The sequence below is a fragment of the Python bivittatus genome, unplaced genomic scaffold, assembly GCF_059951505.1.
Source record: "Python bivittatus isolate LINGU-HERP-01145 unplaced genomic scaffold, Pbiv_v1 ctg000580_np1212, whole genome shotgun sequence".
Classification (NCBI taxonomy): Eukaryota; Metazoa; Chordata; class Lepidosauria; order Squamata; family Pythonidae; genus Python; species Python bivittatus.
The window spans coordinates 322203-443116 of NW_028277087.1; the positions used below are offsets into that span (position 1 = coordinate 322203).

Consider the following 120914-nt stretch of genomic DNA (forward strand, 5'->3'; position numbering starts at 1 on the left):
GGCCCTGAGGCCACTCCCCCTGGCACAAAACATGCACACACACACAAACACACAGAGCAGAATCTTTTGCCTTTTCCAGGGCCAAAAAGAGTCAGTACAGAATGTGCTTCATCGATCACAGAAAAGCCTCGGATCATGTTGATCGTGTCACATCGTGGAATGTGCTTAGAAAATGGGAATCGCAGAAGGTCTCCGGGTCTCACTGCAAAATCCGCTGCCAGGCCAGGAGCCCCAGAACGGGCAGGACACGGCAAAAGAGACGGCTCCGGGCTGGCGAAGGGGGGCGACGAGGCTGCACCCTCTCCCCGGATCTCCCCAGCCTCTGGGCGGAAGGTGCGTTGGGGGAAGCTGGGTCGGAAGAAGGCGAGCCTGGCCTTGGAACTGGAGGACAACCTGTGCCGTGCTGGTGGCAGGAACCCGACAGCCGAAAACGCAAAGGGTCCGCCAGCCCTAGTACGAAAAGTGAGGGAGCCCGGTGAAAATACAATGGGACTAAATCAAATATGAAGGCGAAGGACAAGAGGAGCAGCAGCCAGCCTGAGCACTGGGAACCAGGACATGGAAGCGGTGGAGAATTTCTGCCTTTAGGATCAACCATCGACATCAAGGAACCAGCCGTCGAGAAATCCTCGGCGGAGCAGCCGTGCAGGCCTTGGAAAAGAGATCCAGATGCCCGGATGCGCCTGTGCCTGCAAAGACCAGAGTTGTGCAAGCCACGGGATTCCCCGTGACCCCCTCAGGAAGCAAAAGTTGGACTCCGAAGGCAGGAGAGGAAGAGCAGGGACGCTTTCGAACTTTGCTGTTGGGGAAGATGCCCGAGGAGACCGTGGACAGCCGAGAAAACCAGCGGTGGATCATCAAACAGGTCAACCCAGAATTGTGGGGCATGAGTGATGAGGTGCAAATTGTCCGACTTCAGGCACAAGAAAGCCCCAGTCACAGAAAGCACATCGACAGCAGCCTTTGCCAAGTCATGTGGGAACGGGCCCTTGGGTGTGTCAGGAAGTGCAGACCATCACTGGATGGCAGCCAAGGGGGCGGGAAATTTGTTCTGCCTTCGGATGGTGGTCTGGATTTTGGCAGCCCAGATGTGCAGCCCTTTTCTCTGTAGCATATGTAAATGAGGGCATGACTTCCAGCACCCACACCTTAATGGATACCTTCACGCAACAGGCTGAATGTGGCTACAGGTAGTCCTCACTTAATGACTATTATTTAGCAACTGTTTGAAGTTACAACAGCACTAAAAAGTAACTTACGACCATTGTAGCGTCCCCGTGGTTAAGTGATCGTGATCCGTGTGCTTGGCAACCAGCTTGCACTTATGACAGTTGCAGCGTCTCAGGATCACGTGATTGCCATTTGCAACCTTCCCAGCTGTATTCCGACAAGCAAAATCAATGGGGAACCACACAATTCGCTTAACAACCGCCACAAAAATGATTGTAAAATTGAGTGCGGTCACATAATGCCTAGCTTAACTACCGCACCATTTAACAACCAATTTTCCAGTTCCTATTGTGGTTGTTAAGTGAGGACTACCTGCATTGCATTCACCTGTGTTCTGGATTTGCATAATGCATTCACCCACGAACCTACACACCGCACAAGGTTTGCACAATCCGCTTATCTAAAAGCAAGCCTAATCAAGGTTCAAATTAGCCAACCTTAGGATGCTCAGTAAATGCAGCTCCACCTAAAAAAATTGATTGATTTGTTTACTATATTCATATACCAAAGCTTACCATTCAGATTGCTGGCTGGGGAATTCTGGGAGTTGAAGTCCACACATCTTCAAGTTGCCGAGGTTGAGAAACTCTGGTCTACAGAGTGCAGTAGCGAAACTGCTCCCTGCCCCTCTAAAGCCCCCAGGGAGCCTCCCACCAACCTCACTTATTTTTTCTTGTGGGGTGGCAGGTGGGCAACTTGCAAACAGCATCCTGGACCGCCAGTGCCATTCAGGGTCCTTTTCTCAGAATGCCAGCAGAGCCTAAACGTGGCCCGGGTGCCTCTCTGGAATTCCCCCTGGGGCCAGGCTCTGGGCCAGTTCTCCTTCTGCAGGGGAAGAGTCCTCCCGGCCCCACGGCTGCCAATGCCACCTGATGCCAGCCCCTTTCCAATACGCCTGGAAGAGCCATGATTTAAACACCCCACAGGGCCCTGGAGCGATGCCATGCCAGGGAACTGGGGGGAATTTCAAGGGAGATGATGCATCAGGTTACGGAGGGAGCCACCCGTGGGTTTTAAGGCGATCCCTGGTTGTGCCACTAGAAGGCAGGCCACGCTCTCAAACGAAGGGGCTGGAACAGGCGCTCCTGCGCGCACTCCCCCCGTAGGCTCAAATACCCATTTTTATATACTTCTGTTGATTTGTTTTTAAGCCAAGAGCGTGACACTCAAATGGGCAACCCAGTCCACGTGGCAGCCTAAAACTGTAGGTTGAGACTGGTTCTTGCTAGCACCCCGAGATAACCAAGGTTGCAATATTTCATATTTCATTTCATTTCATATTTCATTTTATTGTTATTTACAAAAGTTGTCTACCATCTGAAACCAGCTGGGCTCTAGGTGGCCTACAGAGCTGACATAATAAAAACACAGTACAAAATAAGAATCATAATTGATTAAAATAACCGTTCCAGTTCAATTCCAGATTGAACAGTTCTCAAATTAATATTAATTTTTTTAAACCAAAAAAAAAAGCTAAAATGATGGAATAGGGGGTACAGTTAATCCCCAAGGTCCTCCAAAAGAGCCGTGTTTTCACCAGCTCCCAGGAGGCCAGGGGACATCCGTGCTTCAGGGGACAAGCAGTTCCAGAGGAGGGGGCTACAAAAGAAATTCCCACCATCAGGCCTCCTTATGCCACACCTTCTCATAGATGAGGGCTTTTAGCAGGTATGATTGCAGAAACTTTTGAGGAAAGGGTCCATAAATTATTCGGCCCCAGTGCCATTTAGGTCTTTATAGGTAGCCACCAGAACCTTGAGTTGCACCCAGAAACCTACTGGTAAAACCTGCCACAAAGGGAAATAAATAACAATATTGGACCGATCACTGAGCACATGTGCCACCATGTTCTGGACCAGCCGAAGTTCCTGGATGGTCTTCAAGGCCAACCCCATGTACAGCAAGTTACAGTAATCTAACTGAGAGATGACAAGGGTATGAGTGACCATCTTAGGTGATCCTTTCAGTGCATTTTGGGGCACTGGCTGAAGCTGTGCAAAAACCCTCCTGGCCACAGTGTCCACCTCTTCTGTGAGCAAGTCCAGGAGCACCCCCAGTTTGCAAGCCTGGTCTTTCCAGAGGAAGCTCAACCCCATCAAGAGTCAAAGGTGATACAGTCCTGCAATCAGTCAGTGTCTGAATCGACAGCCACTCTGTCTTGTTTGAGTTGAGTCTGAGCCTGTTTTCCCCATCTAGGCCCTGACACTGTCCAGACACTGGGACTTGAGTTTCAGCACATCTGCCAAGGTGGAGATGTATAACTGGTATCATCAGCATATTAATGATACCTCAGCCCAAACTGGCTCATGACATCTCTGAGGGCTTTCATGTAGATGTTGAACAGGACAGCACAGAGAAGACCAAACTCCACAGTGAAGTGCCCAGGGGTCCAACCTCTCTCCCCACCCCAAACAATGGCCCTCTGGACTTAACTGCTCAAGAAAGATTGGAATCATCACCACTCCATGCCTCCAACTCCCAACCCTTGCAAGTGGTCCAAAAGGATACTGTGGTGAACAGTATCAAAAGGTGCAGAGAGATCTAGAAAGACAAGGATGGTCCTACCACCTTTATCCAAGCCCCTCCAAAGGTCATCTGTGAAATGACCAGTGCCCATTTGGATCCCAGGCTAAGGGTCCAGTTAAGCTGTATCCTCCAGAGCTGGTTAGATCTATATTCTGGCTGGGAATGATGGGAGGTGCAGTCCAACCTATCCAGAGGTGCCAGGCCTACATCTTAAGAGTGCCACCCAATGCCTCTGCCTCTTCCTCAGGATCCAGCGTGGCTTGATCTCCAGCCCCACTAGGTAGACCAGGCCAGACTTCTCTAAACTGAGGTTAGCTCTAAATAATAAAATCTTGAAAGTCTGATTCTGCTGGACCTCCTCCCCTTCTCATACTCCCGTGAATCAGGGAGGTGTCTGTCTGAGCCGCTTCCGAAGGTTATCTGGCTGTTCTGGACTTAAAAAATGTTTTGGCCCTTTTTGCCCAGGTAACAGTTCCTGCATATTTCCATCAAGGTCTTCTTGCTTACTCTCTACAGTAAGAGACATTGTTATCCAGAAAGCTACTTCCCACAGCAAAAGGAATGCAAGGAGCCAGGAATGTCTGATGTGGGTGTGGGTTCAAATCCACAAAATGGTGGATGCTGGAAGCCCCACCTCTTTTGTATATATTTGACCTCCATGCCAAAAAGGGGCAGGTCTTTTATCGAGATGCTTTCCTCTTCATCTTGCAGTTTTTGACCTGCATCCCAGACACCCTACAAGGGGTGAAAGGAAAAATAGGTGCCATGAGTGATACTGATAATGCAGGACTTAAGGACCAAGAACCTGCTACTTGGAGGACACATGAAGGAGTTGCAGGAAAGAGAGTCCAGACAGCTGGTGACCATCTGTTGGTCTCCTCTGGAGGACCTTTGCTGGTTCCTGATGTAAGAAACTGGGAAAGGAATGGAAAAGAGAGTGGATGTAAAGAATCAAGAGACAGAAGGCAAGTCTAAAAGATGGGAAGATTCAGCATTACCCACCATGGTTGATGACACTGACAGAATTTGCTGAGATGGACAAACTGACTTCTCTGATGAGAGAAAGGTCATTATTGACCCTCATCAATGACTGGAAACCCCTTCTGGACTTTTTGCATAAGAAATAAAATGATTTTGTGAACTTATGGTTTTGATCATTAGAAAGAACAGGTTATAAAAAGAAGGGAATTATGATGAAATGTTACAGAGAGAAGTTAGATTAGAATTGTATGTGTAACTGCCAAGAGGAAGATCGGAAGCCACTTCTTTATATATACATATATTTTCATGTTTTCTGTTCTTTTCTTTTCTTTTTTCTATCTTCTTTCTTTGTTTTTTCTCTTTCTCTTTTTCTCTTTTTCTATTTTTTTCTTTCTTTGAATGTATTTCTTATTATCTATGTAAAATCTTTTAATAAAAACTGTTTTAAAAAAAGAAAGAGACAGAAGGCATGTTTATTGGCAGATGATCTCCTGAATAGCAACTCAGCCCAGGTGGGAAGAAACCTGGGAAGAAGCATTTCACATTGTTCAAAGAGATTCCATCTAACTACCATTACATAAGGGTGGGAAATTCATTTTATAGTTTCCAAGATTCTGTATTTACCTCCCTGATTAGCATCAAAGAGACTTTAAATATGTGTAATTCTGGTTTCCTTGGTGTTGCCTAGCTGCGGGGGAGCTTGACACCTAGAACAATGAAGCAAGTTCGGTGCCAAATCCTATGTGGGAATGACCTTGGGAGATGGGGAAGAGATGCTGCTTAGGAAACAATCAGATAAGAGGGAGCGTAGCCTGCAGCTGCATAATGGACAATGGACAGAGAAAGAAGCTCAGAAAGGAACCTCCCTCACTTATCAGGCTGTAAAAAAGATGGCGGGAGATTTGTACTTTCAGACTTGCAAGATTCTGTTAATGTAGCCTTACAATAGAGTAGAATTAGGTCATCTGGTTGTGGTTCCTGTCTGGGCTGCCTGGGAAGGCTGACAGGATTCCACCCCAGTTTAAGCAAATGCTGGTCTTGTACCTGGGGATGGGGGGTGTTAGAAAACAGCCAGTGGGATTCACGGTTAATGTGTTGATCTTAGACTGGGATGACCTAGGGCTGGAACAGAACCAGCCAGTGGGGTTTCAGCTGGACCTCCCCGATCCCAGAAAAGTTTAAAGTTTTTAACATTGGAATGGTGGCCTATGGGAAGCCTTCGAAGACAAGGCTACTGTGTTTTGCTGGAGGGAGGGAATGTGGAGACTGGCCGGCAGGTGCAACCTGTCTTAGCCAAGACAGACGGCACAGTGGCTTTTTAAATTGTCGCTATTTCAGCCATCCACAGGAAGAGCAGGTGAGTCCCCGAACCCTCCACTGTCTGACCAGGCTCTTAGAGGGACACCAGAAAACCTCTAGTGTGAAAGGGTCCACTGTTCGGAAGGCGACCTGACTGGGCCCCTCTGGAAGTGAGAAAGTGCAGCTAGGAAAACAAGGTGGAGTTCCTGAATCCTCCTGGTGTGTGTGTGGTTGTGAGTGTGTGTGTGTATCCAGTGAAGAGATGCCACTTGTCATTCTTCCCCAGCCTGAGGTTTTCCTGGACTCGGAAAGGTTCAGGATTGGCAGCTGATCTCATATCTTTCCACCCCCTTGCAGAGCAGTGGGGCCAGGACGGGAGCACCTCAGTAGTGAGGGGGCAGCCAGGGGGACTTTACCTGAATGTGGAGACAGGTGATTCTTGCATGTCCGTGAGCAGAGAGAAGAATGGGTTCACCAGCCCCCTAGGCTCAGGTGCTCTTAGCTAGGCTGCGCTTCAGGGCATCATGCAAACCCAGCAAGCTGTGTGAACCCAACCTAAACTTCTAGCCATAAACAAGCTGGACATCAGATGAGAACGTTCTTGGTATTATCTCCCGTGGACCTCTTAGTCGGGGAATTCAGAGCTGCAGGACGTGTGGCACTCCTCTCCTTGCTCAACAGGGCAACGGTCTACCCATGGCACTTTCTTCTGCTGACTCCACACCCAAACAGCCGCTTTCTTGGGGGGGGCAGAAGGGGACAGGCCTCCATTCACAGGATCTGAGCATTAGAGGCAGGAGGGAAATAAGCAACAGGGACAACCCTCTTTACACTGGTATCGTTTTTCAGTCAAGGCAAGAAGTGGAGAACATGTTAACTTGGGATGGACAAAGGGCCACCATCAGATCCTTGGTCCATCTTGCTATTAGACACTGATTTTTCCAGGAAAAGAGAAGAACCGGTCCTACACTATCTGGAAATTCCAGGCATTGCTTGATCCAGGGACTTTCTTACACAAAGCCTGAGAAAGCTACAGCCCACCCAAATCTAATTCTGCAGTCCAGGTGATAGGAAGGGCCAGAGATCTGGAGAGCTGAGGAGATCGCTGGAGTGAAGGGACGAGCGGTGTCAGGCCGCTCCTCCCCAAGTCTTCCAGGACGAAAGACGCCCACAGTTCACGCAGCAAAGAGGCCCCTCTGCGATAAACGGAGAACCCCATGGGCCCCTTTGCGCTCCCTCTTTCTGTTGCGGGCTGCTTCTAGACATAATATCCAGCCACAAAAGCCTTCCTCTCCTCCCCTCCCGGCCTCAGATGCAACCCCCCCAACACCAAATATTAGCACAAGGAGCAAAGAGTGGGGGTCCCTCCCCCCAGCTCCTGCGCATGACACCGTCCGCCTCCTCCGTTGGGGGGAAGTGGATGGGGAAGGTTGAGAGCACACCTGCAAACAAGTGGCCCATTTTTCCCTTGAGGGATGCCGATAGGAAAATCCAAATATTGACTGGGGCCTTTATTTAGCAGGCTGAAAGTCCAGCCATCCACTCAGCTTCCTTTGTGGCATTTGCAAATATTATTCCAGGGCAGAGGAGACACCGGGAACAGAAAGGAAATTTACTAGCGGCAGATTCAGAAAGCCGTGAGCCTGTTCGAAGTTTCTGCTCGCCCAGCCAGACTCGCTTTCAGCCAGAGCTGAGTAGCGTCCTTGTCCTTTGTCCTCCGCTCTGTCTAGGGTGCACGTCGTGCTTATCTACGTGGATTTTACTAACATGCTGGCCGGGGAATTGTGGGAGTTGGAGTCCGCCCATCTTAAAGTTGCCAAGGTTGAGAAACACTAGGCTAGAGTGATGGAGCATTTAAATGGGGGGGGGGAGGAAATGGGGGGAGAGAGGGTGGTTACGCAGATGCAAGTTACATGTGAGACAGATTTCAAGTATCATCAATTAACAGACACTGCTGAACTCCCATACATGAAAACCTTTCAGGCAATCCCAAAAGATTTCTACAATGTTTTTTTTAAAAAACACGCATTATCATTGTTAGCTGGTTAGATCTCCCTGAGGTTTTCCTCTGGGTCACAGCAGTCTGAAAGGGGGGAACCCTTCTTTTTGGGCTCGAAATGCACACTGAAGTTGTTTTGAAGAAGGAAAGCTGCTTAGCCCTAAACTCTCTCCAGACATTCCACCCCAGCAGCCCAGGAGAACAGCCACCCCGGCAAAGTCCCGAGTTCAAGTCTCTGCTCTTCTTTGCTCTTCTGAAAAATGTTCCTTTCGGCAAAATCAGAATCAAGACTGTGTTATCACTGATCTCCTGCTCCAGTTGCCTGGCTTGCAGCATCGTCGTGGCGGCTTAAGTGCTATGGCCGAAGTGCCCCCCCACCCCCGCAGCCTGCTTCCTGCCAGAAGCTTCCCCACTTAGATGTCTCGATATAATTTTTTGAATTGAAAGTTTTAACAACAATAGTAAGAACAAATACAGGTAAAGTAGAACGAGAAAGAAAAAAGAGAGAGATGTAGAAGAAGCCAAAAGCGCAAAGAAGAAAAAATAGGGGGAAAAAAATATTAAAAAGATAGAAAGAAGTGACTTCCGATCTTCTTCACAGCAGTTATTAGGTACAGTACATTTATATTTTAACCTCTCTCTCTACGGCGACATCACGACTCTCTTCTTTCTATCCTGTCTAATCATCAAAACCATCAATCACAAGTTCATTTTTTTTTTCTTTTCTACGCAAAAAGTGCATCGGGGTCTCCAGTCACCGATAAGTGCAGATACTGTATTGCCTTTTCTCCAGTCAAACAAGTCAATCCACCCAACCCCGGTTGGTGTCTCCGAGGAGCGCAGAGGGGAACGGAGGCCGAGGGGGAACCCGAGCACGGCGGGGTCTGGGGGCGGGGGCGGCGGGGGGGCGGTCGGAGGCTCCTCCCCCCCCGCCGGCCGGCCGGCCACCCCGCGCCCCCGTCCGCGCCGCGCACTCCACCTGCTCGGCCCGCTCGCCGCGGCTGCCATGAGCGCGCGAAGCCGCCCGTCGCCGCTGCTGGCGCTGCTGCTGCTGCTGCTGCTGCTGGCGACGCGCCCCGACGGCGGCGGGGCGCAGCGGGCGCCGGCCTGGAGGCAGCAGATCCGCTGGGAGAACCGGGGCCGCCAGTACAGCCTCTTCAACAGCGCCGCCCAGTTCTTGCCGCCCCGCCGCGCCGCCGCCCAGAGGCTCTACCTGAGCGCCGACGGGGCGCCCGCGGGAAGGGGCGCGGGCAGCGCGGAGGAGGGCTCGGGCGCGGGGACGGCCGCGCCGCGGGCCGGGCTGGGGGTCAGGGCCGCCGGCGGGGCTGAGTCCGGCGGCCCGCAGCTCGACGGGGCGCCCGCCTCGCCTCGCCCGCGCCCCGCAGCCGCGGCGGCGCGGCGGCCGGGCGGCCCGGCGCGGGGAGACCCCCGGGCGCCCTCGCTCTCCCCGAACAGCATCTTCGACCGCCCCGCCGCCTGGCCCGGCGCCGCGCGCGAGAGGCCGGGCTACGGGACCCGCCACTTCCACCACGGTGAGCGCGGGCCGGAGAGCCGCGGGGGGGGGGGCGGGGGCGGGTGAGCAGGTGTCGCGCTCCCGGGGAGGGGGCGCCGGGGGGCTCTGGGCAGGCGCTGCCTCGCCCGTCCTCGCCCTCTCTCGGAACAGCCGACCTCGCAGGGCTGTTGCTACAGATCCCGCGGGAGACTCTTGAGCTCCTGAAGAAAAGGTGCGGTAATAATTGCGCAAGGAAATAAAAAGGGCAAAGGCAGATTCTTAATAAAAGATGGAAAAGCCCTCCCCGGTCTTTATTCCATCCAGCAGTATTCCCACTTCCTCTTCAGGGGCCCAAGGGTGTTCCTGGCAGGACTTATGGGGGGGAGTGCGATTTGGATAACCCTACCTGGGCAGCGAGGTTAAGGTAAGCAGAATAAAGACTTGGGTTCACTTGAGCTCCAGGTATCCAAACACAGAAACTTGGGTGATCTTGTGCCCTGACGCTGCTATCAAGTCAGATCTCTTTCTTTCCGTCTGATTTACCCCACAGGATGGTGGGGTGAAGTGAAGGGAGATTCCCGTGAATTCTCAGAGAAAATGTGGTATATGAAAGGAAGGAAGGAGAAAGAGATTGGAAGAGGGAAGGGAAGGGAAGGGAAGGGAAGGGAAGGGAAGGGAAGGGAAGGGAAGGGAAGGGAAGGGAAGGGAAGGGAAGGGAAGGGAAGGAGGGTTGTGGAGTCCTTGGGGTTTTCAGGGTTGAACTGTAGAGAACCCCAAGGACTCCACAGTTCAACCCTAAGCTACATATATTCTCTTCTGTTGGAAGAAGGGTTGACAAGTAGATGAACGGAGGGAAGGGAGGGAGAGAGAGAGAGACAGAGGAAGAAATGAGGGGTTGACAAAAGAAAGGAAGGATGGAAGGATGGAAGGAAAATGGGACTGAAAAATAGGAGGGAAGAAGGAACTGATGGAAGAGAGGGAGGGAGGGAGGGAGAAAGGAATGAGAGAGAGAAGGAAGGAGGAATAGAGGAAGGAAGGAAGGAAGGAAGGAAGGAAGGAAGGAAGGAAGGAAGGAAGGAAGGAAGGAAGGAAGGAAGGAAGGAAGGAAGGAAGGAAGGAAGGACACCTTCCACTAGCAAGCAATAGGTTATTTCCTCTCCAAAGCTCCCTTTCAAGTCATCCATCTAGGTAGGTGCCCACTGGAGCTTCTCTGGGGAATCAACTTCCATCATTTCGGTCTCTGCCCCGTGAAGAAGGTGTCCTCTTTTATCAGTCGGCAGACACAGGCCCCCTTCGTTTCTGGGGTTCTCCCCTTATTCTGTGGAGGACTGTCATTCAGAAATACACAGAGAGCGACTGGGAAGGTTTTTCCCATGTTATGCATGATTTTTGCAAATCCCCGTTGGCTCACCGTTGGTTTTTTTCCCAAATCTGAAAAGTCTCATGTGTCAAAAATTCCACCATTACAAGAACGTTATTCTTTTTGTTTCTGGGTAAGTCCTTGGTACTGAAAGCTGACCTTCTGTAAAAGGGGCACTTTTTAAAACATCTATACCACAGATTTTGAGGGGGGGTGTTTAAAAACAGGGATGTTCTTTACTCCTCCAATGGACCCTCTTTGGCCCAATACAGACCTGACGTGAAAAACGCTGTGTATGGAAAGGATCACAAGGCTTCTGCGTGACTTGTGCAAAGAGGTTGTGCGTGCACTGAGGAGATTGCTGCAGGGACATTTACACACACACACTCAAACACACACAGATGTATCCCTCAGACATTTATCATCAAGCATGGTGTCTAAATTCCCCATCTCATATTAAACTCAGTAGAAGGAACACATCCTCTTCCAGCACAAACACATCACCCAGCTTAGCTGATCCGGCCGTTCTATCAGCATATTTTTTCCAAATGTGTATTTCTGGTTTTTTCCCCCTGCATGCTGTTACCTAGGACTGCCTTGTTTTTCTCATTTATAGTGTCATTTTCTGAGTCCCTTCTCCCCTTATTTGGCATTATTATCGATCTTTTATCATTTCTTTCATTCCGTTGCATGTTATTTATATTTCCCACTGAACACACTCATTCATCAATTGGAACTTGAGTGCCAAACTTAACCACTGGTCTCCTGGGCTCCCAATATCCATGGTGCCCAGCTTGGCTGGTATGCAGCACCCCCCCCCCCCCCCCCGCACAAACAAAGTCATTTTCAGCCTACAATGTCGGTTTTACTGGGTGGCAGACTGGGAGGGAGGGGACTAAAATTCAGCAGCTGATCTCTGTTTCTCCCAACTTGCTGCTTTCTCTCTTCCCTTCAGGTCTGCCAGACCTGATCCCTGATCCGTATTTCCTACAAGCATCCACCTACATCGAGAAAGTCCAAATATATGCCTTGGAATGTGCAGCAGAAGAAAACTGCCTTGCGAGGTAGGGAGCAAAGTTTGGTGGGTTTTATTGCTCTGCATCTTCGGGGCACATTGGAAAAGCAGAAGCCACGGCCGTTTAACCCTTCAGGTGCCCGGATAAGAAACCAGTCTTTTCAAGGTGGAATATTTGGGAGAGAAATAGGACAGATAAGGAGCAAACTCCCCAAGCCCCGTGGTAGGTCATGCTGGCTGGTGGCTGTGCTTTTCAGTGGTCGTGGGAGGGAGATCAGAAATGCCCCCTCTTTGGATTCCAGAGTGGGGAGACCCAGGTTCCAGTCTCCAATCAAGCATGAAACCTTGGAGGACCCTGAATCAAACACTCCACTTTAAATGAACCTGTCTAAGTTTGGGAAGAGGAGACCCATGTCTGTTTGGAGGGAAGATAAAGAATTAAAGAATAAAATAGGGCAAAAGATTGATTTGTGTGTGTGTATGTGTGTGTGTGAGAGAGAGAGACTTAGAAATATTATTATCTAAGTCACACATACACACAAATCAATGTTTTACCCTAGGGCAGTGTTTCTTAACCTTGGAATTTTCAGATGGGAGGACTTCAACTCCCAGAATTCCCCAGCCAGCCTTGCTGGCTGGGGAATTCTGGGAATTGAAGTCCTCCCATCTGAAAATTCCAAGGTTAAGAAACACTGCCCTAGGGTATGGGGAAGGTAAACTAAAAATTTTAGGACATGTCAAGTCCACCCACTTTTTCTAAACCAGTGTTTTTCAATCTTGGCAAGTTTAAGACTCCCAGAATCCCCCAGCAACCAGAATTCTAGGAATTGAAGTCCACACATCCTGGCTGGGGAATTCTGGGAGTTGAAGTCCACCCCTCTTAAACTTGCCAAGCTTGAAAACACTGCCCCAAAAGAACCATTTCCTCCCCAAAGAACTTTTTTTTGTCTTCCCCTCTTTTGAAGGTAGCCTTTCTCATCCTTCTTTCAATGGTGCCTTTGGCCTAAAATGTGTTCACCTCTCCCTTATCTAGCAGAGAAATTCTGCTGGAAGCTCCTGGATCTTTTCAGGAGAAGCCCTGTGCCTCATCTAGATTAGTAATCCACCACGAGATTACTAGGCTGTAGATTCCTGGGGCAGGCTGCCCCTGACATGTTGTCCCTTGATTCCCAGAATTTTTTTTTGGAGACAGATAATGAGAGAGAGACAGAGAGATGTAGAAAAGAGATCCTTGATTCCCAGAATTTTTTTTTTAAATCCTTGCCAGCCAAAAACAGGCCAGTTGAACTACCTGGCCTTTTTTTTGCCAGCAAGCAAGCAAGCAAGATGTCCTTTGGTGGCAGCTGAATAATGCAAGCCCCACCCTGCATCAGTGTCATGACACTTAAAGGACAGGCTTGCAGAGTGATGTCACTGTGGGGCAGGGCTTTCCATACCTTGTTCTTCTTTGCCAAGGACACCCCTAGGAAACTAGCCAAAACTGGTAGGGACTTGGATCTCTGGGGCAACTATGAAACTGAAGGGACTTGGATCTCTGGGGCAACTTCTCTGCCGTTGCCCCCGCCCTTTGGCATATTCTCCCCCCCAGAGATGCAGCAGGCCCCTGCCCTCCCGGCTTTCCAGAAAGGATTAAAGACCTGGCTCTGCCAGCTTGCGTGGGGTGACAACAATCTTACCCAATCCTGGGGGTGTCTGGCGCCTTGATGATGCTCCCCGAGTGACTGCCGATTTTAACATCTATCCTCGGATCTATTTATTCTCTATTTATTTAAGATTATTGCATATTGTAATTTTAATGGATTTTAACTGCTTTGTAAACCGCCCAGAGTCGTTTCAACGAGATGGGCGGTGACACATTTGATATATAAATTAATAAATAAGAATAAACTTTGGATGGACTCCAGCAGAGCAGCGCCCTACAGGGGTGGGCAGCCCATCCTCAAAGCCCCAACGGTCATTTCCACCGTTGGGCAGCAATTGTCATTAGGAAATATCTCCTAATCTTTAGCTGAGAGTCAGCTGTTCCCATCCATTCATTCTTGACTTTCTCTTGGAGCAAGCAAGACAAACTCAGCTCTACTGCCGAGCAATCTCTGCCCCCCCCCCCGGTCAAGAAGGTTGACATTTTTATTCCACCCTCCCGCCTCCCCAGCACTGCTGCTGGTGTTGATTTTTGCATATTGAATAGCAATCCGGGAGCGCCAGTTCGTTAAGGGATGTTTGCAAAACTCGGCGTTCCCAGCCAGGACGGTTCTTGCGGCGACCAAGGAAGATCACGGCTCGGAAGCACAACCTGGAATATTTTCCTGCAAAATTTGGGGGTGGAGGGGAAAGGAATGTCTCGAGCTTACTTTGGCTGTGCCTCAGGACAGTCTAAAGCGGGTGAGTCTTGCTGTCCCTTTACGGATTCCAGCTTAGAAAACGCCAAAATTAGGGTGGAGATGAAAGGAGGGCCGTTTCCTGTAAACACTCCAACAAAGTGGGCTGTGATGCTGGGCAGGGTGGCACAGAAGGGTCACTCAGGGCCCGCCACCCTTTGCTTGTTTGCTCAGCCGGTGAATCGCCCGCTTCTCTTTCTCTCCCGCCCCCCACCCCCAGCCTCCCCCCATCATTCTTCCAGACCTGGCGTTGAATCGGGAGCCGAGAGCCTTCGGCCACCTGCGCAGAACTCACAAGGGCCGGCAAAATTCTCTGTGCCCTCTCTGGGGGGGCATTCTGTGTCCGCTCTGCCCAGCAGCCCCGTCAAAGTGGAAAGGTGGTATTTGGGTCAAGCGAGCTCTGTGCAGTTAACCAAAAAGCGGTATTAAACCAAACGTGTTTAAACCAATCCTTGTTTTTTAAATTTATATTTATCGCGGAGTTTGCCTAAAGTAAAAGACAGATCTAAGGAAAAAGGGGAAGGAAAAAAAGAAAGAAAGAAAGAGAAAAAGAAAAAAACTCTAAAGTTCTGAAATACAGTGACTTCCGATTTTCTCTTCAACAGATATAGACAAACCCATCCTCTCCCCTCCCTCTTAACTCTTCCAGAAATTCCTTCAGCCCCTTATTTAATTCTCATCTGTTTCAGTCACGATCATTTCACTTTTTTCTTCTTTTAGCAAAAAGTCCATTAAAAGTTTCCAGTCTTTTTAAACAACCGCGTCTTCTTTTCTCCCTGAGCAAGCAGCTCAGTTTTGCCATTTCTGCTACTTTTGGCATTGTTATGATCCATTCCTCCATTGTGGGAATTTCAGGACTCTTCCATCTTTATCTGTTTCTTTATTTATCACATTTTCGTAGCTGCCCGTCTCACACAGAGAGACTCTGGGCGGCATACAACAATTGAATAAAATAACAAGTGGATAGAAACAAGCATTTTAAAAAGATAAAAAGTTATAATTCAAATAAAAACATTACCACACGTTTTTAAAAAATTAGGTTTTAAAATATACAAACCCCACCGAGAGAGCAGAATATCAATCATAGCAGAGCCATCTAAGAATGTCTCCAGTTGTCCGTATGATAATTTTGCTAGAATACGTATACCTTTCTGCCCTCCCAAATGTTGGGGGAAATGACCAAGGACTCATTTAAGGTATCTTTGCATGGTGGCTTCAGTGTGTGTACAAACGTGTAAAGTTTCATTGGAAAAATGTCCAGGGCCCTGTTCCCTAGCAGCATCCAACTTCAAGAAAGACCCTTGGGTAGATACAGGTAGGTCACAATTAGTACCTGTTCAAATAATGCGATATCCGATTTAGTTCAAATTGTAGATGGATACCAGGTTGCCTTTAATGCGACCCAACAGTCCGTGAACGCAAGGCTAGCACGAGCACAGCTGAGCCTAGCGCATGAACAGTCGTGGTTGGGGTTTTAGGTGCTGCTCCTCTACGTGGGTGAAAAATGGAGAAAAGGAAGACTGGAGGAAAACAGTCCGAGTTTAAAAAAAGATGTTTTTGTCAGGGTGAGCTTACCTTTAGGAATGTCATTTAGAAGTTCTTTGGATTTATTTTGCTTTCTATAACTACTCTGTGACTTGGTTAACCATAAATTTAAATTATAAGTATATTCTTTTTATCCTTTACTGTAATATTTCATTAATATACATATAAACATTTATGTTTAAAAATTTTCATTGCCTATTTCCATCGAGCTAGGACCGATTACCATACTGCTCATTTAGCGACTGCCTTGTTTAGCGACCAATCGCAGTGATGGCGGTGAGGAAGCAGTAACTTTGCCACCCGTCCTCGCCTTGACGATCTTCACAGGTCTGTAAAGCAAAGGAAAGCCGAAGGAAGATTGTAAGCACAGGGGCGGTTTCACTTAGCGACCGCTTCGCTTAACCACCGAGTGGCCAGTCCCAATTGTGGTCGCTAAACGAGGATGACCTATATTTTCCATAGAAATATCACTTTGAATAGTGCAACTTTGAGTAATGTGACCATTTTGTGGGATTCGTTAACTGCACTAATTGAGACCTACCTGTATAGGCAAATAAGAGAAATGGGACATGGGCTTCTGTTGGAATAAGCAGGCAAAGAATTAAAGGGTCCTTAGCTTTTATTCCAACAACTAATCAAACGGACAAGCAAAAGAATTGTATTCCAGAACCCCAGAAACACTGGAAAATGGGCTCTGGAGTAGCCTTTGGCAGAAGTCACTAGGCAAAACGTGGTAGGGCTGGAGCTGAAGAGCAAGTGAGCTTTTGGATAGGAGGCCACCAGGAAACCCCAGGCTGTTAGATTGGGAAGCTGAAAAAAAAAATCTTGCAAAAAGACGAGGCAAATCATCTCTGTACAGTACTTTCATCCAAAAAACTATATAAATGTGTCCACATCACCCCCTGGGCTGAAATTCCAGACGAGGGTCCAGTGTCTTACATTTGCACCAGCAACTGGGGGAGGCCGATGCGAATGTTTTCCTTCAAAAACCCAAAGGCGAACTGCAGGACAGAAGAGAAACAAACTCCACGGGTGCAGGTTAGCCTAATCTCCCCAGCAAATGTCGAAAGAAGCCAGGAATGTTGGTAACTGGGTTCATAGCGGAGGCCGCAACTCGGTTCCATCCCGTTGGCGTCACTCTTTCCCGCAGATCCGCCTACCAGCCCGGGGTCAGTAAAATCAGCTCCCGGGTCCTGCTTCGTTTCCCACAAAGAGTGAAGAACCAGGGGTTGGCGGACTTCCTTCCTGTGAAGCCACGGCACGAGTGGGAGTGGCACAGCTGTCACCAGTAAGTGAGCAAAGCGGGGCGGGGAGGAGCGTGCAAGGCTCATTTCCTCTTCGGCTGACCCGTTGATGAAGTGCCCCGTTTTCTGGATGGGTGTCATATCTAACCGTAACCGAAAGCTAACGAAAGGGCTTGGGTGCCTCCGATCAACTAAGCCGTCAAAGGCTTCGTTAACCCAGTTGAGTCTACTGGGCAATCTGGGGCACGCGAAGGCGGGGGAAAAAACAGTCAAAACCGCGGCTTCAGCTAGGCAATCCAAGCCGTGCGCGTGCAACGTGTGTCAAAAAGAGGCAGGGCCACGGTCACACGGTTGTGTTGGCCTTGGTGACTTTTTTGACCTCCCCGGACCCCAGACTCCGGCAATTCAAAAGGAGAAATAGCCTGATGTTCCTGTTGAACGTGGATGGGGAAAGGGCAGAGAGAATTTCCGTCCTTATTTAACTCACACGCATGCACAAACCGGGTTGGGGTTCATAGTTCTCGAATTAAAATGATTTCCAAGGTTTTACTAGTTAAGAGGCATCGGATGCTCTCTTCACTTGCACGGTTTTGCTCAGAATTGGGCAGGTGTAATACAGTCTTGTGCCCAGAGACTTACTGAACGAAATGGGTACTCAGGAGATCAGTGTTTCTCAACCTTGGCAACTGGAAGATGTGTGGACTTCAACTCCCAGAATTCCTCAGCCAGCGTTGCTGGCTGGGGAATTCTGGGAATTGAAGTCCACACATCTTCCAGTTGCCAAGGTTGAGAAACACTGGTATAGATACACAAAAACTCACCTTTTTCCTGCTCTGCCTGGACAAGCAGGTTCTCCTGAAGGTCCTGGTGCATGAAAACCCCGATGCCCATCAAACGCACCCTGGGTTTTCCATTCGGTTCTGCTCAGAGAAGCAGGAAAGCGGTACATTTCTGACCTGGCTGCCTTAAAGTGTGAACATTAAAAAAACAGCTGGCGATACGGCGGGCGATCCTGGGCTCCCAGGATGGCAGCCGATATCTCCTCGCCCGGACGGTCCCGATGGACCTAAGCCGTCCCGTAGAGATGGCGAACGCAAAGGGCGCGTCCCGCGGATCTCAGGGACGCCGCAAGTCCCAGATTGATCCGGGGAGAAGCTCTTGAAGCCGGCGGAGGAGAGCCAGCCAAAATGGCTGCGAAAGCCGGGACAGCTCCAAAGGAAGATGGAAGAGAAGGGTGTCAACTGGGTGAGATGGACTTTTACTATTCAACTATTCTTAGAGAACACCTTAAGTAACTTAAAGAGATTTTTAAAAGTGAAGAAAAGTGGATTAAGCGGCGAGATTGAACCCTATTTAAAAAAAGAAGGGGGAGAAAATTTTTCTTTTCAACTTTCCCTTTTTAGTGGAATTGACAAGATGTTTTTCTTTAAAAAAAAATATATTTTTAACTGGATTGGCTTTCTCTTTTTAATACTCAATAACTCTTTATTTTAAGCCTTTTTTTTTTTTAACTAAGATTTCTTTATTGTTATAAGAAATTTATATCTTTTTGACTTTGAAATGGGGAAAGTGGAGTTAAGAGAAAGTAAATGAAAGAAAGTTGCACTGCCATTTAGAGGCGCGACTTAGTGCTTTTTTTTTTTCATTGTGACGCACGCTCAAAGACCCTGTGCTTTCTAAAAAGATAGTGGGATGTGCATGTTTATACAGGTGCCATCCGTAACTATAAACAAGAAAGTGGAGTTGAAAGCGACTTTGAAAACATTAAGATGGAAAGTTTGAGCCAGTCACAAGAGCCTTGATTAGTGGCAGTAGCTCTTTTTTCTGCTAGAAGCTCTGCTTTGCTCTCTATTCCCCCCCCCAGATGGATTTTTTTTTTTTAAAGAGGCTTAGCCTTTTCCTTCTTTTTTTTTCTTTTTATTTTTCCTTCTTTTTTTTTTTCTCTCCTTTTGCTTCTTTTTTTCTCTTATTTTTGGCAAGAACAAAGATAAAGAATCCTTTGACTCAATGAAGGTTTATCAAGATAATAGACTATACGAGAAACACAATGCAGAAAAAGATCTTTAAACTATTGAGGATGACTATAAAAAATTGGAAGAAGAGCTGCAGAAATTCTCAAAAAAAAAAAAAAAAAAGAAAAAGAAAAAAGATATTAAAGCTAAAATGGACTTAATTAAACATAAAACGGGATCATTGGAAAAGGAAGAAATAGTACAAGAAATTAGAAACATTAAACGGAATTATTGTGAGGCCTATAAACTGAGAATTAAAAGGGTTAATCAACTGATAAATGAAGAGAGACAGATTTGTTCTTGGCACTGAGGGTGAGAAAAAGATTATACAAGATTATAATGGAAAATCGTACTAAGAGAATGTACAAAAAGAAGAAGTAAAACAATATTGAAAGAAACTATTGCAGATGTTTAAAGAGAAAATCAGGGGAATACAACAATGATGGAACTGACAGAAGCTTCCAAAAGCAGAATGTTCAAAAGGACACTTATTATTGCTTTCTCTTATCCAATAATATACAAAAAAGGAATGAACAGCCAGATATTTTGGGACATTGAATGAAAAGGGTGAACTCAAAATTATGCAAGCGCTGGAATAAAGTATAAATCTGAGATATATAGTTAAAAATTGTATAACATGTAGTGAAATCTGGTTAGAACTGTAACTTGGTTAGAATTGTAATTGATACTGTAACTGATATTGGTTAGAATTGTAACTCTTAAGAATTGGAAAAATTAAAAAGTACTTATGCAGGAGGAAGTTATTCAAAATTATGGAATGTGCAGAGATGAGTTAAATTGAGATTTGAAATTAGAGTAAGAAGATAAGCAATTTTATATGACACGGGATTTGTTTTTATTAATGATTAGATGAGAAAATATAGTAATGTAATAGATTAGGAAATTTTATAATAGAAATTTGATATTAATTATTATATATATACACATATAATAGATAGATGGAGATGTATTACTAATCCTATTGAAAGTTAAAATTTTTTGTAATATATGATTTTATAGATTAGCTATGAATGATTAATAATTGTTAATTGATAAGTATACAAGTATATTTTTGAATAGATGATATGAGAATTTAAGATTATGAAAGGGGCACCAACGAGTTTAACTGGTTGACACACGGTATAAAATGGAAGATGCTTTTTTATGCCTTTTTATGTTTTTGTTTGTTCATGTTTGTTTTGTGTTTGTTGTAAAAATAAAAAAAAAACATTAAAAAAAAAAAAAAAAAAACAGCAGATTCCAGAAACTGGATCAAACTGGCTAGAGAACATCCCTGGTCACGGGTTGCGTCTGACTGGTCCCGTCCTCTTGCACGGGGACCCCGTGCCACGAGAGAAGGCGAGTCTCTCGGACGGCTTCCTCCGCATCTGCACGTGGCGCGGGGATCGTGGGGAATCCAGTGGATCTCCTCTCTTTCTCGTGGTTCTGCAACTTTTGGGAGCCACCACCATCTGCGGGATCTGGCGGCTTTGGGCAAAATAATAAAAGCAGCAAGCACTTCTAGGTGCCCGTGCAACATCATGATGCGCGTGCAAAGGGGTGGGGCTTGATTTTGACAGTCTGGCCCCGCCCCCGGGACACCAGCGCTTTAAGTAAAGCAACCAAGTCCATATTTTGTAAGGGTTTCTCATCAGGAAAGGCCACCCAACTCATTCCTCAAAGGTTCCCATTTAATTTTCGGGGAAGTGTCTTGCTGGGAAGCGATGCCTGGACTTGGGATGTGAAGGGTACAAAAAAGACCAGCCCAGTTTGAAATTTCAAGGGGTTGTGGCACGACAAAGCTTGAGAACCCATCAGAATGGCTGGCGGGGCCGTGACTCGCTGTATTTTTTATGTGGGTTGGAATAATACGGCTTTTTTAAAACGTAAGTTGTTGACCATTTGGATGTTTCCCATATATATAAAAAGAAGAAGAAAAAGAGTGAAGGAGCAAGCAAAAAATGAAAAAAGCAAAAAGTTGATACAGAAATACAATATCAGTGAATGGGCAAATGTTCAGTGAGTGCTCAGTAAATATTGTTGATAAGATATTAACCATAAAAAACAAAGCGCATTCAATTATTTTAACAATGTGAGAAAGGATTTGAATCTCTGAGCTGAGCGCCGCTGTTGGCTGTTTAACACACAAACAGAAAAAGAAGAGGAAAGACCACTAAAAACATGATCAGTAAATATTAGTTCTCACTTCCCCATTGTTGTATTCTGACAAACGTACAATAGTTATAGGCGTTTAAATTTTTTCTGGGTTTCTAAATTCAATTCCAGAACGTTTCTCCTTTTGAAGTGCTCACCTGGGCAGAAAAACTGGGTCCCGACACAAACTCAGCCCTTTTTATCCCTGCAGGGCAACGTTACGCACAATACTAAGGGGCGGGGCTTGCCTCATGACATCACAAGGCACGTTTCATCATTTTTCAGAACTAAGGGGCGGGGCTTGTAGCATGACGTCGCAATGCACGTTTCATCGTCGTGATGAAATCTCTGCTCGGGGCGGGCGCTTCTGGCTAATTACCCGTCGGGGGGCATAATTGCGATATCTTCTTCCTTTCAGGCACTTCCATAGCATGGAAGCGTTCAGCAACTATGACCTCCTGGGTGCCGCCTCCCGTGAGAAGGTGGCCGAGGGCCACAAGGCCAGTTTCTGCCTGGAGGACACCACCTGCGACGCGGGTGTCCGGCGACGCTACGCCTGCACAGCTCATGTTCAGGTGTGCTTTTGCCCAGCTTGACCTGCCTACCTCAGCAAGCGAAGGTTACGGTCCAGCTGCCATCTTGACTTTTTTGACTCCCCCCCCCCCAGCAGATGCCCCCAATCCCCACTTAGTTTTTAAGTACGTTTCTGCGGTAAAAAATAAAAACCATGCTTTGGAAGGGTTCTAAAGTTATAAGGGAAATTAACCCTAGTCCTAAGCGAAGCCCTTTTGCATCGGGGGAGGCCAAAAAGTCAAGAGGGTGGCCATAATCGCATTAAAAACTAGCACCTATGACACTCTTACTCTTCTCAAGACCAGAGATAGATTGGAAGCTATCTATTTTTCATGCCTTTCTTCTTTTCCTTTACTTTATCTCACGTTTTCTTTTCCTTTTCCTTATAATTCGTATTTTTCATTTTCTTTTTCATTTCTGACTTTTAACTTTGTAATTTTAAAATTTCAATAAAATATTATTATAAAAAAAAAAGGGAGGGTGGCCATAATCATGCCATTGAAGCCCCACCCTCCTGGCTGGTGGATTCTGGGAACTGAAGTCCATACCTCTTAAAGTTGCTGAAACAGTACTCTTAAAACAGACTTAGGACAAAATTAGGGTTATTTTAATTCTGCTCTGGTTGTTGGCTGCCTAGAGTTTGCGCATAAGATCGGCACCATATACATTTCCTAAATAAATAAATGTCATTCCCCCCGCCCCAGGGTTTGAGCCCTGGCTGCTACGACACGTACCATGCCAATATCGACTGCCAGTGGATTGACATTACGGACGTCCCTCCCGGACAGTATATCCTCAAGGTAAGAATAAGAATAAGAACAATGTTGTGGCTTGATGGAGTTAAAGGTGTCGTTGCAGGATGTGAGCTGTTCCAAGTAACGCCGCCTTTTGCAACGGACTGACGGTGATTTTGTCCATGCCGAGCGTTCAAGACCTGCAAATAGAAATAGAACGACTGTGGCAAAAGAAAGCTAAGAGAGTCCCAATGGTCACAGGCACCGTAGGTCCAATTCCAAAACATCTGGAGCGCCTCTTAAAGACGGTCGACGTTGACCAAATCACCGCCAGTCCGTTGCAAAAGGCAGCTTCACTGGGAACAGCTTCCATCCTGCGACGGTACCTCTAACGCCAACCAACATAACATCTGCCCATCCCAGGCCCTTGGGAAGGACGTGATCGGGGGATCAAAATGCCAGATCCAATCTAAGCATCTGGCTGACTGTGCGACCAACAATAATTTATTAAATGCATTTGCCACCTGATTCCCAGTGACTCTGGGAGGTTTACAAATTGGTGTTTGTAAACCGGTATTTGGGGGGCTAGCAGAAAGGGAGGGAGGCTTGGAAAGTGGGGTTACACCTGTCCTTGAGTTGTACAATGTGGGGTTCATTCATTCATTTTCACTGTCACTATGACACTACATCAGTGTTTCTCAGCCTTGGCCCCTTTAAGACTGGCTGGGGAATTCTGGGACTTGAAGTCCACCCGTCTTAAAGGGGCCAAGGTTGAGAAACACTGCACTGCCCAGTCTGGCTTCACCTGTCCAGATTCTGTTTCCCAGCAGGTTGAGCCTTTGAAAGCAGGATCCTTTTGCATGGCGCCAATCAAGTGTGGCTTTCTCCAAACTGTCTAAAAAAATCAGCGTACGGCTGCTAGGCGGCCTATTTCAGCATCCCTTGGTTTTATTTTTTATTTCTTTATGTATTTATTTAGGGCTGGGGGAAAGTAAATCAGCCGTCCCCCCACCTCTGACACAATGGTAGCCAAGGTTTGTCCTCGGCCGGGGGTCCGAACACGCGAGGTGGTGCTGGGCGAGGCGGAAAGACCACCTTTCGATGCGGATTGCAGGCGCGTGACCGGGTTTCTTGTGCTTCTGCTTTTGAGGTGACCGTCAACCCAGATTTCCTGGTGCCCGAGTCGGACTTCACAAACAACGTTGTCCAGTGTGATATTGTGTACACGGGGTCGTATGTCAACACGCAGAACTGCAGAATTACAAGGTACGACATCAGGGTACAATGCACGCATGGGGGGACACAGGTCGTCGGTTGGTTGCACCGTTGGTGTCTGCCAGGGGGGTCAAACCGGGCAAGATGGTGGATGTGTCATTACGATCCAAGCCCCGCCTCTTTGTGCATGTGTTTACAAAAGGGGCGGGGCTTGGGTCACTGCTGCATTCGGCGTCCTTCCCGTTTCGATCTCTCCCCGCGGACGTTGCGCCATTGTAGTAACTCGAGGCCCCCTCATCATAGCAAGGGGTGACGTGAAATGGTTCACCCGCCGGAGATTTGCCCCCAAGTACCTGGGGCAATTTGCCCTAGGTGTGCAAGACCTTTGTCAAGAGAAAGGAAACGGGAGGATGGGGGGAGAAATCAAGGCTGCAGGTCCTCAGATCTTTTCAGCTTTTACCTGCGCTCTGGGCTAGTGTAAGTCGCACTGAGCCCGGCCGGACGGCGACTTCTGGCATCTTTATGGAGCTTGGTGGCAGAAGGGGAGTCAGCTGGATGGAGCCGGTCATCCAGGGGAAGGAGGGTGGGGCGCATGCTAGAGGGAGGGAGCCTGGCCGTGCGCCTCATGCAGCGCATGGAAGTGCGCCTCGCTTAGTACACCATATGAAGGGAGTTGCGCAAGAAGGTGAAAAGGGAAGAGGGAAACACGGAAGGTTTTACATAAGGAAAAGCCTGTGTTAGAGTGGGGCTTTTCCCCATGACCTCACAGAAATGTGACTTGCAATTTCTTTCCTTCCTTCCTTCCTTCCTTCCTTCCTTCCTTCCTTCCTTCCTTCCTTCCTTCCTTCCTTCCTTCCTTCCTTCCTTCCTTCTTCCTTCTTCCTTCCTTCTTTCTCTCTCATCTTCCCTCCCTCCCCCTCCCTCCCTCCCTCCTCTCCCTCCCTCCCTCCCTCCCCTTCCTTCCTTCTTCCTTCCTTCCTTCTTCCTTCTTCCTTCTTTCTCTCTCATCTTCCCTCCCTCCCTCCCTCCCTCCCTTCCTCCTCTCCCTCCCTCCCTCCCTCCCTCCCTCCCTCCCTCTCCTTCCTTCCTTCCTTCCTTCCTTCCTTCCTTCCTTCCTTCCTTCCTTCCTTCCTTCTTTCTCTCTCATCTTCACTCCCTCCCTCCCTCTCCTTCCTTCCTTCCTTCTTCCTTCTTTCCTTCTCCTCTCATCCTCCCTCCCTCCCTCTCCTTCCTTCTTCCTTCTTTCTCTCTCATCTTCCCTCCCTCCCTCCCTCCTCTCCTTCCCTCCTTCTTCCTTCTTCCTTCTTTCTCTCTCATCTTCTCTCCCTCCCTCTCCTTCCTTCCTTCTTCCTTCTTCCTTCTTTCTCTCTCATCTTACCTCCCTCCCTCCCTCCCTTCCTCCTCTCCCTCCCTCCCTCTCTCCCCTCCCTACCTTCTTCCTTCTTCCTTCTTCTTCCTTCTTTCTCTCTCATCCTCCCTCCCTCCCTCCCTCTCCTTCCTTCTTCCTTCTTCCTTCTTCCTTCTTTCTCTCTCATCCTCCCTCCCTCTCTCCCTTCCTTCCTTCTTCCTTCTTCCTTCTTTCTCTCTCATCTTCCCTCCCTCCCTCCCTCCCTCCCTCCCTCCTCTCCCTCCCTCCCTCTCTTCCCTCCCTTCCTTCTTCCTTCTTCCTTCTTCCTTCTTCCTTCTTCCTTCTTTCTTTCTCATCCTCCCTCCCTCCCTCCCTCTCCTTCCTTCTTCTTTCTTCTTCCTTCATCTTCCCTCTCATCTTCCCTCCCTCCCTCCCTCCCTCCCTCTCCTTCCTTCCTTCCTTCCTTCCTTCCTTCCTTCTTTCTCTCTCATCTTCCCTCCCTCCCTCTCCTTCCTTCCTTCTTCCTTCTTCCTTCTTTCTCTCTCATCTTCCCTCCCTCCCTCCCTCCTTCCCTCCCTCTCCTTCCTTCCTTCCTTCCTTCCTTCCTTCCTTCCTTCCTTCCTTCCTTCCTTCCTTCTTCCTCTATCTTCTTCCTCTGTCTCTCTCCCTCCTCCCTCCCTCCTCCCTCCTTCCTCCCTTCTCTCCCTCCCTCCCTCCTTCCTTCCCTCCCTCTCCTTCCTTCCTTCCTTCCTTCCTCTTCTCTCCTTCCTTCCTCTCTATCTTCTCCTCCTCTGTCTCCTTCCTTCCTCCCTCCCTCCCTCCCTTCCTTCTCCCTTCCCTTCCTTCCTTCCTTCCTTCCTTCCTTCCTTCCTTCATCTCTCATCTTCCTCTCCTCTCCTTCCTTCCTTCTTCCTTCTTCCTTCTTTCTCTCTCATCTTCCCTCCCTCCCTCCCTCTCCTTCCTTCCTTCCTTCCTTCCTTCTTTCTCTCTCATCCTCCCTCCCTCCCTCCCTCCCTCCTTCCCTCCCTCCCTCCCTCCCTCCCTCCCTCCCTCTTTCTTTCTTTCTTTCTTTCTTTCTTTCTTTCTTTCTTTCTTTCTTTCTTTCTTTCTTTCTTTCTCTTTCTCTCTCTTTCCATCCTGCAGCTTCTGAAAAGAGATGTCCAGCCTAGGAAACAAGGACCGTTGGTGGGCCCCCTTTCTGGGCCACGGTGCCTGCGTCCTGAGACATCCCCCTCGACCCCGAGTCTCTGCCGGAGAAGGAGGAGGGAATGGAGACCAGGGGGGGGGGCAGGTCGCCTGGCTTGACTCTGTGCCCACCTTCTGGGGGGCAAAACCAAACTCCCGCTTCTTTGCCCATCCTTAGGAAGCAAATGCCTTCAAAGCCTGTTGAAAAGAAAACAAAGACACCCCCCTTTTTGCTTTTAGAGAACCCCTTCCCCAGCATTACTGTTCATATGCTGCTGAAATAACCTCATAAATATCTCTGGCTATAGCAGTGTTGTCCAAACTTGGCCACTTTAAGATGAGTGGAATGCTGGTTGGGGAATTCTGCCAGTTGAAGTCCACTCATCTTAAAGTGGCCAAGTTTGGACAACACTGGGCTATAGCAAAGAACGATCACTTGCAGGGGCACCCATGGGGGCGGGGGGGGCAGGTACGTCAAAAAAAGTATGCATATAAAAAGGGGAGCAGCTTCTGTTGTGTGGCTGCAGCCACCAGCTTGACTTTTTTGACACACACAGACACCCCTGACCTTTGGGGTAAACTGCTGGGCTCCCTTTACTCCGCTTAACCGGAAGGGCACCAGACGCTGAGCCCCAGTCGAAGCCGCCAGGCTCCGGGCTTTGCACAGCACTAACCAACCAAGGTTATTGCTAACCATGTTTAGTGTCCTGCACAAATGGAGCCACGAGGATCCTAATCAAATGTGTTGGGCCCAGGAGCGTGGATGCAAAAAATCTGTAGGAGAAAAAAATTCCCCGCTGCTGTCCTGCCTGGAACACTCTCTCGGAGCATCAGTGTGCAACCGTGAAGGCCTCCTTCTTGCGCAATCTTTGCAACGGCCCCCTTTGGCTATCATGGAACCGTCATGGCATGAAATGAATCCTCCTATGTTGGTTCCCCTACCATAAGGGTAATAGCAGGATCATGTCCTTCCCCATGTTCAATGTTAGGCTGTAAGCTCATGTGGACCAATGACCCTGGGCTGGACTAGATGACCTCTGAGGTTTCTTCCAGCTCTGTGATTCTGCAACAGGGCCCATCGATTCTGTGGCCTCCTGTTCTAGCCCCCGGGGTGTCATGTCTGTCATGACATCAGCGTGCAAATTACACCAATGGCATCATTCACGCCACTTGCATGGTGACAGGGAAGTTGCAGTCCTCATCCTCACAGCTTTTCCTTCCTACCTCCCAAGATGGGGGGGGGGGCGGCAGTCAGAAGCAGCCCCTCCTGAGTGGCAGTGTGTCATGTGTGGCTTGGCTGTGTTTCCCAGACTTGCTCCAGGGGGTGCTTCGAGTAGATTGGCCCTGTGAGGAACGCGCGTTGCGTTCTCAACGGATGTCTTCCTTTTCAGACGCTGTTTTGCACAACTGACAGTGATATGCTGGCTTGTGAACCCAGGTGGGCACGAGATGTTGCAGAATAAACAAATCCATCATTGAGGCAGGCAGAGGGGGTGTGAATTCTGGGGTGGGGGGCCAGTGAAGACCCATTCAGCCATCCCTCCTTGGTCGGAGAATAAATGTGCTTCCCTCTGGTCCACAGAAAGGTGGTGAGAAGGTTGAATGTTCTCAGGAGCTCCTACAGTCATCGAATTTAAGCCATTTCAGTGTGGTACCTGAAAAAGAGCCATGGTTTCATTCTGGCCCACTGGAAGTCCCATCTTCTGGACTTGCTCCTCTGCCTACCTCAAATTCTCCTGCCCAAAGCGACCGTGAAGAATTCACGGCCAACTTCACCTCTGTCCAAACGCTCCCTTGGCCAGATGGCCAGAATCTTGTTTGGCTACTATCTGAAACCTGGACCCGCTGCTGGTCTCTGCTCTCATTGTGGAGATGTCCTGGCCAGGAGGACATTGACCAAAAATGCTAAATATTTCCCTTCTGGAAAGCGGCTGAGCCCCACCCCAGATCTGCAGCTCCTTCTGTCTTGGCCCAGCAGCCTCTCCGGCTGGCGCAGAAGGAGCACTGAACATCCCACACGTCTTCTGGAGAGAAAACAGCCAGTTGTTGGCCCCCATCTCAGCCCCACTAGGTCAACCAGGCCAAGAACCCACATGAAGACTAAAATCTGTCTTACAGGATTGAGATTGGCTATAATAGCAGAATCTTGCAAGCCTGATTGTGTTGTCCTTCCTCCACCTGGTTACACGCCAGTGAATCAGGGAGACTTGAGACACGTCCTCATATTACCTCCTTTCTCTAGACTTAAAAATTGTTTCAGCCCCTTTTTTCCCAAGCAAGGGTTCCTGCATATCAAGGTCATCTTGCTGGCTCTTCCCACTGCAGTATCCTAGGCGTGCCCAGTTCCACACAGACTGCCCCTTAGTGACCCAACTGTCCAAGACAGCCATTGTGGTTTGTCATAACTCTGCAGACAGAGAGATCCCTTTGCATGTAAAGTTGCTGATGGGCGAAGGGGAAGGTAGGCAATTGAAAAGTTTCTGCTTGGACCCTTGACTGTTTCTCCACAGGTATGGGAGATCCTGAACAGGACAAAGTGCCCTCTGAAACCTTCGGGCTTTTAGCAGGACATTTCCTGTCCAGAAAGCCCCGATTTCAAATGAGAGCTAAACCCCTCCCTCTATGAGACTTGCCTTCTTTGGCCCCAAATGAGGTCCTGCTTTCCAGCAGCACCTGGTGCCTCCCAAGCCGTTGAACAAAGGCCCGCGAGGGCAGAGCAGGAATTCAGAGCCGTTGTGCAAATTCCAGCATAGGCGCGAGACCGCCTGGAGGAAGGATTTGCAAGGATGAAGTCATGCACGCAGATGGCCATAGTAATGTAACCAGATAGCCTCTGTGTGTGTGTGGGGGGGGGTGCACTCATAGTCTTGACTGCCCTGCTGGAAAAGCAAGCATTCTCTTTCTTAGTCCTTCCGTCCTGGAGTAGGGTTAGGTGTGATCAAAGCAACTCATGAAATGCAGATGTTTATGCTCAAGCTCTATGAGAAAGCTAAGTGCGGGGGGGGCGGGGGGAGAAAGCTAGAAGGCTGCAAGGACCCGAGCTTTTAAAATGTGCACCTTGTATATGCGTAGCTGAGCAGCATCTCCGTGTTTTCCAAGCTTCCAGCGACAAAGCTAATCTGTCCTGCGTGGGGAGAGGGGAGAGCTAAGCAAAGGCCACAGGACTCATCTCCAGGAGGCTGGTCAGAAACCGCACGCAGGTCAAGCGAAGTCCCCACCTATGGCAGGATCCTGGACCTGGGAGGGGCCTCAGAGGTCATCTAGTGCAACCCCTCCTCAGGGTAGGATTGGCTGAAGCGTTTTGGGTAGAGGGCTGCCCACCCTCTACCACGCTCAACCCCCCCCCCTTGATTTTCCATCTGCCCTGGACCCGGAGCCTTCTCAAGTTTGCAGGTGCTTTTCATCCGCTATCATAAATGAAGGTCAAGCTGCGGCCGTAGACTAGTGAGGTCTGCAAAAGCTCTTGTGGCAGTTTTCGATTCTGTTACTCTTTGCCAGCAATTAAATTCAGTTGCATCACTAGTCGGTTTATCCTGATTCTCCACAGCCAGAAGCTCGGATCACCAACTGCACGTGTGCGCGCGCACACTCACACACCCCTCCAACAAGTCGGAAGGATGCAGCTATTCTTTCCCCATCTGTGCTTTTATCCCCCTAACAACCCTGCAAGGTTCTCACCTGGGTTAGCGATGGGGCCCTGGAGCTTCAGACAGAAAAATGGATTTCCCCAACATCCAGGCTGACACGCTTTTAATTAGAGCCAGATTTTGTATTTTAGCAGAGGGTGGGCAATCAGATTTCCTGCACTGGGTTTTGGGGGGAGGGTGTCTCCAGGGCAGTTTTCACAGGGTTGTGAAGATTGCAAAAGCACCTTTGTGGAAATCTCACTCACTCACACACACACACCTGGCACGGTCCCTGCTGGACACTGTCTTCAAATCCCTGGCCAACCATTCTCTCCTTTGTTCCAAGGCAGATGTGAGACGCTGATCTTTCTCTTAAGTGCGTCGCCAGCAAGTCCACAAAGGGAACCCCCATGCAAAGCAAACCACAGAGGGGCTTCCCACACTTGGAAGTGAAGCCCTCACCAGGGTTTCTCAACCTTGGCAGCTTTCAGACGGGTGGACCTCAACTCCCAGAAGTCCCCAGCCAGCAAGGGAATTCCACCCATCTGGAAGTTGCCAAGGTTGAGAAACCCTGCTCTACACATTGCAAGGCGTCTCCTCACCCACCCTCCAATTTGGCAAGACACCCAAGTTCCCCCCATAAAGCTGTTCTTGAATTGCAAAATGGGTTGAGGCGAAGGATGGTAATCCAGCCACCTTCATGATTATGCGCCATCAAGTCATTTTCAACTCCTAGATAGATTTTCTCCTTGATGGACTATCCCCATCCTGGACTTTCAAGTCCTCCCAATGGTGTCCCGTCACCCTGGTAACTCAGCCTATTCCCCTTGCCTCTGGTCGTCCTCTTCTCTTTCCTTCCACCTTTCCCAGCATCAGATTCTCCAGAGAGCTGGGTCTTCACATAATGGGTCCAAAATACAATTTAAGCCTGCTCATTTGTGCCTCGAGCGAGAACTCTGGGTTGATTCGTTCAATGATCCACCGGTTTCCACTGATGGTCCAAGCACCTTCGTGGTTGAGCTGTAATTTTCACATAAGACCATCTACAGATGATTGCAACCACTAGGGATGAGAGGTGTATTTTTAACTTGATTCAGTGTGGAAGTTGGCCACCGCTTTCCTGCAGGCCAGCAGTCGTCCCCACATGCGGGCTGGGAATTCCAGGAGTTGAAGCCCACACATCTTAAAGTTGCCAAGGCTGAGAAACGCCGTCTTAGGAATAGCGGCAGTTTGAAATTGGCTGGAGCCAAAAAACAAAACAAACCCCCATTGTGCAGAAGATGCATTAGCACTCCTGTCTACGCATGCTTGCACACACACACGCTCACACACTCACAGCGGACGTGATGCTTGCAAAAAGGCTCACTCAGTTACTAAATAAATTTGGGGATATGAAATATACTGTAGAGTGGGAAAATTAAGCAAAGCCCTTGGTATCAAAACATCTTTATTATTTTACAGTCAGAGATCACTGCATAGCTGATAAGCATCCTGCCTCAAGAGACAATAACGCAAAACAGATACCGATGGCCTGGAAGTCGTGGGTGTGCCCTTTGGGGCGCCCAGTCCTGAAAAAAAAAGGAGTCTGGCACAGTTTCCCAATTTGGGGGGTGGGAAGGCAACAGGGGGACACCTCAGACGCAATTCAAGTCTTGCTGCTTCTACTGATACCTTCTAAAACTTCCATTTATGGTCAGTTAGGACAACCAGCCCTGTTCTGCATTTGGTCTCACAGACCCCCACCTCTGAAACCCAGACTCTTAGCAAGGTGTCCTGCTCTCCTCCACATCATCTGGAGCCCACCCCTAAAAGGAGGCTACAAGAGATCCCCTGCCTGCCCTGGCTGGGGATTATGGGAGTCCGACCCATCTGGAGGGAACCAGTCGGAAGGAGGCAGGCCAACAGGAACGCTCAGCATATTCAGCGTGGTCAGGCTTCACATCTGGACCTGGCAGTAAATCTCAGGAGCCAGATGCTTCTCCCTTGTTTGGCACAAGGTCCGCCTTGGCAGAAAAGCTTCAGACCCAGTTAGATTTGGAAGCTCGAAAGCAGACAGGAGCGAAGCCCCCAACATACAAGGCGATTTGCTCTTTGTAGAGGTTCCACCATGTTCAGCCCTTAGGAGGTCTCAGCGTCATAAATCCTGTTGGGAAATTCCCAGGTTAAATCTCTCTAACCCCCTACTAAATTCACATTGGCACTTCCTCGATATGATCAAGATGGAGTTTAGGATCACAGTTCTGGTCACAAAGCCGCCCGCTACAACTCTCTGCACTTGGCTCTAAAATCCCTACAGCCCACCAACATTTCAAAAGCATTTGAACCCCCAAGCAATTCAGGGGTTAGGGTTTTTTAAAATTATTATGATTATTTAAGCAATTTACAGGGCTGCCCTTCTGATAGCAATGACTCTGGGCGACATAGAAGAAATTAGAGTTAAAGCCTGGCTAGGGAATTCTGGGAGTTGAAGTCCACACATCTTAAAGTTGCCAAGTTTGAGAAACGCCGCTTTAACACTGACTCCGCTTGGAAAGCAGAATTTTGTAGGAGGACAATTGCTGCTTGGTATGTGAGATTAAATGATGCATAGTTCGGAAGCAGATTTTGGAGGACCAAAATCCCAGCTCGTACCTAGAAGGGCCCAAAGATGTACGTGGCAGAGAACCCTAAGCTCATCATTTTAACAAAAACTGGACCGAATTGAATTAAATTGAATTAATTTGTTATAGCCACCCATTCCTTTAAGAAGATGGCTACCTGTTGCTGATCAGATACCGGAAGCCCAACCCAATCGTGGGCACTTCACTCATTTCAGGGTGTTGCATTAAAGGGGAGTGAACTATTCAGCAGGTGTGTTACACAACCAAGAGGCTACCCCCGGCTTAATCTGCTGCTTTAAAGGATGAAAAGGGGTCGTAAATGCTGTCAGCTCACCCTTGGGAGGTCAGACACTCATTTTTAAAAATGCTGAACTTCAAAATGTGTATGCAACTGAACACGCGGTTCCCTCCATTAGCAAACAGGAGGGGCAGGGCAGATGACTGCTGAAGGTCCCCAGGAACAGTGCAGGTGGGGGGGGGGGGAAGAATCACCAGCTGAGAATTAAAAAGAGTTTCCCAGAAATGGTTTCCCTCTTTTGGCATCCTAGAGCCAGGAACTTCGGGGGTCAATGGAGAACTCAGCAAAAACGGTGACAGGATTGCTGGGTGGACGTGGGCCTGGAGATGTGGATAACGCTTTGCGGCAAGTCCCACATTTCTCTCAGTTTAAGCTAGGGTCTTAAAGTTGGAAAGCAGACAAGTCAGGAACCCCCAGAGGCAAACAGCCCAAATCAGGAACCCCCAGAGGCAAACAGCTCCCTAAGAAACAGAGACACCCAGCTAGGACCTCTGGAAGAAGGATTAGCAATGGATCCCAACATCCTAGAATTGTAAGGGGCTTCTGAGGCCATCCATCCAACCCCTTTCTCAGCACAGGAATGCTAATTAAAGCATCCCCGAGATGCAGCGGTCCAGCCTCTGCTTCAAAGGCGTCCCGCAAGGGGAAACGCACCGTCTCTCTGGGTTGGTTGCTTGACCCGTCCCAACTTTTCCCTGGAGATGTGAGACCAGGGAGACCAAAGGAATATGCGCCCTTTTCAATGCATGCGCTCCACGCCTTCAGGGGCTGAAATGCCTGAAGAAATGAATCGCAATGCCAAAGAAGAAAAATCCGAACCACTTGAAAATTAGGCTGCAAAGAGATCTAAAGATGCCGAAGGAAAATAAAAATGGGAGAGAAGAACGCCGCCAACGTTAGGAGAATGGTGGACCCACCTGGATAGACTCATTTGGAAACTACTGAGAAGAAACTGGCTTGCTTTTCCCCAAGGCAATGGCCGAGCTCTTGGAATGAAATGCGAATTCAGGGAACTGAAAATGCGTAATACAAACAAACTAGGTTCTGGAGATGTAAACCAACTGAAAATAATACACCGTTGAAGGGAAAACAGATGAAGACGCAGGTTCTTAGTGAATTCAGTAACTGCTGTAAAAAAGGGAAAAAAGCAACTTAACTGCGACGCTGTCCAAAGAGAAAACGCTAGAGGAGATTCATGGTTTAGGCTGATCAAGAGAGGAGAAATGCGTCGTTCCAAGCGGGAAGGATGTTTTTCAACAAGGACAGACAATAATGCACAAGACAGGTTGTACGAGGACACCTGTTGCTTCAGCTACACACGGAGGGGAGGGCACAAGTCCAGAAGAGAGGCGAAGGTGATCCATTTCAACTTAAATTGTGCAATGAATTCAACTCCCCCGTGCCCTCTTCTACACAAGAACGAGGATGCGGTGATCGTTAAGGGAGTGTATTGGGGCCTTCGTTTTAACATACAGGTAAAAGATATGAGCACGAAGGATCCTGGCATACAAAAGTCTAGAATAATGCAAGCAGCACATTTCAAATGAGATGATGCTTCTCGAGGACGCCGTTCTTTGCTCTTTGCTGAAATGTAATTAGCGTGTCCAAGCCAAGACGTGAACCCGAAGTTTGAGACGCAGGGAACGTGAACCATGTTTAGACCGTCCTAAAAACTCTACAACGATGATGTCATCTGGGAATGGGGTAGTTTCTCTCTGGTAACCCAAAAGGTCTACAGCAGTGTTGTCCAAACTTGGGCACTTTAAGATGAGTGGACTTCAACTCCCAGAATTCCCCAGCCAGCCATGGGAGTTGAAGTCCACTCATCTTAAAGTGCCCAAGTTTGGACAACACTGGTCTACAGTATAGAGCTGCTGGCTTCATTCACATCAGTGTTTCTCAACCTTGGCAGCTTGAAGATGGGTGGACTTCAACTCCCAGAATTCCCCAGCCAGCATGGGTGGCTGGGGAATCCTGGGAGTTGAAGTCCACACATCTTAAAGCTGCCAAGGTTGAGAAACACTGATTCAGATTTTGGATTTCAGATTGACGGCTCTACTGTTTCTTAGCCTTCAAAAGTCATCCAAAACGGGCAATCCGTCTTAAATTACTTTAAACATTTTTTATTGCTACAACATCACTGTGATGCCGCTGTTCAGTACTCAAGAGAAGAGTGTGCATCTGTTTTTTAAAACACATGTGAAAAGGGTGAGGCGTTTCCCATGATACATTCACAGCCACAACTGGTGGCAGCCCCAAGCTAGGTTTAGCTGATGTAAAAACGAAGCGGGGTCAGATTTGATTAACGCTTGGATGGGAGACCACCAGGAAATGTACCCGGAGGTGGAAGCGAACGGAAGAAAAAGCTCTCTGCTGTATTGTGGCCAAGAAAAGAACGCGGACCGTTTCCAGCAACCACCAGAAGTTTAGCTGAACTGGAAGGAGTCTTTATATTACGTTTATTGGAGCACCCCAATTGCAACCCACCTCAACAATTCAGGGGCATGCCTTGTGGGAAATTCTTAGCTGCTTAAAAGAGGACATGAAACAGGTGCTCAGTCAACACTGAAAAAGAGAGAATAAATTTGCAGAGAAGAGAGGAAGGATGGGTCTCCCGGATGAGATGTGCCATTAGAAGAAACTCCAGCCTGGCTGACAGATGTTGGCTTTCAAAGGATAAGCAAAGTTCCAGAAAAGAAATCCGATGGACGTACTTATTTACTGCTCAAGGGAGCGATCTACTATCCTGTGCAAGGACTTTCCCTTGTTCAAAGAGACGGTGAGGATTTCTCAACACCCCACTCAATTTCAGATCCGGAGCAAATCCGAGCAGGATCGTTAAAAGGAAGGGAAGAAACCATCAAAATGACAAGCACGCCCTTAAAACCTGGGTGGGGAAGAGATCTCCCCCCGGGATCCTCTCAACCGCCCTTCCCAGCGAGGCCAGCAGTCAGGAAACCTTGTGTTAGATTCAGCCCCAACCGGACAGCGACGGGGATGAAGCCGGGTTCATTCAAGGAAGCATCGTGAGATGGGTTGGGGTTTTTTTCTTTTTTACAAAACGTTTACTCACGGGTCACAGAAAAGCCGCCTATTCCCTGACAGAGATTAAAATACATAAAAATAAGGAAACCATCTCCTGCGATCGGCAGTCCAAAATGCACCCCCCTTGGTGAAAGATAAAATCCGTCTGGATTTGCTCAAAAGGTTCTTGGCGGTTCTGCCCCTGCACGCCCAGCCCAGCTTCATGGGGTAAGTCTGGCATTCCTCACCCCTGTGGCTTTCCCTCTGGGGGGCTGCAATTCAAGAGAGCCACCCCCTCCCCAAAAGCCATGCAAAATTGGTGAACTGAGATTGTTCTGGAATGCCACCCACCCAGAATGCCCCCTAGATGCCAGGAACCCTGGCCCGTTCTTGACAAAGAATGGGCAGTCCTAGAGTAGCTGAGCTGAGAGGAGAGTCACAGCCTTTGGGTTGTGGATCCCATTTGCACAAAATCAAAATCCACGGGGATAGATCTTCCACCTCACCCACTGCAGCAGGAAATCTCTTTTGGGGAGGGCGGTTTCCGAATCGCCTCAAGTTTGGGATTCTCAAGAAATGCAAAGCGTCAGCTGGCGGGAAAAGGAGGCGTCCATGGTGGCCGACAGACCCTCTGCCAAGCCCTGCCGGGGTACGCATTTCATAAGCGTCCCATCCCATCTTCAAGTGGAGAAATACGAAAAGTTCCCAACATGCACGAACGCGTCCTCCACGCGGGGTCCAGGCAGAAGCGTTGCATGATGGAATGTGCGATTCTGGAAGCAGGCCAAACAATTCAGTGGGGAGAACAGGCCAGTGGGTTTTCTGCCCCTGGGAAGTGTGGGTTGTGGACACAGGGTGGGGAGACCTGACCCTGAGGAGGATATGACCGTCTCCCATCTCCCCAGAAGGGACCTCATTAGCGAATTCCACAGTCTTCTTCTCCACCCTGCAGCTTCTCCAACTCCACCGAACGGACTAGCTCTTGGACAAACTTCATCTCTGAGGCCATCTGCTTGGCGAGGGCCTCGTAGCGGTTCTCCAGCTTCCGGAGATGCCGTTTTAGCCTGTTGGCTGCCAGTGAGGTACTCTTCGCCTCTTCCTGAGCCTGCCGCTTCAGAGCCTCCGTCTTCTGCATCTCCTGCTGGATTTGGCGGAGATCCTGGCTGATGGCCTCGTTCTCTTCTTTGTACCACAACTCCTTCTCCTCGTAGATGGACCGCAGGGCCTCGATGTCCTCCCGAAAGGACCTCTTACTCTGCTGCAGCTCGCGCAGGCTCTCCTCGGCCACCGCCACCTCCTCCATGACCTTGGAGAAGCGCTCAAAGTTGATGTAGGTGTTGTTGGGTGGCATGCTGGAGTGCGACTTGATGGTGTATTCCTTCAGCCGCGTGGTCTTCAGGCGCCGCCGCTCCGGCTTCTTGCCGTTGTCTTCGTTGCGGACGTTCCGCCTCTTGATCACCTGGAGGTCATGAGAAAGGGGGCAAACCTCAGGGAATGCTGGACCTGTTCATCTGCCTCCCCCCACACTCCCAACATTTTTTGCAGACCAGTGCCGTTTCAACTGCTTTCTGAGAAGCTCCATTCTTTTAATTTGCTGCAGATGCAGGATGTGACTCCCTCGTTCCCCAAAGAAAGCTTGGCAGATCCCCTTAGGCCAGTGTTGTCCAAACTTGGCCACTTTAAGATGAGTGGACTTCAACTCCCAGAATGGCTGGCTGGGGAATTCTGGGAGTTGAAGTCCCCTCATCTTAAAGTGGCCAAGTTTGGACAACACTGACTTAGGCTGACTTTTAGCTTGCTAAGCACACCACACACCCAGCAAAGAGGTGGGGAAGCAGAGGAAACGTGGCCATCCCATTTCAACCTGAAGTGGTAGAGTCATGAGAATACACAGGCCAGACAACACCTTGACTCCATCCAGACAACAGGCTGAACCTAGTTGCTGAATTAACCCATTTTCTGGGCTCACACCATGCACTGATCTATAAGCAGGGCACACTGGCACAACATGCTAAGCCACCAAAGAAGCTAAACCTAGCTTAGCATGTGGTGTGAACACAGTTGTTGGAACTTTAACTAGCTGTGTTATGCATGTTGTGTGAACACAGCCAGGATGGAGGGAAAACATTTAAGTGCTCATTCTCCTTTCTGAAAGACTTTCCTCCATCCATCCTCTACCCTAGAGCTTCTGTGATACCACTGGTTAAAAACAAAGGAAGAGAAAGGTTGGAAGGGACCTTGGAGATCATAGTAACATAGACTTATAGGGCTGGAAGGATCTTGGAGGTCATAGACTCATGAGGCTGGAAGGGACCTTGGAGGTCATAGACTCATGAGGCTGGAAGGGACCTTGGAGGTCAGAGACTCATGAGGCTGGAAGGGACCTTGGAGGTCAGAGACTCATGAGGCTGGAAGGGACCTTGGAGGTCAGAGACTCATGAGGCTGGAAGGGACCTTGGAGGTCAGAGACTCATGAGGCTGGAAGGGACCTTGGAGGTTATAGACTCATGAGGCTGGAAGGGACCTTGGAGGTCAGAGACTCATAGGGCTGAAGGGACCTTGGAGGGCATAGAGTCATAGGGCTCAAGGGGAGGTCATAGACCCATGGGGCTGGGAGGAATCCATAGTTCCATCTCAGACAAATGGGTATCCAACTTTGGCTTGAAATTTCTCAAAGCCTGGTTGCTGAGGAAGGAGTTGGCTCAGTAAATCTGCCAACTGCCTCATATTTAGGCTAGACAGGCCACCAAACCTTTTCGCCAACCCAGGTCTCTCTGGGGAAACCTAGCAGACGGTTTACCAGCACAGACTGTCCGTGGAGGGAAATATATTGATTTCCAGAGAATATTGATTTCAAGAGAATCCCCGACATGTAAGAGTCACTTTTCTGTGAGATGGGTGGCTATATAAATACAATCAATCAATCAATCAATCAATCAATCAATCAATCAATCAATCAATCAATGTGATGTTAACAGCTGGTGCCTGAGTTGCTGGCCCTTTCCGCTAAAATGTGGGGAAAAAAGTCTTAAAACATCAAGACTCTTTTGCATGACTTTACTTTTACCTTGATCCACGGATGCTCCAGGCTCTGGTCGATCGTCATTCGTTTCCTGCAATCATCAAAAGGAACAACAGTCAATTCTAGGATCTGTGCAAAATTTATGGAAAGAAAGGAGAGTGAAATTCTACTCCCGTCAGTTGTGGAGAACCTCTCCAAAATTTAGCACCCTCGTGCATCACCAGCTGGTGACCACCATACTTCAGGACCCTTCTGAGGAGAACACTGACTGCAAGTCACCTCCTCAGGAGGACGGAAGAAAACTCAGCCCAAACTTTGGTGCCACTTTCCTGTCCTGCTCCAAAATTATACGCCCAGCTTTTGAGAAGTAAATAAGACCTCTCCTTTGCAGTCTTTCCAAGACCGGGTAGATAATGCCCTTTTAAAAAAAACTGCAGAAATCTTGCAGCATAAAAGTGTACTATGGCATGCAAAAATGCTTCAGGTCAAACAGGTTTGGCACATGGGAGCGTCCACTGCTGATTTATTCAGCTTTCTGCTAATCACTGGGAGGAGCAGGGAGGTTCAGAAAAAGCTGCAAATGTAGGCCACCAGAAAGAGAAGCGCCTCTTTTGGGTCCTCTGTTTTTGCCCTTCCTGAACTGCCAGGCTGGCAGAGAGTGCGCGGTTCCCAAAGCATTACAGCCACAAATAAACAGGCTGGATCCTCCATCACAATTCTCCCAACTTGAAACACTTCTCCCCAGAGCGCTCCAAACTGCTAGTCTACCTCTGGCCCTCCTTTGCTAACCTCATTCATATTTATATTTTGATATCAGGTCTTCTGCTTGGTCCTGAGAAGATCTCCTTCAACCTTCTAAAATGAAAACTCTCCCACCCTCCCTCACCATGTCACACCCAGCCTCCTACTTGGGGTCCTTCACAAGCAGTCGCCGAATGAAGTCCTTGGCCAGTTCGCTGGTGTTGCTGAAGTATTCCTCGTCAAAGTCATAATTCACAGCAGAAATGTTGGTCAAGGTCTCCTGCTTCGTTTCCCCCAAGAATGGAGAGGCGCCACTCAAGCTGCAGGAGGAAGGGTCTTGCATCATTCTTCTGCATCTCAACACAAAGAAGACCCTGCCCCAGGCCACCTGGAGCAAGCCACCGCCCGGACCAAGGCCAGCACCTTGACTGAGGTCCGGGGCCACGGAGCAGCCAAGAAGCGCAGAACCGTTGGCAAACGTCCGCCAGTTTCACTTGTATAATTAAGTGCAAGCAATACCGTTTGGAAGTCTTAAGAGCCAAGGCAAAGAAAACTGATTGCAGCTGTGGAGAATATACACAGCTCTGGGTTGAACTGTCGAATGCTTGGGGTTCTCGAGCTTGGCGGCTTTCCTGCAGACGTTTCATACCAGACGAGTGAGCATCTTCAGTGAACTCCCCCATGCACTGATGAGGCTCCCTAGACTGGTAATGAAACGTCTGCAACCTCAGCGCCAAGAACCCAGTAAGGTGCCAGAATTGTACCAAAGAAAAAGTCGAGGTCCGTTGCCCAGAGTCACGAGGTGTGAGTTGGGCAGCCTCATATAAACTCTTTAAATAAATAAGTAAACCCTTCTTTAAAATAAATAAATCAAGTCCTGGGAATGTGGGTTGTCCCCTGTATGGAAGGAGCGCAAATCTTGCTACTCTAGAATCGTAGAATTACGGAGGTGGAAGGTCTCCCCTGGATCATCTAGTCCAGTGTTTCTCAAACTTGGCAACTTTAAGACATGTGGACTTCGACTTGCTGTGGACATGCTGGCTGGGGAATTCTGGGAGTCGAAGTCCACATGTCTTAAAGTTGCCAAGTTTGAGAAACACTGATCTAGTCCAACCCTCTGCAAGGAGCCAGAAAACCAGTCAAAACTATCCTTGAGAAGTAGCTGTCCTGCACGCTCCAGAAACATCCAGAGATGGAAAGCCCACCACCTCCACAAGTATTGTAGACTGTTCCACTCTCCTAACCCATCTTCCCATCAGGAAGTTTTGCTTCAGATTTAAACAAGATCTAGGTAGCTGCAACTCATCTTCATGATGTCCGTGTCCATGGAACAGAGTTTCTGACCATCTTCCCTGTAGCTTCCCATGATGGACCTGAACTTGGCTATTGTGTCTCCCCTCTGCCATCTTTTCACCAGGCTGAACCACCTTGGTTTCTTCAGCCTGCCCTAAAGACAGGGCGTTTAGCTTGTGTAAAACCCTAAAAGAGAAGTCCAAACCACGTCCTTCCTTCTCCATCAGTGACCCTGAGTGCTTGACTGTTCTCATCCCATGAAGCCTTTTTCAAAGCCCAAATGAGTGGTTGTTGTCTTTCAAGGTCTATCCTTGCCACCAGGGCAATCAAGCCAGGTCTAGGATCATGGTTCAGGTAGAAAATCCCAATCCCACCCCACAAGGCCTCTCATGCCTTCCTTAAACAAATAAATCATGGGGAATTTACCCCACTGAAATGGAAAAAGACTTAACTACAGCTCAGCCCCAGCAACCCCAAAGACAAAGGAGAAGAGATGTCTGGAGAGCATCAACAATTGTTCATATGGGAGGAGGCAGATCCTGTATCTTTAACCACTGTTTATATCACTTCAACCTCATTTAAAATATTTGGATCTTAACGACTGGAAGTCTGATGGGCTTGTGATGAGACACCTCATTTCGGGTTTCTAAGAGTCAGGTGGCAAGGCGAGCATGTGGTAGAGGTGGGCCAAATATTTCAAATTCAACATTTTCAAGCTTGAATCGAACCAGCCACTTGTTCTAAGAAGCTCGTTCTGACCTTACCAGAAGCTGAGTGGAAAACAGCTGCCCTGGTGAAGTTGGAAGAGTCATTTTGAAACCAAGACAGTCTGTTTCAAACTTGAAACATTTCAAGTCTGAGACCTTTTGCACAACAGCAGGAGGCACGCTCATGATTTTAAGGTTAAAAACCTCTAAATTAAAGACAGACAACTTTTTTGGCTATATAGGGCCACCCTAACATTTTGTAGGGCAAAAACCAGGTGGTCAATGATAGGGAGAGTTTTGATGTCTTCCTTTGTTTTTAAAACAATGTTAAGTTTATTTCATGGCTTACGCAATTGCTTTCATGAGTTTTCATCCTTAAAATAGAGGGGAACCCTACTGCCAATTTTCAGCGATGGTGGTCCATCGGGAGGGTGAAAAAATGGCTTCGGGCACAGAAGGTTCTCTTCCATCTCTGCTCTAAGCCGTATCTGTCAGGCAATGTTTCAAATGGCTGGTCTCTCAATTTCAACTGTAATCAGATAGGTCACGATGGAAAACCAATCTTACTGTTTACTCTACAACCCAAGATTAGGCTGGGTCAATCTAGGCTGCAGACAGCCTTCTCTTTCTTCTGGACTGGCCCCCCTCTCTTTGCCCCCGAGGCCTGCCTAACCCCACAATATCTGAAGAGCCTTGCAGTCTGAAGGGAGAAACTTTCACCTCCACTGCCAGTCCTCAGGACCACCTTGATCAGCAGGTGCCTTCCCCTGCTTTTGCTGCGGGAGGGAAGAACCTTGAACAAGTAAAGGGGCCCACCGCCCAAAAATGGGCGAACACGTCGTTTATTTGGAAATACTCACAGGATGTAAGTGATGACCCCGATGCTCCTGCAGAGGAACAAAAGAAGAGAGAAGCAAACTTTCATTACACTGAAGAATGGACACTGGTCCGACCTCTGCTTGGACGGGACCAACATTCAAGTTATGGCCAATAAATAAATAAATCTTCACAAATCCAAAAACAACTGCAGAAACCAAAGCTAAGGATTGAAGAACGCCTTGCTGAACTGGGCCAAGGGCCATCTTCACCCATATGTCACCCAGCCCAAGTTCATAAAATGTCTTTCCTTCATTGACTTGGATTTGGAGGGCTGCTGTCACCAATCCAGAGGTAATATGGGGTCCTCAAGATCAAGAGTTCTTGACAGATTTCATCTGCCATGAATACGCCCCACCTAAAGCTAACAGTCATCCCTGTCTTTTTTGATACTGAGCCTTAAGGCTACACAGCGCATTGACTGCTTCTGTTATGGTGGAGCAACCCTCCCATAGCTCTGCACTGTTCTGCTCCAGTGCCACTTCTGGACACACACATACATCTGTCAATTCTGTTAAGAAATGAAAGCCTGATGGAGGGGAGGGGGGAGGATCATCAGAAGAGGTAATACATTTCCACTCCTAACTTTTTGGTAAGTTTGGTTTCCTGCTTTTTATTTACAGTAATGGAAAGGAGATTCTCCAGCATCTAAAGCTCTCAAAAGAAGCAAGTAGGGTGACATGGCACCTTGCTTCTCTGTTATTAGAGGTTCCCCTAGAGCAGCATGGCTGGCTGGGGAATTCTGGGAGTTGAAGTCCACTCATCTTAAAATGGCCAAGTTTGGACAACACTGCACAAGAGGGTTCATATGCAATTTGGAAAAAAGAAGCAAGAAGTTGGCAGACCATGGCCAGGGGTGGAGCAGAAGTCCTTGAGTACAATCTTTCATGAGAGGTCATGCAAGATGAAGTGAACCCAGGTAGGCTACCTGAAAGGACATCCTTCTGAACAGCTTCAGATGCAACTCAAAAGACCACCAAACCCAGTAATTTCCCCTTTATCCCCAATCTGTTCCTCAATAGATGTCATTCAAGAAGGCAACCAAACTCGTCTTCCAAAATCAGGTTTGAATCCAGATTGGGACCAATCTAAGCAATTCCCAACATGCATCCAACACTATCTGGAGTTCAGAAACTACAACTTTGGTTAAGAGTGCCAACTTGAAACTGCTGTGGTTTTCAAAAACTACAAGTTCTGTCCAGGAACAGTGCTGGAATATCTGCCTTTAAACATTTGGGACTGATATATTACTTTCTTTGCTCTCCAACTTACGAGCCCAGTAAGAAGTAGAATTTTATTTCACTCACCACATATCGGCCTCAAGCCCCAAAGGTTCATAATTCACTATTTCTGGAGCTTTTGAGGAAGGCAGGCAGGCAGGCAGGCAGTGAGATGGATGGATGGATGGATGGATGGATGGATGGATGGATGGGAGGGAGGGAGGAAGGAAGGAAGGAAGGAAGGAAGGAAGGAAGGAAGGAAGGAAGGAAGGAAGGAAGGAAAAAAGAGAAAAATATTTTATTAATTATTTTCTTTCACCTATAAAAATTGCTCCATATATCCTCCGCATGTAAGAACATCTTTCTCCTGAGCTGGAGACTTCAGAACTTTCTATCCCAACCCTGTCCTTTGGCAACCCTCCCTTCTCTGCACATACCTACAAATTCTGGAGTGCCGAAGATGTTTTTAAATTCATTTCCTGTCTCAATCTTGTGAGCAATGCCAAAATCAATCAGTTTGATTCGGGGACTAGGGACATTTTTGTCAAGGAGCATGATATTTTCAGGCTAAACAGGGGAGAAAGAAAGGAGATGCATGAGTCTATCCAGCAACTGAAGATCTGAAGTTAAATCTCCACTTGAGAATTCTTGTGCAAAATTGGCGACGTGCCTACCCCTTTTTTGCCAACAACTTTTCCAGCTAGCTTTGCAAAAACCAACAGTGTCAATCCCTCTTTTACCCTCTCTAATGAAAATTCTCAAAAGTTCCAAGGCGTCGGCACAACTGAACCAGCTGAAGTACAATTCTCTACTGCAAACGACCTGGAAATTGTCAGAGAAAAACTGAAAACATGCCAGCGATGGCTGTGAAAGGCCCCAAAATAAAGAGAGACTCAAACCAGACCAGACCAACATGAGCTATTAATCTTGGGCAACAGCTTAGTCTTCTTCTTCATACACAGCCTTTTTTTTAACACGGTATATCTTATCTTGGAAAGGACTTAATTGCAGTGAAGATGTAAACAGGGGAATCTGATAAAGGAATCCAGGATTTGTACTGCGCTTTTGTTATATCATTATTGTTTTAATTTTACATTTGAAACAATTACGCAATGGATTGTTTTCTACTGTATTTTGCACCCATGCATTCTATGTTTTATGACCATCAACTTCCAAGAATGAATGAATAACAATGGTATTCCAAATAAGTAGTTAAAAGCAACACTAGGCACAACGGTGTTTGAACTTTGCAACCAAAAAATGGCTTGCTCTGATTTTGTTCCAGCCCACACTTGTGGGCTCTGCCTAGACCAGCCTGTTGCAAATAAATGTGAATCTCATTCTCCCCCATTTCCCAGTGCAAATTCTCATCATGGTCCCGGTTCTATGGAAGAGTTCTTCCCCAGAATTTAGATCTGTCCCTTTGTTGACCTCTTTCCAGAAAAAGACTGAGGTCCTCCAGATATCTCGGGGTTAGATGACACTGTTGATTTTGCTATGAAGCTCCTGTTTTCTAGTAGTTTAATTATTTATAATTATTACTACCGTGGACATATTAATCCAACAATCTCACCTTAAGGTCGAAATGGGCGATGCGTTTGGAATGGAGGTAATAGACCCCATCCAGGATTTGCTTGAGGAACTGGGTGGCCTCCTCCTCTGTCAGGGATTCCTTCTCAGCCAGGAAGTCGAACAGCTCGCCACCCGACACCAGTTCTAGAATCAGCACCACGTCCGTCTTGTTCTCAAAAATGTCATGAAGGGTGATGATGTTGGGGTGCTGGATCTCGCGCAGGATGTTCACTTCCCGCTGGATCTCCTCGCGGCTCACCCCTCGGCGGCTCGAGGACAGTCGCCGCTTCTTGATGAACTTGGCCGCGTACTCCAAGCCGGTTTTCTTCTCTCGGCACTTCCGCACGATCGCGAACTGGCCGCTGGAGGCCAGAGAAAGAGAAACAAGGACTGGCTTGTCACCCACGTGAGCGAAAGCGCCTGGAAGCCGTTACAAAAGCTGAAAAAAAGAGGTGCCATTTCCTGCCTTGGAAAGGCCAAGGGGTGCTGCTCTAGGGTGAAACAACTTTTTGGCCCTGATGGACTGGTGCGGGATGTTCACGCTAACTCCTGCCTTACTTTAGAGGAACGCAGAGATAACCATGATCGAGGAATGAAGGAGCCAACCCTTAAGGGAGGAGAAATGAGGACTTGGTCCTGGGAAAGGGAAAAGCATGAGAAAGAAACTCCGAACAACCCCGACTTGATTCTGTTTGGTATTAGAGAGAGCAGAGGGAATCTGGCAGGCTTTCAAGATTCTGTTTCTATACCCTTTTACAATAAACTAGCATTCCCGGAATCCTTGCACAGCCTGTTTACTGACCAGGCCTATCTCAAAGGGCTGACACTTACACTGGAGCTCCCCAACCGGCGTGCACAGGTATGTCTGACTTCACTCCTCCTAATCCTGCACGGATCTTTTATCTGCTCAGCAAGAGATAAAGACCCCAAACTGCAAAAGCCATACACCCACCCCTAGCTTTATTCACTTCCCGTACATTTCTTGCAGAAAGCGAGTTTTTGCAATCGCATATTGTGGCAGGCTGAGTTGCCCTGATGGCCTTGGGGTGATGCAATGGTCTCAATGCTTCCCTCCTCCCCCTCCCCCAGGCAAAATCAGACTCAGGGTCCCATAACCACTGAGAAGCTTTGCGCCTGATTAAAACACCTGCTTTCCAGCTGCAAACATAAAAAAGGACAGAAGCATGAAATCGTGGAGGAGGTGGTGCCTGGATATTGCTGGAGATGTCAGTGCATGACATGGACTAGAGACACTGTGCGTGCTGGGAAGAGCAAGGTGGCTGGTGGGAAAGGCCCGGGATGTTCAGAAAAGACAGAGCAGAGGTGACAAAGATGCTGGAATCCCAGATAAGCTATTTTTCCTTCTTTCTGTTCTGTTCTCCTCCCTAGAATTGAGCATGTAAGCTAAGATCACTGTGTACATTAAATATCACTGTAAAGAGAGAAAAATGGTGTGTGTGTGCGTGTGTGTGTGTGCGTGTGTGTGTGTGTGTGTGTGAGAGAGAGAGAGAGAGAGAGGGAGAAGTTCCTGTCCCTTTTTCTCACCCTCTGACACATATGGACGTTGTTCCTCAAAATAATGGGAACAGAGATTCTCAGGAAGCTGAATGCCTACAGCTGTTAGCCCATCTGCAGTAGGTATGTTAATAAAATACAAATATTTACAGCTCTATAGGAGTTACTACATACACTAATCAAGATCTCAGCTCCGAGATAAGTAGAGGACCTCTGTCAATTCACTTCCTGCTCGTTCTGGTCCTCAAGCTGAGACTAACCCTGAGGGATTGCTGTGAGAACATTTATACAATGGATTCTAAACTTTCACAGCATTTAACATACACAGTCGAAGTAAAAGTTACAGCAGCCTTGAGAAAGGGCCATATTATCCCTCCCCCCCAGTATAATATACTAGCACACAATGCCCAGAACACCAGGCGCATCCCTCCCACAAGGCATGAACCAGACATCTGGTTCATTGTGGCTGGTTCAGGTGAGTCAATCTGAAGACAAAGTCAGTCTTCGGTAAAAATTCTCCAGCTCAGCTCTTCAGGGAAGGAAGAGCCCCAAAGATTACCCATCGTGAACTTGAATATTGCTGCAGGCTCTAAATCTGAGCCTAAGTCAAGCAACCTCATTTGGGACAGGAACCCTAACCTAAGAGCTGCAGGGTTTTCATCCATTTCGTCTTCTGCCTGTCTGGTCCACAAATATGGAAAACGAGGTCTAGTTGAAGGCTAAAGTACGTCAATCTCATGCAGCTGGTAGTTGCTCAGGAGAACAGGTTGGACTAGTTCAACCTGCTCACGCCAGGGAGCATCCTGGCCTTGCTGCCATGATATAACAAGAAGGAAGGAGAGAAGAGGGTTGAGGTCTGCAATCAGAAGCGCAGGAATGCAGAGGTTGGACAGCAGATGAGGAGCTCAGAGGACAACCGGAAGGCTCAGCCACACCTCCAGGGGTTTTAGAACAACTATCAAAGAAGCAACCTTGAATGTCAACTATTTGTGGCCAGGAACAGGGCAACTCAAGAAGATTTGGCCCATTTGCACACCGTCTGACGTATTTTCCCATCAGGGATTCCAAGGGCTCAATTTGCATTTCAGTTCACTCCCATTTCAGTTCCATCCTCTCACTGCACATTCCTGGTGCTCTCATCATCCTGGTTGCCAAAGCCCTTCCTGGTTCGGTGACCATGTGGGGAAAACTGGCCCACCCCCGTCCCCAGACACAGACGTAAAATGGGAGAGTCTTTTTCATCCTTTTAATAAAGCCACAGGCCTCGGGACATTTAAGTATGGCTAGTTATTTACATTTTTCCAAGGTGAGATCATGCTGGCAGGCTACGGGCTTTCCATATAAGGGTGTAGCTATGAAAATCCCTCGGAATAGAAGCACCTGGATCCTTTCAGCTCTGCAACCAGCAGAAAATAGAAACGGCTCAACGGCACTAACTCTTAATTCCTTAATTCTTAAGGAAAAGAACCTTGGTTGGAAGTTCTGGGAGAAAACGTTAAACATCTGGGCGTACAGAGACCTAGTTTCTATCAGATGGGTCTGGCTTAATCAGTAAGTCAGGATGAAATCTAGCCTTGCATAGTTTACACCAGCGTTCCTCAACCTTGGCAACTTTAAGATGTGTGGACTTCAACTCCCAGAATTCCCCAGCCAGCCTGGGGGTTGAAGTCCACACATCTTAAAGTTGCCAAGGTTGAGGAACGCTGGTTTACAGTCTAAACTGAGAAGGGCAGTTGAATGTTGGCTTACTAAGCAGGATCCCCAAGCCAGAATCAAGCTGTGGTTTAAGACCCTGGTTCAAAATAGGAATCAGATCATGACTGAAGCTGGAATGAAAACAAGAAAAGGAACAAAGCAATTTGCTAAGTTAGGAATGTTAGTTCCGCAAAGGGCCGGCATTTATTTATGTATTTATTTAATTAATTTATAGGCCACCTAACTCCCAAATGACTCTGGACTGCTTACACCTTAGGAAGGACACGTGAACAAATCTGAACATGTCCTCTCGACTGTGAGCTGCAGATTCCCAAGATTTTGACTGTCGCTTGAAAACCCAAGTCAGCAATATTTCGAAGAGAAATTTTTCCACTCATTTTTGAAAAAGGGGGTTGGAATCTCAGGGTCCAAGTCTCCCTGAGCTCCCTAGCACCGACTTCCGAGTAAAACCGATGCTCAAATGATCAAAATGGTGAACAGGAAGACTTCAACACAAGGCTTGGATGTCCCAGTCATGCAGCATTTACTTCCCCAGATCTGGCGAAAGATTTCACATCCTCTTGAAACCGAAGTTACAACACAGATGGGCGCTAAGCACAGGAAAAAGGACGAAATCTGACTTGCGGCCCCATCGAACTCTCTTCCCACAGGCTCAGGAAAGACTGTCTCACCCCATCGGGTGAAACAGAATTACTCAGACAGGATGTGTACATCAGACAGTTCTGCCTACCGAGAACTACAGGATACAACACTCCCATCGGCGCAGTGGAGTATCTTTTACGTAAGAAATGTTATGAGCAAAGACTTGGCTGCTGAGGTTGCCCAGAAGTCTATCAATGAAGTCTCAGCTGGGCAAACCCATGAGATTTGCAGCCTGCCTCCAATCCTTCGCCCCCACTCCCAACTCCCTCCTCGCTTTCCAGAATGGGAAACTTCCATCAACATGATGGAAACAGCATTGCGCCATCAGAAAGCCCGGCTTTTTTATGTGTGCGCAACGCCACGACGCATCTCTAAATGGGTTGGACCTTCTCTCACAGCGGCACCATGCTGCTTTTGCGATTTGCGTCACCCCCACGGCCTTCATGGCTACTTCGGCCTGCTCCTAAGCTGGGTATCAAGAACTCTTTCAATGAACTGTCGAAGGCTTTCACGGCCGGCATACGATGGCTGGTGTGGGTCTTCTGGGCTGTGTGGCCGTATTCTGGAAGTTTTGTTTCCTAACGTTTCGCCAGCATCTGTGACCAGCATCCTGTCTGTGCTCCTGCTCTCTGAAGATGCCGGTCACAGATGCTGGCGAAACGTTAGGAAACAAAACTTCCAGAACATGGCCACATAGCCCAGAAGACCCACACCAGCCATCTTTCAATGAACGTTCAACTTTGGTTCCCATTACTTCAGTGAAAGTGTTTGTAAACATTCTTCTGTTGTTGGGAAAAAGAGCTAAAAAAACATTGGTAAGCCTGGAAGAGCTTATTTTTAACGTCTTATGGATTAAGAGGTCCTGGAAGTTTCTCGGTCTTCTTTTTTAAAAAGTTGGCTGAAGCACCAAACATTTTGAAGAAGATTTGCCCTATATGTCTACGGCCCAGCAATCAAACTTAATTGCATGCAGAGCTCAGCTTGTGTCTGCAGACAGAGAAAAGGAGATGATGTGCACGCATGCCAAAGTACACCCACACCCTTGAGTTGAGCTTGATTTCTGATGACTACGTGGATGTGTGGTTCTTGGCATAACAATGTGTGGCTTTGCCACTGTCTAGTATGTCCAGTTTAGCCCGCAGTCCTGGGAGTTCCTGGTGATGTCCCCTCCAGGAATACCCAGATGTAACCCTGCTTAGTTTCCAGAAGTTAGCCAAGGCCAGCCAGGTTCTGCCATTCATGGGCAAAGACCAAATATCCCTGAGACCAGCCTGACTAAATAAACGATAAGCCCACAGCTCACCTGCCCAGCTCCTCCTCCATGTCATAGTGGTCTTCAACCTTTTCCTGGCGGAAAGTGGACATTCTCGCTGGAAGGGAACAGCTGCTTCCCCCACCTCAGCTTCTGGTGTTCCTGCTGTTCAGAGAGCAGCCAGACCTGCGATGGGGTGGGGTAGACCATTCAGATCCCGTTATCACTCCACAACCACTTTTGCCAGGGGTGTTCACAAGGTATGGTCCACGCAGTCAAGATGGGGGCTGCGGCGGTGTGATCAAAGCTCTGCCTGTTTCTGATGTCCAGGAGGAGCTCCAATCACACCCCCGCAGCAGCCATCTTGACTTTGTGGACCATGCCCGGCAGACACCCCGGCTGCTGAGACCACGCTGGGCCTCCCAAGGTACCCCAAACACCTTCATGACATCTCAGATGCTGGACCTCATCGCTTCTTCAGCTCCATCCCTTTCAGCTTCTCCGTTCCATCCTCAAGAACTGCTCTAGGCAAGCCCCACTGCATTTTAGAGGACAAAGCCCCTTTTCGCTCAGATCGATCCCCCACTCCCCCAATTTCCTGCCGTCATCTTTTCACGCACACGTGGGCAAAATAATAACATCATCCGCTCCGCCACTCCTGTGCCCGTTCTGTGCGATCTGCAGCGGCCGCTCCAAATCTGGCCCGCTTCTGCAGATCTTGGCAAGTTTCCCCCTCCGCGAAAGCAGCCGCTTCCTTCGGGACCCCCCGCTTTTCCTTCAACATTCCCAGCGCCTCCCTTCGGCTTCGCTGCCCCTCGTGCTCCGCGGCCCGGCCTTCCGCCCTGCAGCGTTTCCTCTCCCGGTTCTCCTGTGTCCCCCCGGCCCCCCTTCACAATCAGCCCACCGGCCACAAGCACTGCAAGGGACAAACCCGCAGTCCGCTCGCCCCTTCCCAGACCCTTCAGACCCGCTTTCCTCTCCCGGCCCCACGCCTTTCCTCGAGTGCAGTTCCGGCCCCGAGGTCAGCTCCCTCCCACTCCTGCGCGCCCCAGGGCGGGCCTTGCCGCATCGTCCCCGTCCTTCGCCCGCTATTTCCCTACCGTCCCCAAGCCCCCTTCCCCTAAACCTCCCCCATTTCCCAGGCCCCCCTCACGCCAGCCCCACGACCCCTTCCCCAACCCCGACCCCCACCCACCGACTTCCTCCCTTCCCTTCCCTTCCCTTCCCGGCCCTCGCCCCCTCCCCCCGCCCTCGCAGCCCCCAGCCCCGAAGCAGCGCCCGCCGCTGCCGCTGCCCTCGCCCCCCGCCCTGCTCCAGCCCCGCTCCTGCCGTGGCGGGGTCCCCAGCCGCCCCTCCCGACTCGAGTCCCCCTGCCCGGGGCCCCCTTTGCCCGGGGCCCCCGTCACGCCCGCCTCCCCCTTAAGAACCAACGCCCCTCGCCCACCTCGCAGGCGGGGGCGCGCCTGGGGGAGCGACGCGCGTCCACGAGAGCGCAACTCGCCGCCGCCGCCGCCGCCGCCGCCGCTCCTCGCATTCCAGCAGACAGTCTTCCGCCCCGTCCTGCGAGGGCGGCGCAGCGCGCCTCCCATTGGCTGAGCCGCGGAGGTGACGTCACCGGCGGGCTCTGCCGCAGCGGTCCACCTCTTCCCCCCGCCTCTGCCGAGTGCGTGACGTCACCGGGCCCACTTTTTATCAATGAGAACTCGGCGGAGGCTCCGGCGGGGTCCGACGCTGGGCTGGGGGCGTCCGGCGGCTTCGCCCGCAGAAACCGGACGTCGCCTGTTCTCGCCCCCCCACGCTCCCTCCGCCCCCCCAAGAGGACCCCCATGCAGGAATCAGGCCCATCCGAGAGGAGGACCCCCAAATGCAGGAACGCTGGCCGAGGGCCCCACCAGTGGGGAAGCCCTTTCGGGGGTCCTTCCTGAAGTCGTATGAGCTGATATCCTAATCTTCTGATATTAACAGTGTAAGCCATGCAGGGTCTCCTGGCAGCGTAGAAATAATTGCATCCCTCGGATCTGCGATCGCGGTGTTCCACTGAGGGCAGTTTTTGGGGGGTCTAAAGGGTTCCTGAGATCGGAAGGGAGGGACGAGGATGACCAGCAGCGAGAGGGATGGACTTGGTTACAGAGGCAATGGGGGCACCCTTGGAAGACCTGAAGGACCAGGTTGGGGGCAGATCATCCTCAAGGAGGTCTATCTATGTGGCCGCTAAGAGTCGACACTGACTTCGTGGCACATAATCAGTCAATCAGTGCAAAGCCCCCACTCCTTTGAGAAGTCCATAATGCTGGGAAAGATGGAAGAGAAGAGGAGAAAACTAGCGACAAGGTGGATGGACTCAACCACAGTTGGCGATGGGGGCACCGTTGGGAGACCTGAAGGGCCAGGTTGGGAATTGGAGCTCTTTCAATGTGGTTGGTAAGAGTTGACAGGGATTTGATGGCACATAATCGATCAATATGAAGACCCAGCAGCTCTCTGAAGGAGGCTCTGATCCTGGGAGAGGTGGACAGCAAGAGAAGAGGAGGAGGACCAGCAGCAAGGGGGATGGACTCCGTTATAGGGGCAATGGGGGCACCCTTGGAAGACCTGAAGGACCAAGTTGGGCACTGATCCTCCTATGTGATTGCTAAGAGTCAACACCAACTTGGATCAAAGATTTCCTTGGACTTGCCTTTGGAGATTTCACAGTGTGTGATAAATCCCCCTTGGAAGAAGATTCCTCTGGGTCCCAGTGCAGGATAACCCACCTTCTGTTCCCAACCAGGGACAGACAACACTGACCTTGGTCCAGCTGAGCCAGAAACAATTCAACAATTATTTCACCAGCACCAGCACTGCCTCGGGCTGTGGAGGACTCGTTCTTAACCACCAGGGTGAGGCCTCTACGGGCACAAAGGTTGATGGAATCAGTTCTGCTTTCATGGCTAATGACGGATTTCACTCCCTTCTCAATTCTCACCTTGTGACAACACCCTGTAACTCATTTTAAGCCACTTTTGGACAACCTAAACTTTCCAAGCCATAGGGCAAAAGCATGATGCGTCTATGTTGGGTAATCAGAGGTAGAACTGCCTTTGATCACAGATCTATTTAATTCGTTTAGCTATAATTATTTCTCTGCAGCTGCTTCATTAGAGCCCTGCTGGATTATCAACGTCCGTTCTTTTGCTTCTCACAGTGGCCAACCCAATACAAAATTGCAGAACAAGGAGGAACCTCAAAAGTTAATTAATTTTGACCTCATTATGAAACAGAAAACCTGATATTAGCAATTCAAGCAGATGGTCATCCAGCCAAATGAAAACTCTGGTATGTGTTTAGAAACTGGGCTGGTTTGATCACCTTTATTTTTGCTGTGTGCACAAGCCAGAAAAGATAGCATCATAAAATTACAGAATGAGTCTGAAGTACCTTAGAGGTCTTCTAGCCCAACTTGTGATCAGCGCAGTATTCCAGAAAACCTTCTCCCTTAGGCGGCCATCCAACCACTAGCTGAAACTCAGTGAAAGGGGATCTGCTGTTGCTCCAGGCACGCTTCCACGTCATGTCTAACCGATCCAGTGGGCACAAGCTTTGAAAAGCTTGTTGGAACAAGAGGATGAGCTCCTTACCTTACTCTAGTCCCCAACCAGAACCACCCATCTCCTCCTCAACACCCACCCAGTGCTCGTTTCATTCCATTACTTTCACATTCTGCTGGTTTGGACTTATGTGGTCACCTGACTGTGGCTTTCTTAAAACCTTGTCCCAAGGAACCAAGTGTTTTGTGAACCTTGAACCATCATTCATGAAGTTCACCAGTTTGGCAGAAGCAAATGCAACCCGCCCCTCCCCCACCCAGGCCGATGTCCTTAGCTTTTTTGCCTCCCCAGTTCTCCCCTAAACTACTGATGTGCAAGAACAAGTTTCATTCCATGTACGGCCTTAAGCCACTCCCAAATGTTCCGCGCACCCACTGGATATTTTGCACACTTCTCTTTATTCCAGTCTTAACTTTGCCACAGTGGCCCATTGGTTTATCCCAAACTCAGTCCAATCTGCTACAGGTGGATGACACTAGCCTTGCAAGGGTCGTACAAATATGGAGGTCCTTCTACACACACATTTTGTGACGCTTGAGCCCAGGAGGTTGAACAGGGTGGACAATATGTCTATTGACATATGGGCTATTTCCCTACCCTTGAGATTTGTGTCTTTTTCTTTGCTCCATTTATGGCCCCTCACTCAAGAGGCCTTAGATGGGGGTGCTTTTGCTTTAAGAAGCTGCTGGAACAGGCTGGGTTGAGGTAGACTCGCCCAGCAATATTCTCTCTCGAACAGGGACTTCAATCTGGACACTCATTTTACCTCCACAGCCCTGAGCCAGACCAAGAGACTAGTTGGCCCCAAATTATCGAAGGGCTTTCATGTCCGAGGGTGAGGCGAACGGTCTCCTCAGTCCAATATCTACCATGCTGGGAGAGAGGGAAGGAAAGAGGGCCAGCATCAAGGCGGATGGGCTTGATTACAATGGCAATGGGCACACCCTTGGAAAGCTTGAAGGTCGCTAAAAGTAAACACCGACTTGATGGCACATAATCATCAATCAGTCTAATAACTGAAGGGTCAAAATCTCTCAACTGTGTTCATTGCATTGCAAAACCATGGAGCTGACAGCAAGCCTGCAGATGTTTGCAAAAGACTTGTACCTTAATGAGCAAAAGAGCTCATTGGGTTTCTTTACTGTTTGGTATTTTCGTACTGGAAACAAACGTGTTTCCTGCACTAAGGCAAGGCTTACCTAAGTGAAGATCACTAAATTAACCATGGTTGACGGTATTCACATACATGGAAAGCCATAAACTGCTTTAACATACCATAATGACAGGTCAAGACCAACCCAATCACATTATGGCTTCCATAGTACTTTTACTGGGTCTCTTCTTCACACAACCCAGATACAATCCTTAATCTCTTGAATAGAGCCAGGAGGTCAATGCAACTGGAATTAGCATGAAGTATATGGATATGTCAAATTAAAGCTGCCTTCTCATACAGACCATGGACAGCTAGCAACTTGGAAACGTTTCAGTGGTGATACCAGGTTTTTATTTCCTAGTGGGTATATGCTGCTAAATCTAAACAAAACGTTCCTTCAGTATTTAAGCCTTTTAGTACCGGCTACTTATAAAAATACTAAACTCAGGCTGAGCTCAGAGCGAGCAGAACAGTAACAGACCCGCCCAGAGTCGCTCTGCAGTGAGATGGGCAGTGACGAATTTGAAATATAAATAAATAAAAAATCGAAAGAGGCTACAGTGCTGATGGGAGCCCCAGATAATACGCATATACAGTGCTTATTTTTGTACCCCCTTGCCTAGCTGAAATATCGCAGCACTAGAGACGTTCAACATAAACAGGAAGCCTGATCAAACATCTTATATTTATTATTCCAGTGGTTCTAATACATTGATTTGCACAATGATACCTATTAGCGAAGAGGCTATCCAGCTAGAAAGCCTCCCCCTCCCAATTCCGCGATAATCACTTGGATCATCCTTCCGTGTCTCGTCCAACCTTTTAAGAGAAGGGAATTAATTTCACGTGTGCCCCCCACATCCCCTCTTCCTTTCCAAAAGTTGCTTACAATTCCATCAAGGAAGGAAAACCTGGTTATTTTTCTCACTTGCCTCCTCACGTCAAATAAATATGGAGATGAGCCATGTTTCTGGTGCGTTAAATGGAAACATATTTCTCAAGTTACAACGGCCAAGACGGCCCTCTGGCTTGTATGTAAAAAGAAACACCTTTGGGCTCAAAGCAGGTGCAGGACCCTTTTCTCATGATTTCAGAGGACAAAGAGCCACTGTCCCCAGCCACAAGCACTTCTATCACCAATGATGTTACACTAGTTAAATTTCATTTTGAGTCCCACAACAGCAATTTTTAAAATTTATTCTTTTAGATCTGGTGTTGTATATTTCATTTGTTTGGTTTACAATTTATCCAGGAAGTTATCTAGCGCGGGAATGCCCTCTTTCAGCCCTTTGCGTTTCCGCGTCTCGTTGACCACTTGAGCAGGCCGGCTGGCGTTGTCGAAGGGGTCCCCGGGGAGAATCTGCCAGTGGTCAAACACACACTGCGGAAAAGCTTGACCCCCCGTGTTGGATCTCAAATCAGCTGTGAAACCTAAGAGCAGAAAGACATGGTGAATTCTTGCTTGCTTTCATGCCATACAAGTGTTGGGGGGGTTTCAGGCCAAGGGCGAAGTTTGGTGGTTTCCAACTCACAGAATGGGTAGGGCTGGGACAAAACCGCGGATTATTGAAATCTGTTTTTCAAACTTGGCAACTTTTACGATGTGTGGACTTCAATCTCCCAGAATTCTCCAGCCAGCATGCTGGCTGAGCTGAAGTCCACTCATCTTAAAAGTTTGAAAAACATTTATTTAAATCCTCCCCATGCACTTAACGTGCTAAAAAGTGAAAATCTACATTGTTTAACCAGAGCAATCAGGAACTGCCTTGCATATTCAAAGGAGTCCAAGAAAGCTGATCTTACACTACTGCCCCATGAAACCTTAATTTTGCATCTGCTCCATCAACACAAACCACTTCAGCATCTCATTCAAGGAAAGCAGGTTGTTCTATTAAAGATCTCAACTTGTTTCCACAAATTATTTTTAAGGATGCCAAGACTGGAGTCAAGTCTTCCTGGGAAAATCAAGCTAATCTGAAAATCTGAAAAAGTCCTTGCTTCGAGCTGGTTCCTCTCACCCGCTACAACCAGTCTCCTTCTGGCTCCTTTTGTTTTTGAACTGGACCAAGAATTCCTTCCTCCAACTACGTTTTCAGAAGGAAGCCCTCGTCTGCCATGACTTATCTGGGAATGGATATTTTCTTTTTGCCTGTCATTACACCACCAAGCGCATCTCTTTCAAGCATCAGTCCAGTTATTTAATGCACAATATTTGCCCCTACCTGAAGCACGCTAGTTTAGGAGCGGGGGCTACTTCTGAACCGAGTGGAAAAGGTGCACACTTACCGAAAGATTCATTCACAGGCAGGTAGGCCTTTACCACGAACATGGGGGTTCCGGCCACCTGGGACTCTTCAAAGACGTGACCCCGTTTCCTGTTCAGCACACCATAAATGCCACCCACTACTTGTTCGGGGCACTGGGAGAAAGCAAACAGGCATCTGGTAAGACTGGGGAGAAACCTCTGGACAGTTTTTAACTCGGCAGGCCTCCTCCCTCCACACCCACCTGGATCTCCACCAGATAGATGGGCTCCATGAGGCGGGGCTGAGCCGTCAGCACGCAGGCATAGAGGCACCGCCGGGCCGTGGGGATGATTTGGCCGCCCCCGCGGTGGATGGCGTCGGCATGCAGGGTGACATCATGCACATCGAAGCGGACTCCTCGCAGGTTCTCCTCGCAGAGGGCCCCCTGAAGAGAGCAGAAGAGGGGTGCCAAGACTCACAATCGAGACAGCAAGGTTCTGACATATTTTCAGCAAGGAAAAAAGCGTTTTGGGACAAAATCTCAGAAGCTGGACGTGTTTATCTTAGTTCTCAATGAGCCCATTAAGAGAGAGCCTCCCTCTCATCTTTCATCTCTTCTAAGGGAGCCTTGGTTTAGAGGGGAATCCATTGCACTTACTGCAACAAGGAGTTGCGTGGAAGCCACGTTACTGGAAGGAGATGCCCACAAGGGCAAACCTCAACTAAAGCTCCATGCGGACCCTGCTTTCTGATAAGCAGATGTTACCGCAACTTTCTCAGCCCTGCCCAGAAGCATCTTTCCAGGAAACACAAGCAGGACTGTCTTTTTAAGCCTGCTATATCAGGATCAATCTTTCCAATTGACCGATTCAGCTCTTTTAAGGCTTAAACTAGTTGCTGTACTTATCTCAAAATGGCAGAAAAGTGCCAACAATGTCACAAAGAATGAGACTTGGGACCTGTCTGTTGTTCCAAAAGCCTAAATGCTCAGAGCTTTGAAGCCTTGAGTTCACGTGCTAAACTCCACCACGGTCTATTGCAATTTCTTGAGTTGGCAGCAGGAGGTTGGGTTCATGGAACACTGTAAACGAAAACCACTGGACTCCTCTCACGGCTTGGCCACAAGGGCCAGACTCACCTCTTTAGTGGCCCACTGGAAGCCAGCCACCACGCTGTCCTTGATCTCGTTGAGGTACTGCACCCCCTTGGTGATATCTGTCAGGATGTTGGGACCGGTACCGTCTGGGCCAAAGCACCAGATCTTGCGGGCTTCAGCCACGTCCCACTCGTACTTCTCAGCCAGGTAACGGGCCCGCTGCTTCAGCTCCTGGCGGGCCGAGACATCGCCCTTGTCAATGTCTTCAGCCAGGCCATCCGGGAAGGGGCGGGCTTTCATGTACAGGCGGTTGTGTTTGTTGGGCGACTTAGAAAGGCACAACACTCCCGACTCCTCACTAACAGTCTCTCGGTAAGACACGACTGGGTCAGATTTCTGCCAAGAGCAATCAAACATTAGGGAACAGACATTTTGAAAGGGGTACCTCATTCGCAACACCCAGCAGGCAACAAATGCCAAGTTATATATACTAAAGAGGAACCGGGTTGTGTGATTTGCTGAACCTTTTCCCCAGTTCTACCTGCCCCTCTAGGTCCAACAGGAGAGACACACTCTGGGTCCCTTCAGTTGAAGAATGCCATCTTATGGGACCTTGGACGTGTGCCTTTGGTCCCAGCTCCCGACTCTGGAACACCACAGCCCCAAGATCAGATTGGCTCCAACCCTGCTGGCCTTTCGTAAAGTGCTAAAGACCTGGATATGAGATGGCCCATTGAGCGATTTCTGGTTTTCATTCTTTGCCAATATTTTTTAAAATTGTTTTAATGCGTTAAGTCACCCAGAGTTGCATTCACAAGATGGGCAGCTGTATAAACCAATTTAACAAATAAGTAAAGAGATGTGGTGCAAATGGCTACCTTAATGGGAATGCAGGCATGGTCCTCCTCTAGATCCTTCAGGCAGATTTCCAAATGCAGTTCTCCAGCTCCAGCTATGATGTGCTCTCCAGACTCCTCAATGATACACTACAACCAGAGAAAGTAGGCACAAAATTGAGACACGCCCCACCCTCACCAAACTAGGCCAGGAAGAGGGATCCATCCTGCTGGACTGGAGTTCCTTCCTGCATCCTAAGGCTACCTCAGTCTCCAATTACCGAAAACATTTTTTCATTCCCTTCACCCTTAAAAGAACGGCCTTTGGAAATAATTTAGCAAACTCCCTTGTTTCCAGTGTGCAAACACTGACAAGATCTTGCAGCCTCTGCTCCAGCTGATCAGCCCAACTCACCTGCACCATGGGGTCAGACTTGGCCAACCTCTTCAGGCCCTCAACCAGCTTGGGCAGATCCGCTGGGTTCTTGGCTTCCACAGCAACACGCACGACGGGGCTGACGCTGAACTTCATGACGCGCATGTTGTGGGCGTGCTCAAAGGTGGTGATGGTGCCTGTCTTGACCAGGAACTGGTCAACGCCAACCAGCCCCACAATATTTCCACAAGGCACATCTTCAATGGGTTCCACGTAGCGGCCCATCATGAGAATGGTTCTGGATGGAGAGAATCACAGAGGAGCCGTGTGTGAGCCACACCCCAGGTGCTGGGGAAAGGAGCTCACTGGAATGTTATCCTGTCGCCACTGGCCACTGCTGGGAAGAGCTAGCGACCAGCAGTTTCTGGTGGAAGATGTCAGAAGTTGGGGTTTTCTAAAATGACAGTTTCCTCCTTGCTTCTAAATACTGACCAGTTCCATATTTACAATGTAAAACTGGTTTCCTGCTGCTTTGGGAGGAGAAAGACCCTTAATGGTGGAGGAGGCATTATCTTGGTGAGGTGGCTCATCAAAGATCATCTCAAATACTTTCTGAGCCATCTGAGGTCTGGACACCTGTGTGTTCCCAAGCATCAGCAATTTCTCCTGACCTCCAAATATGCAGATTTCATGGAGAAGCAGGGAAAAGAGAAATATAGGACACTTCTCCCCACCACCACACGACCCCAAGTCTGACCTCTGGATCGGCTTTAGGTAGAGATCTTCCTTCTTGCCTGGCGTGTAGTTTGGTCCCATGATTCTGCACTTGAGGCCAGTGGACACAACCCCAGAGAACACCCGGCCAAAGGCATAGAAACGACCCTTGTCAGAGGTTGGTACCATCTTGGAGATATACATCATCAGAGGACCCTTCGGGTCACAATTCTTAATGCCTGGAGAAGGGGAGAGAGAAGACGCTCATGCTCCTGTGGACAGCTCCTCCGGGGGAGGGAGTGGGGGGAGAGGACTGGAGCAGGACTACCTACCCATGGCAGCCTCATCATCAGGGGGCCCTTCATAGAGCAGTTCACAGCGGTATTTCTGAGCAGTGACCGGAGAAGGCAGGTGGATGGTGATCATCTGCAGCAAGGCATCTCCAGCAGGGAGCCAGCGCCTCATCACAGCCTGCCAGGGGAATAAGAGGTGTGAGTCCCTAGCGGAAAAAGCCGCGAGGTCCAGCCGCCTCAGTCGGGGGGGGGCAGGCCCCTCTCTGCAGGGGATCCTCAAAGCAATCCAGGCAGCCTTTAGAAGCTTTCAACTATGCCGAGCAGGTTACGTACAAAACAACAGGTTTTAGGCAGTTCATGCCCAAGTCAAGGCACATATTTTTGGTCTGGTGGGATGCGCAGCACTGGGAGTTGCAGAGACCGTGGAGGAACACGGTTGCAGCACAGGGGAGGAACCGTGCATCCTTCTTTCAGAAAAGGGAGAGGAGAAAGGGTGGCACGCCCCAACCTCCGTGCCCTATTCATCTCATAAAATCACGCTGGGATCCCTATGCGTTTTCTTTCAAAACATGGCCAATCCTAGCAGTTTGGCAGAACTGGCGGATTGTGACGAGTGTGCTTCCTTTCACACCAACCGCAGCAGGGGAAAATCTCCCTCCCCCCCCAAAGCCACACTTTGGCACAAGGTGCCCGTTAGCCTCACCTTCAGCAGAGGCTTGCCTTCCTTGCCCTTGTCCTCACTGTCCAGCTTAATGTCCAGTTTCTCAATCAGTTTGGCTGTTTCCTCCTTCTTGAAGTTCATGATTGCATCAAACACCTTTGAAAATGAGACCATGCCACAGAAAGGTAAGTTTGCAGGTGGGGACATTGAGTAAACAAGCTAGGGACCTCAGCTGGCAGTTCACCTTCCTCTAACTCAGTGTTTCTCAAGCTCGGCAACTTGAAGATGTGCGGACTTCAAGTCCCAGAATTCCCCAGCCAGCATGCTGGCTGGGGAATTCTGGGAGTTGAAGTCTGCACATCTTCAAGTTGCCGAGCTTGAGAAACACTGCTCTAACTCAAGTTCTCAAATCAGATGCTCCCCCAGAGGTACTACCAAACCCAATGCCCTCAGCCAACCCAAGTGGAGTCTCTGGCAGAAGTAATGGGAGTCGTAGTCCACCATACTCAGATGGCAGCCGACTGGAGAAGGCCCAGCTAGCTATACACACGAAAGACAAGAAAACCTTTGGATCAAAGGAACTAGAGCACCACACAACTGTTTGCAGCCAGGCAGTGCTTAAATTGAATTAAACTTAAATAAAATTTTGAATGGAGAACTGCAAGCACCTCCCGCCCGCCTTGGAGCCCAACGGGCTAATTCAGCCCAGGGAGATTCCCCAGGCAACTCTGTGGGTTCATTCCACTTTGTGTCAGAGCTTTCAAAATTTCTTCAAGCATAAGATGTCAGGTCAAAGTGAAGAAATTTTTTTTCCATCATCATGCACAGACTGTTGCACCTAAAGCATCTTAGTGGGTATATTTTGGGGGTTCGGGGCAAGAAAACTGAGTGGCTCTACCTTGAAGATGGGGTCTAGAATCAGCTGGCAGAAAGTCCTTGGCAGTTTCTTTCCATCTGGGCTGCTGGCAGATTTGCTGAACTTACCAGTCGCTGGGTCAAAGTATCTGTGGGAAAGGAGAGAAAGATACACAAGCTTCAGTTTTGTGACTCCCCTACTTAAGTCAGCTCCCCAAAGATTCTTTTTACCACTCTTTGGTTAAACTCATAATTTCTCAGTAACAACGAATACAATGTTTTCCAATGGTGTATTTTTCATTTTCAATTCAGGCATCTTTACAGTTATGAGGTACCTCCCCTCCCCCAGCTCAACACGCCAAGAAAGCCTTGAGGTCCAATGTGTGCTCTTTCCTCCCACACAAGTGCAGCTGGCTGGCCAGCAAAGCAATTAGTGGTCTTCTGGCCACGTTACGTGGAAATCCCGATTCTCAGAACCCAAGTTACGCACCTGTCGCCCCAGAGCTTCTTCATCATGTCCTCCACCTTTTTGGCACGTTCAGCGGGGTTCAGCTGCCCTTCACCTTTGGCTGCAAACTTGGCCACGTACATCTCAGCAAACTGCTTCAGTGTGAAGGCCCAGCCGTGCAAGCCAGAACCAAACCCAACAGTGCCAAGGACTGGATCGATCTAGGAGGGCAAGGACACGCAACTGATTTTGGTCCTCCTGAGGCTGCAGTGCGTACCCTACAAGGCCATGATGCCCTTGCTGTTCTCCAAGAGGAAAGGCATTTACAGACTATGTACCCATGTTCCACATGGAGCTTTCTGAACCACCAAAGTCTATGGGGTCTTAGCTCGTGAGCTCTGTTTCCATTCTCCTTTTCCAATTGCACTGAGCCGTTACATTGCCCTCTGTGCCTCTTCACTGGCAAACGGCTTCACCCATGAACAGAAAGAAGAGGCCAAGCCTAAGTTCAGCAAAACAGAAGTTCCTTGTTCGAAATAAACGGACAGGGGTATCTTCTAACGTTTCTACCCTGACACCCTTCAGACATATTGGGCTAAAACTCCCCACAGGTTTGCATAAAGATGCACAAAGCCAAACATCCCTTTGACCAGCTATCTAATAAATAGCACCCATCGGGGGGGGGGGGGGGGAGCCCACACTGCCTTTTGAAACCAACAAGTTATTCATCTTTCCCTAAACGAGCAGACCACTGCTGCCCCTTTGTCCCCCGTACCATGATATTGCCCATAGGGCCGCTCTCGCCTTCCCCGTAGGTGGAGATGATAACATTGACGTTCTCCACAATGCGCTGGAAGGTCTGGTACAACTCCTCGGGCTGCAGCTGCAGCTCCAGCAGAGCGCGGTCCATCTTGTTCATCATCAGGACCGGCTTGATCCTCTCAGCGATAGCCTGGCGCAGAACAGTCTCTGTCTGGACACACACCCCTGGAGAGGGAGAAGAGGAGGAACCTCAGCTTGTAGCCCACAGGCGTTGCCGCTTCCAGCAGCTCTGGCAGAGTCATTCAGGGAACAGAGACACCTCTACAGCCACAGTACTGCCTGCTGGACACACCACCAGCAGCGCTCAGGATCTCGAGGGGGGAAAGCAAGCCAGCTTCTCACCAGAAACACAATCCACAACGACCAAGGCACCGTCGGTGACACGCAGGGCAGCTGTAACTTCTGAAGAAAAATCCACATGGCCAGGGGAATCGATTAGATTGATCAGGAACCCACATCCATCTTTGCTTTGCTTGATGAAGGCCAAGTCGTTCTCTGAAAGCTCGTAGAAGAGGGAAATGGCCCTGGAGGGAGATGCATGAAGGTTAAATGGTCCATCGTTCATCCACCCACACTTATACATTGGGCTGCCTCTTGGAATAAAAGCAAGAGTGTTAGCTCCCTCTCCCAGCCAAGTAAGAATCACGAAAGGACTTACGTAGACTTGATGGTGATGCACCTCTCCTGTTCGTCTTTCCTTGTGTCAGTGAACCGGGTCTCACCGGCACGGGCTGAGGCTATAATCCCAGCTTTACACACCAGCGAGTCAGTCAGAGTGGACTTCCCATGATCCACGTGGGCAATCACTGACATGTTCCGGATATTGGCCTTCTTGTCCATGATGGCCCGGATCTGGTCTACTGTGAAGTTCACCTGGAAAGCAGGAGGAGAAAGATGACTGTTTTGGACAAACAAGCTGCCAGGTCACCAGTTTCCTTCTGAAAGGAGATGGAGAGGCCACCAAAGTCCTATTCTCACTTGGAGAGGCAGTGGCCATTATTTACACTGTTCACCTACCTAACATGGTCCCAGGCCCTGTGATTAAGGCCAACTCCACTGACCATTCACACAGCCTAAAAGGCTACAATATTTATTTATTTATTTATCGAATTTGTCACTGCCCATCTCGTTGAACGACTCCAGGTGGTTACATATGAATAGAAGTCAGAAGGGCAGAAGCAAGGAGGAGCACCATTGACAGCAGGGCAGAAAGCCCTGAGCTGGAGAGGCAAACAGCTTGGGTTGGTCAGAAATGCTTCAGAGCAGCGGCACAGAAACACGATGACACGATCCCAGAAAGCATGCAAGGATAGCAAAAAAAAAAAAAAAAGCCTTGGAAGGCAATGTGCCAACAGCATCTCTCATTACACTTCCAGACTTTTTTGGACTGGCAGCGCATTACGCTGAATTGCAAGTTGTCAGAACAATGGATTTCTTAGATTTTCACCCTGTCACAATCTAACCTGAGTCCTGGCACCTTACAAGTAAGACAAAATACATTAAAAAGAGCAACCAAATAAATCCCAAAGCACATACGGTGAAACAACCTGGCATCACAACCCAAACGCCCTCCGGAGGAGGTCTGTCTGTCTTCATCTTCCTCCAAAGGTGGCATGAAAGGAGTTAACAGATCTCAAGTGGGAGGCCATCCCAGGGGGCTGATTCCCCCCCAAAAAACAATGCCTCTCAGCATCAGCCCCTTGACCCATGGAAATGGGAAAAACCAGCTGCTTATCCTGATGTGACCTCAACAACGTTCCAGTGGGGAGACACAGCCCTGTAGGAAACTGGAGCCAAGCCATAAAGTGTTTTCTAAGTTTACACCAGCCCTTTAAACGGCACCCAAAAGCAGCAGGTAACCGGCGCGGGGCCCGCAGTACAGGTGTGTCACGCTCTCAGTGTCTCCCTGTCACCTCCCCGTCACTTCACACCAAATACGGCAAGGTTACACAAGATGGGGGGGAACACAACCTTACTCCGTTAACGCAGCCCCTCCCTTTGGCAAAGGGAGCACCCTGGAGTTCGCCCAAATTCTTCCTGGCCACCCATTTGTTTTGCCACATCACTTCACTTCCTGTCCCTCTGCCCCAGCAGACATCTTGAATTAACCTTCCAGCAAGTATTTTAGCCCTCCAGCTCACAGGCTGAACCAGCAACTAACTATTAACCACCCAGAGAGATCCGTGTGAACCACGCTTGTGTCTGGATAGAAAAGAAACTACAAAAAAAAAAATAGCTGAACAAAAACCACAGGAACCGAATCTGCCAGCACCCAAGGACACCAGCCACCCCCTCATTAACCCCCAAAGTTTTTCACCCCTCCAACAAAGGTGTCAGGGACCCCGCGCTCTTCAGGAGCCTAGGAAGACCAGTTACATCACCCCTCTCTCTGCCTCGACTCGGTGGAGGAGGGGAAAAAAATCAAGTGAGTCATCGCAGAATGAGGTCAGGCTTTGATTACAGCCACCCCCGGCGCAGAAATAAAAGAACGCAAGCGGGCAAAGAAAACGCGCCAAGGGGAAACCTTTTCAAGAAATCCAGACCGTCCGGGAGGGGGGCAAATCGCAGAAAGCCTCCTCCCTGCTTCAAAGCAACGGAAAATGAAGACTCGGCCCGTCTATTATTCACCACCGCCCCCCCGGAACATACACACGAAAGGACATTTTTGGGATCCCCCAGGTCTCAAGATGCTTCACCGGCATCCAGGCGCGTTTCTGACCGGCGGCTCTCCAGAGGCGCTGGACTACAACTCCCGTCATGCCCAGCCACGGGGAAGCGCAGCCCAGCGCCCCCGGAGGAGCACCAAACTGGGGAAGGGGGACCATCTGGAGGAGTCGCCATAGGATCCACAGCCTCTACTGGGGATGATGGTAGCTCCGGTCCACGTAGCTCGAGAGCCGCCAGGTTGGCACACGCGCACGTTCACAAGGTCCCTCCGTCCCGGGTGTTCTCCTGCGCTGGAGGGCCCGGCTCCCCCCGCCGGGGCTCTTCCAGGCCGCGGCTCTTCCAGGCGCCGGCCTTCCTCCTCCCGCCCCGCAGGCCTCCAACCCGGGGCCTACCCCTTCGTTCCAAACCCGGCCATATCCAGCGCCTCCCTCGACCCCCGGCTTCCCCCCAAACCGCTCCCGGCCTCGGATGGCTCACCATGTTGGCGGATGGGGTCGGATTCTCCGCAGGGGCGGTGGGAAAAGAAGGAAAAAAAAAGACCGGCAACAATGGCGGCGGCTCGGGCTGCCCTGTCTCGTTGGCAGGGGCCGAGCGGGCGGAAGAGGACGCTGACGTCAACGAGCCGCCTTTTATCTGGAGACGCCGGAGTGGGCGGGGGCGCAAGGGGAGGAGGCGGGGCCAAACGAGGAACCCGGAGCGCACGCGCATCATCCCAAAGTCTCTATGGTCCGAAGGCGGGAAAGGAAGGAAGGAAGGGCGGAGGAGGCGCTTGGCCCTTACGCCTGCGCAGTTTCTTCCCCCTTTCTAAAAATCCAATTAACCCGGAAGCGTCTGCGGGTGTTTCAACCACGTGGCTGACGCCCGAGTGGGCAGCCGTGCGTTTGAAATTGAAGGGAAAAAGCGGTGCCCGCGCACAGTATGCCTCTGATGCTATTTCGTGTCGTTCCGAATATATTATTACACGCGGATATTTTAAAAATTTGCCAACCCACCTATAGGAGCCCTCCCAGAAAACAAATTCAGTTTATTAATTTTAAATCAGTGTTTTTCAAACTTGGCCACTTTGAGATGGGCAGACTTCGACTCCCAGAATCCCCCAGCCCACCCACCTTGAAGTGGCCAAGTTTAATAACGTTGCCTTGAATAAATCCCAAGACAGAAGCCACCGTCTCCTTCAACGCCCCCCGCCCAGCTCCCATCCTTTCAGCCATCACCGTTCGGGATAGATGCAAACATCTTGTTTTGAACCACGGGCTGCATCAGGACTGAAAGATTAGTGTAAAAGTCCCGAAGCTGGACCAGGCCCAGGACTCAGGCAGCCCTAAGCTCAGCGCCGGGCAGGTTAAATTCGAACAGAGCAGAGCATCTGTAACCAAGGGTTGAACCGTGGAGCTCTTGGTGCTCTCTGAGCTTAGTGGTTTCCTTGCAGACGCCTCACTTCCTCACTAGGTTACACCACCAGCTCAGATTCTCACAACACGGTAGACCCAGTTATAATCAGGCTGGGACGCTGCCATCTGCAGGTGCAACGAGATCATTTCCTGCCCTGCAGTGGCTCTACCGCATTTAAAGGAGGACATCTGGGATTCAGGATGCGGCAGACACACCACATTACTATTATGAATTAAGTGTGTGTGCCAACTCCTGCTGAGCTCATAACAGCTTACCACAGATTGTTAATTGAATTTTTTTTTTAAAAAAAAAAAAAAGAAAATTAGGGTCTGGGAATACGGCTCGCATGTACCAGAAGGAATGTGTAAGGATTTTACTGAAGAGTTTTCAGTATGTAGGGCTTTCTCTACTCAGTTACCTGGAGGTAAGGCCTGGGCAGGTTCTGCTGCTCACGCTCCTTACATAGAAGTTGTTTCTTGCTGGATGCTATGAAACAAAGAACTGCAGAATATTTGCATTTATTAAATGTATCAGGCCGCCCAACTCCATGACGACTCTGGGCGACTTTGTAAGTCAATATACTGACTTCAAAGAGTAACTCTGTCATATTACAGGAGGATTTAACCCTCATATCAAGCCTCCTACAATGTTGTAGCATTTTAAAATGTAAACTAAATCCTGGAGGAAGCACATTAAGTAGCTTCGCAAGTTTGGAAAAGGGATGTAGGTTTCTGGCAAAGTACATATATCGCTATGCATACAGAAAATCCAGGATTAACTTCCATCTTTAGCAAGAAAGATTTTTGCTCATCCACAAAGTCACAACTAATCAGAGCAGAGAATTCCTTCCTTCCTTCCTTTTATCCATCCCTCCCTCCCTCCTTCCTTCCCTCCTTCCTTCCCTTTTCTTCAGCCTTTGCGTGGGATTGCATCTTAGTCTCTTTTGGGGAATTTATCCTTGGCATGAATTCACAAAGTATCATAGGTATTCTCGGTTTCCCTATTCCTGCTGAGCCCCTATTGGTAATATGGGGGGTAACAGAAGGCCAGGTGGCTAGATGCTGTCACTGAGCATACAAACAAGAGCTTAAAAAAAGTCTGAAAAGCAGCTTCTGACAGAGAATCCCAGCAAAATGGTGTCTGTTCAGAATTGTACAACTAGATCATTGTAGGAGAGCCGTGGTAGTCTGTGGTAGCAAAAGGAAATCAGGAGGAGCCTGGTGACACCTTTTCCAATTCACAAATTTTATTAAAAGGAGGAAGCTGCAGCTCACAAAAGTTTATGCTTTTTAATAATTTTTTTGAATAGGAGAAGGTGCTACCAGACTCCTGATTTTTTACGTGTTCCAGGGTGCTTGAAAGAAAATATGCAGATGTCAGAATTGAGTGGACTGATTCAGGATCAAGTCGCTCACTCTGGATTTCTAACATTTCTCTTTGTTTAAATGCTTTCAGAACAGTTGAAGTCCGCACAACTTCAAGTTGTTGAGGTTGAGAAACACTGGCTTAGATCACTGCACAGGGAAAACTGAGCCAAATTCAAAAATCGAGACACCTGTAACTTGCTGTATTCTCGGAGGCAGTTGACTGGGCCACGCCAAGCACGAGATGCAATAGGACAGGGTAGCTCAACATCTCCAATGCTAGGAGACAAAGCTCACTGGCCTCTTAATGAGCAATTAACAGCCCTTGTAATGCAGCAAGACAAACCTTTATATTGTTATGGAGAATGGATACCCAAATAGAACCTGCATGTTCTGAAGCAATATATCCCTGAGCACCAGGTGGTGGAGTCAAGCAACAAGGAGTCCTCCTCCTCCTGGCCCCATTTGCGATTTCCCTGAACCATCTGGGCAGTCAATTCCAGAAACAGGGACCTCCAATGGTGCCCGAATCCAAACTGAGCCCCAAACCAACCCTTGCATTTGCACACCAGGGAAAACAAGAGGAGAAACTAAATTGAAATATTTCCTTTTATTTATTTAACAAACACTATCATCTTGAGTTCTGAAGAATGTGTATTGAAAGAAAGAAAAAAAATAAATTCTTTGCTTTACAAAACAAAAAAAAAGGAAAAGAAGAAGCAGCTGATGGAAGAGGAGGGAATAAGTTTAAAAAAAACAACAACATATGTACAGACTGGAAAACTTGCCTAGCTAAGGAGGGAGAGAGAAAAATAAAAAAGGAAGGGAAAATCTCAGTGGGGACTGGCTTGGTGGGGATAAAAGCCAAAGAAGTTTAACACGCAATTAAATTAGAATACAAATACTGAGAGCCCTAACTCTACTTGGTGGCTGTAGAAGCAGATTGCAATCTATACAAGAAAAATTCAATTCAGACCCTTTAGGGGGTCCGAAAGACAGTGTGTGATGTGTGTTTAAAACATAGCAAACATATTGCTTAACTTTTGAGATGTTTGACTGTAAAAATATTAGTTGGTGAGAGCCGGGGAGGGGAGGGGAGGGGAGAACAGTGGAGCAATGTAAAGAAGCAGGAAGGTCCAAGGAACGACCGTTTTCTTCCTTCATCTATCTTCCTCATCTTGACTTCAGAAGAAAGTGTTGGGCCTGCGTCTTTCTGCTTGGTGCTGCATATCCCAGGGGCTCTTTAAGAGTTCCTCCTGAGCAGTGTTTCTCAACCTTGGCAACCTGAAGATGGGTGGACTTCAACTCCCAGAATTCCCCAGCCAGCATGGCTGGCTGGGGAATTCTGGGAGTTGAAGTCCACTCATCTTCAGGTTGCCAAGGTTGAGAAACACTGCTCCGGAGGCTTAACTAAAGTTTATTAAGGTGAGGAGAGGGAGGATAACAGAGGGCAGGGTCAAGCCAGCGACAGGAATATTTGCCACAAACCAGTGGGCGTTGCAAGAAGTGCCTTTTTTTTTTTCTCAGCTCCACCTCATTAGAGCATGCTTTAAAAATCAACAGTGCATTTATGAAAATGCATCTCTAGAGTGGATTAAAACAAATTGAGAAAATACATTTTCCCCAGTTTCAGGAGGAGGAGGAGGAGGCGGCACCCCCAAACAAAGGAGTGGGCAGAATGCCAACACCAAATAAAAACGAAGCCCCGAACCAGACCCAGGTTCCAAGCCCGCTGCAGCTGGACAGGAGAGGGAGAAGGTATGATATCCTGTAAAACAAAAAACTGCACAAAAGGAAACCCAAAAATGAAAGAGGAGGACAGAGAAGAGACCGGACCAAAATCTTTGCCCCGTTTGGTTTTGCCGAGGGGGCTGCTCAGCCCAACTGGCCCAATCTCAGCCATCCTCCACACCCCTCTGCCTGGCCATCTACCGTCGGGGCATCACTTGCTTGAGGAGGGGGATCAACCGGTGAGGCTTCCCTCCCTCGCCAGCGAGAAAAGTCTGAAGGAGACCCGGGCAAGCTGCGAGGCCAGGCGGAGGAGAAGGAAGAGGGGTAGTATCTTCAAGGTCCACAAATACACAAGGATACACACACGATGAGACACAGAAGTATCAAAGCAGCTGGAAGTCCAGAGGCAATTTTAAAAACAAGACAGTCACTCGCATGCCGCCCCACCCCAGCTCGGCTCCGCACTGTTTCGTGACTGACCTACACCTGAATTTTTTTTTTTTGTAAACCGAGGTAGTTGGCTAGAAACCGAAAAGAGTTCCTCCACCTGGCATTTTTGTTCTGGAAGGCCCACCTCCCTTCGCTTGTCCATCCCCACCCCACCCCGAAGTGGTGGCGTCCCCCTCTCCCCATGCTCAGCTCAAGAGGGCTTGGCTGACGGAGAACGGGCCACCCTTTCCATCTTCCAAAACACACCAAGTTATTGCACTTCAAAAAAAACAACAGATTTGTGGTTCAAGCCCTTCCCTCCTTCTGCAACACCCACCCACCCCCACCCGGTTTCCACTCTCCCTCCGTGTCCCCCCAATGGCTTCTGTTCAACTTAAAAAAAGAGGGGGCTCACTGCTATGCTAGAATTCTACATTATTTTCAGAAGAGGCTAAAAAGAGTCCCAACCTTTTCTTTACATGAGGTTCTCTCCGGGAGGGGGACCGCCAAGACACTCAGCGCCTCCCTGGCAGTTGTCCCCCTCTTTCCATCCCGTTTCGGTTCCCACCCACCCCTTTACCTTCCGTCCTGATGGGAATAAGAAAACCTGGGTCTCTCGCTGGGTTTCAAAAACCTCTCCACCTGGCTAAGGATGAAAAAGAAACACCCCTCAACAGTGTCCAGCAAGGTGTTTTGCAAGAGCAAGAGAGTCAGGAATGGTTGTCGAACAAGGCCAATGAAAGACAAATGTGACTTTGAACACCCGTGAAAAGTTCTGGCGACTGGCCGGTGTTTGGATCAGTTCTCACCAGCCTGTGTCAGGTTAACCACAAAGCAAGGTGTGTGTGGGGGGGTGTGGACGGGCGCAGGGGGGAAGGAATACAGAGTCAGTGGCAATTCCCAAAGGGCTGCGTGCAGGAGAGGCGCCCCCCTCCACTTCCAAAGGCAGTTCGAGCTGAGCTGAAGGCAGAGAGAGACAAAGACGTGGGTTGCGAGGTGGGGTCTTCCAGCCATGCAGCAGCGCCACCCCATCCAGATGGGTCTATTTGTTAAAAAAAAGTCTTAACTTGGAATTGGGAAGTCAAAGGAAGCTTTGGAGGAGGACAAGATGAGGGGGTTGGGCAGGGGGAAGATACCCCCCATCCCATATCTGAGTAAGCACCGAGGAATTCAAGCTTTCCCACGTGGAGTTTACGCGCTGCCGCCCGTGGTCAGCAGGCAGAAGCCAGGCCGTTCTTGTACAGACGGGGCACTTTCCTTTTGGGTCCTCCGCCGTTGTCGTCTTCCTCCTCCTCCTCCTCCTCCTCATCTTCCGAGGACGAGCTGTCCAGTGTCAAATCCACCACATCGGCTGGGATCTTGCCGTTCTCCACGCTGGGGGCGGGAGGTGGCACCCCATTGACATCAGATGTGCCCCCTGGAAACGTGTGGGGAGAAAGCAAATGCTTACACACTAGTGTAAAAGTAAGAGGCTGGTCCCTTTCACAGATTATTCAACAAGTCAGGAGTGGAGCAAACACACTAGCCATAAATTAAAACTGACACAACCCAGAGGGTGAATTCACACGATATGCTGCCCGGCTCAGTGCCTGATGCCAGCCAAAGCCTCTTCCACCCCAACAGCATCCTCATGTGGCCCTTGTCCTCTTTCCACGTAAGTCTATTCTCCAACTCTCCATGAGGCAAAGCACGCCCGGCTGGATTTCACGTTAGAAAGGGAGGCTTCGGGATCATTTGTGAGAGTTAATGGTGTGGAATCAACAGAACTCCGCTGCTTTCTGAACTCTTGACTTGCAACTCTCTCTGGGCCCCTGGTACAAAGACTCTTTCTAAAAAGATCTGGAAATGCAGAACGGCAGCCCACCCTTACACTCAGGTCCCCCTCAATGAGATGCCCCCACAACCCATCTCAGCTTTAACCAAATTTGTGATCTGCCCCCCAAAGCTCCTGGTCCAGTTTCAGAACTCCTGTTGTAAGAGATGCTAAAAAAAAGAACTAAGTACTGAATTATTTACATCTTCCCCCCAATTGTTCACGCTTTTTTGGGAGGGAGGGAAGGGAAAATACTGTTACTGTTTTTCTATTGCTTCAAAATTTCTGTAAAGTTTCCATCTCCGTTTCCCCCATGAAGGTATTTCAGACAATCAGTGAGAACGCTGGGAGGCTAACTTACAGACCAGATCCTGGAAAGGCCCGTTAGTGACCCTTCCTGATTCGCTGGTCTGTACTTGCCCACAGCAGCACCACCGTTTGAGCTTGCTGTTACTTCAGCATTCTTCTCCCCAGGTGAACCCCCTCTTTTAGCGACTCTAAAGATCCAATGGAAAACAGGAGAAAGCACCAAGAACTCCAAAGTTTTCTGAAGTAAAATAGGGACTTCATTAGGGGCAACATTCTAGGGTGAAATTTAAAAAGGGAAGCAGTTCCCAGATCTACCTGCTTGGAGAAACAACCTCAGATTACCACTGTTAGTGGCTTAAGAAAGGCAGGTAATACTGAAGCTGAAGCCCTTGGTCCACCACGGCCTGAGGCAAACCATCTCACCCCCATGTCTCTGCCAGGTCCTCCCAACCAGAACCACAACCAAGAACTTCTCTTAATTCCCTTCCCCATCTCAGCATGAAGCACAATGGAGGCTCTCCGTCCTTCCTCTGCAGGTAGAAGATGGGAACAAATGTTCAAACTACCGAGGAGGAAGTGCATTTGGACAAAACTACAAGAGTTGGAGTCAACTAGGGGAGGTGACTTTGATGGCCTTTCGGCCCTTGTTTTTTTTTCTTTTTCTTTTTAAGAGCCAAATGCCACCATGATTTCTAGACCCACCTGTGGATCCACCCACAACTAGTATCGGACACTGAGGGCTGTAGCTCCTCTCCTTCTCTGCTTTGATCGGGCGCCAGGAGCCATCCACCAAGTACTCAATTTCATCTGCATCCTCGCATTCCTTTAAGATCTTCGACAGGAGCCTGCAGAGGGAGGGAGAGCACAGCGGGTGATTTCAGACTCCGGAAGCCACAGGCCCGTGTTCTGCCTTCGCAGGAATGGCTTCCACCCCAGAGGGGTTTCATACCTGAAGGAGAGATCACCAACCCAACGCTCATGGATACCAGAGCATCTGATTGCTGCTCCAACCAAAACCAGGAGCCAAATTAATTTTAATTACAATAATCATTTTTAAAACTCTGCAGAAAACTAAAGACTTTGCAAAATGTCAAGGACAGATCACCAAAGTTTTGTGAGATGTGCCAATTCTGTAGGGGCTTTTTTGGGGAGTGGACAAAGCCAGAAAGGACTGTGAACTACTGTATTAGACCATTTATGAAGGCCTTGTCTCCTCCCAAATGAGGTGCTCCTGAAGTGGGTTGGGAGGACACCAGGTGCCTACAAAGTGGATACTGAAGATATTTTTATGTACCTCTTCCTAAAGGAGTTCTAGGCCACACTGGGTATTAAGTCCTACAGGATTAGATGAGGAGTCTAGATCCTTACCCACCACACCCCCCAACAAGCAGAATGCCTCAAAAAAGGTCATGATCAGAGAAGAAGGTAACAGCCCTTAGCCCAACAACAGACACTTTGGACAGAATCTTACTCAGTTGTCAAGGCTATCTCATCTTTGAAAATTACAGAGAACAGTGATAATCTTTTGCAGCAGTGAGTTCCGCATGTTAAACAATTGTGCAAAAAGTCTTACTGGCTTATCCACTCAACCAGGTGGCCCCAATGTTTAATCTTGCACAGGAGATTTCGTAAGAGATCAAAACCCTTCTCTTTGTTCATTCAAAGAGTAATGTTAGTGACCTTGCTAAAACCACTAAACAGCTCCTCACATTTTATCCTCAGAAACACCCTGTAGGGACAAGTTAGACTATTGTTTTCCAAACTTGGCAACTTTAAGATGTATGGACTTCAACTCCCAGAATTCCTGCTGGGCAGAGAATTCTGGGAGTTGAAGTCCACACGTTAAAATTGTCAAGTTTGAAAAACATTGGGTTGGACCAAAGAAAGGAACAGCATACTTCCAAATAACTGGCACAAGATCTTCCAGTGAACTGTACACCCGCCTCCAACCTTAGCCCTCAGAGTCCCATCAATTCCAGTGAACCAACTGACTCTTTTCTGCAATTTAAATGGTGCTTGCAAAAGACAAGCCTATCTCTTGCTTTGGTTTAAATCTCATCTTTGAGAGATGTATTTAAAATTCCTAAAATGGTCAAATACTTTTTGGCCTGCCAAAAAACTTTTGCTCGCCAGTGAGTTTTGCGCACCGATCAATTATATCCACTGATTTCAGCTGTCCTGTGCTCCCCCCGCCCCACAAACGAGTTAGGATCAGGATTACCAATTGATGGCTGACAAGTTATCCCTGTGAATTTATGCAGCCACGCTGCAATCACAGCAAGGATATCACACCAATTGACTACACCCAGAGTGGGCAAAAATGTTTTGGATATGAGTGGCGGGGGAAAGAAAGAGCAAGAGCCCCGCGCGCGTGCGCGTGTCTTTGAGTCAGTCTTGATTCCTGACAATTGTCTGGACCAGTCCCTGCAGTTTTTTAGGCAAGATTTCCGGAAGTGGTTGGCCCCGGCCTTCTTCTTCCTCCCAGGGCTGAGAGAGAGGGACTGGCCCAGAGTCACCCAACTGGCTTTGTGATAGGCAGGACTAGAAGTCCTGGTCTCCAGCCTGGTGCCTTTAACCACTACTTCAAACTGGCTCTCACAAAAATGCCTACAGCAATCAGTGTATTATTGAAATCAATTCATCCCCTTCACAATCGGTTGCATGGTATAACTTCAGTTATTAGTAATCACAGTTATAGTGTCATCTTCCTTGCTGCTGCTACAAACAGAGCCCATCTCTGTTTTTTTGTTTTGCTTTTTAAGATTCTGGCTGAAGAGCAATCCTACTATGTAAACGATTTGAGGCTCCCAGAACCCATTTTTTCATCCCCTGCTGTCTTGGCCCTCCTGGGATTCCTGTAATGAAATGACTTGCTTTACATCAGCAAGTAACTGACTCAACTAACCCATCAATCATCAGCTGGTCATATGTGGCTGGTTTGTCACACACCGGACACATCCATGTGGGTTTCTTCTCATTCATCTGCAGATAGAAAACCGCATCGAAGCACTGCAGGTGGGCACAGGTTTCAGCCCGACACGGCACCGACAGGCGCATCTTTACCAGCTTTGGAAGAGAGAAACCGCATGAGAGCCACAGGCAAAAAAATGAATCTAGAATGGCTTCTGATCAAATAAAACTGCTTCTATGAAGGGGTGAAGGGGGTACTCGGCCCTCCCACTGGGAGGTTGGAGCAGAAGTTTAAAAAGTGACTAAGAAACTTGGAGACTGGATTCAAAGACTCAAAATTTCACAGGTACATTTGACACCCATCAAAATAGGTTCTTACCGACCAGCCACCAATGACTGTTGGCTACCAGATCTGCCACCTGGCTTCTTTGCCCAGAAGTGCCCGATGTTAGAGCCCTGCTTTGCAGCGTGATGCTTACCGGGCATATTAAAGATATTCGGACGCCCGTGGTGGCAATCTCACTCTCTGGATCCAGTCGCAACTTCTCTTTGACTGCATTGGTGGGAAGGAGGTCGAGGGGTGTGGAGGAGAAGACAGAATCAGAACCTGAAGTAGCGAGTGCTGTACTTTGGCTACCCCAATTTCCTTCCGAAGATCAGAGAAAAGATGAGTTTCCTTTCCAAAGGCCACATCCGGACAGCCCTGGGTTTATGCCACTTGCAAGATTAACCTGACAGGTTGGTGTCTGAGCAGAAAACCCAGAGCCCATCCCTTCAACCAACCTCTGTTATTTTGTTTATTAATTTATTCAATTTGCATAGCTCCATCTTGCATTTGTGACTCCTGGTGGCTCACATGTTGTGTAAGAACAACCAAACACAACCAATAAATAAAATATGGGGAAACGGTAGAAACACAATAACCCTTTAAGCTAAATGAAAAGCCTAATTAAGACCAACATTAAAATCGAAAAACATAAGAAGCAGGCAAGTGCAAGTCGTGGGTCAATCAGCTTAACCATCTAGCAGGCTCCGCTGTCCCAGCGGAAGGGGCCCCCGCGCCAGCCTTCCGCAACCTGGAGCCTCAATGGGTTGGCCTCGCGCCCACCGAAGCCAAGAGCCACAGGGTTTGGGGGCTAAGAGACGGGAAGCTCTGTGCACCGAACCAACATTTTCAACTGGAGGAGCAAGATGGCTTCTTTTTTTAATTACCGCTTGAGGCCACTGTCTTAAAACAAACTAGTGATTACGTCTCTTCACAGCAGTGAATCTACAAAACAAAGTTGGAACGGAGATTTGATGCAGACGGGGAGACACGTGATCTCTGCAGCAGCCAGAAGCGCCCCCCCCCGCCCCGGATATCTTAAGAGAGTAGCGGTAATCGTGCTTTCTTCCACTTCCTTGACCCCTAACTCTGCTAATATAAGCTCCTAGATACCCCACAGGCTAAACGGAGGATCCAGTTCCAGGGAAAGGGGGCCACTGCGACACAGGACAAGAGTTGCGCCAGCTCACCAAGGGCCTTGCACAGCTCTGGGTGTTTAATCCCGATGGCTTTTAACCGCTGCAACAGCTCTGCCGACGTCGTCTGTCGCACCAGGAAAAGACCCACAGAGTAACTCTGTAAAGAATAGGGGGAAGAAGAAGCATGCGACGTCGTCAGGCAGTCTAAACATCGTTTTTTAAAAACAAAATGATTTAAGCAGCTCTACAAGACCTTCCTGAAGGATCTTGTTAGCCTGACGTTCCTGCGTACAGACACCAGGCTCTCCGGATTTTATTTGAACCTGCCCAACAAAGGGGAGACAGGACCACAGGTGCCAACCTCAAACCGCTTTCTCTTTTGAAGTGTTTTTTCCTAACGTTCAACCAGAAATGTCCTCCTTGTAACTGAAATGCGTTATTCCACTCCCTGGACTCTGGAGCAGGAGAGAAAAGATCTTAAGTCTTTTTCGGCATGACACCTTCAGGGACCTGACAAGTATTATCATGCATCCCCTTCAGGTGTCTTTTCTCAAAGTTAAACCCTGTTCTTTCGGTTTCTCCTTGAAAGAGGGATTTCCAGCCCGTGATTATCTTGAGTGGTTTTACGGATACAACGTGCCCCTTCCATTTCCACACCATGGCTAAAAGCAGCTTTTTATGGCTATCTGAACACAAGCTTTTTCTCTTATTATTACAAAATGTGATGTAGGATTTTTTTAACTAAAGGGTGGTGCAAACATCTTAAGAGGGATTGATCTACCTGGTGATCAGTGTTTCTCCACCCAGGCAGCTTTCAAATGTGTGGACTTCAACTCCCAGAATTCCCCAGCCAGCATGGCTGGCTGGGGAATTCTGGGAGTTGAAGTCCACACATCTGAAAGTTGCCCGGGTGGAGAAACCTGATCTAGATGGTTCAAAGATGTATACATCTTCACTAAAACCAGAACACTGAAAGGTGGCCAGGGAGCAGGTCTAACGTTTCCACTCCCACACTTCTACTTTCATCCTGCCAACCAACTCCTTGGGCCACTGATGTGCTTCCCCCGGACCTCTCGATGTCCCCTGGTTTACCCATCCCATTGCTCGCAATTAGGCGGCTCCTCATTTGCAGCGCGCAGCTCTTCAGACCTGAAGCTGAACAGGTGCTTTGGGGAAAGCGTTAAAAAAACACACTCAGCCCCTCCTTAAAGAAGCCTCGCCTTTCTCTGGGTTCTCATGCTAGATGCACCGTCTCAGGAAATATGCATTTGAGTTGAGGAGGTGCAGGCAGGGGACAGCAAAGCCAGGGCACCTTTGCGATTACTCTTCAACGTTGCCTTGGCTCAAGTGGGATCCTTCTGGGGCCAGATGGCCATGCGGACCTGGAAAAAGGCACGGCTCTTTTAACTGGCTTCATGGCATGGGGCCAGGTTACCTGAGGGACCGCCTCTCCCCAGTCACATCAGCCCGTCCCATTAGATCCCACAGCGAAGGCATGCTATGCTATGCTATGCTATGCTATGGGCCAGGGACTTGCATTGGGTGGGTCCCAGGAGATGGGCCTTCTCTGCCGTGGCTCCCTCTTTGTGGAACACTCTCCCCCCTGAAGTGAGGCTCGCCCCTTCCCTGCTGTTGTTTAGGAAGTCCCTCAAGGCCCAATTGTGTCATCAGGCCTGGGGGGTCTTTGGGCACCGGAGACATTCTTAGATGGCTCCACTGTCATTGATATTCTGTTCTCTCCGTGGGGTTTGTATATTTTAAAATTTTAAAGTTTTAAAATTTTGGATAATGTTTGCATTTTAATCATCGCTCTTTATCTTTTACAGTGATTGTTTTTAATCCATTTGTTATTTTATTCAATTGTTGCATGCCGCCTAGAGTTGCTTTGTGTGAGATGGGCAGCTATATGAATGTGATATATAAATAAATGAAATTGAAGGGCTGCACATGGACCCCCACCCTCACCAATGCGCCTCTCTAGCTCCACCTCCCTCCCCTTGTGGAGGGTCAGCCTGCAAGCCATGTCTCGTCATACTACTCTCCCTAAGGTTTGTTTGGCCCCGAACCTGTTGTCCTTTAGAACAGCTTTGGAAACTTAGCTTCTCAAACAGGCTAGGGGCTAAGGCAATTTGTGATCTTACTCATGACAGATTCTCCTGTGGAGTCCTTGGGGTTCTCTGAGCCCAGTTCGTTCAGTTCAACCCTGAGCTACATATATTCTCTTCTATTAGATTCTCTTGTTTGTGTATTTCCCCAATGTGCCAGCATTTCTGTATTTGGTTGGATATCCTTAGAATGTTTTTACCTCTGTATGCCACCTGGAGTCTTTTGATGTGGCAGCCTTACAAATCTAATGAATAATAATAATAGCCAGTAGTTAAAAGAAATTGAAAATAAAGTGGATGAAACCAGGAACTGGCAATAGTTACAAGCTGGCCCCATCACAAAGGAAATGGAAGGATTAATATCTGCAGCTCCAGAACAATCATTACAAACAAATGCAATGAAATCAAGGGTTCAGCATGTACCAAACAGCAGCAAATGCAGGCTTTGTGAAGACAAAAGATGGATCATGGAATTCGTGAATGCAATAAAAATTGCTCAGACTAACCATAAGCAATGTCATGACAGAGCCACTAAGTTCCATTGGCTTCTGCGCAAAGCTACAATTTCCAAGTTTCCTAAATGTAATATGCTCACAAAAATTAAGATGTTAAAAATGTATGGGATTTTAACATGCAAACTGATTGCCATTTAGCATACAACACACCAGAAAGAACAATCATTGGAAAGAGTAATTTTTGCTGGAACTGCTCCTCTTCCTGATTCAGAAATGCTGCTCTCCTTGTCCTTCCTTTGAGAAAAAACACTGACTTCCAGCCCAGCGCGATCCCTTTCTCATCTGTACAGCAAAATGGCTCACTCATGTTTGGCGCTATTTTTAAACCCTTGCAACATGATGTAAATTAACGGGGTGCCTTTACCCATTTTATTAGAAATATTTCTAAAAGCCACTCAGAAGTCCCTTGTAAGAGCTGCAAAGCCCAGATGATCATCGCAGATGGCAGAAAGCCAGCAGAGTTCGCCTCTCCCAGGTCCAATGCAGAGTCACACATCTGGAAAAAGAGAGTCCCCCCCAGGCCGGCTGCTCCAACCCCTGAAACCCAGGTGAGGCCTGCTGGTGCAGGAAGCAGGCGAAAACCAAGAGAAATCCCACCCGCATGATCCTCACCTTCCCGTAATTGCCCCAGATGACGGTGATGCGGTTGGTGGCGGAAGACAGGTACATGAGGTGAGTCAGGTTGATGGGACGACAAGGCCTTTTTGGCTCCACCCCGGGCTTGTTGGAAGGGTAATAGCCCTGGAAAGAGAGAGAAAGGGCTTTCGGCAGGCGGCCAGAAGGAACGTTAAAGAGTCAGCTTTCAGTCGGTAGGATGGGGAACCCGGCATTTTCCTGAGAACGAGGCAGCAGCCACGACTCCTAGACCAGATGACTGACGTCAGATGCCAGCAGAAGGGAAACCCCTGGTGACAGAGGCCCCCATCCCACTCACAATACAGTGCTGAGGCCAGGCCCTGTGGGTCCAAGGAGCAGGCTGTGCAAGTGAAGACAGGTCTGGCTGCCTTGAGAAGCTAAGCACAGATCACAAAGAGCTTCCCTGATAATTCTGCTGGGGGCGAGAGGGGGACTGCCCAGACCTGGGAAATTGGAATGACTTACCGGAACAGAACAGTAACTGTGGTTTACTTTGACAGCGATATTTGGGGGATACTGGTCTTCCTGAGGGCAGCTGGTATCTGTGTAGCAGATTCTGAGAAAGGAAGCACAGGTCAGGAATCGAGATCGAGAGAGCAAGCACCAGCTGGCCTGATCTCCTGGAGGTCCGGTCTTCAAGGTGCACCAGGCTGCCAACTCTTCCATTTGCTGACCAACTGTTGGGCCCATTACCATCAACCAGCCCTCCTGCACTCACAGTATTTGCTGCAGTGCCTGACAGGACCTTCAGAGCTTGCAAGCTAGAATCTCTGGGCAAGGACCCCAGACTCAGAGAAACATGGCTTCTCCTATTTGCTGAACCCTCTATGGAGAAGGGGACTGAACTGATCTCAAAGTTAGACTGAGGGCAACATAATTATCCCTAGAGCCAGATTGGGCTAGAGTTAAGGATCATCAACTCGGAGATGCAGAAGAGGGAGGAACAGTAAGGCTCACCCCACCGTCTACTCTGTCACTGATCGTGCTGGCCACAGCCTTGAGCAAAAGACCAGGCCTAGCCTGCTGCTGTGAGGCCTGGTTTTGTTTTCAGTTCTTCCAAACCAAAGTTGGCTTCTGGGAGAAAGTAAGGAGTGCCTCACTCTTCCTCTTCCTCCTCACCAATTCAGATAAGGAGGAACAGAGCAAATTTAATGAGAATCAGCACTTGCATTCCCTTTCTTGGGCGTGCTGGCGTGTGGCTGGAGGCAGTGTGATAAAAACTGATTTTTATATCAAGGAATTCACACAGGCAGAACGATCAAATCTACACTCCAGCTCATTCCTGTATTCCCTCAGAACTTCAGAACTTTGACTAAATTGCAAGTCAGGATTGCCAGCAACTCTCCCTGTCCCCCAAAAGCTGTCAGGAATCCTTCCAAATTCATTCAATTCCAAGGGCAAACTATTTTAATGACACCCCCCCCCCCACCTTCTGCAAAGCTTTTTAGGTTGTTTGCAGGGAATCTTATCCCGCATCACCACCTTGTTTTCATCCCTTCCCTTCCCTCCACCCCATCCTTGTCTCTGGGGAAGAGGGTTAATTAGCACCACAGCATTCAGACTTACCTGAGGACAACCTGGACTGATCTCACGCCCGGCTGCAATTCCCTGCCAGATTAGGAAAAAACCCACATGCAATTTAGGCAGCAGAAAAAAAAAAGTAACCCAAGCAGCTTTGACTTGGGTTCTCTCAAGCTGACAACTTTTCAAGATTGCTCCCTCATTCCCAGATTAGGGAACTTCCCCTCCCAAGGAGAGATGACCCATCGCCCAAAGCCCTGTAATTTGGAGGCTGCACAATTAACTTGAACATGTTTGGGCAAAGAACTGAGCTTGCCCCAAAGCAGTTCACAAGACAAAATGTAGGCTGACCAACAGGGAAAGCCAAGGGAGACCCAAAGCCCCTTGATCGGGAGAGACTGCCCTGTGGTATCTACACAGACTATTTCTGTTGTTGTTGTTACTAGAACTCCAAGGTCCATCAGCCACAGCCAAATGCAAAACAGTGGGAGGGTGGGAGAGGATAGAGTTTCCTGCAACTCACAACCCACACACTCAATGGAGAAATGTACATTTCACTTATTATTGCTGAGGGACACTGGCACAGCAGAGGTGCACAAAGCCCATTCAAAGGGAAACCATGAATGTTCCCATTTCCTTATTGAGCAATACTGAGGTGGAGAGAGGTGCATTTAGCCTGTAGCAAAGATGACATTTTTAAAAACAAGATTGACTTTCTGTTGTTTGATTCACCAGTCTCCCACAAGACGCTCAAAGGCTTTGTTCAGATTTTTTTTTTTTTTGCATTCATCACTCTCAGAAGTCTCCTATTTGGCCTAGGAGTTGCAAGGAAACAAGGAGAATACCTGGAATTTCTGATCAGCTCGACTTGTCGTGGCGTCAGGGCAAACACACATGGACTCTCTTGAAGCTTCTCGCTGTTCTGTGGGACTGGACACGGGGGGCAAAAAGATTGTCAGGGGACCAATTTCAAAGTGAGGTGAAAAATCTAGCACCGTCAAAAAGTCACCTCCACTGACAAACTAGACCCAAGGCCACAAAGGACGTCTGGCTGAAAGTACCACTGGCAGTTGGAGGCCGGAAAGCAGACCCATGGGTTCCTCTGCAGGCTTCTGTACAACCATCTCCCCTTCAGAGGGACTTTGCAAACAGAGAAAATGATCATCAAATGGCAACTGAGACAGTTCAACTTCAAACGGGGGGTGAGGGAAATGTAGACCTTATCTAACTCACATCCTAATTTTCTAGACAGCTAAATGAAAGCAGAAGATACAAGAATTAAAATCTAAAACCAAGTTAAGTTAAAAGTACAGTGGTACCTCTAGTTACGAACGCCCCTCCTTACGAATTTTTCGAGATACGACCAGCTCCGGCCCCAAAAATTTACCTCGTGTTGCGAACCACCTCGAGTTACAAACCGGATCCACGGCCATTTTCCGCCCGTTCCACGTGGCCCGCGGCCATTTTTCCGCCCATGCCACGTGGTCCGCGGCCGTTTTTCCACCAGTTCCATGTGGTCCGCGGCCGTTTTTCCGCCTGTTCCACGTGGCCCGCAGCTGTTTTTCCGCCCTGCCGCGTGGTCCGCAGCCGTTTTTCCGCCCCTGATGCGTGGTCCGCGGACGCCGGAACAGATTAACGGTAATTACACTGAACCTTATGGGAAAATTTGCCTCGTGTTGCGACCAATTCGAGTTGCAACCAGAGTCACGGAACGGATTAAATTCGTAACTCGAGGTTCCACTGTATATCCATAAAGCAAATATAAAAGAGAACTCTCTAGTTAAAAACTATGAGGTCCTTTGGGTTCTCCGAGCTTGGCTGTTTTCTTGCAGACGTTTCACTACCCGGCTAGGTAACATCTTCAGTGCTAGAAGGGAGTGGGGTTTGCTCCCTGTTTATATACGGTAGCTTGCCCTGTTAGTGTTGGTGGGGGAGTTGTGTTTTCCTTGGTAGTTCCTAGATTAGGCTGTTGTTGAAAATTAGTACCCCACTCTGCTATTTTCAGCATGCAAGGGGGCTGTTTTCCGACCTAGGAAAAATATTCAAACCTTAAAGATGCAGTTGGAACACAGAAGCTGCTGCCTGTTATTTACCACCAGTCTTTCTCTGGCTATTTTCAAGCACAGAGCACAGCCTAAGTGGCTGGAGAGATTTGGGAAGCAAGAAGAGAATCAATAAAGCTGAGTACAAAGGCTACCAGAAGACTGCAATGGAAAAGAAGCAGCCAGATGAATCAGCCATTTAAATGAGGCCAACACCTTTTAATTTTTTTTTTTAATAGGTCTTCCTTTTCACCACAGCTGCCTAGTTCCCCTCCTTCTGGCAGACTAGTAAGAGGAATGAGAACTTAAGGCATCCAGAGTGCCAACCGGTTTCTCATCTATGAATCTGTGCAGTTTTATATTTTCCAAAATGTCCTTTATTTGTGCCTTAAGTCCTTTGGAGAATATTGGTGCAACCTGTAACCATCATAGCGTCTGGTAAGAAAGAGACTTAAATGTCCAGTTAATGCCCTTTCCTGCATTACCCTAGGCCAGTGTTTCTCAGCCTTGGCATCTTTACGATGTGTGGACTGCAACTCCCAGAATTCCCCAGCCAGCATGGCTGGCTGGGGAATTCTGGGAGTTCCATTCCACACATCGGAGAGTTGCCAAGGTTGAGAAATACTGGCAGACTCTGACTAAACGCAGACTCCTGCCTCACTTCGCAGCCATTTCATACACCCCTCCTTTTCCTGCTTTATGTCCTAACTTGCTCTGCGCTCTCAAAACCACGCACACTATTTTTTCCAGCCCTGACTTGCCCTAAGATGTGACTTAGGACACTGCTGGCCAGCTGTCAGCCTTCTCCTTGACCCAAACCCGACCTAGAAGGCAGAGAAATTCAAAGATGCAGCTCTTTCATCAGCTAGTTTTATTAGATGGTAGGAAAACTGCAAATCGAGCAGAAAACAAACCAACTGCCCACGGTAAGCCTCAAGCCATTCATTCATTTGTATATATTGCATCCCTTACCACGAAGAGGCAGTCAACCCTCCCATGGTTGAAACAATAAAGGGTAATGTTTCCTTTGCGTCAACTCCCAATGACTTCAGAGACCCCTCCTGGCAGTTTCTGTAGCAGCAATATCGTAGTGGCTCACCACTGCTTTCTTCTGGAACAGGTTTTCAACTTCCAGTCTGGCCTACAGCCCTGTATCTCTAGAGGGTTTCCAACCCCAATACAAACCAGACCTAGACTTACTTAGCTTCCAAACCCAGGCAAAATTGGCCACATGCTGTCACTAAGATAGTCTACTGCAGTGCTTCTCAACCGTGGCAACTTCAAGATGTGTGGACTTCAACTCCCAGAATTCCCCAGCCAGCCTTCTGGGTTGAAGAATCTGGGTTGAAGAATTCTGGGAGTTGAAGTCCACGCATCTTGAAGATGCCACGGTTGAGAAACATTGGTCTACTGATTACCTGTTGTGTACTTCACTTCATATTCCCACTGTAAGCAGTAAATTACTTTGCCAACCAGAAGCAGACAAGTCTACCAACTGCAACTCTCAAAAACGGCAAAAATCTTACAGTTCCTTAAAGATTAACGGATTTAACCGGGGAGGAGATGCTTGCGGTCTCAATCAGAGACCTGCCTGAGCTAAGAAGCCATAAGAAACTGAAACGGCTCGATTTGTCACAGCTTTCTCTCCCGGGCCCTGCTTGCGAAGAACTCCCCTTTGGGCTGGATCCACTAAGAATGGAAAATGAGAAGGGAAACCGAGAGAGAAAGAAAGACACTTATCCCAGCCTTCTTCTCAAGCACTGGCATGGAGGTGAGTGAGCAAGTCAGTGAAATGCAGGGTGCCTCCATTTCTTCTGCACCCAGCAGGAAACGAGCATGACGGGAGGAAAACCCCTTTCTCAGTGCCCAGCCCCAAAATGCAGAAGGCTGTTGAAAGAAGGATGGAGCAACTAGACTCACATCCAACAACTGTTTAAAAAAAAAAAACCTATTAGCCAGCGGTATCTTCCATGGACTTATCTGCCAGTCCTAAAAGAGGCGCCTGAATGATGCAGCAAGAAATAATTGGTCCAACTTGCAGTAGCCAAACCTCACACAGAACAGCCATCAAGGTGCTAATGTTAAAGATGGGCACAGACAAGCTATTTTTTTTTTTTAATCGGTTTATTTTCATTTCTATGGCTGCCCCCTTGCCCAAAAACCCTCCAGCGCTGGTTCTTTGTTTCCTATTTAGGGAGACTTCGAAGGTTATTTTGCCCTTCAAGGAGCCTTGCTGTGACTCCTAATCTTAAAGCTAAGACGTGGAGGAAGGGATTGGTGTTTCTTAGGTCTGCCCTCTGCTTTCAAACCGGCACAGGCAGAGGTCTCTGGGCAACGGTCCACGCAAAGCGATCTGCCTACTTTTTGCAAAATTGTCACATCATGTGCTTTTGAAGCGTGCCAGCTTAGCTTGCCAAAGGGAAGTCATACAACAACACTACCACAGTTTCTAAAGGGGCATGCGGGTGTGTGGTAGCAGATAAGGTGCAAGAGGGGCACAGAAGGGATTAAAAAATACTCCTCAAATGGTGGTAAAAGCAGAGATGATTCCTAGTCTCTCACTACCCATCCCAGTGAAACTGGGGCTAAGCAGGCCCTTTCTGCCTCCTTCTTCTTCTTGATTTGCTGATTCAAGCAAATCAAAACTCCCATCCAATTCTTTAAAACAGGTAAGAGTTTAAGAGTTGTTTGTAGGACCAGCCCTTTCGTTCAACTCAGTCAAGGCTATTTCCAGGTTAGGTCCGGGCCCAACTCTTCTTTAAATGTCTTAAGGCACTGATTAAAAGATTAACAAGAACGGAAGTGAACAGCACCAGAAACTAATCTTGCCACCCCTCAGAGTAATTCTTCCTTACTTCAAGTCATGATTCGTTGCACTGTCAGCCCTTCCAAGTAGGCCAGACTCCACAAGGAATCCTGGGGCTCTTCTTTATTGATATAGGCTATAACAACAGAATCTTGAAAGCCCGACAGCATTTTCCCTTCCCTCCCTCTTATACCAGAGAGTCAAGGTGGGGCAACCTTGAATTTCTTTCTCACGCCTTCCTGTTTTCCCAGCCTAAGTTCATGTTTTACTAATGGCTGCTGCATTATTTCCTTCAAGGCCACCTCCGTACTCCTCTACAAATGGAGTATTATCATCAGTGTTACACAAAGACTGGGAGTGGGGCAGAATCCCTTCAGGAACCAGCGATCATCAGATGGGAAATGTAGCAGAAAAGCACATGCAAGAAAGAAGAGATAAATGAGGATGGGAGGCCACAAAATGTGGAACTCTGTGAAGATTAATGGGTGGATCTACACAGCTGATGTACAGCTTTAAGGAGAAATACAACATGGCTTAAATAAGGAGAGAAATGAAGATATGGTATACTCAGAGACCAGGTTCACGCACAGCATTAAGCTGTGGTTGGCCCCTATCAGTTTAGATGTTTTATCATCTGTTCTACACTGGAATAGTGGACTTTACATATTCTACATCCTTACTGTGCTATTAACTTATTAGTCTTTTACTGTTATTTTACTTGTTTTGCTGTTTTCAAAAGCTTTTCACGTTTTAAGTAACAGTGAGATTAGAATAATTAGAATGGCTCATGGATGAAACCACAGTCCCCTGGGTTTATCCCACGTGCTTAGCCACAAATCCTGCTTCACAAGCACTGGATTCACTCACCAAAATAAATCCATTGGATCTTGAAAGTGCAATGTGTGAATGCGGCCCAAATGAATGTGCCCGCCTCCACAGTCAATAGTGCCAATGACCTTGAGAGGAGAAAGTTCAACGCAATTGCCCCCCCTACAAGCCAAAAGGAGTTTAAATCCAGTGACTTTAGATGGCAGGGAAAAAGTCAACGCCTTTTTGCTAGGGAAGATAGCAAGAGCACAAGCACCCTGCTTGCTTTCCCCACATTGCTGTTGCTGTCCTGGCATTTGCTATATTTAATTATGTTAATTATGAGGTGACAATTCACAGCAGTGCTTGCCAAAACTTCCAGTGTTGGACTGGAGATGTTAACCTGAACAGTTCTAGAAGGAGAGATATCTCAGAGCTGACTAAGAGAGTCTGCCCAGAACGGTGGAAACATTTGCCAGCCCAAATCACAAGCTTTTCTGGAGGAGAGCAGAGCAGAGAAAATGCTCAAGAGTCATTGTGGAGCAAGCAATGAGCTATACAGAGATCCGTGCTGCAGGGAAAATGATGGCTGATCGGCTAACAAGGATCTGCCTGGCCTGATGGTACAGGGTAGGCAACCTGATCTTACCAGGGGACACAGGCTGAGCTCCAACCTTACTCCTTTTCCTGAATAAGCCACAGTAGACACCCTACTGTCAACTGCTGCCCAACTACTAAGCTATAAACCATGGCCTGAAAACAGCAACGGCTGAGTTTGCACAGGGCACGAAGCCAGAACAAACCACATGCTGGCTGAATGTGACGTGCACACCAGGCCACAGAGTCTTGCAGCTGCAGGCAAGTCTTTGAGGCCAGTCCTTGCTTGAAGCTAGAAAACAAGAGCTGGAACATCCCAAAGAGGTGGGTATCCAGTTCCAGCCAGGAGCAGTGCTGCTCTCTCAACGCTCAAAAGTCGCTCTCTGTAACTTGACCCCTGGGGTGGTCAATGAGAGGCTTTCCCCAGGTCTCATAACACAAGGGTATGGTGGACAATTACGGGCTGATCATTTTTCATACAACCCGGAAATAAGCTATGGATTCGCTGCCACCCCGGGGGGCCATGAAAGTGACTGGGCAGATTCACATATTGAGGGACCGTGGTACCCACCCTTTGGAACATCATCCCTCTGCAACTAAGACTGGCTCTAGGCTTGTGGCCTTTAGGAAGAGCCTGCAAACATAGCTACGTCACCGTGACTGGGGGTCTGGTAGTAGGGGTGAGCCTTTTCAATGGCTGTACTGAATGGAATGCACTTATTTATTTATTTATTTATCAAATTTGTCACCACCCATCTCATTAAAAAACGACACTGGGTGGTTTACGAAGAAGTTAAAATCAATTAAAAATACAATGTAAAATTGTCCTGAATAAATAGAAAATAAATATAATCCAAGAATAGATGTTCAAATGGCAAGTAGCTCGGGGAGTTGTATGGTTGTATTCACCCACCGACTGTGATTATATTTTGTGTTTAACTTAGCTTTTAATGGTGCTTTTATTATGGTCGTATGTTTGAGTTTATATTTTTTATTATGTTTTGTTGCTGTTGTTTTTAATTGTTGTGAGCCGCCCAGAGTCACACATGTGAGATGGGCCGCTATACAAACCAAATAAATAAGCAAGCCCCTCAATAGCTACTACTCCCCAGAACTACTACAGGTTGTCCTTGTTTAGTGACTGCCTCATTTAGCAACTATTCACAGTTACAACAGTGAAGAAAAAGTAACTTTATGACCAATTCTCCCATTTAAGACCTTTGTGGATCTGTAAAGCAAAGGAAAGCTGAAATAAGATCATAAGCAGAGTCACGGTTTCACTTAGTGACTGCTTTGCTTAACGACTGAGTTGCTGATCCCAACTGTGGTCGCTAAACGAGGACTACCTGCACATCCTGCCACTTGTATCCTAGGCGACAGAATATCAGTTGTTGGGAAAAATTATTAATGGAAAGATGTTGATCAACATGGAAACAGAAAGCTATAGCAGATGGGGTCTTCTTTTGGTCTGACTGAGGAAGATCCTTAGTTATATTCTCAGGCTTCTTCAACTTAGTCCAACCCTTGATGCAGCATGGAAGAAGACTTTCCCCTGTCATCTGTGATGGTCCTTCAGGTTTTTGAGAATGCCATCATATCCTGTCCCACCTTGCTTCCTCTTTTAATTTCTCTGCATAAGGCTTGTTATCCTTTCCACCTTGTTCACCTCGTTCTGAAGCTCCGATACCCAGAACCGGATCTAGCGCTGTACGTGAGGTTTGACTAACGCAGAATAAAAGTGCATCTTAACTGTTAGTCCCCATGGCTTGAAATACAGCCTTTCAAAAAGGGGGAAATTATCCATAGCAGGAATCTGTGAAAATGCACACCCAACACTCTCACTTGATCACACACAAAACACCAGCACCAGCTCATAAAAAGCTGCCCCCACCCCCACCATGGTCTAAAACAACTCACAGCACAGAAACACTTTGGGAGTCAGAGCTATGAGGAATTTCTCAGAGGACACCAAGGCCTCCTAAATCATCTTGCAATCAAAACACAGAGATTGCCTCAGCTAGTTTGCCAAAGGATCTTTATAAAGATTCCACCAAGCTGCGCGCAAACAGCCAGATCACCTTCCAGCTACCCCTTGGGACGTAAGGAGAAGCCATACAGAAGTCAGGCGTCCCAGTTCCGAACTCACCAGGCACTTAGTCCCAACCTGCTTACCCAAGCCTCCCTTTCGGTAAGGCCAGCAGCCTTGGGGACAGAACTACAATTGTCCAGGCCTAGTGTGGCAATGCAGGGGCTGAAAGAGTGAACTAGGAGACCAGGTTCAAGTCCAACTCAACCACAGAGCACCTGGGTGATTTCTGGCCAGTCCCTCTTTGCAGCCCAATCCACCTCAGAGGGTGGTTATTATGGAGATAAAAGAGGGGGGAACCCCATGTACATGGCCTTCAGCTGGCAGATTAAAAGATTAAGAACACAATAATTGCCACGATTGCCTCTGGGAGGCAGATTTGGCCTGGAAAGAGGGAATAAGAAGCAAAACAAGTTCAGAGACAGAAAGATGCTAGCACTGGACCCAAGAACCTCTGAAATGTCTGTCTGATCTGCTGAAACCTGGCCCATCCAGACTGCAAAAGGAATCAGGGTGCACCAACCACAATGGGGTAAAGATGGCTATTTGTGGCAGTGGCCGCAGATTAAAAAAAAAAACTTCTTCCAAATGCCAACAATTGGGGGGGGGAATCTCATCGCTAGTGCATCATCTGCAACTGATGCCAGCTTTGTTCACACTAAGTACAAGTGCTATTTTCCTTTATACTTCTGTTTCACAAGGAATCTGTACGTGCAATCGCTGCTAGTGATGGAAGCAAAGAAGGTGACTGCAAGAAAGATTCGAAGGAAGGGAAATGATGCCAAAATGGCCTTGCGGAGGTCTGACCCCACCTCTTCCTCAGGCTGCTGCCACCCAGAGAATGAACTGATTCCTGAATGGAGAAACCTGACATCCCCATTCCAGCTACAAGGGCCTTGGGACCCCCAGTTTGGAAAAGAAATGGCAGCCATCTCTCTGCCCATCTCAACTTTTACCGAAATGGAATGCAGCTGCCAAGGAACTGGCAAATTTTAAGCAGTACCAGAAGCTTTGAGGCATCTCTGCCCAGAACTATATTTCCTGGCCCCAAGGCCCACGACGGTTCCAAGCCATCCTTGGATCAAGCCACACCTCAACCTGTCTATCACACAAGATGCTACCCACAGCTTTGAAGAGAAGAGAGAAAAAGAGCTCTGAGGCTCAGGCACAGGGAGCCTGGCAGACGGACTAGCCCTCGAGGCCCCATCGACACATGTGACAGAGGGCACAACTTCCAGTCTGCTCCCACTACCATCCGTGAGCCTGGAGCGCCTGACCTCCAGGACTGGCAACTGCCCTGGCCCAACTCACCAAGCTCTGTGGGCTTCAACAGTTCATCCAAGATAGTGTAGAAGGGAAGTTTCACCAACCGGACCTCAGGCTTCACTGGTTTCACAGGCAACCGTCCCAGTCCGTTTAAATACTTTCCATAGAGGGAGGGATAGTCTATGTTGGTAGTCGAGAGGGCAGTCCTGGCTACCGTGCTGTTGCGGTCATAGGAAGGATGGATGGAAAGAGCTTCAGAAGGAGGTCGGTGCTGTGGTGGTGGCGGCTGCTGTGGTGGCTGTCCTGGGTCAGAGATCTTGGCATAACGAGTCTCGTAGATCTCTTTTATCTTCTTGAACAGTTCTGGGCTACAGTCAAACTGGACCAGCTGCAAGGCCCGAGTTACCAGTTCGTGTTTTAGACCACTCTTGCTCCGGCCAACAAATCCTAACAACATCTGCAGGTCTGAGACCCGGAAGCTCATCACCATGTTCTGCAAAGAAGATGGGAGGACAGACAGACAGACAAACCTTGATGTCAACAGAGTCAATCAGAGTTGGATCAATCTAGCCCAAGTCTCTATGGCCATCAGCAAATTCCCCCCGCCACAAAATTTTGGTTATGTATTATCTACTCACTGAAGTAAGCCTTTGGCACCCACCTCATCTTCGGAGTTTCTTCTTAATAATTATGAAGTTTATTCTGTGTAACAGAAATACATACCACCAGAAGATGTTTGCTGGAAAAGCGAAGGAGCCTAGAATTCAGGACTGATCAAGCTATTTTTTAGTTTGGTGTTTCAGCGAGAGATTCCCTTGATTGTCTCTCCTTAGCAATAAAAATACAGAAATACATAAAACAACTATTTTAGGAAGGACACTGACAAACTGGAGTGTGTCCAGAGAAGAGCAACCAAGATATCAGGGGCTGGAAAGGAAAACACAAGAAAGAACAATTTAAGGGACTGAGCATGCATGGGGAAGAGAAGATTGCAAGGGGGCAGACTCCAATAGCTGTCTTCAAGTATCTGAAGGGCTGTGAGGCATAAGATGCAGTCAGAATTGTTCAGGATTGTGCCAGAAGACCAGGGGTTTAAATCTCAAGAAAAGACATTCTGGACAGACATCAGAAAAATGTCCTAACTGGAAGAGCCCTTCACCAAAGGAAGAGACAGCCTTGGGAGATGGACTCTTTTCCCTGGAGATGTTTAAATAGAGGCTGGAGATGCTCTAGGAATGGATTCTCACACTGGATTAGAGTAGACAATTTTTAAGGTCCTCTCCAACTGTTATATTCCACAATTAAAAATTGCTGGACTTTCATGACAACCAAATTTAGTTGACTAATACAACTGCCTCATTAGGGTCACCTCTGAAAGAAACTGGGTTATATAGTTATACTGAAATTACAATACATTTGTAAAGGCTGCTTGGTAGAATCATTGTCCATCTACAGTTCTCCAAGACACCCCATCAGGAAACCACAGTGGGAAGCCACCAATAAAAAAAGAAAAAATTAAATCAGATAATTTCTCATTCCAAATGAAACATCCAATAAATAATCACGATATAAATTGTCCAATGGAATGAAAGATCACTGGGTTTTTTTATTATTATTATTATTATTGTTGATCTTCTGTCAGCTATGCAAGAGAACAAAGTATGTGTTCCATTTCTAAAGCATTCTAGATCAAGTCCATCTTCATGTGTTATGGCTTCCAGCCAACATTGGGACTGTCAAGTATTCGAGAAGTGAATACCCAGCAAATGTCAATCTTTATAAAACAATGATCACCCAGTGCTCACACGGGTAATGTTTTGATGCTTACATGCCACCAGTCTGCAACTCCTTAAAGAAATCATGTTTTTTTTTCCTGGGATGGCACAACTCCCTTCCAGCTACCGCAAAACATGCATTGGGTTTAAGAAGTTGCAGCCAGGTGCCATGTTTATGCCCCTGAACACTCTGAAACATCTTTCTGCCATTGAATCCAAACCACTACACAGCTCTAATATTTAATTCATGAGCAAGGCAATTGCCATTTTCCATCTTGAATCTACTCTCCTCACTTTCACAAGTTTCTGGTTCACAGGGAACATTCTCTTTGCTTCCTCCAGATCTTATGTGATTTTAGAAATTTAAGAGGGGCTCCACTAGATCAGAAAACCTGGAAACATTGATTCCAGCAACGTCTTTCTTAAAGACTAGGTAACCCACTGGATACCTCGTCAGAGTGCTCCTCAGAAGGGACTCAGGAAAAGCAGAGAAATCCTGCTTTGGGATGAGAGAAGATTCAAGAAGGATGAGAGGTCACCTTCTCCAGGAAGGCTATAATCTTCTAATTTTGCCCCTGCATTCAGCAGCCATGAAATCTGCGCTCTAGCCTTCGGCAGCTCTCTGTCCCCTTGACGCTATGAATTTTGATCAGAAGATTTAGCCTTCTTTATAGACAGCTGGAACAGGACACTGTAATTGCACAAGCTTAGCCCCAAACATAAATTTGGCCATCATCTTAACATAGAGAGGTGACAGCATGGAAGTGGATGGGTATGTAGAAGTGATGAGAGAAAAAAAGACAGAGTTGCAGAGTGGGAAGAGTGCTGATCATTGTTGGCCAAAGTCAAAACTTGGCTGTACCATCGTACCAGTTTCCTGGGCAACTATAGCTTTTAAAAACAGCCCTGGAAGCCAACATCACTCTGGCTCGTTTCCCCGTCCTGCTATTCAAAAAATCTCCAATAGCAGCTGAAGCTTTCGCTAAATAAATAAATAAGGTTTTGCTGGATCACAGAAAAGGATTCTGCTCCAGAATTCAGTGTTCTGCAGCGACCAACCCCAAATAAGGCATGATGGCAAAAGCCTCATTTTGGGTTGCTCATCACTATCTGGGATTCAACAGAACTCTGCCTCTGAATATGAGGTTCCACTAACCCACTGCTCCTGCCTCCACCCTCTCTTTAGAACATCTTGAGTGTGGCAGGCCTTCCTTACCAGCAGAGATCCCAAGAAGAGGGAAATATTTGGAGCCAGCTTCAAAACAGATAAAACCTTTCCTTTCCACTCTCAAAACTCAATGCATCTTTCCAACAACCATTCTGCTCTGCTTTGCCTTTCCAGTCAAAAGCAACAACTGGAGCATCCAGTTTGGAGGAATGTAGAAAACTGCTTTACTGCAGGTCAGATTATTTACCTACTTTTAGTGGAAAGTCCAAAGAGAGACCTTCTCCAGTCCTGCCTCACTGATTTTTACACGTAACAATATATTTTTTTTTCTATTTATGGCCCAAAGATTCTTACATACAGAAATGGCAGAGATCAAACCTGGACCTTTTTAGACGTGCAGCAGGTGCTGTATTCAAAACCTCTGGTCCTACTTCCTTATTTATTTAATTTGCTTAAACGATCCATGGAGCTGCCCATCTCACAGCAGTGCCTCTGGTACAAAGATTAAAACCACCATAACCCATGACCCTCTGGTTAAAGCAACAAGCACCAAAACAACATCCGCATCATTAGCAGATCTTGCCCAATCTCCTGGCCCAAACTCCTGGTTTCCAAGTCTTGCGAAAGGCTAACAGGATCCAGGCCATCCAGATCTCCTGGGTATGCTGTTCCGCAGGGCAGGTGCAGTCACAGAGAAGGCATGACTCGGGTCCAACAAGATGGCTTTGTTTGATGGAAGGGACCTGGAGTATGCCCTCCCTGCTAGACCTGGTGGGGTGGGCAGAAACAACGGGAGACAAGCAAATAGTCTGGCCCTAGGCCATGAACTGAAGGTGATGACCAGCAGCTTGAATTGCACATGGAAACTCAATGGGAGACCAGGCAGCTCATGAAGAAGTGGTGTTACACGAGCATAACAAGAGTGCCAAAAACTGCCCGTGCCACTGCCTTCTGGACCAGCTGCAGTTTCCAAGTGCTCTTCGAGGGCAGCGCCACGTAGAGGGTGTTACAGCTATCCAAATGGGAGACAACTAAGGCATGAGTCACCGGGAGCAAGGCCTCCCAGTCCAGGAATGGCCACAATCGGTGCAGAAGACAAACCCATGTAAAGGCCCCCTGGCCAACGTCCTCACCTGCTGTTCAAGCAGGATTCGTGGGGAAGTCCGCCCCCGGGCAGAGGTAAAGATGGAAAATCTCCAGAGCTGGAGGGGGGCAGGGGCTTAAAACCCACAGCCACTCGGTCTTGCCAGGGCTGAGCCCAAGCCTGGTTATAGATAAAAAATTAATCAGGAACACAGAAAGCAGCCTTGTTAGGAGTCAATCTATCTAATTCAAGAGTCCATGTTCTGACTTGCCGCAACCGCGCAGCTTCTGACAAGGCTCTTTCCTGGCTCTACCTAGAAATGCCTGGGATTAAAGATGGGAGTTCTAAATGCCCAGAAAGCCACTAATGCTTTTGCATTACAGCTACTTCAGATCTTTTGTTGTTGTTGTTGTTGAAGACTTTCTCAAGAACGGCAAGGGGGATATCCTTCCCCATCCCTGCCAAATGAGCCTCTATGGCCATATTTCTGAAGCAGGGGACAGCAAGTAAAGCAAAAACTGAATTCACCACCTATCCCTAGACCTCCATTTTCCTTTATCTCTGGCCATTCAACCCGGTTTGTGGCCCAGCAAATCTGATGCAGTCTGCCAACCATGTGCCTGGTCCTCAGCAGCCCCTTATTTTGCAGTCTGCATTTGGCAGAGCCCCCGGGGGCTGCCATCCACGGCTGGTGAGAGCAGGGTTTGACTTGCTGAGTCACAATCTGAGTATGTTTGCCATAAACCCAGTGCCGGAACTGGAAAAAGCCCAGACCCGTGATCATCCAGGAACCAAAAAGTCCAGCATCACCACCAGCAGCCCCTAAAATAGTAGGTGAGAAGACCGTCAACCCTTTCTGTCTCACTCTGTGCAGGCTACAGAATCTAAACAGTTGGTGCTAATTTCTAAAAACGTGAAGTTGCTAACTCAAAACTCAAAGCACACTATGCAAGTGAGAGAAATGTACTGTATTCGGGGAGAACACTCAGACAGACAACATAATCTGGAAAGCCACACTTACTCTTCATCTAGAATAAGAGTTAAGCCTAGGAGAGCACAGGAGCTGGATTTCCAATTCAGACTTCATTTCTGTCACTAACATGCCTGGCAAACCACCACGCTCTCTCAACATGAATCGGGAAGGGAAAGAAGGGGATGAATCCTTCTAAATAGAAATAAAAATATATTAGGGTACTTTTCCTTCACAAATCCCTTCAAATCTGTGCTACTAGGATACAGTCTATCATGCAAGAACCACGAAAACAATGCTCCTGCTACGCCTTAAGAACTGCAGATGTACAACTCTTTATCCTTAGTAAATATACGTATGCATGACTAGATAGAGGGAGAAATTTGTTGAGAACAAAACAACCAGCGACATTACAATACAGAATTTAATCATAAGCAAGACCAGTGCAATGATTGCTGGTGACAGGAGCAGCTTCCTACCTTTGCTGAGTTAATCTTTCTTTTGTAATGGGATGGAAAACTTTAGTTTCCACTGAAGAAAGGTATTTATAACAAGTCTCTCTCTCTTTTTTTTTTTCTAACTTCACAAGAGTATTAGAACACAGAGGCATTACAGGAAGGAGTATGAATCTCTACAGAATCTGCAGATGAAGAAGGTTAATTGGCATGCCTTTTTTGGATGGAGACTTCAACCCTCTGTGGGACCTGAGGGGTATCAGGTGGGAATTCAGCTGCCATATCCTCGTATAGCTCTGTCTGAAGGAGGGAATCACTGGGAGACCAGCCAAGGGAGTCCAGATTATGACTCCTGACTCTTAGAAACGCTTCCGGGTTCCTGTGGCCATGGCTTTAAACATTCCCTTTCTAAACATTTCCTTGAAATCACAAGAGCCAGAAAGCAGCTTCACTCTTTCAACGTGGAGAATCGAAACAGTGGCTTCCTTCATGGAATGAAAAAAGATTAGCTGCATAATATGATGTGAAGCTTTTTATGTTCTGAAAAGAGGAAAGCACAGGCATCAATACTAAGGATTTTTTTTTTTCAAACAGACACTGATGTTATTAAATAGCTTCCTTGAAAACCTTGCTTGGATAAGAGAGTCACTGAATTGTCCCATAACTTCAATGTCTATGAAGTGACTAATTTAAGAAAGAGGCAGCAGTTTCACACAAAGAGCACAAAAGACAAAGAGGTGAGGAAAACAGGGCCTGAACCACTGAAGCAGCAGCTAGAAAACTGCATCCCAAAGAAACAGTTTCACTAGCTGGTGCACAACAGTGCTTTATACAGAAACAGGGAGAGGAAAACTGACCATGGTGAAAAGCATTCTGCTGTTTTTCTCTTGGGAAGAGTATAAGTACACATACTGACAGTTTCGCACACCTAGGTACATTTCCCTAGGAGTATGTCTTATGGAATGCAATGTTACTTACTTCTGAGTAGCATGTATCAGTCTCCCAGTTAACCCAGGACCTTCCCTGTTATTCTCCACCTCACATTAATCTACCTCTTCTCTTCTTTGATTCATTGTCACCAGCCCATAAAAAAGAGACTTACTGAGAAGAGAGAAAGTGAGTGGGAGTGATTAGAAGACAGAACCTGCTCTAATTTTCTTAGGTTTGCTAATGTTCAGATCACTCTCAGTTCAGATGCTGATTTTGCCGTGATGCCTGACCTTCATACAGACTTTCAGGACATCCAAAAGAATTCACAACACTGCATTGCAACCCCTGTAATGATAAAGTATAAGTCAATTTTACTTTCCCCACATTAACCTGCACTTATGACACGGGGAGAAACAAACTAGATTGCAATCCTAATCAAACTTATTACGGAGCAAGTCCCGCTCAAGACTCACATTCCACTAAATACACGCAGGATTGAACTGTAAGGCTGCTTAATAAATGTGTAACACACAACTCTCAAGATTTCATGAAGTATCTCTCAGTCTGTATTTTCAGCTTCTTTCTGAACAGATTCAAATGCAGCCTTTCCAACAATTTCAAACCACTTTTAACTAACTTTAAAACCACTAAGCTGCTTGTTTCTAAATAATCTACCTCTCATATTTTTAACACTTTGTTTATAATCAATATTACCAATGACAATGATCAGAGTTGTGATTTCTAGATCCTCTCACTTTCCTCTAGCTGTACTTGAACCTCCATCCCCTCTAACTGGGCGGGGGGGGGGGGAGAAGATGACCACTCAAGCTATAGTGTGAGTGATACAGATGCATTTTCACCATAAGCTGCTGTTGCATCATCATATTCTGTTGCAGCAACTAGCAGCTTCTTGAATTAGGTTCAGAAGGCAAGGTACATATCGCAGTTTCAAATCACTTATATCTTTTATTATTATTTAGTCTCACTTAATATAGGAGCAAGCAATTCCGTGGAAATAAATACACACAAAAGCAAGAATAAAATAAAACCAATTAATCAAAATAGGCATAGGCAGACATACTGTCTGAAGCACTGTGAATAATGAAGCGTTGTTCTCACCTCCAGTCCTCCTGAGAAGATTTAGCCCTAAGTATATGGACAGGAAGCTGAGCCTCTATATTTCACTTTATCATAGGCACACCATTACTCTTACCAGATGTAGCCTGATGACAGCAGAGTAATTCTGCTAAATGTAATACGCTAGAGCAGATGTGTGCTAAAGTTTTTCAGTTAAAGGGATCTTGGCCACTCACTTTTCCTAGGAACCCCTGCAAACATTTTCAAACAGGTCGCTTTGGGGCGCACCAAACAGGAAAAATTGGCGCACGACAGTGGCTTTCAAGATGCCCCACAAAGTCACTCCGCTCGTAGGTGCTAAACTATCGGTGAAGCCCACAGCATTTGCTAACCCGCAGTAAACGGCACCCCTGAAAAGGCAAGGGACTGCATGCGGTAGGGCTTTGGAGAGAGGCTCCGGAGAGACTTTTTATGCCAAAGCTGTCCGCTTTCCATCCTCATCGCGAGCATTTGGGTGGGTGAGTGAGTGAGTGAGTGAGTGAGTGAGTGAGTGAGTGAGTGAGTGAAGGGCTGGCCAGACGCTACTCCTCTCTTCTGCCTTTGTGAGGAACACAGCCGGGATTCCACAGGAACGTGTGAACTCTCTCTCTCTCTCACACAGATATATATAGATATGTAGATAGATGTGCAGGTACACATCCGAGCGCACGGGATGATGCACTTGGCAGAGCAACCTCCCGCCGGGGCAAAGCCTGGCCGGGGAAACACCTGCCTCGCCCTCGCAGGAGGCCCGGGAGAAAGCCGGGCGCCGCTCCGCCGGCACCCCGGGCCGTGGCTCCGGACCTGCCCGCCCGCGCGGCCCAGAGGGCGCCCGGCTCGACGCTCAGCCCCCCGGGACCGCGAGCGCCCCGGGGGCGGCGTTCCGCCGGGGCTGCCAGGCGCCCCCGCAGCGTGGCGAGGCTCCGCCAGGGGTCGGTGCCCGGAGCGCCGATCGGCCGAGGGGCCGCGGGGAGAGCGCGGGGGCAGGAGGGGGCGGGGGGCCGCGGAGGGCCCGGGCGGCGCCAGAGGGGGCCTTCCCTCCCTCGGGGTCAGGGGGCGGGGCCTCCGGCGACCGGGAGAAGGCCCCTCCCCCTTGGCCACGCCCCCTCCCCTCCCCTCGGGGGGCTTTCAGAGAAAGGCGCAGCGAGCCTCCCCCACCCCCGGGGGCGAAGAAAGGGCGCCCCTTCAGCCCCCTCCCCGCCTTCCTCCCCGTCTCCTCCGTCTCTTTCACTCACTCACTTTCGCCTCCACCAGCTCCGCCGCCATCTTGGCTTCCAGCGTCCAACGCGCCGGGGACAGGTGGAGGGAGGGGGGAAGAAAGGAGAAGAGCCGCCACGATCACGTGACGGGGGCGGCCGCCGCCGGCGAATCCCGAGGAGCGCCAGCGCTTTGCGCGTGCGCACAGCGACGGCGGCGCGGCCAGCGCTTACCACCGCTAGCAACGACTGGAGGCGCATGCGCATGGCTCTGGCGGCGCTTTACCCGTCCGGACCTTGCCCGCTTCCCTCCCCCGCCCGAGCTGGAAGGAACGCGCATGCGCATAGGGAAGGCGGGGGAGTCGCAGCCGGCCGTCTTCCCCTGAGGAAAGGAAACGCATGCGCATGGAAACGGCGGCGAGTCGCTCTGAGGAAGCGGGACGCATGCGCATGGAGGCTGGCATCCACCCGCCAGGGTCCGACTCTCTTTCTCTCTCCGGATTCGTTGGATCCTGTGGCCACGCCCACACGCCTTCTGTCTTCTGTCCCCCTCCCATCGAGCTCTTAAAGGGCCAGCCATCCTAATCGGCGAAGGGGGAAGGGAAACTGATGCGGGGGGGGGTCGGGGTGGGGCGGCTGGTTTATCCCCTGAAGCGCTTGCATGGGCTTCAGCTCGTCAGGGTGCGATGGAAAGACCTCGGTGCAGGGAGCCCCCCATACCTGGGCAAAGCAGGGCTGCAAAAGGGCAGAGGTTCGCTAGGGTGCAACAAAAAGAGGGGAGATTAACTCTGTGCTGCCATCTAGGGGCCCTCCCAGGCTTTGCAGCCCAGATCTGGCAGCCACAGCCAAGAGCTTCCCGGACACCGCTGGGGTCCCAGACCCCTAGAGTTGGAAGGGTCCTCTGAGGTCATCTAGTCCAGCTCTCTGCCCAGAGCAAGATCTGCTGACACGTCCAGCCACTCCCCTTGAAGACCTCCACTGAAGGAGATTGGCCCACTTTGCGTGGCAGCTCCTCCCTAGGCTGACAGCTCACGCAGACAGGAAATTTCTCCTACCTCGTAGTTGTAACCCATTGCTTCTGTTTAAATGCTCTTCAGCAGATCATTAAATGATGGATAATAATGTGGTGATGTTATGAATGTAGCAAGAACAAATCCTGCCAGGCTATTTTTTGATTAGACAACTTCTTTAGTAGACTGTGGGAATGGCGTGGATGTAATATATCTTGGGTTCACCAAAGCATTTGGTAAACACGTGACATGCTGATTAGCAAGTTAATCAAGTATAAGCTGGACAAATAGTGGACATATAATTGGCTTTAAAAGTGCTTATTAACAGTTCCTCATTGAACTGGCATGCAGTTCTGAATGGGGTGCCAAAAGGGTTCGGTCTTGTTTCCCTATACTGCCGTGGGTCACGAGATGAAGAAAATGTTTATTTAGTTCACAAATGTTACAAAATTAAATGGGGTAGCTAATACTTAGAAGACAAAAATAAAATGCAAATAATTGTGATATGATAGAAAAGTGGGCTGAAAATAATACAGGGAAATTTAGAATAGCAGAATATAATATTCTTTCCCTAGAAAACAAATCCCATGTCAAATGCAGAATCGGGAACATCTAGCTTGACAGCAGTATTTGTTTAAAAAAATCTTGGAAGAAATAGTGCAGTGGAGTTGTAAAAAAGGTTTTTAGACAATTTTAGATAACATGAACAGAATTTTTTAAAATCACGAAGTGATATTTATGCTTTATTCTGCTTTAGTCAGGCCCCACCTCTCTATAGAGAGCCGGTTTGACCCAGTGGTTAAAGGCACCAGGATAGAAACTGGGGAGACCATGATTTCTGGTCCTGCCTTGGGCATGAAACCAGCTGGGTAACTTTGGACCAAACCCTTCCCCTCAGCCCCAGGAGGAAAAGGCCAGGGCAAACCACTTCCAAAAATGTTGTCAAGAAACTGCAGGGATGGTTCAGGCAGTCACCAGGAATCAGGAGGAAGAGGAGGAGGAGAGGAAGAGGAAGAGGAAGAATTCTATAGCAACGATGAGGACTCAAGAAGACAGCCATGGGACAATTCTCTCTGAGCTTCAATTGTTATAATTTATTAGGAAAAAGGCTGAACAGAGAACACAAGAATTCTAGCAAGTAACTTTGCTTTCAAATATGGAACTCATATGTATGCAGTTCAAAGCTAAGAGATTCTGGCTTTTGTTCTCCTGCACTTTTGACGATGCCAGTCTCTTCTGGAAAAACAGGCCAATCTGAATTTGGGTTTGTTACCTAACAGTTACTAGCCAGATTATCAGGAGTTTGGGAGCATCTTTTCTGACTAACACATTTTATTTAAAAGCAGAATCTTTTGTGACCTGCAGCACCCTTCATTGGATGTGTAGAGTGGCTGGACTGATTGAATCTAATGAATCTGGTGCCTTGACTCAATGAATCTAATAAAGTTAAGTAAATTTAATTATTTATGTACCGTATGAATAGGTTGGTCATTCCCTCAAAACAAAACAAAAATTAACATAGAGATCATACAAATATCATAGATAGATACTGTAGGTAGGTAGGTAGGTAGGTAGGGAGAGAGAGAGAGAGAGAGAGAGAGAGAGAGAGAGAGATTCAACTCCTAGAATCCCCCAACCAGCATGTTGAAGTCTACACATCCTGAAGTGTCTGAGATTGAGAAACACTGATCTCGTCCACCCTCCTGCCCAATGTAGAGATCCACTGCTAGATCAGGAATGTTAACATGGAGGATGATCTTCCGTGGGCCAACCTCATATGACATAGGGAGAGCATGTGGAAAAAAGATGAATCCTAACATTAAATGGCCATGGCATGAAAAGACAGTCCAGACAGTGGTAGATTAACCATGGTGACTATACCCCACATCACTATTGACTGGATTTGTAGAACACGCTCGTCCCAAACTGTCAGGTTCAGCCCAAGAACCACAACGAGACAGTCCAGGAACAGCTCAGTTACTTTATTAGCTTACACCTACTAGACAGAATCTTGCCAGACTAACTCTAACCCCGAACGACAGCAGCTATAACCCTGAATCCCTTAGGGAGGGGCCAGTCTCCTTCTCTTCACTTTCACACGCTCCAGCTGGGGGCTGAGGAGAGGCTTTCCTTGGAATGCCTCTCCCCCCTCCCTGTAACCTTGAAGCTCCATTCCAGAATCCTCCCCACTCATGCCTTCCATCACACAAACCAAAGACAGCTATTTCGGACTTACTGTGATGTATGAATTTGGGCTACCATCAGCAGTCAATCCATCCACATTCATGTGATACCCCTGTCCAGAAGCATTTGAAGGGTGTGTCAAAAATGTCATGAAAGCAGTCACCACAGGATGATCAAAGCCATGCCCCCTTTGTACATGGGCATGCAGTTGATGCAGGTATAAAAGAGGCAAAACTTCAATTGTGTAGTCACAACCATCATCTTGACTTTTTTTTGACCTTCCCTATGGATCCAGCTGGTCCTGTCAATGGGCAAAGAGAACCTATGGCCTACCTGAGGTTGGTCAACTACAATTCCCAGCAGCCCCAGCCAGCGTGGCCAATGATGCTGCTGAGGCTTTGGGGAGTTTCAGTTTAGCTGCATCTGAAAGATTCCTATAGGGTTCTAAAAGGTATTATCTGTGTAATCACCAGTTTATGGCTAAACACGCAATCATCCCCATGCCTGATCATCATTTTCCCACGCAACCACTTGCCCTTAGAAAGTGGCCCCACTGAGTTTTTATTTAAACAAGAAATAAAAAAATGTCACAGTGCAATTAAAAGCAAATAAAGACCTGGTAAGAAATAACTTTTAAAATATCTCAATAAAGCCAATCAAATGGGCGAAAGGATTCAGCAATCACATACATGAAATAAGCAATTAAATGGGGTGTAAACAAGCCATTTCAGTTGCTTAGAGATTCAATAAAACCATCTGTTAATTACAGGTTGATTATTAATTAATCATTGGACAACGTTAACAGTAATGTTCCATCTACATAATCAAACAAAAGGAGATCAATCAGTTATTCCATAATGGAGCAAAACTATTACACTGGATGCATTCGCACAGACTGCTTGGAGTCTATTTTTTATAAATTTGGCCCCAGGATTCAAACTGGAGATTAGCAGCTAGTTCTTGCTCCCTAGGTATGTATGATTTTTATTCATGCTGTTTGCCAGGTTTTGAACATTTTACTTCTGCCATTCTGTGTCCCTTGGAGAGTCTTTGCAACAATAAGCAACCCCTAATTAAATAAAGGGAGGGCTCAAGTGTGCACTTTTTTGATGCACCCATCTTAGATCCATCCCACCTATTAAAATGATCACCTCAGTGCTCTAATTTAGGGAGGATAGGGCACAAGCTTTGTTGAAGAAGATCTCTGTTTATAATGGTCTGTGGGAATGACCTTTGGAGTCAGGAGGAAGAGCTGCAGACAGGACTACCGGTGTGTAAAAGGTGTCTCAGCCCACAGAAGGAAAAGGGGTGTGGGAAGCATCTCAGAAGGGACCTTCCCAAGTTTTCCGGAGAGTAAAAGGAGAGGAGGGGAGAAATACTTTCAGCCTTGCACAATTCTCTTAATGTAACCTTACAATGAAGACAGAGCTAGTACTCCTGGCTTTGCTGCTTGTCTGGACTACCTTGCAGGGCTGACACTGTTGCAGCCCTAGGCGGATCCTCAGACACAGGCAGTATGAGCAATGCTGAGTGAATGAGCCTCTGAGCCAATCATTGGAATAGGGCTCCCTGAGTTCTTTTTAATCAGTCCATTCCAGCAAGAGGGTTCAAATGTTACCTTATTTTTTTAGAAAGCCAGCTGGAGTGCAGGCACTTTGCAAAAAGGCCCAGATTCCTGTCTCCGGCACACAAGTCAGAAACGTCCAATCTGAGGCCCTGAATGTCCCTTCACCTCATCTGAAACCACTGATTTGGTGCTGAGGCTTTGTTCACACCACCCTCTGAATAGGCTTAGGTTTAGCAGATGCTGTACATGCTTTGCTTAGCCATAACAAAAATTGTTTCGCAGATAACGAGATGAATCCTTCCCATGAGAAAATCCTAACAGCATTTGCACAATGCATTAAACCTGGTTAGGCCTGGTTGGTTGGTTTGGGTGGCTTAGTGTTGCACAAACCCATGAATCACAGTAACCGGGCTAAGTGCTGTTTGAATGCTGCCTTGTGGAGAGGGGAAGGCTTGTACATCCATCAGTGGCTTGTTGGTCCGAGAAAAGGCCCAAGGTTCAATTCCTTCCATTGCCAAGAAAGGCTGGGAAAGGCCCCACATAAACCTCAGAGTAGAGATACTGCCACTTGTAAGAGGAGTGCAGGTTCAATTGTGCAGTGGCGGGTGCCATCTTGACCTTTTTGACCCCATGCGAAGATGCCTCTGCCTCTACGAGTTACTTCCAGTCTGCAGATGAGATCCCACATCCCATCACATGACGGAGGCTGAATTCACACAACATGGGTGAACCTGGGTTAACAAAACCTGGGTTGAGATAACATTTCTAAGTTCACACCAAAAGCTGTGCCCAGGCCAATAAAGTGTAGCTTAATGTGACACAGTGGGGCAGGAGAGTCCCATTTTAGCTGAACGTAGTGAATTCATTGGGTTAAGTGTTGATTCAATACAGGTTAAGTCTTGTTCTTTCAATCCTGGCTTAGCGTGTAGAACCTGCTGCTGTAGTTTGTCAAATCCTGGTTTATGGTACCATGGGTTGTATGAATCTAGCCAGGTGGTTTCATTAAAAAAAAGTGGGTAAACAAACCACAGTTTGCCATGTCGAGAGAATCTAACTGTTGCAGCCTTTCTAATCGTCCCCCTTCGCACAAGATGCTTCCTCTGCTATTTTTCTTAAGGTGTTTTTATAATATATCTTTATCGTTGTTTGGGAACCTGCGGGATGCTCTTCGTTGCCATCCATTGGAGGGGGGTGTCAAAGAAAACAAAGATGGTGGCTGTGCCTGCCCAAGTGAAGCCCCACCCCTTTTTACGTTGTGCGTAGAGAAGGTTTGGGCTCTGATTGCACAGACACGGATGCTTGCGCTCTTGATCCCCGCAGGGGCAATGAAAGTGTGGGAAACGCATTTTTACATCCTCACCAGCTCCGTGTTTTCCTTGCTGTGTTTGTGACCCCCCCACCCCACCAGCTGTCTCCAGCTGCCACCAACCTGGAGACTAACTCAGCTCCAATGCCCCCACCCCAAGGGGATTCATTAATATATATATATATATATTAGGCTTAAGTGCCAAATCCTGCTAAAACCCAAGATGCTGCTGGATAAGCGGGCGGCTTTGCCAAGCCAGCCCGTGTGTGAGAACACAATTAGGAAACTGCCAATCTTCTCCGTGCAAGGTGGCCTCTAGGAGGTGCCCTAATTTGTCTAATGTGGTTTGTGCTGGACTCACCGGAGGGGCAAAGATGAGCTGAGATCAAGAGACTCCCAGTTGCAGGAGCCATGGAGAGAGCTAAGGCTGAAAGCCAGTGGCAGCCTGGAATCTCCTTCACCATTGACCGCCTCCTGTTCAGTAAAGGTAAGCCACCTGCCCAAGACCCAGAGCTGAAGGATTTGCAGGAGGAGGCTGAAGAGAAGAGCAAGAACCCAACCACAGAACCACCTGAAGCTCCTGTGTCCATGGATCTTTCGGACAAACCCAACCAGTCTTACATTGCCCTGATTTCCACCGCCATCCTCTCCTCCCCAGCAAAGAAGCTATTGCTTTCTGACATCTACCAGTGGATTATGGACAACTACCCGTACTTCAAAAACAAGGTGAGTTCCACAAAGAGGCAGCGGGGAGATATTGGTCCAAGTTCTGCTTCTTATCATGATCATCGGAGACGGTCTCTTATTCCAAGGTGGAAACTGAACCAAGCTATCAACTCACCTGAACTAATAGGGATAATTATTCATTCACTTATTTAGAAGGTTTGTATGGCTGCCCACCTTGTAAAACACCAGTGGACAGCTCACAACAATAATCAAACCAAAATCAAGAAAAAAAAGAAAAAGAAAAAAGAAACCAAGAAATCCAGCCCTTGATGGCTTTCTGGAAGGCTAAAAGGGTGGGGACATGCCGAATCTTGGCTGGTTTCTTCCCTGGGTGGAGAAGTTAATGCTAATATCTACTTATTTTCCCTGCTGTCCTTTCATAGTATGACGAGGTATACCCATGCAGTCTGGTCATCTGGAGTGGGTGTGATGAGAATCCTTCTCTCAAAAGCCACATAGGGTGTAGGCCAGGTGATAGACCTTCTTGGTGTCAGCTCCCAACCTTTCCTGGAAGATCGTTTGGCCCAGACCCTTCTTACATTCTGCCAACAACTGATATTGCTGTTATTCCAGTCTGCCTTTGGTCCTCATTTACTGATTGCAGATGGTCATTGTGGGAGTTTGGGATTTTTATTGTCATTTATTGTTTATTTGATGTTTAATGTTTACTGTTCAAAGTCCAATAGACTATAAGATCATAGAATTCTGCAGCTGAAAGAGAACAGTAGGATCCAACTGTCTGTAACATGCAGGAAAACCAATTCAACTCTCCAGGAGAGGGGACTGGCTAGTTTCTTCTTAAGAGCCTCCAGAGATGGAGAACCCACCACCCCTGTAGGGAGATCATCCCGCTCTTGTGTTGATCCTACCATCAGGAAGTTCTTCCTTAGAGCTTAAATGAAATCTAGGTAGCTGTAATTTGTACCTGTTATTTCTGGACCTGGTTTCTGTGACCAGGGAAAACAGGTTTTGGCCATTTTCCCTGTAGCTTCCCTTTATGGACCTGAACCTGGTTATCATGCCTCCCCTCCATCTTCTTTTTACCAGATTGAACATCCCAAGTTAGTCTCTGAGTATTCGGGAAAGTTCATACATGTTTAGAGGCATTGATGTCACTGTAGAGTTGGAAGGGATCCCATGGATCCTCTAGTCCTATCCTCTGCAATGAGCAGGAAAACCCATTCAACCACCCTTGAGAAATGGCTCTCCAGACTCTTCTTAAAAGCCTCCAGAGATGGAGACCCCACCACTTCCATGGGAAGACTATTCCACTGTTGGACAGATCTTGCCTTCAGAAAGTCCTTCCTTATATTTAAATGAAATCTAGGTAGGTGCAAATAATATCTCTTAGGACTGAGGTGGATTATTGTTAACTAGATAAATGCCAAGACTTGGGATGATGGTTAGAGACACTTCTACCCTCTGAGTATCTCACTAGGGTTGCAGATGTCAGCCCTACAAGGTAGACTAGATCAGGGGACCAACTCTGCAGGAAGACTAGAACTACACTTTATTGAGATAGGCTCTAGTAACAGAATCTTGCAAGTCCAACTGAGCTTCTCCTCCCCTCCCTCTTATACTACAGGGAGTTGGGGAGAAGTATATTCTTACTACTATCTCCCTTCCCAGGACTTAAGGAATATGAACTTAATACTAACTTAAGGAATACTAACCCTAACCCACCCTGTGGAACATCTTGCCCCCTGAGGTGAGATTGGCCCCCACTCTTCTGGCCTTCAGGAAGAGCCTTAAGACCTGGCTCTGCCAACCAGCACGGGGACCCAATGGGGGTTCGCAGCACTGAGCATGGCTGGTGACTTGAGGACGCTCTCTCCATCTTTTAGCTTTGTATATTTTTGTAAAGATTTTTACCATTTTTTATAGCTTTTTACTTGTAAGCCGCCTAGAGTCACTTACACAGTGAGATGGGCGGCCTATAAATTTGATAAATTAATTAAATAAATAAATACTTCTGTCTTCTTTGTTTCATAATGATTCTGAGAGACCAGCAATAAAAACAAAAATAGCAGGCTAGTCCCTCATTCTTCTTTCTGTCCCATTGCTGTTGAGACGGGCTAATGAAATACCCAGCAAGTTTTGCAAAGCCATTAAGTCCCTTCTCTTGGAACCGCTTCTACATCTTCTCCTCGTTTTCTCCATTTATATTAGACATTTCAGTGGCATTTTTGTTGTTTGCATCTGATCCCTCCCAACAGCCTGGCTTGGTGGTAGAGGAGTGGTGTCAGATGCTCAGATTAAGTTCAACGTTCTTCACGTCAGTGCAAGGATTCAGATTCAGGCTAGTTTTCAAACTCTACCGGCAAGACAAGGATAGCGAGGATCTCAGCTAAGGTTCAGTTCTTCCGATGTTCAGAAGATGTCTTGTAGCTCTGTAAACGCAAACCTGCATCAGTTCATTGGAGATGCTGGTCGATTTTATTAAATTAATGAATCCATACTGCACTTCACTGGGTCTGAGTTCAAACAAAGCCCATAACCCAGTTTTTATTGACTGATTCGATTTGTCATAGCTGCCCTCCTTGATGTGAAGAAATCTTGATTCCAAGGCCAAGAAGGGAACCCTCCCTGTTGTTTCACCCTCTCAGCTGGCGTGGCTTTTGGTTTCCATGCAGGAGAAAAGTTGGCGCAACAGCGTGAGACACAACCTCTCCCTGAATGAGTGTTTCGTCAAGGCGGGCCACAGCAACAGTGGGAAGGGACATTTCTGGGCCATCCACCCGGACAACCTGGAGGATTTCTCCAAGGGCATCTATCACCGGCGGGGAGCTCGGCGAGGGATCCCAAGGTGAGAAGCAAGGCTGCTGCTGCCTCCCCTGAGGGACACCCGGAGGAAGAGTGGGAAAAGCCGAGATGGTGGGTGCGGCATTGCGATGCAAGCCCCCGCCTTTAGCTTTTTTAACCTCCCACGGACCCCAGTGCTCTCAACAATCGCACTGTATGTAGCGTAAAACCCTTTTACAGATATGCAGGTTTTTTATTTGAATTGTTTTGAGCAAGGAACCATGAAACTTTATGGAACTTTCCCATTCTGTAATGGTATGTGGGAAAGACCTTGGGAAACAGGGCAACAAGAGACAACCGAGGGAACGGTCAGATAAGAGGCTGCTGAGCCCACAGCAGGAATGTGGGCAGGGCAAGAGGCTCAGAAGGGACCCTCCCTAGTTTCTTGGCTGTAAAAGGGACGGAAGGAGAGATGTACTTTCAGGCTTGCAAGATTCTGTTAATGCATCCTTACCATAAAGTAGAAATAGCTCATCTGGCCATGTTTCCTGTCCAGTCTACCTCGTAAGGCTGACGCATTCTGAGCACAATGCTATCACTAGTGCGAAATGAGCAGTTTTGAGCAGTTCAGATGAGCTTTGCCCATAACACTCTGTTCTGAGCTCCCACTGCTTCTAAAAAATTCTTAGCAGCCAATGTCACAAAGCTTCATGCGGGAATGGTTCAAATCGTGGCGTTTTGTGCACCCCTGCCATCCTTTCGCTACTCTTTCATGGGTTCTGTTAGCTTCCCAAACTCATCTCATTCAAGGGTAAGACCTTTAAATGTCTCTGCTGACCTTAGTTTCATTGCTATAGCTCCTCCCCTCCTGGTATTCGTCATTCAGTCATTGGCCTGGTTACATATCACTCAAAGCCATCAAAGACCTTGGCTTGGTGCATTGTGTGTGAGCCTTCAGTATCTGGGCTGCAAAAATCCATGTGATCATATGGTGTGGGACAGCTGCTAGAAACGTTAACCCAATTCCGGGCTGCATCACATTTCCAGAAGGGGACTCACAGAGAGAAGGGTGACAAAGGTGGTGAAGACACGTCCTCAGAGGACAGGCTGGAAGAACTGGGATATTCCTTCTGGAGAAAAGAAGATGGAGCGGACACATGACAGCTGGGTTCAAGTCCATGAAGGGAAGCGACAGGGAAGAGGGTCAGGAACTCTTTTCCATGGCCAGAGAAATAACAGGTATAAGTGGTAGCTAGTTGTTCATTTAAATATAAGGAAGAACTTCCTGAAGGCAAGATCTGTCCAACAGTGGAACAGCCTCCCTGTGGAAGTGGTGGGGTCTCCATCTCTGGAGGCTTTTAAGAAGAGTCTGGAGAGCCATTTCTCAAGGGTGGTTGAATGGGTTTTCCTGCTCATTGCAGAGGGTTGGACTAGAGCAGTGTTGTCCAAACTTGGCCACTTTAAGATGAGTGGACTTCAACTCCCAGAATTCCCCAGCCAGCATGGCTGGCTGGGGAATTCTGGGAGTTGAAGTCCACTCATCTTAAAGTGGCCAAGTTTGGACAACACTGGACTAGAGGATCCATGGGATCCCTTCCAGCTCTACAGTTCTAGGATTCCACGAGTGACATCAATGCCTCTAAACATGTATGAACTTTCCCGAACACTCAGCGACTAACTTGGGATGTTCAATCTGGTAAAAAGAAGATGGAGGGGAGGCATGATAACCAGGTTCAGGTCCATAAAGGGAAGCTACAGGGAAGATACAGAACATGCTCTTTGCCACCCCCTAGTGGTGATCTGGATTTCTTTCAGCCCAGATATGGCAGACCAGCTAGTATCTTTTACAAACGATACCTTTTGACTTGGCACAATGTGTGAACCCTACCGGTTGTGGTTTATTCAGAAAACTAAGTCACACTTGAGTGCAATGTGATAATACAGTGAGTATGGCTTATTCCAAAGATTATAATTAAAGCAGGCTACAGTAGCCTTGGTGCAAAGTGTGTCTTCAACCCAAACTGAATCTCAGGTTGAAACCACCCAACTTCTTGTGATGTGTGAATCCAGCCAAAGGAGATTTAATCAAGCAACCATGATTAAGTAAACACAATCACCCTGTAACAAATAGCTAACCTTCAGATTTTTGCCTAATTTTTTTCACATGGATGTTTGTCTAATTTCAGAAGTGATTCATGTGGATCTGGCAAGAGCAACAGATACCTCCACCAGCACATGCTAGACAGGGGGTTCCATGGGGGGGTAAAAAAAGTCAAGAAGCCCCATCCCTTTTTATGTGCACTGACATGCATAAAAAAGGGAGGAGCTTCAACTGCAGGCTCCATCTTGACTTTTTTGACATTCCCCCCTGGATGCCCCTGCCATTAGAACAGGGAAGGACTACCTACAGTTTTCTAGATGCAGCTGAGCTGTGACTCCCAGCATCTCTCTCTAGATGTTGGTGCAGATGTTGGCCCCACTGATTACCGCCTCTGGCAATGGGGCCATGCATCCCTGCCCCTAGAAATAACATTTTCCCCATCTCTGTCTGATCCCTCCTTTACCTTTTGAAGGTAAAACCCTGACACATTTGCAAGTTGTTGCATCAGCGCTGCCAAAGAGCAACAAGATCAGTGTGTGTGCACCAGAGGCTGCGTGCAGACCTTGGCACGGGCGTGTGTGCAACTCCTTCTCTCCCGGGCATCTCCCCCAGCTGAAGTCCTGGTGAGAGAGGGACGAATCTTCTCTCTGGTGTGTTCAGGGCTGTCCTGATGGACACTGAGGCCTCACGCCCCACACGGCCAGTCTGGAATGATGTCTGATGACTCTCAGACCTTGTTTCCCAAGCTCCCATAATTAGGTTTTGAGCATCTCTCCCCACGTTTTCCAGTTCTGTATCTGCCCCACTGGAGTCTTTCAAATTCCCTTGCCAGATTAGTAGGCAAAGAAATGGGTGGGTGATTCTCTGCATTTCTCCAGGGGAAGATGACCCTCTCCAGCCACTTCTCTTGAAGGACTGCCCATCGTCCCACCCAACCGTACCTCGGAAGACCTTGGCTCCAGAAAGCTAGCCCCTATTTGGTGTTTCTTTTTCTCTGCTTATGGATCTGGTAGCACCTTTTCCGACAAAGACATTTTATCAGAAGGCATACACTTACCCATCAAGGCATTTGTTAATCTGAAAACGCATCTGGTTTTTGCCTACCCTAGATTAAAGCAACTCCACTACTTTTTTCCTGCTTGTCTTTCCCAGGGTGGCAGTGAATCTGGGCTCCCACCAGCCATGCCCTCTTAACAGGCACGGACTCGCTTGCAACTTTCTGGGCCGGTGCCGTTTTTCCTGCTCTCCGTTCTCCCACTCTGCACTCCTCAACCAGCCTGAACCTTGCCAGCCGCTCTTTCTGTTGCCCTCTTCAGCCTCTTGGCTTCACCCCTTCCTCGGTGGTGGAAGTGGAGTGAAATCCCAAGCCGAAAGGAAGTTCCATTGCTGGAGCAGTTCCTGTCCACAAATCCCAGCTCCATCTTGGCCAGTCTGGGATTCAAGGTCATCAAGCATCAACCCTTGGACTTCTTCCCCACTAGAGGCCCTCAATCCTTTGTAGCTACTTGGTGGAAAGATCTCCCCTTTGGGGAAGGTCTGTAGAAGGCTTGGAGCCTTGGTTCAGCCCTTCCGTGGAGGAAACACCGCAGACTGAAGCCAGGATCTTCCTGGTGCCTGCCCCTGAGCTGCCTTGCAGGGTCAAAAGGCACCTGATGACCAGACTTCGTTTTGCAAGCTGCCCCACACAAACTCTGAGCACCTCTCCCTGTGTTTTCTAGTCCTGAGTCAACCAGCTTTTCAAACCCCCCCTGTCAAATTTGCATGCAAGGAAATTGGTGGATGGTTGGGTTTCTCCAGGGGATGGAGATGTTCTCCAGCCATTTCTCAAGAGCAGGACATCTTCTTCATGGAGACAGCTTTCTCCTGATGTCTTCTTGAGATTGAGCAGAGCCTGAAAAGGCAGGGAGGCAGCAGAGTAGGGGAGACGGGGTGGAGCTGTGAAAGGCAGGGGGGTCATGCACCCAGCCCTTGATCACCTCCAAACTCAGTAAGTGCAAGAAGATCCTTTCCACTCACAAGCCTTGCTCTAAAATTTCAAAAACAACATTTGTTTCATCAGCTTGAATGAGAATTGAGAGGGGAAAGGTTCAGGGAGAATTTCTCTGTCCAGCAATTGTGGCCAGCTTGAGTGAGTAAGGTTGGCTACTCCTGGAGTGGCCAAATGACTCATTGCTGCATCATTTCAGTTTTTCCTTTGGATCTGATGAAGAGGCAAACAGAGCAAAAGGAACAGCCTGCACATAATGGGATCAGGAGGGCCTCCACACAGTCACTCATGTCCTGGTCACCTCCGGGTTGGACTACTGTAATGCGCTCTACATGGGGCTACCCTTGAAGAGTATCCAGAAGCTACAGCTGGTACAGAATGCAGCGGCACGGACAGTTCTTAATGCCCCTAGGAGGGCACATATAACACCGCTGTTGCGTGAACTGCATTGGTTGCCAGTTTGTTTCCGGGTCCAATTCAAGGTATTGGTCATCACCTTTAAAGCCCTTCATGCCACGGGACCAGGTTATCTGAGGAACCGCCTCGCCCCGGTCATCTCAGTCCGCCCCACTCGGTCCAGCCGAAGGGGCAGGGTGCAGACCCCACCGGTCAAGGAATTTCAATTGGTGGGGTCTAGGCAGAGAGCCTTTTCTGCTGTAGCGCCCGCCCTATGGAACATCCTGCCTCCTGAGATGCGGTGTGCCCCCTCCCTCATGGCCTTCAGGAAAGAGATCAAATCCTGGCTCTGCCAGAAGGCCTGGGGGCCAGAGGGGGGCCCACACCTGTGGAGATGGCTGGTGGGGTGAGGGGTTGTCCCCCCCCCCCCAGCATCTTACAGGTTTTTTAGGGCCAATTATAGGAGGTTTTTAGGCCATTTTTATATATGTTTTTAACTATTTATAGATTATGTCTATGGCTGGAGAGTCCTGTGTTTTTTATTATTATTGTGAGCCGCCCAGAGTCACCCATTGGGGGAGATGGGCGGCATACAAATTTGAAAAATAAATAAATAAATAAATAAATAAGGCTGTACGGATGTCCCGGGGGGGTTAAACCCCTAGTTCATCAAAGAAGCAACAATTAAATGCTTCAAAGTCACCCCGAATTGAACCTTACCTGGAGGAAATTTTGCCTCGCCTCCCTAAATAAGGCTCAGGGTTTCTTCAGAGTGATCACCCTAGGCTTTGGACTGAAACAGCACTTTCCAAAAATGGTCACTGGGCTATAAATTGGCTCATTATTAATATTGATATCTAGCATGTATTTGAGGGGAGGGAGCAGATGATTATCTGTGGTTTGTCTTTGATTCTCAGTCCCCAAAGCTATTTCATAATCAAGCATGCCTTCAGCCAAGCTATCTCAGCCTAGAAACCACACCAGGTTATAGGTTACGTTTGAGCTTCTTCACATACATGCTTGGGGGATTATCTTTACAATGATCCTTAATTAAATTATACCCATAACACGGATAGGTAAACAGAGCTATGGAGTTAAAGTAGCAATCTCTTTTAGGTGAAACAGCATCTGGACTGCCCATGTTCAAGCTGACATTGAAACCTCTGAACTTCCAAATTCCTTCTCTGTGAGGGCGATTTAGGGACATAACTTAAGAAAGAAGCCCTTTCTCTGTGCCGTGATGCATTCTTCTCTCAAGAGAGTCAGAATTCAGCCTGACATCAAAAGCAGGTGTTGGGGCTCAGCTCTAATGAGATTTATCTCAAATAAAGCCCTTCTTAATTCCCGTTAATTATATTATTCTATAGGGAGATTACCTTAAGGCACTTCTAAGAAACCTTCTTTGGCACCCAACTGACTTTAAAAAAAAGAACGAACGAACGAAAGATCCATTTAACTAAAAATAAATTAAGTAGACACTTGGTGCTGTGCAAAGTGAAGCATCAGCTTCTGGAATTCTTTTTATTTAAAAAAATGCTGTAACCTTCTGTTGGTTTCAGAGGCATCCACAGGGGCAAAAAAGGGTATACTGTATTTGCAGCCTGGCACTTTGCTTGGAATTGGAGCAAATAGTTATCTGGGTGCGTTGATATTCAGCCCAAGTCACAATGGAGACACAGATGGAGGCAAATGTCACCTTTCGTGTCATTTGCACAATCATATTGTCATGCACGTGATGTCACTTGCCTCGTTTTCCCTCCACCTTACCCAACCTGTGGAGCAACCCCCCCCCCCCCCCAGAAAGGTAGTGTTCTGCCCCAAGACAGGCCTACGCCGTGACATTTTTTGGTGGGGGGGGGGGGGTTGCATGTTGAATGCCTCCTCTGGAGCTTGCAAAGAGGAAAAGATCAGCAAGAATAAATTCTGTCCTCATTGTTTCTGATTTTCTTTCTTAACACCACTGATGCTGCATTTTCCAAAACAGAGTGTTAAATCTCTTGGATCCAGAAGATAGGGGACCCACACAGAGGACTCAGTTTCCTGTCTTGCATGAGGCAATGATGGGGGGAAGGAAGATGCCATTCAGAGACTGTAATGGCATGTGGGAAAGACCTTGGGAGACGGGGCGAAGAGATGCTGACTAGGAACAGTCAGATAAGAGGGAGCTTAGCCTGCAGCTGGACAGTGGGAAGGGCAAGAGGTTCAGGAGGGACCCTCCTTAGTTTCTTGGGGTGTAAAAGAGACAGTGGGAGAATTCAATACTTTAGACTTGCAAGATTCTGTTAATGTAGCCTTACGATAAAGTAGAATTAGCTCACCTGATTGTGTTTGCTCTCTGGTCTACCTGGTAAGGCTGACAGAAACACTTACACAAATACACACACACACCACTCACCCTCACTCATACAAAGAGCTGGGCTTGTCCGGGCTAATTGCTCCTTAGGCCCTTAATGAAAAACATGGATTCAAGCCATAAGTGGCCTTAAATAAGTCGATATGGTCACTTAATCCCTGGAGATCAGCTCCTTTATCTCTTCCAGGGGCTTGGAAAAAATAGGCAGCTTATGACACAAGCTCTTTTTTTTTTTTTTTAACAATATGGTTACCTTTTCTGTCAAAAGAAAGGTGTGAAGATAATGCAACCAGACTGGGAGGGGTGGGTCAAGTCAAAATGCAGCCCAGAAGAGAAATTCAAACGGCCATGGGGTTTCTCCCAAAGGGTGGCTATGTGTGGGTGAGGATTTGGGGTGCCTTCAGTTGCCACGGCAGGAGAGGATCTTTGTTTTGTGCTGATCTCAAAAAACTAAGCAGGGACATTAGCCTTTGGAAAGGAGGCCACCAGGACATCCCAGGATGTAGAGGAGTTGAAAAAATTCCCCAGAAGAACACAGTAGCAAAGACATGGGCCAAAAAAGCAACATCCCTGGGGCCATATCATCACCTGGATTTGACATCAGCTTAGAGCAGGGTTTCTCAACCTTGGCAACTTTAAGACGTGTGGACTTCAACTCCCAGGATTCCCCAACCAGCATGGCTGGCTGGGGAATCCTGGGAGTTGAAGTCCACACGTCTTAAAGTTGCCAAGGTTGAGAAACCCTGATTTAGACACTACCTTTACCTATTCTGTGTTGCCACCTCTTTTTCCAGGACAGCCACCTGCTCCAGGCATGACCAAGAGTGACTACTTTTGGGATTGACCAAAGAGTCCCATGAGTCCCAACATGCAGGTTTTAAAATGCTCAGGCATGTTGCACAGGTGTGCAAATCCAAACACTGAAGTTCAACTGATGTTTCATTTTCTCATGCAAAAATCTGTCTCTGTTCAAAACCCCTCTGTTGAAAATTGCTGGGCTTCTTACTTTCTTCAAATGGGAGAGGACAGGAATTAGGAGAGCTCTGGGGGGCTTGAGGGAGAAGGGAAGTTCGTGAGCCTGTTCCTGACTTTCGTGCAGGTGGACATTTCATGATGACTGTGTGCAACTTTCTGACTTAGCAAACCCCGCCTGGGATCCAAAGATTGGATTGTGTTCCTGGTCTTATGGTGCTGCTGAGGGACAAGGAGTGAGGCTTCCCCCTAAATCATGGATTTCATCAAATAAGCTGCAATTGGCTGGGTTCATGCTACATACCAAACCATGAATCTTGATTAACCAGCCACCTACACTGGTTCACATAACATGCTTTGCCCAAGCTAAGCAAACCATACAATGGGTGCCTTAGTTTCAAAATGTTGACTTAGAGCAAGACTTTGGCATAGAATCCTGGTCACCCATTCAGAAGAACAGGAGAACATTCATGTTGCCATGTTCCGCCCCCAGAATGCAGCAGATTTTTACCCATTTCCAAGGGTAGCAATGCCTACTACTTTATAGAGCCCTTCCTCAGCTGCTCCTTTTTGAGATAATTGAAGCTTCTGATAGTCTTCAAGGACAGCCCCATGGAAGTTGCAATGATCCAAACATGAGATGACAAGGGCATGAGTGACCATCAACATAATAGACAATAATTGTACATTAGAGCAATAAAAATGCATATCTGCATAAATTAAAATCCTTGCTTAGATTTGTAGCCTCTGAGGGGCTCATCCTAAGCAACTGAAGAGAACAAGACCTCCCAGTATGGAGGGTCTCTCCCCTCCAACCCTCAAATTCATAGAAGCCGCCACCCAAAGGCCTTTTAATCCAGAAATTTCACATTGTGACCCATAGCAGAGAAGTCATCTGAAGATTAGGGTTAGGGTGTTGTCAAGAGGGCTTCAACTACACCTCCCATCATCCCTGGCTAATTAAACCGAAGATAAGGATCTTTCCCAGGACTGTCTGAGCTGATCTTGGAGCTCTCCGTGGTGCTGAAATCCGAATCCGTCGTCAGCTTTTCCTTTGAAACTCGGACAAGACAAAAAGGGGGGTGGAAGACTGTTTAGCTGTTCCAGGATTAAGCCACCCAGGGCTCAGAATGGGTTGCTTCAGATCCAGACATGGTACCGTGGCTTGGAGTTATGCACCAAGCTGATCTTCTGGACTGTAGCCCCCAGTCGTCCCTAGAGATGGTTAGTGACTGTTCAACCCATCTGAAGGGTGCCAGGCTGGAGAAACTTAGCAGGACAGGCAAGAGATGGATGGCTAATCAGAAAGCTTTGAGCCTCACCCCTCAATTTGTGTGGAACCCCTAAGCCTCAGTTCGCTCCTCCAAATGCAATATTGGGGGGATGTGTGTGCAATTCACAACTAGGAAAGGAATTGCTTGAAAAACAGGAGTACTGTATTCTAAGAGCTAGGTTTGACCAGACACAAGCAGCTTCCAACAGTACTTAAACCCTCTTGCATATCCTTTTCCTGTCCTTTGGGCCTCCCTCCCAGCTGGGTCTCCAGTTCTGATCCGGTTGCTGGCTTACCTCTTAGCATTCAGCCTACAGCTCTGCAGGGTTTCATTTTTTCGGTTGCCCTTAATGTGGGTTGGCTTCACTCTTTGAGCGCATGGATGCATGCAATGTGTGCAGGACATGTGATGCTTGGAACAGCCCAGAAGCCAATGAGAGCAGAACCTTGTCCCCCCCATTTATCCTTGCTCCCAAATGCTAAACTTCAACAGGGGGAGAGAAGTTATCGAGCTGAGGAGGAAGGAAAACCAGGCGAAATGGATTTCTTGCAACAGCTCTCCTCGTTGCCCTGCCTTGCAAACATATAGTTGTTGTTTTTTTTAACCCATTCAGTCATGTCCGATTCTTGGAGACTGCCTGGATGAGTCCCTGCCGTTTTCTTGGCAAGGTTTTTCAGAAGTGGTTTGCCAAACATCTAGATATGACACTCCAAAAAGGGCCCAGAGGCAAATAAATGCTGCTCTGCAATGAAATTAAGAACAAATGACCGACTTCATTAGATCCACGATATTCTCAAATTATTTCAAGCATGGCTTAATCAAATCACCATTGGCTAGGGTTCAAACACATTATGTCACAAATCATGGTTTAAAAGCCACGAGAGACTGACTCAGTACAGTGGGCCAGAACCTAGTTTGTTTTTTATTTTATTTGAGGCTTATACTTTGAAAGTAAGGTGATCTATTACCAATGTGTGCATAGAAGTAAATGCACACATAAAGGCCAAATCAACCATACTGAGGATTAGCGCACTGTGCAACCCCAGCTGATAAGCCTATTGTCCAGATAAGATTGAAATCTAGAGCTGTTCAAAGAACGGGCAGCCTAGAAATGGTTGGGCGGGAATTCCATTCCTCTTCTTGTGTTTGGTATTGCTAGCGGGAGAGTGCTAGTTTTCAACAACGGGCTAATTGCCACGTCCAGTTAAGTTGGACATTTCCCTTAAACCACTAAGAAGCAGGTTTCTGGGGACTTTCACAAGGGGGACTCACAATTGGCTGAAAGGCTGCCCCCCAAAAGTATTAATTAATGGCTCCACTTAGCTTGAAGTATTGAGTGACGGGCCCCAGGCTCTGGGTCCTGTGTTATTCAGAGCATCAAGGACCATTCAGAGGTGGGAGTTGTCAAGTCTGCAGATGTCCCAAAGTTGGGAAGGGGAGCAAATATTTTAGAGGAGAGATTCAAAAAGATCTTGAGCAGCCTGAGAAGTCAGCTTAGGGGAGGAAAGGAAAAAGAAATGTCAGGGTTTGCATCTGGGCAGGAAGAAAGGAAGGCGCAAATATAGGAGGAGGATGACCTGGCTTGACAGCAGCACATGCGAAAGGGATTTGGGTGTCCTTCGACAGCAGTGTAATGCAACTGCTAAAAAGGCAAATGC

General features: G+C 48.0%; 5 protein-coding genes across 8 annotated transcripts; 2 read left to right on the forward strand and 3 right to left on the reverse strand.

Annotated features, from left to right (window-relative positions):
* Positions 1 to 9041: 9041 nt before the first annotated feature.
* On the forward strand, positions 9042 to 28854 carry LOC103055189 (protein-lysine 6-oxidase-like). Its single transcript, XM_088149885.1, has 7 exons — positions 9042 to 9567; positions 11843 to 11951; positions 16976 to 17113; positions 21654 to 21810; positions 22513 to 22608; positions 23693 to 23821; positions 28801 to 28854. The coding sequence occupies exons 1-7, from the start codon at positions 9042 to 9044 to the stop codon at positions 28852 to 28854; spliced, it is 1209 nt and encodes a 402-aa protein (XP_088006011.1).
* A 4626-nt stretch (positions 28855 to 33480) lies between these two features.
* On the reverse strand, positions 33481 to 51976 carry DAPK3 (death associated protein kinase 3). The gene is made up of 9 exons (XM_088149301.1): positions 51839 to 51976; positions 50446 to 50580; positions 45271 to 45631; positions 44135 to 44264; positions 43785 to 43833; positions 42462 to 42488; positions 39769 to 39921; positions 38906 to 38951; positions 33481 to 37297 (listed from the first exon to the last, which is right to left on the reverse strand). The coding sequence occupies exons 2-9, from the start codon at positions 50505 to 50507 to the stop codon at positions 36755 to 36757; spliced, it is 1371 nt and encodes a 456-aa protein (XP_088005427.1). The 5' UTR covers positions 50508 to 50580; positions 51839 to 51976; the 3' UTR covers positions 33481 to 36754.
* Positions 51977 to 56318: 4342 nt separating this feature from the next.
* EEF2 (eukaryotic translation elongation factor 2) lies at positions 56319 to 64357 on the reverse strand. The gene is made up of 14 exons (XM_007437936.4): positions 64143 to 64357; positions 63827 to 64008; positions 63438 to 63649; positions 62705 to 62883; positions 62258 to 62363; positions 61402 to 61515; positions 60738 to 60876; positions 60449 to 60644; positions 59731 to 59989; positions 59358 to 59465; positions 58522 to 58875; positions 57646 to 57828; positions 57424 to 57556; positions 56319 to 56568 (listed from the first exon to the last, which is right to left on the reverse strand). Exons 1-14 carry the CDS (start codon positions 64322 to 64324, stop codon positions 56375 to 56377), a joined length of 2541 nt encoding a protein of 846 aa, XP_007437998.2. The 5' UTR covers positions 64325 to 64357; the 3' UTR covers positions 56319 to 56374.
* A 5145-nt stretch (positions 64358 to 69502) lies between these two features.
* PIAS4 (protein inhibitor of activated STAT 4) lies at positions 69503 to 100831 on the reverse strand. 4 transcript variants are annotated; one of them, XM_088149302.1, is made up of 11 exons: positions 100682 to 100831; positions 91990 to 92437; positions 83186 to 83270; positions 82386 to 82427; positions 81285 to 81375; positions 80796 to 80924; positions 77615 to 77720; positions 76579 to 76652; positions 76095 to 76255; positions 73892 to 74034; positions 69503 to 72484 (listed from the first exon to the last, which is right to left on the reverse strand). In XM_088149302.1, the coding sequence occupies exons 1-11, from the start codon at positions 100706 to 100708 to the stop codon at positions 72279 to 72281; spliced, it is 1512 nt and encodes a 503-aa protein (XP_088005428.1). In that variant the 5' UTR covers positions 100709 to 100831; the 3' UTR covers positions 69503 to 72278. The 4 variants fall into 4 exon arrangements, with proteins under 4 accessions (XP_088005428.1, XP_088005430.1, XP_088005431.1 ...); XM_088149304.1 differs by having other exon boundaries at positions 100678 to 100773; XM_088149305.1 differs by lacking the exon at positions 100682 to 100831 and adding an exon at positions 99446 to 100481.
* Positions 100832 to 107116: 6285 nt separating this feature from the next.
* Positions 107117 to 113632, forward strand: LOC148214646 (forkhead box protein F1-like). The gene is made up of 4 exons (XM_088149886.1): positions 107117 to 107431; positions 110065 to 110237; positions 113427 to 113501; positions 113551 to 113632. The coding sequence occupies exons 1-4, from the start codon at positions 107117 to 107119 to the stop codon at positions 113630 to 113632; spliced, it is 645 nt and encodes a 214-aa protein (XP_088006012.1).
* Positions 113633 to 120914: the final 7282 nt, after the last annotated feature.

What these genes read in the sequence shown, in the direction of transcription:
- LOC148214646 (XM_088149886.1), top strand. Translation starts at nt 107,117, where the DNA reads ATGGAGAGAGCTAAGGCTGAAAGCCAGTGGCAGCCTGGAATCTCCTTC. An exon ending in ACCCGTACTTCAAAAACAAG is followed by an intron (nt 107,432 to 110,064) that starts GTGAGTTCCACA and finishes GTTTCCATGCAG; the next exon opens with GAGAAAAGTTGGCGCAACAG. An exon ending in GCTCGGCGAGGGATCCCAAG is followed by an intron (nt 110,238 to 113,426) that starts GTGAGAAGCAAG and finishes TGTCTTTCCCAG; the next exon opens with GGTGGCAGTGAATCTGGGCT.
- EEF2 (XM_007437936.4), bottom strand. Translation starts at nt 64,324, where the DNA reads ATGGACAAGAAGGCCAATATCCGGAACATGTCAGTGATTGCCCACGTG. An exon ending in CGTTGTGGATTGTGTTTCTG is followed by an intron (nt 63,650 to 63,826) that starts GTGAGAAGCTGG and finishes CTCCCTCTCCAG; the next exon opens with GGGTGTGTGTCCAGACAGAG. An exon ending in TACCTAAAGCCGATCCAGAG is followed by an intron (nt 59,990 to 60,448) that starts GTCAGACTTGGG and finishes CTCTCCATCCAG; the next exon opens with AACCATTCTCATGATGGGCC.
- LOC103055189 (XM_088149885.1), top strand. Translation starts at nt 9,042, where the DNA reads ATGAGCGCGCGAAGCCGCCCGTCGCCGCTGCTGGCGCTGCTGCTGCTG. An exon ending in GAAGAAAACTGCCTTGCGAG is followed by an intron (nt 11,952 to 16,975) that starts GTAGGGAGCAAA and finishes TCTTTCCCGCAG; the next exon opens with ATCCGCCTACCAGCCCGGGG. An exon ending in TTACAAGGTACGACATCAGG is followed by an intron (nt 23,822 to 28,800) that starts GTACAATGCACG and finishes GTTTCTCCACAG; the next exon opens with GTATGGGAGATCCTGAACAG.
- DAPK3 (XM_088149301.1), bottom strand. Translation starts at nt 50,507, where the DNA reads ATGTCCACTTTCCGCCAGGAAAAGGTTGAAGACCACTATGACATGGAG. An exon ending in TCGCCCATTTCGACCTTAAG is followed by an intron (nt 44,265 to 45,270) that starts GTGAGATTGTTG and finishes TCCCCTGTTTAG; the next exon opens with CCTGAAAATATCATGCTCCT. An exon ending in GGGGTCATCACTTACATCCT is followed by an intron (nt 39,922 to 42,461) that starts GTGAGTATTTCC and finishes TTCCTCCTGCAG; the next exon opens with CTTGAGTGGCGCCTCTCCAT.
- PIAS4 (XM_088149302.1), bottom strand. Translation starts at nt 100,708, where the DNA reads ATGGCGGCGGAGCTGGTGGAGGCGAAA. An exon ending in CGGAGCTGGTGGAGGCGAAA is followed by an intron (nt 92,438 to 100,681) that starts GTGAGTGAGTGA and finishes TCTTCTTTGCAG; the next exon opens with AACATGGTGATGAGCTTCCG. An exon ending in TCAGTCCAGGTTGTCCTCAG is followed by an intron (nt 81,376 to 82,385) that starts GTAAGTCTGAAT and finishes TTCCTTTCTCAG; the next exon opens with AATCTGCTACACAGATACCA.